The sequence below is a fragment of the Hydra viridissima genome, unplaced genomic scaffold (assembly GCF_058129835.1).
Source record: "Hydra viridissima isolate aposymbiotic clone 2 unplaced genomic scaffold, HvirCarnegie_v1 scaffold_10, whole genome shotgun sequence".
Taxonomy (NCBI): Eukaryota; Metazoa; Cnidaria; class Hydrozoa; order Anthoathecata; family Hydridae; genus Hydra; species Hydra viridissima.
This window is the reverse complement of record NW_028324309.1, coordinates 5,895,506-6,017,401: the sequence shown is the minus strand read 5'-3', so window position 1 is coordinate 6,017,401 and position 121,896 is coordinate 5,895,506. Positions and strand designations below refer to the sequence as shown.

The 121,896-nt window shown below is 30.0% G+C and overlaps 12 protein-coding genes and 2 pseudogenes across 22 annotated transcripts in view; 10 read left to right on the top strand and 4 right to left on the bottom strand.

Annotated features, from left to right (window-relative positions):
- Positions 1-3,829: 3,829 nt before the first annotated feature.
- On the top strand, positions 3,830-7,088 carry LOC149882838 (phosphoenolpyruvate carboxykinase [GTP], mitochondrial-like). The gene is made up of 7 exons (XM_090099661.1): positions 3,830-3,974; positions 4,294-4,527; positions 4,833-5,017; positions 5,185-5,573; positions 5,679-5,994; positions 6,098-6,568; positions 6,653-7,088. Exons 2-7 carry the CDS (start codon positions 4,319-4,321, stop codon positions 6,937-6,939), a joined length of 1,857 nt encoding a protein of 618 aa, XP_089955787.1. The 5' UTR covers positions 3,830-3,974; positions 4,294-4,318; the 3' UTR covers positions 6,940-7,088.
- A 1,957-nt stretch (positions 7,089-9,045) lies between these two features.
- On the bottom strand, positions 9,046-9,692 carry LOC149882837 (uncharacterized). The gene is made up of 2 exons (XM_090099662.1): positions 9,459-9,692; positions 9,046-9,316 (listed from the first exon to the last, which is right to left on the bottom strand). Exons 1-2 carry the CDS (start codon positions 9,640-9,642, stop codon positions 9,087-9,089), a joined length of 414 nt encoding a protein of 137 aa, XP_089955788.1. The 5' UTR covers positions 9,643-9,692; the 3' UTR covers positions 9,046-9,086.
- A 2,440-nt stretch (positions 9,693-12,132) lies between these two features.
- Positions 12,133-12,981, top strand: LOC149882836 (uncharacterized; annotated as a pseudogene).
- Positions 12,982-14,458: 1,477 nt separating this feature from the next.
- Positions 14,459-17,226, top strand: LOC149882835 (uncharacterized; annotated as a pseudogene).
- A 6,247-nt stretch (positions 17,227-23,473) lies between these two features.
- LOC149882834 (uncharacterized) lies at positions 23,474-25,014 on the bottom strand. Its single transcript, XM_090100043.1, has 2 exons — positions 24,891-25,014; positions 23,474-24,717 (listed from the first exon to the last, which is right to left on the bottom strand). The coding sequence occupies exon 2, from the start codon at positions 24,616-24,618 to the stop codon at positions 23,818-23,820; it is 801 nt and encodes a 266-aa protein (XP_089956169.1). The 5' UTR covers positions 24,619-24,717; positions 24,891-25,014; the 3' UTR covers positions 23,474-23,817.
- An 869-nt stretch (positions 25,015-25,883) lies between these two features.
- Positions 25,884-40,782, top strand: LOC145192742 (membrane-bound transcription factor site-1 protease-like). Of its 4 annotated transcripts, none has more exons than XM_090100041.1 (29): positions 25,884-26,097; positions 26,188-26,339; positions 29,667-29,806; positions 30,104-30,131; positions 30,307-30,363; positions 30,511-30,559; positions 30,794-30,904; positions 31,041-31,150; positions 31,483-31,599; positions 31,818-31,885; positions 33,513-33,615; positions 33,805-33,881; positions 34,060-34,134; positions 34,217-34,317; positions 34,400-34,463; positions 34,593-34,689; positions 34,830-34,877; positions 35,522-35,566; positions 35,734-35,871; positions 36,000-36,076; positions 36,657-36,752; positions 37,405-37,484; positions 37,702-37,737; positions 38,788-38,889; positions 39,018-39,200; positions 39,295-39,522; positions 39,681-39,806; positions 39,967-40,123; positions 40,326-40,782. In XM_090100041.1, exons 1-29 carry the CDS (start codon positions 25,980-25,982, stop codon positions 40,336-40,338), a joined length of 2,796 nt encoding a protein of 931 aa, XP_089956167.1. In that variant the 5' UTR covers positions 25,884-25,979; the 3' UTR covers positions 40,339-40,782. The 4 variants fall into 4 exon arrangements, 2 of the variants coding, with proteins under 2 accessions (XP_089956167.1, XP_089956168.1); XM_090100042.1 differs by having other exon boundaries at positions 25,890-26,097; positions 30,307-30,421; XR_016456313.1 differs by lacking the exons at positions 38,788-38,889; positions 39,018-39,200; positions 39,295-39,522; ... (1 more) ...; positions 39,967-40,123; positions 40,326-40,782 and adding an exon at positions 36,207-36,296 and having other exon boundaries at positions 37,702-38,076.
- A 3,882-nt stretch (positions 40,783-44,664) lies between these two features.
- LOC145193470 (putative malonyl-CoA-acyl carrier protein transacylase, mitochondrial) lies at positions 44,665-47,015 on the top strand. The gene is made up of 5 exons (XM_080070933.2): positions 44,665-45,029; positions 45,272-45,350; positions 45,630-45,705; positions 46,027-46,262; positions 46,464-47,015. Exons 1-5 carry the CDS (start codon positions 44,764-44,766, stop codon positions 46,833-46,835), a joined length of 1,029 nt encoding a protein of 342 aa, XP_079927059.2. The 5' UTR covers positions 44,665-44,763; the 3' UTR covers positions 46,836-47,015.
- A 13,757-nt stretch (positions 47,016-60,772) lies between these two features.
- LOC145193251 (transmembrane protein 64-like) lies at positions 60,773-65,089 on the top strand. Of its 2 annotated transcripts, none has more exons than XM_090101210.1 (3): positions 60,773-60,942; positions 63,623-64,353; positions 64,433-65,088. In XM_090101210.1, exons 2-3 carry the CDS (start codon positions 63,718-63,720, stop codon positions 64,883-64,885), a joined length of 1,089 nt encoding a protein of 362 aa, XP_089957336.1. In that variant the 5' UTR covers positions 60,773-60,942; positions 63,623-63,717; the 3' UTR covers positions 64,886-65,088. The 2 variants fall into 2 exon arrangements, with proteins under 2 accessions (XP_089957336.1, XP_089957337.1); XM_090101211.1 differs by lacking the exon at positions 60,773-60,942 and adding an exon at positions 61,117-61,236 and having other exon boundaries at positions 64,433-65,089.
- A 4,884-nt stretch (positions 65,090-69,973) lies between these two features.
- Positions 69,974-77,430, top strand: LOC149882833 (nuclear pore complex protein Nup93-like). Its single transcript, XM_090099393.1, has 14 exons — positions 69,974-70,184; positions 71,128-72,284; positions 72,376-72,452; positions 72,532-72,646; positions 72,884-73,010; positions 73,123-73,195; positions 73,394-73,438; positions 73,780-73,896; positions 74,026-74,070; positions 74,216-74,407; positions 75,519-75,602; positions 76,031-76,101; positions 76,914-76,965; positions 77,082-77,430. The coding sequence occupies exons 1-14, from the start codon at positions 70,012-70,014 to the stop codon at positions 77,199-77,201; spliced, it is 2,448 nt and encodes an 815-aa protein (XP_089955519.1). The 5' UTR covers positions 69,974-70,011; the 3' UTR covers positions 77,202-77,430.
- A 370-nt stretch (positions 77,431-77,800) lies between these two features.
- On the top strand, positions 77,801-87,642 carry LOC149882832 (UDP-GalNAc:beta-1,3-N-acetylgalactosaminyltransferase 2-like). Of its 6 annotated transcripts, none has more exons than XR_016456107.1 (14): positions 77,801-77,998; positions 78,336-78,438; positions 78,654-78,760; positions 79,494-79,576; positions 82,515-82,616; positions 82,834-82,856; positions 82,944-83,004; positions 83,244-83,351; positions 85,999-86,107; positions 86,238-86,440; positions 86,771-86,846; positions 86,933-86,982; positions 87,062-87,220; positions 87,415-87,642. XR_016456107.1 is itself a non-coding variant. In XM_090099397.1 (14 exons), the coding sequence occupies exons 1-14, from the start codon at positions 77,920-77,922 to the stop codon at positions 87,580-87,582; spliced, it is 1,413 nt and encodes a 470-aa protein (XP_089955523.1). In that variant the 5' UTR covers positions 77,801-77,919; the 3' UTR covers positions 87,583-87,642. The 6 variants fall into 6 exon arrangements, 3 of the variants coding, with proteins under 3 accessions (XP_089955523.1, XP_089955521.1, XP_089955520.1); XM_090099397.1 differs by having other exon boundaries at positions 86,238-86,421; positions 87,062-87,221; XR_016456105.1 differs by lacking the exon at positions 82,834-82,856 and having other exon boundaries at positions 82,909-83,004.
- A 176-nt stretch (positions 87,643-87,818) lies between these two features.
- Positions 87,819-89,833, top strand: LOC145193151 (putative RNA-binding protein 18). The gene is made up of 5 exons (XM_090099398.1): positions 87,819-87,981; positions 88,141-88,267; positions 88,660-88,761; positions 88,913-88,950; positions 89,079-89,833. Exons 1-5 carry the CDS (start codon positions 87,929-87,931, stop codon positions 89,224-89,226), a joined length of 468 nt encoding a protein of 155 aa, XP_089955524.1. The 5' UTR covers positions 87,819-87,928; the 3' UTR covers positions 89,227-89,833.
- Positions 89,330-96,413, bottom strand: LOC149882831 (uncharacterized). 2 transcript variants are annotated; one of them, XM_090099392.1, is made up of 9 exons: positions 96,312-96,413; positions 95,191-95,239; positions 92,150-94,880; positions 91,813-92,027; positions 91,475-91,697; positions 91,201-91,373; positions 90,866-91,088; positions 90,473-90,631; positions 89,330-90,015 (listed from the first exon to the last, which is right to left on the bottom strand). In XM_090099392.1, the coding sequence occupies exons 2-9, from the start codon at positions 95,236-95,238 to the stop codon at positions 89,888-89,890; spliced, it is 3,900 nt and encodes a 1,299-aa protein (XP_089955518.1). In that variant the 5' UTR covers position 95,239; positions 96,312-96,413; the 3' UTR covers positions 89,330-89,887. The 2 variants fall into 2 exon arrangements, with proteins under 2 accessions (XP_089955518.1, XP_089955517.1); XM_090099391.1 differs by having other exon boundaries at positions 96,202-96,368.
- A 4,231-nt stretch (positions 96,414-100,644) lies between these two features.
- On the top strand, positions 100,645-112,798 carry LOC149882830 (derlin-1-like). Its single transcript, XM_090100860.1, has 8 exons — positions 100,645-100,894; positions 102,559-102,670; positions 102,955-103,019; positions 103,628-103,654; positions 111,877-111,972; positions 112,117-112,169; positions 112,253-112,363; positions 112,540-112,798. The coding sequence occupies exons 1-8, from the start codon at positions 100,736-100,738 to the stop codon at positions 112,673-112,675; spliced, it is 759 nt and encodes a 252-aa protein (XP_089956986.1). The 5' UTR covers positions 100,645-100,735; the 3' UTR covers positions 112,676-112,798.
- A 7,950-nt stretch (positions 112,799-120,748) lies between these two features.
- LOC149882829 (uncharacterized) overlaps positions 120,749-121,896 on the bottom strand; it is a 1,657-nt gene continuing 509 nt past the window's right edge. The window contains exons 1-2 of the mRNA XM_090100960.1: positions 121,430-121,896; positions 120,749-121,335 (exon numbers count right to left, since the gene is read on the bottom strand). The exon at positions 121,430-121,896 is cut by the window's right edge and continues 509 nt beyond it. Coding sequence (XP_089957086.1) covers positions 120,749-121,335; positions 121,430-121,760 — 918 coding nt within the window. The 5' untranslated portion in view covers positions 121,761-121,896. The remainder of the gene's footprint in view (positions 121,336-121,429) is intronic.

Sequence of the window (121,896 nt, the reverse complement as noted above, 5' to 3'; positions counted from 1 at the left end):
ATGTCCAACTGAATGAGCACAGCCAGATACATGCGATATTCAATATCAACAAGAGAACATTGTAGATCACGTTATTCTTTTGGTGAAAACTGTCGAATCAAAAAGGAGCTGCGTTATCATCATGCAACTTATTCGGCCGATTTTTCAGTCATACCTGCGTTACTATAGCAGAAAAGTGTTGACGAAAGCAAGCTCGATGAAATGATAAACTGTATTTCAAAATGTTTTTTTACAAAACAGGGTTTTTAGGGTAAATTTTTTTTTAATCTTATTGTTTGTCTTTTGAATAACCAAAATAAGTTTTGATTAAACTCGTAAATCACAAATAATGGTTCCAAAAAATAAGTAACAAATACAAGAATAAACTAAAATGATATAAATGCAACATTAATTTAAAGAAATAATTTTGTAAATAAATCATCAGTTTTTTTCTTTCTCAAAAAAAGTTTACTTTGGGTTTTTTTTTTATTATTATTTTCTCACGGCATTGTAAATGTTGTCGTTTTTAGTATAATTCTTTACTTTTTTTTCTTTTGTGACTACAAAACTAAAGTCAAGTTTTTTGTTGATCAAGATTTTAATTTTATTATGTTTATATTGTTGACGTCGTTGTTTTTATTAATGTTATTTTAAGAGATGCGCACGTTTTTAATTTGTAAAGCCGAACACGTTGTAAGCATACAAAATCTCACATAAACATAGTTTAAGATATTAACTTATAAAACCGCATGCATTAACTTACAAAGGTTCTTATATGGTAAACTTAAAAAACAGCGCAAATCATTAACAAAGCTTAGCGCATTGTTAATATTACAAAAGCCTCAAACCGTAAGACAGAATAGTATTTTTACTAGTTTATTTCTTTTGCATTTGCATTAGTTTTATAGTTCTTGCTTCCCGTCTAGAAATTTAATCCGAGTAATTTTCCATATAAAAACCGAAATCACTCTTTAATCTTCTTTTTAAAACGAAAGTTATTTTACAATCAGTAAATTATTCTAAATACATCAACATTATTGTATTTTTAAGTTTTTGCACGTATATAAAATCATAATCTGCACGTAAAATGATTGAAAAGTTTGAGCAATAGGATGGGCAAACAATTAAGGTGGTATTATGGTTGATGGAGTATCTATTAACGATATAGGTTTATCAATCATCACACATCATACGTTTCAACATAGATCATCCTTGATAATCTATTTCCACAAAACGAATTAGTATTAAATCGTGAAACCAAAGATGATAATTATGGGGTGTTATGATGATGTGATTGGATGATCATGATGCAATGTGATAAAAATGTGACGCAGTTAACAAAAGATTCTGTCTCAACATACGAAAACTTCCGAAAGTTAATATTAAATTTACATTTTATGGGGTCTCAACTGTAAAGATAAATAAGAAGTTCAGAGTTGTACCCGTAACTGCTACAGCATCAAAAGGATATAAACAAAGAGAACAAACGTGTAAAGTTGTACAAACGTGTAAAGAGGAGCTTTAGCAGAAAAATCTCAGCAGTTGCAAGTTTAAGTTAAAAAAATCACGAAGTTATTTAGAAATAATTTTAATAAAATAATTTAATTTTAATTTAGCGCAAAATATCACATCATCTATTTTTAAAATGATCAAAGAATAGCTAAACTGATCTTTAAAAGGATTTCCGAGGCGTGGATATTGGCGTGGTATAACCTTTTATGATTATTTACATAGTAGAAGTGAAAAAATAATATAAGCAAATAAAAAGTTTACGCAGTCTCTTTCATTTTTCACAGTGAAATGAAACTATGTTTTTGGTCCTGACAATTACATTTGTGAATTTAAAATTCTATTTCCAACTTTAAAATTTGTTTACTTGGCTGTTTACTCGCCGAAGTTCGATAATCAATGCATTCACAAGATTATATTTGCCTTTTACAAACAATTAAAGTTTGCGTCGTTTTCTTATAATCAACAATAAATCGAGATTAAAAATTGTAAAGTCGTTTTTGGAACGGTTTGTGCAGCAATTGAAATACTTGCGTTGTTTCAGTAACAAATAATTACTGATCTTTTTTTTTTTTTTTTTTTTTGTATGGTTTTAGTTTTTTGCTTTGAAAAAAAATTACGTCGCTATTACACTTACCCCTCCAGACTTTTAGCGATATACATTTCTCTCAGACTATAAATTAATAATAGTATGCACATTGTAAATTTGTTCAAGTTGGACTCCTATTATCCTTCTGAGATAAAATATCTTAAAAAGAAAGCAAAATCAATCTTGTTACATGTGATGTTGCTGATCAATGTGATGTCCCTTCACTCTTTCTCATATCACTATTTATCTATTACTTAAAAATCTAAATGAACTGCTGCCAGTGATGGCTCACGAGGTAACTGCTTTTACATTTGTTAACCACTCCTTAACCCCGTCGCTAAGCCACTGGAACTTGCAAAATGAGAAACTAGAACTTGCAGAAAGAGATTTTTAAAGAAAATAACTTTAGAATATCGCATTTTCATAAAGTGACGTTATCAACGTAAATAATAAAAAATGTCTGTTTGTTTTTGAATAACGCTGCTTTAAAATGCAATCAGTTTTTCATTTGTATAGAGGCTTATATATTATCTTTAAGTTTATGGAAATTTTAAGCATAACGCTCAACAAAAATATGCATTTTAAATCAAAAGAGAAACGCCATGCAACAATCACTTTCATAGGCAGAACCATATTCTCGGACGTCCCAATTTGATGTAATATTATCGCAATAAAAACCTGTTTTAAATTTACTATTTGCTTTGCGCTCTCCTTTTTAAATTCGGACGTCCGAGAACCTAAAATTATTTTGTAATATTGTTAACGCACCGTAAACCGGCCTTTACTAAGGATTCCTTGATTAGTTTTACCGCAAAATAAAAGCGTGAAGAAAAAAAACAACGAAAGACTTTATTTTCTCAATTAAACTTTCAGACGTTTTTCACTATACTATAAAATTAAAAGTGCGGATTTTCTTTTCAACATTTTTTTTTTTGGTAATTTACATTAAAAAAAAAAAGAGGAAAATTTTTTCGGTATTTTACAGTTTTACTTTAAAAAGTCCGAATGCTGCTTTTCAGTGTATAAAATATAAATTTATGCATTTTGGTTTGAAAATTTTGAAATATAAACAATAAGTTCTTAACTTGTATTTAGTATTTTAGAATGTCTGACGAAAGTGCGATATAAAACCCATGCGTTTTTTTTCATTTAATATTTTCCATGAGTCTGTTAAAAAAATGTCTATTTAAAAATATAATTTGGGAGGAACGAACCGAAAGTAGTACTTTAAGGCGGACATGGCAGTGTGGTCAAGGACATTATTGGTTTGATTTCTAATAATTCGTTTACAAGCTAATTCCTGAGAAAATTGCAAATATTTTTTTTAGATTCTGATCTTATAAGTTTGTAAAATAGCATCGGGCTTAGAGAGAAAGTAATGTTCACGAAAAATCGTCGTTGCGTCCCGTTAGAAGTTAATATTAAATTCGTAAAAAGCTTTACAATCTAATGTCTTGTCAACCGTTACAAAGTACTCCAATTCCCTTATAAGCAGAACTTAAGTTAATATTTATAAACAAATATTACAAGATCCTGTGGGAGTATCTTTTACGTAAGCACGTTTTCTTACATTCGTGCTTTATTTCACGCTTCAGAGAATAGTTCTAAGATTATCTGGGCTTCGTAATAAAAGCCGATGACGTCAAAGACATCAAACTATTGTACGTCAAGTATAACATAACGTTTTTGTTTTAAAATTTAGATGGAATTACTTGATAAAAATTTTATTAATATTTTATTGGGTTGTGCCAACCGAAAGTAGAGTAAATAAAGGTTTATTTTCATTTAAAAGAAGCTATTAATTATTTAATAAGATACAGCTTTCTGTTTATTTCAAGAACCTTAGTTTTGGTTAGACATTCGAAAAAAATGTTGCTGAGAGAGCAGGCGACGCCCTGTAGGTTATGGAGACTTTTGATTAATAAAAAACAAGCTAAAAGTATTTTTAAATGCTTTTAGCATTTTAAAATGGTTTTAGCTTGTTTTTTTGAAGCTATCTTCTATAAGATAGCTGTTTATATACGTTGTTATGTTTAAAATTTCCTTTTTTTAGGAACTAACTTATCTAAAATATCTTCTCAGCTGTTAATTCAATAATGATATGCTAATGTAATACCTGTTAAACTGAATGACAATTTTTTTTTTACCCGAACATGATTCAGCTCAACTTGGTGGAAGTTATGAAACTATTAGCATATTTTTTATTTTTTTAATAGTCACCAAAGTTATAGTATCTGAAGCATGGCAGTACTTCCTGATAATGTTACAGTTACCTGGGGGAAGTTTGAGGATCTTCCAGAGAAAGTGAAAGTTTTTGTGGTTGAGAAAGTAAAGTTATGTCAGCCTGTATCTCTTCACATTTGTGATGGTTCAAGTGAAGATGGGGATTTTTTAATAAACTTATTGGTTGAAGAAGGCACTGCTGTAAAACTAGAAAAGTTTAAAAACTGGTAGATCTTAAATAGCTAATTTTTTTATGTTAATTTTTGCACTATTGTATAAATACTGCTTTATATATATATATATATATATATATATATATATATATATATATATATATATATATATATATATATATATATATATATATATATACATATATACATACATACATACATACATACATACATACATACATACATACATACATACATACATACATACATACATACATACATACATACATACATACATACATACATAAATACATACACTCACACATATAAATATATATTATGTATGTGATTATTTAAAGTTATGCTGTTCGAACAAACCCAGCAGATGTAGCTCGAGTTGAGTCACGAACAATAATTTGTACAAAAAATATGCATGATACACTTCCTTCTCACAAAGAGGGTGTTGAAGGCCATTTAGGATATTGGGCAGATACAGATGAGGAAGATGTAAAGCTGCAAAAACTCTTTAATGGCTGTATGAAAGGTACGAGTTTCACTAAAAGGTTGCATTAAAGTTGCATTAAAAGGTGTTTACTTCTTAAAATAAACAATTTACTGTTAAGTAAAATTAATTACTATATTAGTTTGCTGTTAAATTAGTTGTATTAAATACAATTGTTTTATTAAAAGTATGAAATTTTTTTTACCTAGGTCGAACTATGTATCTACTACCTTTCAGTATGGGACCATTAGGATCACCTTTGTCTAAGCCAGGAATTCAGTTAACTGATTCTCCTTATGTTGCTCTATGCATGCGTATTATGACCCGATTAGGTAGCAATGTTCTTGTTTCTCTTGGAGAAGGTGATTTCATTAAGTGCCTACATTCAGTTGGACAACCTTTACCAGTTTCAACAGATCCTTATCATTGGCCCTGTAATCCTGAGCAAACAGTTATTGCACATTTTCCAGAACGTCGTGAAATCATGTCATTTGGATCTGGTTATGGAGGAAATTCATTACTGGGAAAAAAGTGTTTTGCATTGAGAATTGGATCTGTTATTGCAAGAGATGAAGGGTGGTTGGCAGAGCATATGATGGTAAAAAAGTTTTTTTTTTTTTTGCCTTTACACTTGTTTGAAAGTAAAACTTTAAAGAAGTTTTTTTTAAAACATGCATAAGTTGAAAAACAATTTTAAATATAGATTTTGAGTCTTACAAGTCCTGAAGGTGAGAAAAAATATATTGCTGCAGCATTCCCCAGCCAATGTGGTAAAACCAATCTTGCTATGATTACTCCATCATTTCCTGGCTGGAAAGCAGAATGTGTTGGTGATGATATTGCATGGATGAAGTTTGATGAAGAAGGTGTTTTAAGAGCTATTAATCCTGAATATGGATTTTTTGGGGTTGCTCCAGGTACTTCCAAGAAGACAAACCGAGTAGCTGAAGAGTGTTGCGCACATGATACCGTATTTACAAATATTGCAACAACTAGTGATGGTGGCTATTACTGGGAAGGTATTGGGATGTTATAGTTACTTTTAGATTTGATTATTAACTTTGTTATTTTTTAATTTGTTCTTGATTGATATTTGCTTTTTAATAACCTTCACTTTTCAAGGTTTGGAGGAAGAGATAGATTTGACTGGTTTAACTGTCACAGATTGGCTGGGTCAACCTTGGACTCCTGGTAGTAATAAACCTGCTGCTCATCCAAATTCTCGTTTTTGTTCACCTTCTAGAAATTGCCCAATGATGGATCCAAATTGGGAAGATCCTAAAGGTGTTCCTATTTCTGCTATATTGTTCGGAGGACGCCGACCAGAAGGTGTGCCTTTAATTTATGAAGCTTTTAGTTGGCAACATGGTGTTTTCATTGCAAGTTCAATGTGCTCTGAGGCTACATCTGCTGCTGAACATTCTGGAAAAACTATTATGCGTGACCCTTTTGCAATGAGACCTTTCTTTGGCTATAATGCAGGTCATTATTTTAAACACTGGTTAAGCATGAATAAAGAAGGTCGCAAGCTTCCAAAGATTTTCCATGTCAACTGGTTTAGAAAAGATGCAGCTGGACATTTCTTATGGCCAGGTATTTAATCTAAATATATTTGTGTAAATATAAACTTTTTTGGGGTTATTCTGTTTTTACATTAATCATTTTTTCATATTTAAGGATTTGGTGACAATATACGTGTATTACAGTGGGTTTTTGACAGAGTAAACAACAAAGATGTTGCAGTTGAGTCTCCTGTTGGTTTAATACCAAAAGAAGGAAGTATTGACATTAGTGGACTTGGGGATATCAATATGAAAGAATTAATGTCAACTCCTAAAGCATATTGGATTGCACAGCTCAATGATCTTCAAAAATATTATGAAGATGAATTTCTTAATGATCTTCCAACTGAGTTATGGGACGAATTGAAGAGCTTTAGACAGCGAATAGAACAACTTGAATAAATTTTAAGTTTAATTTTTTGCTTGCTAATTTTGATTCTTTCCAATGGTTGTAACAAACTTACCATATGTATATGTACGTAAATGTATATTCATATGTATGAATATATAGTTTGTAAATCTATATACTTAAAGAAATAAGCTAAAATTAATAGTGTTTCATACTTTGTAGCCCATGATGCAAATACTTGCTTCTATTTGAGTGCGGAATATAATACCGATGTAAGTTCTTTCGTTTATACGACGTACGCAAAACGCGCTTCAAAGTTTAAGTGATCTTTTTGAAAACAACTTGGTTTTGACCATTAATATGATAATAGCTGATCAAAAACAATTTCACGAGCTCAAGAGAGTTCTTATATAATCCAAGCTATAGCACAAATAAGTAAGTATCAGTGTCTCGGAAGTCTTGTATGTACGATACCATCAACGATACTTCGAAGTTGGTATCGGAAAAATCAATCCTTCCGAGACCGATGCCAATTCTGTATCGGTATTTGTACCGGAAAAAATGACTGGTTTAGTGACTACACGATACTTTCCATACCGAAGCTGTGATGCTTACAAGTAAGCATGGAACAACAGTTTTTTTAGCGGATTTTTTTTTTTTGATACGGATGGACTTAGAATTTTTTGAAGTTTAAAAAGTCTATTTATCAAAGTTCGACAAGATTACCGTTTTTTCTAAGAGTTACATGGAAGTAATCGAAAAAAGTGTAGTTTTTTTACTTGAGTTTTACTTCAAATTACTGGACACTTAGTGAATTAAACAAGAATGAGAAAAGATTAGGTCACATTCATTTTCAAACATTTTAAACTAAGAATGAACTTGATATAGTTAATGATGAACTTAATGATCTAGAAATTCCTTTCTTGATAGGCGGTTCTTTTTCGTGACGTTACTTAGAGTTTTATTACATAAAAGATAACATTTTGGCATTTTTATGGTCGAAGAACCTTGGTGTGACCTAACAAAGTCCTATGCTTTAAGAAAGTCCTAATTTAAGAAATGAGAAATTTCGTATACATAAAATAGACATTTAGAGAAAAGAAAATTTGATATTTTATCTAACTATCTAGTTAAAACAACAAAGTTATTTTCCGCAAATATTTCTTTTATGTATACGAAATTTGTCATTTCTTAAATTAGGACTTTCTTAAAGCAGAGGACTTTGTTAGGTCAGACCACGGTATCTACTGTTAGTATTTTTATATTACTAGACTACTGTACAGTCCTGCTAAAGCAGCACAAATCACCGGAATTGTATATTTAATTCCCTTGCTGCATTTTCCAGGAATGGAATTTATTTGGACCTAAAACAATTGTTAGTTGTTGATTGGGTTTGATAAAATTCCCTCAAAGCAAAGGCATAATTCCCATCATCCTTTTTTAACACTGCTTTATTAAGTAACAAAAATAAAAAAAAAAAAGTTCGTTTTGTATCGTTTTCTTCAAAAGTCATTTTCTATTTCGTGTATTTGATACGAAGTATTCTTAATTTTCTTAACGCTAGTCAATTTAAAGGGAATAACTTAAGTTCAAATAAAGTCTAGGGTTTTTTTTGCGGTTTCCGAAGGTCTATTTAAGACTATTAAGTTCAATAAAAATTAATGCATACAATTTAAGAACTTTTATCTTCCCACAACATTAAGTTGATTCTCATTTCAACAACAACCTTTCTGCATCCAACTACGAAAGAACATTTTAAACAATTAGGTGATTAGAATATTGAGAAACTTTATTAATGTCCTTTTAGCAGCCTTTATTTTGTTGAATCAACTTCTTATAAAAACTATCTTGAAACTTTGAAAAACTATCAGATTAAATCTTTTAGCGACCTCAGATAACTTATATTGGGAATTTGATAGCTCATTAAGTCTTTAAAAATTTATTAAAAAATTTAAACGTATGCAATATACATAATTTAATTTTATAATTTATACTCGTTACTTTAAAATTGCAGATTTAATTTGTAAACTTGTTTGAATTCTTATAAATGGTGCAGGGGTTTTCTTTTTTTACTTAAAGGGAAAACTTTCATCACAAGCTTATGTTTTGCTTCAATTGTAAGATAATTAAAAACATTAACTTAGCATTATAACACGCTCTCATCGGATTGTGATGGTTTCTTTATTTCGACAAATAAGTTTTAAACTTTGTCATCAATGGTTTTTTCTACTTTATTCAATTTGTTATAGGAATGAGGGAACAGAGATCTCACGCTCATTGATGGCTGATGTGGATGATGAAGCCAGTTGATTAGTGTTAACCCGTCCCCTTTGTAACATACAGTCGGAACATTTTGAACGCAAACGGCATATATAGAACGATATTCAGCGGATGGAACTACATCTTTTGCACATGGGGAATCGATGGTATCTATATTTAATAAGCTATTTATAAATTCTGGATATCAGAACAACAAACTTTAAATATCTTTGAGTTTCTTAAACCTTACACATTTTTGGAATATCAAAAAACATCTCGTAGATTTAAAAAAGGGTATGATATTGAAACTTACAATCTGTTTTCATCAGCCATTCTTCAATGCCGTTATTACAAATCAGAACTTTACTAGTTTCTGATATTATTTGGACTATATCTATTTCATGAGCTACTCTGTTTACACATGCTTCTCTTGTTTTTCGCACGAGACAAAGGGTATTTTGTAAGCAAAACAAGAGCAACAAAGATAGAACTTTCATTTTTTCTCCAAAAAAAAGTCTTTTAAATTAGACCATTTTTACTTGTTGAACATTGAGCAAACTCCCGTCGAGCACAGCGTAAGTAGAGCTGAAGGTGAGACTAAAAATATCGAAAACTTGGAAATACATGCGCTCCGCAAAGTTGCTAAAGATTACACACAAATTTTTCGGTTAACTATACCTTGCTTTTACATAAGCAGTTTACATAAAGAAAAAAATTCAAAAATGCGAAATATGGTGCAAAAGATAAGAGATTTTTAGAAGCAAGTCTTAAAAATTTAAGGTACCTACATTTCATATTCTTCAAAAAAGATCGAAAAAGATGTAAAAAAACCTAAAATGTTAAAACATGAAATGACATTTTCGTAACTCCTCGAGACCTACTTTTTATTGTCCCACTGTGCATAAAAGTTTTATTTGGTTGATAAGCAACCTGTTTTTGGCTATATGTTTTTTTGAATAACAGGTAATAGGAGAACAAAAAACAAATATTATAAGGTAAAGCACTGTAAGTGAAACTTATTGTAATTTTTTATTCAATGTTACCACTGATACATGCATAATTGCTTTTGCAACTATTTACAAGTATTGGATTTCTCGGATCTTCATGGCAAAGTAGATATGGCCATGCCTGGTACGAATTCAATAGCACAAAATAAATGTCTAACTAATAGTTAATTAATATTAATTTGCTGAGAAAAATTCTAACTTTAAAAAGTAAATGTAAATATCTAAATAAATCTTTTTTTGACACAATATTTATAAGAACAGGCTTTGATACTTTTTAAGCAAAACGTCGCAGGTTACAGAAACAATAGACACTTGTTCCTGTAATATCAGAGTTCGATTTAGACATTTACTACCTATCGTGGTTATTAAACCCTTTAATACGGGAAACATGGGCATTACTTTACTTCTACCAGTTTTTGTCATCTTTCTAACAAAAGCATTATTAGTAAAGGTAAAAACAAAAGAAGCAATCATCATATCGGAAAAGAATCGTAAACCATTTTTAAAGTTTTGTAATAGTTCATACTTGTGATTAATTTTTGATAGCTTTTTTCTTCATTTGTTCCAGTTGGTGAGATGTTTCGCAAAAACGTAGTTTCTTTTAAATCTCTTTTGCTTATAGATGTTGCTATAAACATTAATGATGGTGTGAAATCTATTCCAGAATTAGTCAGAAACAACAAATGAAAATTCTTATTTACTGTGGGAATGGGATTTGTTGACGTTTCTGAAGCCGATAATTTTTCTAAAATCACTTTGGCATGGTTATTTAGAAAAATATCTCTGGTTTCAGCAAGTGAATAGCTCTTGCAAAAGCAACAATAGTAATTGACATGAGAACGCACCATTTCAATCAAATGCAACAGCGCGTCTGTTCATTAAACATCGTCAGACGTTTTCGCTCTTACTAGTTTTATTGTGAGGAGGGAAAATGAATGGCCCAAACATATAAAACTTATTTGAAGGATAAAAAGTGTGAGACAGCTGAAATAAAAGTGAACTGGCAAAAACCTTTTTCAGAGAACCATGACACAGAAGTCGAAATAAAAACACTGAACTAACGTTAAGATAAAGTTGATTGTCTATGTTAGATCAACACTTTATTTAAGAAATATTTGCTGATTGAAAAAGAAAAAGAAGAGTTGATAAAATTTAGCAGATTTCGGGAAATGGAAAAGAGATTTTAGGATTTTTGAAAGAGAGATTTTTAAGAGATTTTAGAGAGAAAAGAGATTTTTTATAGCAGAAAGAAGAGGTAAAGAAAAAAAAACAAAAAAAAACGAACATTTTCAAAGAAAAAGAGAAGATTCGTATGGTGAGAATAATTCTAGTAGTATAGACAACTTTGGTACGAATCTCAAAGGTGGTAAGAGAGAAGATTTTCTAAACGACGTTTGATTGCACATTACCATTTGTATTTTTAAAATTTTAGAATATATTTGAGTTAAATATAAAGGACTATTTACTTGCTATTATAAAATCCGAGAAAGAATAGGAATTATTATCTTATAGATTACGATTTGGATGTTAGTATATTGCTACTAGGGAAAGGAAAGCCGGTTTCCGGTTTCCTGAAATTTTTGGAAAGTGAAAACCGAAAATGTTACTTTCAAAACCGGTTTTGGATATACAGTACAATATCTCTAATTCGAACTTTATGGGAAAAAATAAAAGTTCAAAATAGAGAGATTTTCGAATTATAGAAAGTTGACTTTTCTTTTGCGCATTTCACGGTGACTTTACATTTAATCGAATTATGGAGATTTTCGAACTAAAGAGATTCGAACTAGAGAGATTATACTGTATATCTTTTGTACAAAATTTACTTGGTTATTTGGCAATTCTAAACCACTTTTCTTGATGTGAAGTTGCTCAAGAAAATAAATGAAAACATTAAATTTGCTTCCACTTGAACTTTAACAGTAATTTTACTGCAATTTGTGATGTAAAAAAGTGAAACAAATTTTCACAAAAACGAAAATGTCGTTTTCTGAAGTCCAAAAGGATAACATACCAGTTTGGAAGCACTTTTTGCACTCAAAAGAACTTGAATTGGCCAAGTGCAAGCTCTGCGACCAAGAAATTAAGTGCAAAGGAGGAACCACAAACTCCAAGAGAAACCATCTGAGGACAAAGCACAACATCACATTTGCTGCAGTTGTTACTCCTGAGAGGAAACTCGAAGTCATCAAACCCATTGATTCATTTTTTAAGGCAAAGGACCCTGTTGATGTTGTTTTGGCTGATCTTATTTCATGTGATGGGCTGCCCTTTCGTGTTTTCTCAACTAGTCAACGTTTGAGAACAGCTCTAGAGACACAAGGATATAAATTGCCCAAAGATGCTAAATCGATTAAGGTTCTGCTGATGAAACATTATGAAGATATCAAGAAAACATATCAGCAGTAATTTGCAGAAAAGAAGCTTGTTGGTCACAAATTTAGCTTAACCCTTGATGAGAATACTTCATCCAGAAACAGAAGATATATGAACATAAATGTTCATATGGAAAGTGACTATTGGAACCTTGGAATGATCAGGGTACATGGGTCTATGCCAGCAGAGAAATTTTGTGTAACTGTTGACGAGAAACTGAAAAAATTTGGGCTACGTTTTGCCTGTGATATTGTTGCAGTAACCACAGACGGAGCTGCTGTAATGAAAAAATTTGGTAGCTCAATTTTACCAGATCATCAGCTCTGCCTCGGACATGGAATCCACTTGGCTGTCTGTGATGTTCTATATAGACAATCTAGGAAAGAAGATAATGGCACGCCTGAGCAAGTCACTATTCTAGAAGAGGACCAAGAAGATGACGACAGCGATTAGGAAGGAGGATTAGAAGTTTCAGCAGAAGTAGGTGCATCAGCTCTTCCAATGATCAGGGAGGATGTCACAGAACTCATCAACAAGGTCAGAAAATTTGTCAAATTGTTTCGAAAGTCTCCAGTTAAAAATGACATGATTCTGCAAAAGCATGTCCAGTCTGAGTTTGGAAAGGAGCTGTAGCTAATCTTAGACTCTAAGACACGTTGGAACAGCTTACTAGATATGATTTCAAGATTTGTTACCCTTAACAAATGTATTCAAATGTCACTGATTGAGTTATCAAGCGATATTATGATTTCTGAGTCTGAATTTACCACCTTACAAAATCTAGTAAATGCTTTAGAACCAATCAAAGTTGGTGCTGAAGCACTTTTCAGAAGAGATTCGAACTTGCTCTCATCTGATGGCATTCTGAAGTTCATTTTCAAGCAGCTAAAAAGCCAGAAAAACACCTTTAGTCAAGAACTAGTTGACTCATTTACTAAAAGAGTCACTGAGAGGAGGAATGCTATATTAGTAAACTTAGTTAAATATCTGAATAATCCTGATGTCATTAATGGAGTAACTCATGAGATTTTTAAAAATTCCATGCCAAAGAGAAATGCAATTGCTACTACTGCATCAAGTTTGTTTAATCGTTTGTTTGAGCAAAAGAGAAGTGAGTTTATAGATGAGGAAAACTTGTCAGATAATGAAACTAGTCAGGAACAAGTACAGTAATTTACTCCCTTGTCAGAAGAGCTCGAGTTCTCCATTAGAGAGACAGTCAAATGGGTTTCACCAAAGAAACAAAAAATAGAATCAACTTCCAAACTAACGCTCAAAGAAATGGCAGTATTTGAGCTAACAAAAAAACGAACAAGCAACTTAGATTTGTTGTACACGGCTTTGAAGTCAATCCAAGTAAGGGGGCATCCATAAAGTACGTACGCAGGTATGGGGGGAGGGGGTTATCAAAAAACGTACTAATGCGTACAAGGGGAGGGGGAGTGTTCAAGACAGCGAGTACGTACGCGGTTTGACTATCTTTCTCAGGAATTATTTTTAAAACTTGATCTGTATAAAAAGCAATGAACTTTTCGAATGAACTTTTTAAATTACGCAAACTGGTTTTTATCTTTTCAATTAAAACATTACAACAAGTTAATTTTTTATTATTTTAAATTAATATTTTATTATTAACTTTTTATTAACAATGTACTACTTCAAATTATTATTAAAGTTTAAATGTATTTTTTCTGATTATAAAAAACAATTATTTAAAAAAAAAACAATTTTAATGCTAATAGAGACCAACACCTTTCATTGCGAAATGTAACTCCAATTAATTTGAGTCGGGTTATTTTTTTACGTTCTTCGCTTTAACGACACTGAATCTTATGATTAAATCGTTTATTTCCAAATAAAAAAAAACTTTTATCTTTCTAATCGAATACTTGAAAACGTTGCAACAAAAAAAAACTGCTTATTTCCAAGATGTCGAACGAATTTGTTGGGAACGAGAAAAAGTATCTTCAACTCCTTGAGTTATATAAGAAAGCATATTCAACACTTGAAAAACAAAAGCAGTATCAGCACGCACAGGAGTTGTGGAAAATAGTAAAATATGATCAGTCTTTGTATGAAAAAAAAAGTAAACGAATTAAAAGTGAAAGCAAAAAAGTCAAAAGGATCAATCATGTCATTCTGGGGAAATGCTTTATCACCGCCTAGCAAAAAGAAAAAAGATATCCATCCAGTGCCGTCTTCGTCAAATAAAATACAAAGTTTTCCGAACGCAACTACGACAGAACCTGAAAGGATTGAACTTAGTAACCCATTTTTTGTAATAATTTACAAACTTTTTCTCTCGTGATTTTCTATATATTGAATTCAACCGAATTGGTAATTAAACTACATTGTACGACTATATTGCAATTGCATAGTTTTATTCATCATAATTGGACAACTTGACCATTTTCTCTACATCCAATCTCTATAACTGTCAAGAATTTATAATATTTTATTTTTGGGTATTTCCTAATTTAGATTTAACATCAAACGAGAAGGAAAGAGCAAATCCGGCGCAAGTTAAAAGTCGGAAGAAAATCTCAGATCTTGAATCACAGCTTTCATCCTTGATAATCTTACGCGATTCTGGTTTGTCTACTGTAACGAGGAAACAATTAGACAATGTGAAAGAAAGCATAAGAAAAGAAAAAACAAACTTGGACAGGTAAATGTTAAGAGATATATCGAATAGAGCTAAGAAGTATAGACAGACGTCTTGGCCATAAAAAACAAACTTTTAAGCAGGCAGTAATTTTCAAAATTTTGTTTTTCAAATTGTCAATAAGAACTTCTAATTGAGGATTTACAAAGTTCGCAGAATCCAGGAAACCTTAAGTATAGAAGGTTTTATAACGGAATCAAAGATTTGTGTAATATTTTGTTTTCAGATTGATTCGTGAATCGGCACGACAAAGAAAACGGAGACAAAAACTTAAAGAGGGCATCGAAACAGTTTGTCAATACAACCCTGAAGTATCAAGTGCTTTGTAACAGTTTATGCGAAACCATCCTGGACGACCACGGCTCGAAATTGATCAACCAGAACTTTTATCAACAATCATAAAAATTGTGCAAAATTCATCAGCATCAGATGAGCGTCGAAGAACAGAATGTCTTCGCAGTGTCTCCACTTTGGATGATCTTCAGAAAGAGCTGACGAAAATAGGGTTCAACTTGAGTAGAAGTGGTTTGTACCTTCGTCTTTTACCACGACGTGAAAACACTCATGAAGGAAAAAAGCATGTAAAAACAGTTCCTGTGAAGCTTCTACGTCCAGAAAATTCACTGCGAAAAAGAAATGATGGTAGAATGTTTGCCAAATCTTTTATTGATGACATGTTTGAAGTTTGAAAATTGTTTGGGCCAAAAGCTGTGCTTTTCATGTCCAATGATGATAAAGCCAGGGTACCGTTGGGTCTTACTGCTGCAAGCCTTCAAGCGCCGTTGCTGATGCATATGGAATACAAGGTCAAACTTATGGATCATGACTTTGTCGTTGGCCCACAGCACAAGTTAATCCCATCGGTGTATGGCAAATGCGAAGTTAACAATAATGGAAATGTATCCTACAGTGGAGACACTTTCATACGCATAAGAAGTGGAAAACACGATACATCGAATGCTTTTACACATGCTTTTGATGTTAGGGAGCTTTTTGAAACCAAGATGGTTAGACGTAAACCAATTATGTTAATGGAGACTGATGGAGCTCAAGATGAGGCACCACGCTTCCCTAAGTGGTTAGCAACTGCTGTTGATCTCTTCCGCTTGCTGGATTTAGATGTCTTGCTTCACGGTGTGAATGCAGCTGGGCTTTCAGCCTTCAACCCCATTGAAAGAAGAATGGCACCTCTTTCTCGTGATTTGGCTGGAATAGTTCTTCCCCATGATTATTTTGGCGATCACCAAAATAATCATGGGGAAGAAATATTCCCCATGATTGGGGAACAACGATTGTCTCCCCAGAAGAATCACCTTGATTCTTCTGGGGAGACAATCAACCAAGAACTGGAGGTAGAAAATTTCCAAAAAGCGGCTGACATTTTATCCCAAGTTTGGGAGAAAACCGTCATCGACGGTTACCTTGTTAATTGCCGGGCAGTACCAGTTGGAAAAGCATATAAACCGCCGAATCCTCATCCTGTTTGGGTAGAGAAACATTGCCAGCAATCGCTATACTCTCTACAAATTGTGAAATGCCAGGACAAGTTATGTTGTTCATCGTTTGAAACAAATTGGCTGAATACCATCGCCCAACGTTTCATTCCATTTCCGGCCATCTACGAGTACTGCGAGAATGGTTACAAAGCGATGGAACCGTCTCGATATTTTAAAAACATATCAAACCATTCAAACTTTGCACCTCTGACGCATAGGCTTTTGCTACAAGATATACCTACAGAAGGCTTAAAGTACAAAATTATACCATTTGATCTGTATTGTCCTTCATTGGAAAAAAAGCTTTTAAACGGAATTTGCGACAAATGCAATAAATACTGGCCGAGCGAGGCAGCAATCAAACGGCACAAGAAAGCACATAAAAAACAAAAAATAAAGATTGATATGGAGAGTGATTTAAGTGAAAGTGAAGAAGTCAGTGAGGAGATTACTAATGAAATATTAGAAGCAGAGTCATGCCTGTTTTCCATAACATTTTCAATTTATTTAAGTCACCATTTGTGGAAATTTAAATAGCTAAATTGATCTTTTTTGTATTTAATGATTTGAAAACTTTTTTTTTTGGGTGGGGGGGAGGTCATACTTTTTTAATAAATAACGCGTACGTACGCAGAGGGGGAGGGGGTGTTAAAAGCGTACAAGTGCGTACAAGGGGGGAGGGGGGGTCCAAAAGCATTGGTTTTACTGCGTACGTACTTAATGGACGTCCCCTAACAAGTGTGGAGGCTGAAAAGTCATTTTCTGCAAGTAGTCTATTTGTCACTAAACTAAGGTCAAGGTTAAATGATGAAACACTTGAAATGCTTTATGTTTTTTACGTGCTTATTGTCTAAAGAAACGTAATATTAACCATTAAAAAGACTTATTTGTTTGCTGCTCAATTGTACTCAATGTACGTATATGAAATTGTTGCTATACAATGTACGTATATGAAATTGTTGCTATATATAAGGTTAAATGATGAAACACTCAATGCTTTATGTTTTTTACGTGCTTATTGTCTAAAGAAACATAAAGTTAACCATTAAAAAGACTTATTTGTTTGCTGCTCAATTGTACTCAATGTACGTATATGAAATTGTTGCTATACAATGTACGTATATGAAATTGTTGCTATATATAAGGTTAAATGATGAAACACTCAATGCTTTATGTTTTTTACGTGCTTATTGTCTAAAGAAACATAAAGTTAACCATTAAAAAGACTTATTTGTTTGCTGCTCAATTGTATTCAATGTACGTATATGAATTTGTTGCTATATATATTTATGTTTTTGCTGCTGTTGTTCCCCTGAAATATACATAATAAAAAGATATACTAGAAAACCGGAAAACCGGTTTTTAAAACATTGAAAACCGTAGTAAACAGCATCTTAAAGAAAACCACCGCTAAAAGATTTATCACCACCTTCTCAGTATTGAAAACTAACAAACATGTTCACTTCTGCAAACACGGTCTTAATGCATTCATTAATGATTATTGTGCTGTGCTGACTCCATCCATAAGAAGTAGAATGTGTATCTAAGTCTGGCAAGACCACCATTTCATCAAGTATTGTACAAGTGTAAACCATTATAAACAACTAATGAGGTAAATATTCACCTATTGCTCACTAGTTCATTTCGCATTTGTGGATTTTAAGTCTCTAGTTTGTGCGGATTTTTAAAAACAACCTAGTAACGCTAGTGGATTCTAGAAAAGTTGTCCTTAACTGCAGGATTACATTCTAGTAAATCTGTTACAACCAACTTGACGGCTTTGTATTCCATTTCACTAATCCAAATTTCTTCAGAGCATGTGCTGATGTCAGTTCTTCACCTGGTGTTCATGCGGATGATCGATAACTTTGCCGGTATGTTGTTAATTTGTTTCTATTATTCAAAAGTTTAAGAAATCTTTAAACGAAGTTGAAAAAAAAAGAAGTCATAATAAAAAGGGACTTTCTCCGGGCTTTTTTCAAGCCCACTTTCTCCTAATCTTTTTTATAAGAGACTATATCACTATCTTCTAAATAAAATTCTCAAATATATTTCTAGTCTCAAATATAATTCTAAAATGTAATTTAAAGTTGTTTATAATTTTAAGAGAGAATTTTACCTCCTGAAAAAGTTGTAAAAAAAACTTTTTTTTTTTTTTAGCTTTAAACATAGATCTGTAAGTAAAGAATGAACTCAGAAAGATTCAAAAAATTTGACAAAAAGGATCATCAGCAATTCCAGATTAAAGTTAAAAATAAACATTAATTGAGAAAAACTCATTTAAAGACATAAAACAAAAACAATACTTAACATTACCCTTTTTATTGCTTTGATTTTTTTTCTAGGCTTTTTATAAATAAAACTTATCTTTTTGTCAGACCATTTTACACGTTCCATATCATAATAACCGAAACCATTTACACAAAAACACTTTAGGTTGCAAACCAATTCATAAACACTCTAGGTTGCAAAACAATTTTTATGAACACTCAACAAACCACACCCACTTTGATTGAAACATATCAATGCAGACGTTACTGTAATATCAATGAATAATTTTCCAACAAAAACTTCTTTAAGGCACCGCTTCCAAACTAAACTATTCAACACTCCATAAAGGTTCTGCGTTTCGCCATCAAGATATGTGTTAAGCAGTGCATCTTTACCTAGGTCTTTATAACTGAAGATATCTTTTATTTCTATTTTTAAAGCAAGAGGAATTTTAACTTTACTTATAAATTAATTACTTTAATTTTCAATATCAGTTTTGTACTTACATGTTGAATTTGATGAACAATACTTCTAACGTTCTTCATGTGGACCGTTTTTGGAGCAGTGATGAATAATTGTAGCCAAATAAACCTTTCGAATTCGTGCCACTGTACAATTTTATTGCCATTTTCATACCATTCAAGTTTCCTTTGTTGGCTCTAATGGTTCTGAATTGAAATTTTAACTCGATCAGGAGGGCGTTTACGTCCGGGTATATTTTTTCCATCGGCAAGAGTTTTTCCTTCAACAGAAACTGTTTATCGCATGTAATTGTGTTCCCATTATTTTCCGCAGATAAACAACACATTTTTCTTTCTTTACTTTTGATTCAGGACAAGGATTATTTTCACGACTTTAAGAAACTTTACTATCACAAACACCTACATAATATATAATTATTTTCTGGTACTTATAGATCTTTGATAATTTTTTTTTACTCCATCGAACCAGAACTTCTTTCATGACTTAAAACGCAGATGTGATCTGCTTGCCAATTTTCGCAAATGCTTTTTTTATGTTTTCAATTATATAAGATTACCTTTTAAGTTGACTAAACTCGTTTAATATTATTGAATCCAATAATGAATTAATAAAAACTACTATCAAAGTTGCCGCTTTAACAGTAACCATAACTAGTAATTAAAGTATTTCCCAACTGCGTTTTTTCAAGCTATGCATCTCAACCAGTATAGATACTATATTCAGTATAGATATTACACAAACCTACTCGATGAAAATTAAGGCAGTCCAAAAGAGACCAAGATTAATCTTATAAGTCTTTCTCTGGTTATCATTATCGGTTTTGCATATACAGCAATTTTTTTTCTAAAATGTTTCTTATTTTAAAGGGTTTTCCAACAAAGATTGGTTGAAGTTAAATGGTAACAAGCTGAAGTTCCGTATATGGGACGACATCAACTCACCAGGTGAAAATTCATCAACAAAAAGTTAGTGTTTAGAGGAGATTTTGGGCTGGCGCAAAGTCAGAAAGGTAAAAAAACGGCAAAAATTATATAACCTTCAAATATAAACATGTGATACATCAATACTAGTACTTTTGGGTCAGAAAAGCCAAATTTGTTACTAGAAATAAATCTTACGCATACTTAAGACGCGTGTTACGCGCGTGTACGCGTTTTGGTCCCATTTATGCGCGCAAATAATGATTTAGTTAAAAAGTTTGGATCCCTCCATCTCAAATACCATATAATACCACGTATAAACTCTATACCACGTATTTTTAAAATAGATTTTACGTGTATCTAAGGCGCGTACAACACACGCGTGTTGCTTTGATATTAGAGATGCAGGGGTTTACAGTAATGTGTACTAGAGGGCTTCTTATTCAACTCTACTGTTTCCTTCATGATGGTTAATTTAAGTGAAACAATAGCTGTATGAAAATGACTTTGCTCATTAACTTGGGCCTCGCCAATATTTCTATCGGTATGTATTTGTTTATACACATCTTGGAAACACCATCAAAACCCCCTTTAAAGTGAAGTACACCTTAAAACTTTCCCCCACTCTCAGCAAATATTCTCATAGAGTTTTGACATTCAGTAAGTTAGTATACTTTTCAGAGTATTGTTAAACATACTCCGTAGAGAAGTTGAAGCAGGTATTTCTGTCAGAGCTACACCCTCAGGATAATATTTCTGTCTTTTATTCTTAATTTCATGAAGTAAAGGATAAATATCAGCATTTTGTATTATGGATGAATTTCTGATCATTTGATACTGTTCATCGGAAATATTACACTGAGCTTAAAGCTTAAGGCAACTTCAATCTTCATTTTTATTGGAAAATTAACCTTCATAGTTTTAACTTTGCCAAGATTTGTAACATTTTTTATGACAAAAACAAAAGTCTTTTCTTATTGAAGTTAATGCCAATGCTTCAGCAGGATGTTCAGCCAACTTGGTAACCATAAACAAGATGATATTAAATATTTAGGTGAGTAAATTACTTTTTGAATTGGTTTGAATTTAATTGATTTATTACTTAAATCTTTTGTTTTCCTCACTTAAACCTTCCCAGTCCTTGTTCTTTCTACCTGGACCTGCAGCAACGTCTCTGTTAACTGTTTTTTCTTTATCCAACCAGATTTGCTCATGTTCCAGAAGTCTTGAGTTTTTCAGTTACTTAGGTTTGAATTTTCAATTAAATATTGATAGATCTTTTTTGAGATTTATCATTTCAAATTAATCAATACCTCCACGGTCTATATCTTCCAATCTACGAAACTCAAGTAGAAGAGACTCAAGCAAATTTTCATGATTAATTCCTAACTCTTGAATGGTAGGAGCTAAATGTATTTTCATGATGAATGTAAGCAATGAATTATTATTCGTTATTTTGTATGAAAGTTTTATTTTTAAACGTTTAATTCAAGCAGTAGGCAGTCAGATCATGCAACTTTTGGTTTTTGAGGTTTGAAATTTAAAACGATTTGTTTGAGCATGAGTATTTGAATGTTAGCTTTTGAGTTTTGAAAAATTACCTCTGTAGTGCTGATGAATTGTGAAAAATGTGTGAAAAATGTGTGAAAAATGTGTGAAAAATGTGTGAAAAATAATTAACATGAAATTTTTCATTTTACTTTTGTTGTATATTGAATTTTGGCAAGTTCGGTCGACAGATTTTTTTATTTTCTGCTTTCATATATGCCTATCAATGGGAAAATGTTAAAACTGCCATGGATTCTCGTGGAATCTCTTACTTTTTCATCCAAATTCATGATTAAACAAGAACAACAAAAAATCAATATGGGCACTTTTTTAAGATCTTAGGAATGACAATCTAAAATCAAAATGCAATGCCAAGAATATTGTTTATAGTTACCAATTATCTTAAACATATGCCTTCAAATTAAATTTTGAACTGTGTTTACCCGTATCAACCTTAAGAGAGTGATACTAAAACGAACATTTTGTGCGCGAATGTCGCAATAAAAAATAAAATAATGTGACTTGGGAAAAGGTGAAAAATTAGTGAATCCTTAGAAATTAACCAAAAAGCAATTAATTCCAGTTTTCTGTTGGTCTTAGTTACATTATAACTCAATTTATTTGTTCCTAGCAATTGTTTTTTGGGGGTTTTTAGCCAGTTTTTTTGAATTTTGACTCACTGTGTGGTGGTGTCATTGGCCCACACTTCTTCAAAAAAGACGTTGGTGAGGCATTACCGTCAAGGGTGAGCTCTATGATAATCAGTTCCTTTTGACCCGAATTAAACGATATGCTTGTAAACGAAAAATAGCTCCAGCAGGATGGGTTACGAACCACACAGCAAACTCCGCGATTGACATTATACACATAATTTGAGAGTATGCTTATTTTAAAGTGGCAGCTTCATCCCAATTCAAGTCAATTTATCAATCTTTTTATCTATTAACTAGCATTTTGTTGCTTCCCTAATTGTTTTTTTGAACCATTTCTATCTGAGCTTTTAAGTTCTCAAAATCTCAAAAATAAATCTTAGACTACATTATTTGAAACCTTATGCAACCTTCAATAAAAATTAGGCTAACATTAGTAGAAGTATCAGATAGTAGCATCAAATAATTAGTAGTTTTAAAACAGTTGAATTGGGAAAAAGAGTGGAAACTAATTTAGAAGATGTTGGCCTTTTTTTCTTCTTAAATATCCATCAAATAATCTTTGTAGAAAAAAAAAACAATCATAAAGCGTGTCACAAAAATGTTTGTGTAAACCAGTTAAAACTTGAGCAAATGCAGCTTTTGACATTTTTCCAAGTTTCATTTGGTCTTTTGAATTAAATTATTCAGCATTGATTTTTTCTTATGTTTCATTTACTTAAGGTAACTACTAAAACATTTTTTTGTGATGACGTTTCGCGATTTTGCTCCCTCACAAAATAGCCAATTCTGACCACAAAATACGATTTTCAGAACTTCACGAAATATTAGTACACACGAAAATAGGTAGTTTTTAAATTATTTCAATGCTAGTATTAAAAAAAAAAAGAATTAACTACAGACACATTGTCTAACGTCTTCGTTATCGAAATAATACAACGTTTAGCAAACTATATTAAACTTTAAATAATATATTACACATAAATATCTTATTAAAATTAATGTAAACAGTTAATAACAAAGATTGCAATAAATTTATAAACATTTTTATAACGTTATTTTTTTTACATATAAGCTTCAGATACAAAAATTTAGATAAACTCTGTTTGGATTACCCAACTTTTATTAAGAATTTTAAAAGAAAGGGACCAAAGATTTTCAACAAACTCCCAAAATCAATGTTAAAAAATTAACTAAGAATAACTTATTTGTATATATATCTTATATGTTTATCTTAAAAACTGAGTTTGCATTTTTTAAACAATATGTCGGGTACAACAGCACTTACGAATAGCACGCAAAACAATGTCAAGTAAAAATAAAAAACAAAAAACTGCAATCAATCCGTAATAAAAAGTTATTACTCCGAAAGAAAAGTTGTACACAACTTTATTGCAGTACAAATATGGACCAGATACTGAAGAATTATTAAGATTTAAAGATTTCAGTCCAGTGTAACAGTACTGACATCCAGGATTTGTCTGATAAACCCACATACTTCCCACAATGAACCAAATAATAACAATATAAACTAAGGGATCTTTTTTGTGACATCTTTCTTGCAAAGAATTTGTATGAGAATGATACTTTGAGTGAAATATCTTATATCCAATTCGACCAAAACATTCCATTATTTGAAAAAATCCCAGCAGAATAAGATACAAAGGAATTTTTTTTTGAATTGGACATTCCTGCATATATAAAAAACCTATAATGATCATTGCTAATGGAAGGAACAGTATGAAAGTCAATAAGAGAAAAAACAAAGATCCATTTATCACAGCTGTTAGTATTTTATTCCGTGATACAAATCTATTAATAGCAGGTGTTTCTATATATTCACCACTTGATTGAGAATCAAAAACTGTCATAATTGCATCTGTAAATATTGAATGATAGCTTGGAGGAGGATCTGATAATACTACAACTTCTGAATATGATGGCAGTTGATATAATGGAGAGATACTTCCACTCATGACATTTTCTTTTTTAACTACTGCATCATATAAAGGTGGGGAGTCAGTTGAGTTACCTTCATTTGAATATTGCGAGTGCATGGCACACAAGTATACTGTGACAACTGATTATATTCTACATGTGGGTTTTGTAAAGTGAAGGAGAATTAAATCTGCTTCTAGCTAATCACTTTAATTTAACTAAACAAAAGTAAATACATTTAAGTATTATGACTTATATAACTTATCTCATTCTAATAAAATTCAACGAATTTTTAAAAAAAATTATTTAAAAAAATAAAGTGTACAGCAGCTGACATGTTTACACCAGGATCAATCTTTTAGGCTTAAAAGCAATAACTCTTCATTCTTACCTTTTAAGCGAAAGACTATTATCTAAGACAGTCAACTGTGCAAAAAATGTGGGATTATATTTTGAAGAAATCTTATACTTAGTCGACACTTCAAAAAAAAACACCTCATTAATGTATGTGCAGAGATTGCCAAAAACAACATTAAAATTTTTTCGAATCATGCAAATAACAACAGAGTTATACTCCTATCACAAGAATGTAGCAAGCTACGTCATGTGAGAAATTTGCAAGATAAAAAAGTTGAGAGGCAAATCTCATGACAACGATTCTTTCCAAGTTTTATCTAACCACCTACTGAAGATATCAAGTAAGCGCTGCTTTATTAGTCAGAGTTATCTCCTTGAGTGTTTAAAGCAGCAAAATAAAAACACACGCAAATTAAAGAGATAACTCATATTTTAGTTTGCCTTGAAAACAAAGCGAAAAACCGTTAGGGTTAAATGGACAGAGCCCATTAGTTACCATCGTCTTCAGTGGTAGAGATAAAAATTTGGAAAGAAAATTTTTTATTTGTAAAAAAAGACTTATCACCTGGTCTTACAAGCCGTGGTCTCGCATACTATATGTATGAGCATAAAACATTATATCAAGTTAAATTTATCATGAGACCACAGAAGCTAAAAAAGAAACTAAAATCCATAACAAGAATTTTAACCTTTGACTTTCGCAATATAGGAAGACTTCACACAATTTTCACGCTCAAAATGATTTTTAACATGATTACTAACTTTTAATCTAAAATTTATCAACTTTTTAATAAAAACTGAATTGAAAATTTAGAAATTTGAACTTAAATATGTAATTGTTATATCATCTAAATTAAACTTTATTTCACAACCTGACGCCTTTTAGATATAAAGATTACTTAACCAGCTATCTTCTTCAGTTGTGTCTGTTCTAAACATAGAAATTCATTCTTTGCTACTTATTTTGAATATTATATTGGTTTATTATCTAATGATACTAGAAGAGCTAGAGTACATATATTATTTTTGCTTTAGAAAAGTCTGAAAAAACAAAAGAACAAAACAAAAAAAAACAAACAAAAAATTAGATTATTTATTTAAAAATTCATATTGGAAAATAAATATGACTGGGATTATGACCTTAGTTTTTATCATAATTTTTTTAATGTTATTACAACCTTGCCACCTATCAGATGATTATAATGAGGAGTTTGACTATAGCTCCAGTATAGTACCAAATGGTAAACAATATAAAGTTATATTTAATATAATTTTTGATATTTGGAAACAAAATGAAGCTGTGTCTTTTCTTAAACTACCTCTGATTATAGAGTTCATTGTATCCTTCAGTGGCTATCATAATTTTTCAAAACGTAATGAAATACTGCTTGAAGCATTGCAAAATTTTGACCAAGCCTCTTGGAAAGAACTACAAAGGAAAAACTCAGCTTCACAGTATCATAGTGACTTTTCACTATTACAGGTAAAAATAAAAAAATAGTTTCCGATTCTTTTATTTTGAAACCAAAAATTTGTCTAAATTTTATAGATAAATCATACCTGTCTACTTTTTCAGTTTTTTACTTACATGTTTCATCAAGAAAAAGTACTTTTAAGTAATAGGCACATTCTACACATAGAGTTCTACACATAGAGTTCTACACATAGAGTTCTACACATAGAGTGTAAAATATGCCTATCACCTAAAAGTACTTTTTCTAAATGAAACAACTCAACTTAACTCAAAGTTTTTTACTCTATGAAGTAGGTTAAACTATTTAGCATACTTATTGGTGCATAATATCCAAAAATGAATGGTATATTATATATATATATATATATATATATATATATATATATATATATATATATATATATATATATATATATATATATATATATACAGCGGAGAAAATAGAATTAGCCTCACCTTTATTTTTTGTTCTAATTTAATAAAAATTGCAGGTAAACAATTATGAAATCTACTTTATTTCTTATTACTTCTACTACAACTAAAAAGTTTATAAATTGGTATGTTTAATTAATTCCAAATGGAAAAAAAATTAAAAGTATTCAATTTGTGGAGAAAATTGAATTAGCCTCATTAACGTTATATACAAAAAATAAAGAAAATATTTTGTTTTTACGCTCATTTAGTATTTAGTATTGCTTCCTGAATTTTTAATGACTTTAAATATGCGGTTTGACATACTAGTCACAAGATTTTGGATAGTTTCTATAGATATTTCATTCCAAGCTTCTATGATACGAGTTTTCAGCTCCAAGGTGCATTCAAATTGCTTACCATTTTCATAAACCTTTCTAGAAAGTATTCCCCAAAGATTTTCAATTGGGTTAAGATCTGGACTACGTGCGGGCCATTCCATTACGTGAATATTTTTTTCTCTAAACCAAGCTTTTGTAAGCTTTGAATTATGGATAGTAGCATTATCTTGTTGGAAAGTGAAAGTTTCACCCATCAATTCCTCAACATGTTCAAGTAAACTTATTTCTAATAAGTCAATGTAGTCCTGTGAATTCATTTTTGTTGAAATCCATGCCAGTGGAAGTTTTCCAGCAAAGGAAAAAGCCCCCCAAACCATAACATTTCCACCCCCAAAGTTACGACTCATCAGAGTTTCTTTCTTTTTTCGAAGATCGTGCCAGTAATATTGATAGCCATCAGGACCATCTAGATTGAACTTTTTTTCATCACTAAAGAGAACTTGATGCCACTCTTCTTGCCAAGACATGTGTTCTTTCGCAAATTGTAATCTAACTTTTTTATGACGAGCAGTAAGTTTTGGTTTTGGTTTACGCTTTTTCCAAACTGTGTTTGGATCTTCATATAAGATTTGTCTCACACGTTGAACAGATACAGGTAATTGTAAATCAGCACGAATTTGAGATGCAGTCATGTGCTGAGCAGCAGCACAACGTACAATAACTCGTTTAGTACGATTATCAATTTTACGTTGGCCACCACTTCCCTTATAAGCTCCATAATTAACGCCAATCTTGAAGTAATTGCTAACCACTTTTGGAGATCTTTTAATTTTCTTTCCAATTTCCCGATTAGATAAGCCTGTATCTTTGTATGCTTTGATTACTGCTAATTCTTCATTCGTTAAACGCTTACCACGTCCCATTTCAAATTAAGGTATCAAAAACCAAATGTTAAAAACTTTATGAGCACTGATTTCACAGTCTTTGTTTAACTTACAAATAATAATAAAAAACTAACTCACAAATGCGTATCACCAGATTAAAATATACAAGTAAACTGAAAATAATTATTGATGAGGCTAATTCTATTTGCTACCGCAAATATCAAGTATTATACATTTTATGGTTTTATCAAATGTTCCGCAATTTAATTATGCTATATTATAATCTAAAAAGTTGCTGTTTGTAACAGTAATTATATGTGTGTGGATACAAAAGTTGTACCGCACAAACTTGTTTACAGATTTACAAAATATTGGATCAGCACATGGTGAGGCTAATTCTATTTTCTCCGCTGTATATATATATATATATATATATATATATATATATATATATATATATATATATATATATATATATATATATATATATATATATATATATATATATATATATATATATATCACATCTTTTGCTACTCTCTTCTTCCTAAGAGAGACAGCATTGACACACCAATAGTTTCCTGTTAAAAATGATTTTAATGCAGAGTGGACTACCATGGCATAGTTTTAGTATGAATGACATGGAATTCTTATTTTCTACTCACAATGAATTTATTATTTTATGAAAAACAAAATTGAATGCAGAAGAAATTAATGCATAAGATATTTACAGATAAAGGTAGTTGCAAATCTTAGAAAATATTTTTTGCTGGAAAGGAAATAACCAGTATTACTAAATATACATAAAAAAGCTCATTGATGCAGATATGTGTAGTAAATAAGTTTTGTAGTTATATTATATTTTCTTGCAAAATTACTATTGCACAGTCTATTTTTGTCTTGAAATCTTTAAAAAGAAGTTTTGTGCACAGCACCACAAAAGTTAAAAAAATCTTGAAAAATTGTTGGGTTGTAAAAGATCAAATGTTGTTAATGAATTTAGAAAAATTCATCCAGATAGAATTTGAACAGATTTTGTACAAACCAGAACTATGATCTTGACAATCTGCAATTGCTGCCCTCCTTAACTATAACAAGAACTTCTACCTGCTACTTATATGCTGGACATAGTATTTTGCTAATACTAAAAAGTCTATTTTGGTATAAACAGTAAAAATATGGTGTAAAACTACGTTTCTGAGGAAAAGCTGATTGGTTTTAGGATTCCAAATGGAAAATCAGGTTAACTATAAATCTATATTTAAAGCTAGAGTCTTAGTTGGATTAATATCTAATGCCTTTTTAGATTTATGATATAATTATAAAGCTAAAAAAACTGTATTAGGCAGATATAAGGAACTTATTAGTTTAAAATTGAAGAGGACAATTTTAAACCTGTAGATATTTATGTTTATGTATTACTCATAATATAAGTATTATACACTAAAATAAAATAAAAATGACAAACATATGATCACACTTTTTATGAAATGTTTTATTTGAATCGAGATCTAATACTGGTCTTCTAAAAATGTTTTGTTTAATGGTGTTGTATTTTAATTGACTTGATGTTCTGTCAAGTTGTGTTTAACTTGATCAATTTATTGACTTTCATTTTTAAGAACATCAAGATTTTTTTTTTGTATTTATGATGATATTTTTTCTTTTTAGATTTACAAGATTTTTTTTTTTTTTTTTAGATTTATGATGATATTGAAGCAAAAGTTTTGACATTAAAAAAGCATTTTTTAATCAAAGGGGTGACTGAGCAGCGCAAGATTGCACGAGTGTTAAAAAATGTCAATCCTTATCATATGGATGCTGATCCTTGGGTTCCAAGGTTAATTAGAATTATTTAATGTAATTAATAATTGTATAATTTGGAAGTTATTTATTTATAATCAATTTAAACATTAGTGAATAAAACTAAAAAATTCAATTTCTGTCAATTTTTCTTTACAAAAGAAATTTTGTTACGGTTTTTATTATGTTTTTATTTTATTTTTTTATTTTTACTTGTAAGTTGTGTATTCTGCTTCACTTCTAACCATAATTTCTAAATCAAGTATCAATCAATTTTTTATTTTTTTTCTATTTTGATTTATTTATATTTAAGTAAGTTTAACTTTTGTTTCAGAAAACTGAAAAGATCAAGTTATGATTCAGTAAGAATTTTGTGCATTCTGTTTCATGTCTCTAGTATTTTTTTATTGAACCTTTGTTTTTATCTTAATATGAAATTATTTAACTCTTACTTATCACATTATTTCTATGATTTTTTTAAATTTTAAACTTATTTAAGTTCAAAAAATGTGTATAGCAGCTTTGTTTTTATTGCAGTCTGTTGATGAAGATTCTGTTAAATCACGAAAAATATTAAGAGCTATTCCAAGACAGGTACTTTATTAAGAGCTATTGCAAGACAGGTACTTTATTAAGAGCTATTCCAAGACAGGTACTTTAACAGCATGGATAATACTTTTTTTCTGTAGAAAAAAAAAAGGTTTTTAGTTAATTTTTATGGATAACTATTACTATATATAGATATCTCATGTGTTACAAGCTAATATATTATGGGGACTTGGGCATAGAGGTAAGAATTGTAAAACTAATTTTAAATGTAAATATTTTCTATGTAAAAGAATCTTGATTTTTTTTATCAATTTTCTACTTAACTCATGAATTTTTTTTGTTAATTATATATTCTCTCATAGAAATTAATAATACAAAATCAGACCTTATTTCCTTTTAAATTTTCTATAATTTGTAAAATTCCTTACAAAATCTGAGTCCTGGCATAATTTTAAAGTAAATCTTGTTTGACCAGGCAAAGATGTTAAAGTGGCAATTTTTGATACTGGTCTTCCTAAATCACACCCTCACTTCAAGAATATTAAAGATCGAACAGATTGGACAGAAGAAAAAAATGTAAATGATGGTAGGATTAACAAGAATCTTTACTTTTGATTTCAAAAGATGGGATTGTGCTCTGTTACTTGTCTTTTAAAATCTTACAAATAGATGTTCAAATGTTGAAATGAATATTTTTATAGATTTTTTTGCATAATTTTCAGAGGTTGGTCATGGAACATTTGTTGCTGGTGTTATTGCAAGTGATCGAGACTGTTACGGGTTTGCTCCTGATGCAGATTTATACATATTTAGGGTATTTACAAATAAGCAGGTAAAGTTGTCTTTTTCTGTTTATAAGAGTAAGGTTATTTTTTTTTATCAACAAATAAATTATATTTCTAAGTTGTATTTAAATTTTTATAACTTTATTTTATAATTTTCTTTTATAATTTTCTTTTATAATTTTCTTTTATAATTTTCTTTTATAATTTTACTTTATAATTTTATTTTACAATTTTATTTTACAATTTTATTTTATAATTTTATTTTATAATTTTATTTTATAATTTTATTTTATAATTTTATTTTATAATTTTATTTTATGGTTTTAGTTAAAACATGCACTTTATTAGAAAGTTTCCTATGCTTGACAAATATTTGTAGGTGTCATATACTTCATGGTTCCTTGATGCATTCAACTATGCCATCTTGAAAAATATTGATATTCTGAATCTTAGCATTGGCGGTCCAGATTTTATGGATAAACCTTTTGTTGATAAGGTTTATTCTTGTATTCCTTTTAGTTTTTTTTTTATAATGATTAGAAAATTTTTCTTTATTTAATTTACAATATAATTGCATGTTAAATAAATATAAATGAAATATATATTAATTTAATAGATATTTTTTACAATTTGCTGAATTGAATATAAGTATGCTTCAAATTTATATAATGGCTGATGGTGGTATTTTAAAATTGACTATTTTGTTTTCATCAGGTTTGGGAGCTCACAGCAAATAATGTCATTATGGTGTCTGCTATTGGCAATGATGGTCCTTTATATGGGTATAAGCTTCTTTATAAGGTTTCATTATTTGTGAAAATTTTAAGTCCATAGTTTGATAGTGTAAAAATAGCTTACATTTCTTGAGCAACCTTTCTGTAAATAACAATTCTAAAAGTATTAATCTTGATTTAATTAAAGAAAAAAATTTCATTTTCGTTATCTTTTATTTGCCTTTTTTTTTTTTTTTTTTTTTTTGCTTTATTGTTTTATTTTTTCACTTAGTTTTTTTTAGTGTTTAAAATTGTTTTATTCTAGTTATGAGTCAGGTTAATTTAACTTCACACAATACTATCTTAAATTTTAATGATTTTTGATACACAAACTTAAATTCATGAAAAAAAAATTCACTGCAACATTTAGTGTCTAAAATGAAAATTTGTGCCTTACTATTTTTAGGGTATAAAATTAAAAAATGATGATTGAATCACCATTAACAGAAAGTTTACATTAAACAATTCAGTTTTAAAATAATGTAACAATTTTCTCAGTTTTTTTTATGTCCTGTACTAAAAGAAGTATATTTTGAGATAGCTAAAAAATCTGATTCTGAAATATTTTCTCAGTTTTTATGTCCTGTACTAAAAGAAGTATAATTTGAGATAGCTAAAAAATCTGATTTTGAAATATTTTCTCAGTTTTTTTTATGTCCTGTACTAAAAGAAGTATATTTTGAGATAGCTAAAAAATCTGATTCTGAAATATTTTCCTATATGTAGCAAACTCTGTATTATGAAAAATATTTTCCTATGGTTCTAAATGTAGCAAACTCTGTAATACAAAAAATTTGCGAGTTTACTTTTTTTAATTAGATTTATTTGCATTGAAAATTTTATAAAAAAACAACAAAAAGCTTTGTTGACATGATAATACATATTAATCTTCACTCGTTTAGCCAAATTTCCTTGGCAAAAAGCATCAAAGATTTTACCTTTATTCTTTTTCCAGGTTAAAAGAATGTTAGGTGGAATATCAAAGATTTTCGAAACCTATATTTGTTTTTCCTTTCTCCAATTCCAGTAGAACATTGTGTTTCCGCTTTAAATTAGTTTCTTTATGCAGTCTCTTTGATGCCATGATGTTTTTTAAACAAAAGATAATAATTCACATTAATCGTTTTTCAAAAACTCAAAACATTTAAAATTTAAAAAAAAAACTCATTGGTTAACAAGCTTTTTACACGTCAGAAAATAAAAAAATCGATTTGCATAGAGGTTCTCACTAAAGGGTCCAAATAATCCAATCGAATTATGGAGGTTTTTGAATTATAATTTGAATTATTAAATTCAAATTATAGAAAGTTAAATAAAAGAGTTTCTTAAGCGCATTTCACTGTGACTTTACATTTAATTGAATTACGGAGGTTTTCGAATTAAGGCGATTTGAATTAAAGAGATTGTACTGTATTTCTTATATCTCCTTAATGGCTTCTCTTTATTGTAAATTTCTAAAACAAGTAAGATACTCATCAAACTACTAATAAGTTAGTAGTTTAATTGTAGATTTTTTTTATTTGATGATGCAAATCAGGTTTCTTTGATCTAATTTTAGCTATTTAAAACAACAGAAAATATTTTTAAAATTTTGTTTAAAGATCTTTAACAAAATTCTTTTTGTTTTTTTTATCAGGACTTTGAATAATCCTGCTGACCAGATGGATGTTATTGGTGTTGGTGGAATTAGTTTTGATGACAAGATTGCCAGTTTTTCCTCCAGAGGAATGACTACTCATGTAAATAACATCAGTTCTTTTAATTTTAATTGTAGAAATGATTTTATTTGTTATTGTAATTACTAGAAATCTTGTTAGTTATTATAATTACTCATAAGCCTCGAAGAATGTTTGTGAGTTTGTGAACTGGTAGTATGCATAGAAAACATTTCATTGGTAATTTTATATACTGTCTCAAACCTGCTATAGGAGTTACCTTATGGATATGGGCGCATAAAACCTGATATTGTTACTTATGGAGCTAGTGTTACAGGTTCAAATCTCAAGTAAAAAATCTAATATTATTTTTGTAATAATAGTTTGAATTTGTCTTTATATGTAAAATATATACTGAAACAAAATGTTTTGAAAAATAAGAAATTTTTTAATCTATTTTTCATTTTAGTTTTATAATTTTTAATTTTTATGAAAGAAGTTTAAGTTATATCTGCACTTTAATTCTAGTGGTGGATGCCGTTCATTGTCAGGAACAAGTGTTGCATCACCTGTTGTAGCTGGGGCTTTAGCTCTATTATTAAGGTATTTTATTCCCTTAAAATAATGTAATTAGTTAGAATTTTAAAATAATCAAATTTCTAACAGATTTATTTATATGATTTAGTTCTGTAGCATCAAAAAATGTTGTTAAAAACCCTGCCAGTGTGAAACAGACAATTATTGAGTCTGCTACAAGAATTCCAGATGCTAATATGTTTGAGCAAGGTATTTTATCTAAAAACAAATAATTTATACTTGAATGATTATGAAAAATCATACTTATCAATTAGAACTTTTTTGTGCTAAGGTCATGGGAAGTTAGATCTAATCAAAGCTTACAAGGTTTTGAGTAAATACACACCACATGCCAGGTATGATTATCATCTAGGGGAGAGAGGGTGTGTTAAAAGATCAACATGCCTTCAGTATATTTTGTTATGCTTTTTAATCAGAAGTTTGATGAGTTCTTATATATACATTGTAAAATAATTTTGTTGTAGTGTGAGTCCTAATACTCTTGACTTTACTGATTGTCCTTATATGTGGCCATACTGTTCCCAGCCCTTATACCATGGTGGAATGCCTGTTGTTGTAAATGTAAGCTATTTTGATTGTATTCTTGGCGTTTGACTTACTATTTATACATTTTAGTTAATATTACTTTGTAGTGAACATTTGCTAATGCATGGTACGTGCTCATTTATAGCTATTTACAAGTTATACTTTTTATCTATCAGATGACTGTTCTTAATGGAATGGGAGTTACAGGAAAGATACAGGAAAAGGTACTTGTGGTGTATTTAAAATTACTGTTCTGTGTGTGTGTGTGTGTGTGTGTGTGTGTGTGTGTGTGTGTGTGTGTGTGTGTGTGTGTGTGTGTGTGTGTGTGTGTGTGTGTGTGTGTGTGTGTGTGTGTGTGTGTGTGTGTGTGTGTGTGTGTGTGTGTGTGTGTACAAAAATAAATGAAAACTTTGTTGGTACTCTTCCTATCAAACTGGCTTCAATCAAGTATACATAACAATAACATACACAACTTCAATCAAATATACATAACAAAAAAAACTGTTCTAGTATAAAATGTTAAAGAATAATTGTTTTGAAGTAAATCTCAGCCATGGTTTCTTGATGATCTAATCATTACTGCAGAATGACAAAACATTTTATTTTTTTAAGTCTGCATTTGCTATAATTCATGTTTTGTTTGTGTTATGATGACCCTATAAGAATCAATTTGACTTTTTTAAGTTTAATTTTTGGGGCTCTGATTGTATAATGATTATTTTGATACATATTCTTTGGTTATATAATTTAATCTTCTTAAAATATTCTCTTTTTAGAAGATATTTCAGTAATTTGTTGAGTTGATAGATGTGATAAAACTTTAACCAGGTTATTAGATAAACAGTATTTTCATCTAACATTAATTTAGCCACAATGGGAGCCATTCATAGGCAATCATGGACATTTACTTGAGGTTGGTTAAGGTTTTTTTAATTTTTGAATATTTTCTGCAAAATAGCAGTCAAATTCAGATTATTTGAAAGGATTTAAAAATTAATGGTAAACTTTATCTTACATTAAGAATATTTTGCAAATATATTAAATATTAGATACAGTTTTTAATGGTAAAAAAATTTTCAGGTTGCTTTTGCATATTCAGAGAACTTGTGGCCTTGGTCTGGTTACCTTGCTGTTTATTTTACTGTATCTAAGGAGGGAGAGGCTTGGACTGGAATTGTTCAAGGTGTAATAACACTAAATGTGACATCATATCCTAAGGTTTGTTTCCTATCTTAATATTTGTAAAAAAATAATATTTTTAATAATTACTTAAAGTCATTGGTTTTTATAATAAAACAGTGTAATAGTTCAAACTTCTTTTTAAATAAACTGTCATTGATTTTTAGTCTGAAGGTGAACAAGAACAATCTTCTAAGATTGTAATTCCAGTCAAAGTAAATATTGTACCAACACCACCAAGGAAGTAAGGAGTTTTGTGCATTTTATCCAAATAGTTATAAAATGTAGTTTCAAATGAAGTTTGTTTTTATTGAGTGTTCATGTTGTTGTTGAGTATGCAAGTATTATCTGAGATTACCGGGCTACATTTCTAGTGCTGAATTCTTCTGGTCTTGAAAGAGCTTTGATTCAGTTGCAGGGTAACAGCAGAAACAGATATCTAGAGTTTCAAAAGACACTTGAATGTTAGATTAACTTCTATATTTTATGATCTTAAGATATTTTGTAACTATTTGTCAACTTAGATTTTAATAGGAATAGAATTGAGTATTTTGATTCAATAAAGTCTTGTTTAGCTAAGATAGAATCATCATTCAACACTAACTGCAATTCAGTAAGACAACTGATTATCAATAAAAATGTTGCTTTATTTTGACAGGTTGTTAAAAAACTCTATTTTTTGGAAAGCTTTTTATATAATAATGTATTATGTTTTTTATATACTAGTGTATTATGGTTTTTATATACTAGTGTATTGTGTTTTTTGTATTATGTTTAAAACTTCTAAACCTTATTGTTAATAGTATTAAATATTTTTCTTTAAGCAAACGTATTCTTTGGGATCAATATCACAATTTAAGGTATCCATCTGGTTATTTTCCACGTGATAATCTTAACATGAAAATGGATCCATTGGACTGGTATATTTTAATTGTTAACATGTTCTATTTAAACATTTTGATTCCATATATATAACATATTATTTAGTTATGTATTTACATAATAATAATGATAATAATGATAATAAATGATGATAAATGATGATAAATGATGATGATGATGATGATGATGATGATGATGATGATGATGATGATGATGATGATGATGATGATGATGATGATGATGATGATGATGATGATGATGATGATGATGATGATGATGATGATGATGATGATGATGATGATGATGATGATGATGATGATGATGATGATGATGATGATGATGATGATGATGATGATGATGATGATGATGATGATGATGATGATGATGATGATGATGATGATGATGATGATGATGATGATGATGATGATGATGATGATGATGATGATGATGATGATGATGATGATGATGATGATGATGTGATGATGATGATGATGATGATGATGATGATGTGATTTTTTTTTCCTGCTATATTTTATCAATACAAACATAAATAGCAAAAAACAAACAAAAAGAAACTTAAAATATATTTCTGTTTAAGTTTAATATAAAAAAAAATGTATATTTTTTTTTAAGAAAAACTTAATTTGAATTAAACTTTTGTGCATAGCTGTATTTAAATTGTTTTTATAGGAATGCAGACCATATCCATACTAACTATAAAGATCTTTATACACATTTGCGATCAGAAGACTATTTTGTTGAAGTGCTTGGTGAGTGATGTTGTTTACATCATAATATTATAAATGATCTTATAATTTATATTATATTATTAAATTATATGTTTTTTTGAGCTGATTTTCTTTTAAATGTTGTTTTTCTATGCTGATCATACAGTTTGTTTGTTTTTTAATCAGTGTATTCTATCACATAGTTTCACAATTTTACATTTCAATAGGAAAAATTTAAATTAACTGTCTAAACTTTTAGGCTCACCATTCACATGCTTTGATGCCGAAGATTACGGTGTGTCTTTTTTTTGTGTGTGATTTTCTCATTTATTCAATATTTGTTGTTGCACAAGTTATGAGAACTGTGTAGTATCAGGTTTCAGTGGGAAAAAAATTGTATCTGCAAAATTTCAACAGGAAAAAAAAGGCTGCCTTATAAATTTAAAATACTAAGTAAAAAAAAAAGTTTGAAGTTGGATTAGTATGCTAAAGCTGGACAGCTTTTTAATGAGAAATAATATTTTAAAATGAAAATATTTCTGGATTTATGCATTATATATTTATGCAAGTCTTACATTTTGATATTAGAACCAATGATCCAGGTGAAATAAAAAAATAACTCATAAAACAAAAACATTAAGGTTGCATTGAGACTTCATCAGACTTTTTAAACAATGAAAAAACTTATTTTGCTTTCTTTTTTAGATTTAAATGATTTTTGTTTTTAAACCGCAACTATTTTAAAATGTGTTTTTAGTTATAAATAGTAAAAAAAGTAAATTTTCATATTCAAGTAATGTAATTAGTTTCATGTTTTGATTTTTTTTTTTTTCATGTTTCGTGATGCTCACTAATTTTCTGAAACTAATAGCTAAATTTTGAAAACTTTGTGATTTTAAACATCATCAGATATTGGTAAATGTTGCTAATTCTTATTTCTTACTAAATTTTATCAACATGTAAAATTTCCTAAGTCACTTCAAGATCTAGAGCTCTAAACTCATGGATCAAGAGATATTTTCACTTGAAAGTCCCATTTCCCATCAAAAGGCTTCACAGCTACAACTATCCTGTTTAAAAGACTTTTAGAGAAGCAAATTATGACCTTAAAAAACTGTGGTTTGAAAACTGTTTCTGAAAGGTATCTTTTTTTTTACCAGTTTTTTTTACCAGGAAAATTCCATAGGTTCACACAACTCAATTGCGTTGTAACATTTTTCATTGTATTTTTTTTACCAGTATTGGATTTTACATGAAAAAAATCCATAAGTTCACATGTCTAAATTGCATTGTAACATTTTTGATTGTATTAACAGCCTGGTTCATCTTGCTAAAATGTTTTTAGGGGTACTATTGCTAATAGATCTTGAAGAAGAATTCTTCACTGAAGAAATTATTAAGTTAGCAAAAGATATTTTCCAAAATAAACTCTCAGTCATTGTAGTAGGTATATCATATAATTTGTTTAAAAAAAAACAACAACTGATTATTCAAGTTTTTTAAAAAACTGGTGTCTAATATATTCATATAAAAGCTGATAAGTCATAGCTACAATGGTAAAATGAATCATTTTAGGGGAATGGTACAATACTAAAGTGATGGAAAAAATACAATTCTATGACGAAAATACTAGACAATGGTGGATGCCAGTTACAGGTGGTGCAAACATTCCTGCTCTGAATGAGCTAATGAAACCCTGGGGAATATCACTGACTGATCATGTTTATTCTGGAGAGTTAAGTATTGGAAATAAACCAGGTATATTTAAGGTTTTGTGTTTTATTTTGGAAAATCTTATAAAATAAATGTTCTAGAATTTCTTTGAAAAGTATAACTTTACTTATATACATAGTCCCTTATTCATCTGGTACTAGTATTGGGGAGTTTCCTAAAGAAGGATATTTAATAAGAGCTAATAAACTTGATGATCAAGTTGCTGAGATTTTGTTTGGTGATATAAAAGCAGATTCTGATGTGCCTATCATGGGGTTTTATGATCCGAGTAATCTTCATCGAAGCTCGGGTCGAATAATAGTGTACGGTGACTCAAACTGTTTGGACTCCGCACATATGACAACAGGTAAACTTTCAAAAGAATTCCTTTAGTAACAGGATGATACTTTTGTGTGAACAGAACTTTTTTTTGTCTTTTTGCTATTTTTTTGAATATTTTTTAGCATATGGATGAGATTTGTATGAAAAAGTCATCCAGCTTCAAAACTTTTTTTTTTTTTTTAGATTGTTTCTGGCTGTTCGACGAAATGTTAAATTATACAACAAAAGGTGGGGAAATATCTAAGTCAATACTAAGCATGCAAGGTGCTCAAATTACTGAGCCGCACACGTTGCCTTCTCGTCTCCCAGGTACAAGAACATTAATTTCTTTTTAAAAATTTCCTGATTTTACTTGATACTTTATGTTTGAACAATGATAAAAGCAAATATCCAATAGTATATATAATGCATAGTTACAATAACGTAGTGTCAATAAAATAAGATTTTACTTAACAAATAATTTATTAAGGCAACAAGTTACACCTGTATTCGAAAGTTATCGATCAAGTTAGCGATGTGATACTCCAAAAAACACTTCCAAGTTGCCCTTCAATAAAATGGAGTGTTCCGTTACCTCGAAAGGGTTTAGCACCTGATAACTTTTTTCCAAAAGCCTTACCGATGACGTAAGTTACTTAAAGGTTATTCCTTTTGTTGCTAAAAAATGTGATTTTATTTTACCGCAAGAGTAATGAAAAAATTAACGGTAAGAAAAACTTTGTCTTTTAAAAAAAAAATCACAGGTGTCAATAGCTTCAAGCTTAATAATTTTTATATTAGCATAGATTTAAACTTGAAATTGCATAGAAAATCGGTATTTCTGTTTAGGGCTCCTATATAAGTACTTCTACAATTCCTTTCGTAAATCCACATCCGATGAAATACGTGATCGGAGAGGTGAAATTTTATGGTGCAATCACCTGTATCTCCTGCTTTTTGCTTTTCATTGTGAAGTGTACGTGCAGACGAAGAAATGGACGACTGCGTCTAATTTAACATGAAAAAGATTTAAGATTATTTTCTGGGAGCAACCAGCAATCTTAAAATCGTCAGCACTATAAATTTTTGTGTTGCAAGGGATAATTGCAGACGACACTCAAAAAATGTTTGGTGTGGTTCCCATTCGGCATAAAATTTTAAATACAAACGAAAAAACATTGTTAAGAATTGCGAGATATTAGTTAAGTTTTATAGCCATTTATATTACTGATTTTTTTTTTTACACATTTTCCACGTGACTTACATGTATGTTTTTTAAATGCTCTGAAAAATATTACTCAAGGAAGAAGGAGCTTTGTGAACTAAAAATTAAGATAACTTAGCATAAATGCTTTTGTGGCTGTTTTGGTAGATAAACATAAAAAAGGAGCTTTGTGTTCTTTTACAAAAAATAAAGAAAACTTGATGACGTGTGACCACAGAAAATTGAGATTTGTGTAAATCCTGAGCAGAAGACGTAAAAGGATTTTAAAAAAAAAAAAAAGAAAAGGAAAAACAATTCATTAAATTGGAATAAAAAGTATCGTAATTCACAATTTGTTTCTGACAAGCCATTTTTAGCAGATGTATTCCTAACTTCCGTACGACTATTTTTTCAAAAAATTCCCCTTCAAATAACTTTTCAATTGCGTGAGAATCTGTACAAAAATGCTGGATTGTTTTTCTTAGTTACAAAATTGACATTCTCAGCATTAAAGTAATTGATTGTTGTCTTACGCATATTGCAATGATACTAGGTCAGCCCAAAATAAGAAACTGTTATTGAGAAGAAATTGCTAAGAGAGAAGAGAAAAAGCTTTGCTTGTCATTAAAAAAATTCATACCTTATGAGGGCGTTACTGATAATTTAGTAGTGATTCATAGCGATTTAGTACTTATTCACTAGTGTATCTGTAAAATTTTGATTACCAGGGATTGAGTGGTGACTCGTGGATAAGCAGTGATAACCACCGTTGATTTAACAGCAGTGTTGTATCCTCCAGGAACTTATTTGCGTAGACTATTTTTACAGCTTCTTGTTGTTAAGTGTAAATATGTTGAAGAAGCTTTTTTTTATTTGAGTAATAACCTTTAACGTTGATAAGTATCGCATTGGTTTGATATTTATAACATCTTTAGCTAAATAAATCACTTTCAAGATTCTATAAGCAGTTGCGATTGATAGTTGTAATTGAGTACTTATTTACTGGTTATCTGTAAACCTTGCTTATTAACGATTTCTAATGACATTCTCATCATCTTCTTCATCTTCTTCAAAATATTAAAGGTTATCCATACGCTTAGTTCGCAATGGTATGTACGATGGTCGTACGCAAGACAAAAAAGAAACGGAGTCGGTATCATTTTCAAGATAAACCTCATTAGTATTAAATAATTTTTCAAAACTTCCACAACCTCTCATGTAATTTATCAAATAGTTCTTGCTCTAGTTTTCCGCCATATTTAATTCAAATTTCGTATTATTGATCAAACAAAACAATCACTATTAAATGTGCATTGAGTAATCTCTGACAAAATCTTATCTAAATGTTTGAGCTTTATGTATTCGCGGCGATCCAGAGGTGATTGAGTGGCGATCACTAATGATCGTAAATCACCAGTAATGCGCGCATAGGGTAGTAGAAGATGATTATTCAACAGATACAAAGTTGCAAAGAATTTTAGATATTGCTTCTCGTTTGTGTCAAGGATAAGGGGATGATCTAAAGTCAGAAGGCTTCGAAACAGTTGTTTTCTCCTTCAATATAAAGTTCTACCAGGAAATCCATCTAAAATCAGACAACAAGTGATAATGGTTTCAGGTGTCTGGAATGCAAAAAAACGTCTTCTGACTAACAGCTGTACGGATTTAGAGAGTCCGTTTAAAATAGCCTAATCGGTTTAAAAATATTTTTAAAATTTTACTCGGAAATTCAGTTGTAGAAAGGCCGACTATGCTTGTGGAGCAAAACATTTTTCTGCTCGTCTGAACTTATCGGTATCTTGAGGAGATCAACAACAACAAATAACCAATCAAAATGTAACCAGAAAGTGTTTCTGAATTTCTCCTAATTATAAATTTTTGTTTCTAATGTATTTAGCAAATAAGTTACTTAGTTCTGGTTTGATAATTTCAGTGGCATACAAAACACCATTACAAAACATTTTATAAATACACAACTGTTGCTATACTATTCAGATGTACTTAGTAACCGAAAGATGGCTGTAAGAGAAACTAGTCCAATAAGTTTGGTCAGGTATGAAACGTCAAATCATTTGTAGCTCTAGAAAATGAGGTATTCTATGCATTTCAGCTGTACCTAGCAACTGAGTTATTGCTTTTGTTTAAAAAGTCCGAATCAATATTGGTGATTTGGACTTTTAAAATAATAGCAATAAGTTGTATATTACTCTTCTGACTACTTAGTTTGACTACTTTATTAAGTACCACAAAACGTTGTTATTACCCGTTTCTCACTGTAATAACAAAATATTAACATAATTTGAATGAACTAAAAGAACAAAACTTATTTCCTGAAATATTGGCTTTTTTATATATGCATAGCAGTAATAATTATCACGATCAATCACACATTTTATTGTTTGCTCTCAAGATTATAATTTTTAAAGTTAGACTAAAACCATCTTTACTTGTTAGAGTGGCTTTGATGCAGCTTTTACATCAGCTTGATAAGAAAGAACTGACTTTGATCTGTAAAAACGACAAAGTGTAAATACTAAGTAAAAAAAAAATGAAAATAACTATGTTCTTGTTCTTGACTTAAACAGAGGCAAGAAAACACCCTAAACTTCTTGTACTTAATAACAAAAACATTTTAAACTGATAGGTTTCCAAAATTAGCAAGATTAAACACCATTAAATGATTAAAACGTATTTTTCTGAGTTTGGGGAGAACCTTAATCAATGGGACGATTATTGAATGGGACAAACTCAAATTCTTGTAGAAGCATCGATGTAAGGATATTCAAATTCCTGTAACAAAGAGTGATAGAAACAAGAACTCAACTGAACGACTCATCCATCCTATTGCTCTAAGACCGTAATGACAATGGATGTTGTTGTGTTTTCGAATGTAAAAAGTAATTTTTTTCTGATTTTCCAGCAACTTTTGAAGTTATGGAAAATAAAATACCATGCCTAAAAAGATAGCAGTCTCTAGTACAACAGTGAGTAAAACATTTAAGCTTAATTATTAAAATTGTTTTTGATGTGACTAATCATTTTTGGATAAAGTGATGCGCATATTGAATGGGACAAAATACTACCTATTGAATGAATTTAACAAAGTATTATTTACAGCTCAGCAGAGGGATGCTGCAGTCCCTTACTTTTATCCCCATGGGTAATGGGTATTATTTACACACTTTTATACTGCAATATTTTACTTAAATAAAAATAACTAAATATAATATTCTAAAATGAGAAAGTTCTGCTTTGATTGAAATTTAACTAGAACTAAAATGTTTAAAGTTAAAAATATTTTTCGTGTGGTCTTTATGTATGTATCTGTATATTTAACTACATTTACAATTAATAAACTAATTTGAAAAATGATTGAATTGAACACGTTTATTTTTAATTCTTTTATGTTTGTCCCATTCAATGAGACATACTTAATGAATGGGACAAATGTCATGCTCCAAAAAAACTCTCTTTTTTCCAATAGCCAAATGCAAATCCAATTTTTTTGTTTTACTATATCATTGCGCAAGAGCCGGTGGTTATCAAACATATTCAAATATACATATATATATTAAACAACATGTATATATTAAACAATTTTATCTACGTTTAAAAAGCATTTTGCAAAAACCTTCCCATTCATTGAGGTTTTCCCCTACCTTCAATTGCGACTGCTATCAATGTAAAATTTTGCACGACTTCAAAAAATTTGATTTTGGGTGCTTTTTATAAAGTCCTTTTTGCCAGAATATCTCAGCGACTCATAAAATGCTGAAATGTTTAAACAACTATCTAAGGAATTGTCTAGCATCAAACATAATACCGCGTGCAAGAACGATGTGAGCTTTTCGAGTGCAATGAAAAAACCTTGTTTTATTCAAATTCACCACCAGAGCCAAAGACACCCCAGTTTATCGGAGTTTTTAAGTTAAAAATAGAAAGATTTTAATAAAAAAAAATTTCTTTCGATATTGCTGTCGTTAACGTAGAACGTCGTAACAGTGATTTCGAGGACCCGTACGTAAAAATATCAACAAAGTTGATAGCGTATTTATTTGGCTTATTAAATGTGTTCATAAAGGGATGAAATCTGCATTATATTTAAGGAATTTTTATACAAATAGTAAACAGGCGCTGAGTAGAAACTTTAGTCTTCATACCTGCACTTCTTTGAAACAAAAGAATGCCTTGTTATTGTGTCCGTCGCAAGGAACCCAATTCGTGGGGATGCTGTCAAAAGCAAACAGAAATAATCCTGTTTATAGCCCTTTAATCAACTTAAGTGAAGATATTCTAGGATATAGTTTGCTAGAAAAATGTCAGCACGGACCAAAAGAATTGCTAACTAGGTAACTGTTAACCTTAAAGCTGATTTAACTTTTAAAGGATTTTTTTTAGCATCTCTTATATAAACATCTTTATAGAACTTAAAAATTAGAATGAATTTTTTAAATCACTCATTTTTAAACTAATAACGAATAAATTAATTTTTTAAGTAGACAGTTTAATAAACTTTAAAAATAAACTAAACTTGTATCCATAAAAATATTGTTATATTTCTCTTATTGATTGTTTTAATCTGATTTTCCAGAACATTGTACAGTCAACCAGCAATAATGCTATCCACTTTGCTTATAGCTGAAAATCTAAAGCTGGACAAAAACATCAAGGTACAAAACAGTTAAACATTGATTTTGTATTTTTTTTTTAAATCTTCTTTTGATATAATGATTAGATAAAACAGTTTGTATAATTTATTCTGTATTATTAAGACAAATTGTGGTGAAAAACAAAGGGGAAGGGGGATGGATTTTTATATTTAATGATCTTAATCTAAAATTAATTAAGTTTTAAATGTAAAATGAAGGAATATTGTAAGAAGAAGAAGTTTATATTCATTGATATAAAATTTATTTTAAAATATTTAGTATTAACTTATTTTCAAGTAGTGGAAATCTATTGTTGGTTATAGTCTTGGTGAGCTCTCTGCATTGGCTGCTGCTGGTTGCATACAATATGATGACAGTGAGATAATTAACACTTTTTGCATCTCTTGTTAAAAAAGTATAATTTTTACTCATGTTTTAAAAGAAATTATTCTTTTCAAAAGTTTTTCACTTTTGTTCCATTTATAACTTTGGGTGCATGATTTGTTTAAGCTATCACTCTTAAATTTTTTTGTGTGACAAAAGTTAAGAGTGATACATTTCTTTTAAATAGTGTTTTATCATAAATGAAGTTGCTAAGTGCAATTTTAAATAATATTAGTTAAAGATAATATTGCTATACTGCCTTTTGTTTTTTCAGTAGTGTATGTATTGTAATGTTCTTGTTGTATTGTTGTAGTTTTTAAGATTGTCAAAGTGCGTGCCTCTGCAATGGAAATGGCTGCTAATTTAACACCAACTGGAATGATTTCTTTAGAAGGGCTGACTGTAAATGAAGTAAATTGTCTATGTGCTGATCTATCAAAGAGGAGTTTGAATTGTTTGTTTTTGGCAACCCAGCTGTTTGAACAAGGTGTAACTGTTGGAGGGAGTCTTGATCTGCTAGATATGATAATGAATAAAGATCATGCTTTGGTTAGTTAAGCTTTTATGTGTGTGTGTTCTTGTGTTTGTGTGTATAAATAAATGGTCCCACATATTTTTTTAAGAACGAATGAATTTTCTAGGGACCAAACATTTCTACAAGTAAAAGGTCACTATAAGAATCATTTATATTAAGGGGTGTTAACTAAATGTTTACCTAATAGATAATGCATATATAATCTTTACTAACAGCTGAAAAATAGCAAAGTAAAGATTGCAAAAGTACATGTTAATGGAGCATTTCACACTCCATACATGCAACCTGCACAGGATCAACTAAATGAGGTTCTGCAGAAAGTAACATTCTATCCAACAACAGATATCAAACTGTATTCAAATGTAACCGGAAAACCCTATGAAAGTGTTGGAAGTATAAAGAACCTTCTAGTTCGACAGGTTTGTGAACCTTTGTTATGGTACTCTGTTTTGCAAAGTATCAATGAAGATTACTCAAAAGGGTTATATGAGAGTATGTATGAACTGAGTCGTGTAAAGCAGATCAAAATAACAATTGGCAAAGTAAATAAAGAGATGATGGAGAAGGTTATTAACTTATCAGTTTAATTTGAGATTGACATGCAAAATACCATTCTTTGTTACATTAAGCTTTCTTTTTAGCAATTAATGGTAAAATCTGAGATTGTAAAAGAAATAATATGCGTTACTAAATTATACCAGGTGCTAAAATCTATTTTGTATGTTGTTTACTGATTTTTGAATATTTTGATGTGATATATTTTTCCACATAATTGTGGCATAGTTCTTATTTTTTTATTTGTGCCCGGATTAATGTGGTTAGTATGCAATCTTGATGTTACTTTAAAACCTCTGTGTGAAATACGAACAGTCACTAAAGTGAATTGTTGTGTTTACATAGATTTTTATTAATGACAACTTTTCTTTATTTTTATTAGAACGTGGCCTGGTATCTATTTTTGTTGTTTTCATATATGTGTAGTCACATTTATTGATAGTTTAAAAAAACTTTTGGTCTTTTTTATTGAATAAGAATGTTCTTTACAAAAGAAATAGATTCCATTAAATACAGAGGCTAAATATTTAGTCATGAACATGCGGGTTTGACGTTGATTTTGATACAGAAGTAACAGGTTCGCTTTTTTTTATAGAAGTGTTTGTTACCGTAACTGTCTCGAGTGAAAATTGTCTAAATTAATTAAAATTTCAGCAGCTCAGGCATTTTAATATCCCTTGGTATCTCTCCTAAGTTACCTTAATGTTCTGGTGAAATTGCTGTCAGTGATCAATCACTTAAATGGCTTTTAACTTTTCAATAAGCTAATAGATTTTTCAATACTTACATTAGAAAAAAACTGTATTTTGAAACGAAGACCATCCTTGTCGACTGCTTAATCAAACTGTTTCATTAAGCCCAGTTTATTATTGAAGTATTCTCTCTTCCCTTGTTAATAATTTCTTTCTCATACCGTCAAATATTCCTTCAGTGGCCGATCATATTTATTCCAGTTGTGAATCTTTGCTACCCCAATCACAAATGAAAGACTCTTTTTATCCTAGCTTAAAATTTATCATTTTTAAGTTTAAAAAACTACAAAGAAATCAAAAAGTTCCGTTTGTTGGCTGAAGCAAAACTTTCTGATTCCTTTGTAGATTTTAGATAGTTGGTTCGTTCATACTTATTCCATCCTTTCCTAACCAAGAGAGGGAATTTTCGGAGTAATCCAAACTACGTCTTGATTTAATAAACTGAAAATAGTAAACAGGAGAAAAATCAGGTCAAAAATTGCTAACCAACAACGTAGAGGTCTAAATTAAGAAACGTTTAACAGTTTATTAAGGGAACTGTGTAGGGAGCTACCTCTAAGTAATCTATATATTTGAAGTCCATATTGAAAAAATACTTTTTCTAGTTTTGTGTAGACTTTTTAAAATAACTTTATTAAGTATCAGTAGCTTTAACAAAAAGTAATTATCAGTGATAATCATCCCTTTTATCACTGATTTGTAAATTACTCTGAAATGTCTATCACTTTTATTCTTGCCGAAGAACCTGGCCAAGATTATTTCGGTCTACCATGCCTCAATCAGCATTCAGGTTATGTAAGGATCAGTATTAAGATTCTGATACAAGTCACTCTCTGAGAATGTTTACCTCTAATCTTTTACAAACTCTACTCAGTCTTCGGAGTGTGTACGGTACTTTAAAAATGTAACGTGAAGTGTCTCTTGAATAAAAATGCAATTACTGTCAGCTAAGTTTCTAAAGGTTTTACAAAATTCATATTTCAAATTAGAAAAACAGTTTTAGCCATTTTTTACTCAGTGCATCGACCTATGAACTATTTTGAACATAATATATGAAATTAAAAGCTGTTAAACTCATAATGTTTTTAATAAGTAAAATATTATATAATATAGAAAAATTTGACTTAAGGTAATTTTCTTTTTATATAAAAAAAATTATGTAAAAAAAAAAAACAAAAAAAAAACATTGTTATGTAAGTTTTTCTACATTTAATTGATCTAAAAGTTAGAGTGAAAAAATAATTACATCGTAAACTAATGTTCAATTATAGAAAATAAGTAAAATTAAATACCATAAATTCATATTCAATTATAAAAAATATGTAAACGCTAAATACCAGGGTGCTTATTCACAACTCTTTCGTAAGTCAAAAATTTGCGTAAGTTTTGGCGTAAGTTCAAAGTTACGCAAAGTCATATTCACAAACTTTGCCTAAGCAAAAACTTAAGTTTTTGCGTAAGTTTTTACTTACGCAAAAAGTCTAAAAAACGGTATTCACAACATTTTCCTAAAAAGTGCTCAGCGAAGTTTACGCAAGAAAAGTTACGTCTGCTATTTTCTGACTTACGTTTGGCGTAACTTTAAATCATCTAATATTAAAAAATGGCGTTTTAATTATTGTAAAAGATTTCAGATTTTGTTTGTAACTGCCAATAAATTATATACTTATATTAATATTATACTGCTATACGTAAGTTATTTACTTAAAAAATACAGCTATAACCTTTTTTTTAACAACAACAACAACAATAGAAATATAATATATTGCTATTGTTGTTGTAAAAAAAAAGGTTATAGTTGTATTATTTAAGAAATAACTTAACGTATGTTAATATATGGAAAATATATTATTATATTTACCAAAAATACAGAAGTACTACATAAGCTTGTTTTAAGGTGAAAAAAATATATACATAACATTTTATATAATGGATGGTTCACTCTAAATTGAACCATCTATTAGATGGTTCAATTTAGAGTGAACCATCCATTATATAAAATGTTATGTATATATATATATATATATATATATATATATATATATATATATATATATATATATATATATATATATATATATATATATATATATATATATATATATATATGTATGTATATATATTAATATATAAATATATATATATATATATATATAATATTTTTAGTAGATACCTATCAAAACAAAAGAATTTAGTAATACTAACTACTTATTCTATACAAATAGTTTTTAAATATTTGCGTAAGTTTTTGCGTAAGTTTTGCGTAACTCATGCGCAACCTTAACTTTACGCAAACGCTACGAAAAAGTTGTGAATACCAAATAGTTACGCAAAAAATAGTTTGCGTAAGTTTTTCATAACTTTTGCTCAGCTACGCAAGAGTTACGGAAAAGTTGTGAATAAGCACCCAGGGTCTTAATGTACAAGTGCACAAAGATGGTCATCTATGTATCTCGTTAATAGAGATCATTTTAACTGTATCATCTGCGTTTTGATGTACTGTTTAATGTTTTGATGAAGGTTTTTTTAAGCTAGATCAATCAATCGAACTTTTCTTGCACATAAAATCTGAAAAGTTTTTGAAGATATCAAAACAATTTGTGAAAAAACAAAAGCAGGAAATAGTATTCAAAGGATGCATTTATCATTAAAAAAATGTAAATAAACTTTTGAGATAAAAAAAAGCCCCGACCAAGAGGAAACTTTACACAGCGTCAACTTTGCAAGTTTATTTTTAACGCTTATTTTACTCTTCACAAGAGAATTTATGAAATGCACGTTTTAACGTAAATATTTTTAGTTCTCAAACAAAGTTTACTAATTTTGTATTTCGGCGTTTCTTAGTTTATAAAAGTTTAAAAAGGAAAAAATCAACTTGTATAGAACATGTGATTTATGATTGCGTCAGTTGATAGGATGAAATAGTTTACTTTTTACGAAAGCTCTGTGCAAAAATACTTTGAGGCCTGTTACATATTTGCTTGATTAAATTTACATGTAAATCTCTTAGTATTGCTGAAAAATTTTTAATCAATTTGAAAATTTTGAAAATATTGTTGAAGAATTTTTAATCAATTTGTTGCTTTCATTTTATTTTATTTTTTTCGTTTTGAAGAAACTAAAAAAAAATTGATGTTGAAACTTTGAAGAAAAAAATCCGAAAAATGTAAGTGAATATTTCATTTTTAGTTGTGACGTTAGTGCGCGTTTTAAAAGCTATAGTTCCCCTGTATGTCTTTTTTAAATTGTGATGTTCTTGCGCGTTTACTGAGCTGTGATATTCTTACATGTTTTTTCTAAGTTGTGATGTTTTTGCGCGTTTACAGAGCTGTGATATTCTTACATGTTTTTTCTAAGTTGTGATGTTCTTGCGCGTTTACAGAGCTGTGATATTCTTACATGTTTTTTCTAAGTTGTGATGTTCTTGCGCGTTTACAGAGCTGTGATATTCTTACATGTTTTTTCTAAAATGTTCTTACGCGTTTACAGAGCAGCGACATTCTCCCACAATTTAGGAAAATATAGCATAAATGATAGCAATTTCAAATATTGAAAACTTGCTCAATATATTTTCGGCGATCTTTCTAAGACCTCTTTAGTTAGTGTTTATTTTATTTATATAAAAGACTGCAGTTAAATAGAAAACAAAGTCAAAACACTTAAAATTACAATTAGTCGTACCTCCTGGACAAACTATTTTTACTTTTTATTATTATTATTTTATTATTATTATTATTATTTATTGTTTTTTATCATTATTTTTTATTAGTATTTTATTTCTTCTTATTTTTTATTGTTATTTATCATCATTATTTTTTATTAACATTTTTTAATATTTTTTTTTTTTATAACTATTTTTTGTTATTTTTTGAAATTATCTGTTATTATTTTTTGTTATTATTTTTTATTATTTCGAATTGAAAGTTAGAACAAAATTAAACAATTAGTTTTTGTGCACTTAAATCTCAGTTTTTTATCTTTCCACTATTTAAACTCTAAAGGCAATTCATATAAAGGTAACCGTAAAATAATCGTAGAGTTTTTCTTCTCACACAATATATTCCCAGTTTGAGTCCTAATTTTTTTTTCTTTAAAGAAACTCAGTAACAATTAGCAGTTTAGTCATAATTATAAAACGATAAGTTTATCTTGATTTTCATTTAATTGTCAAAACTAAAAACAAAAAAAAATCGATATATCGATTTTTGCTTGTTTTTAGTTTTGACAATTAAATGAAAATTAGAATTTAATTAAAAAAGTGAAATCAATTAAATGAAAATTAGAATTTAATTAAAAAAGTTAAATCAATTAAATGAAAATTAGAATTTAATTAAAAAAGTGCCATTTTACAGGGAAATTCGTATACGAATTTCCCTGTAAAATGGCACTCTCTATTCTGAATTTCGTGGTAGGAAAGAGAATAGAGAATTTTATTTTACCGGCAAATTGAGACTTTAGAGTCTAAACTACAGCGTGACACGAGTTTAACAATTTACATTATCAGGGTTTCGTAACACAATAATAAGTAATAACAAATAAGATTAGCCCAACGCACAATTTTACATCAACAACTTAAAATGTTAAAAAGTTGTTATTTAAAAAGTCTAAAAATGATCATTTTAATTCGTATTATGACTAATTTAAAAATTTATAATCAAATACATTAAAATTAAAATATCTGTGGTCAAAATTTGTCTGTAAATTTACTTAAATTCACTGTAAATTCATTGTAATTCACAGCAATTATCAGTTAGTCTTAAAATAATATACACCTTAAAATCAAAACTACTTTATCTTGAAAAACTCACTGTTCCATTTTAGAAGCCTAGTTACCTAAAATGAAATGATTGGTTGGTTGGTCATGATCACTTGAGTTTTTATAATACAAAGTTTTATAAATCTTTGTATTTGATAACAGAAATGGTAACAAGATGTTAATATTATTGATAAACTTTTTTTTAAGATTTAATAAAATGACTGAGCAAGGTACCTTTTTTTGCGATTTCTCGTTTTGCCGTAAAAGTTGAACTGTAAAATAAACTTTTTAAAAGTCATCTTAACTAACTATTTTAACAATTACAATCTGTATTTTATTTTTTAACGTAACTCATCGTATACTTTGATTCAATCTGTTAGTACTCTGAATACTTTGATTCAATCTGTCAGTTTTAATTATCGAATTATCGAATTAGATGTTTTGGCTTGAAGTTGTTTTTTTTGCGCTTTTTTTTTTGTTTTATTTTTTTTTTCTGAATATATTAAGTGCAAGTCCGCTCAAAAATTACGTAGACGAGGGCAGTTGTTTTAGATAGTTAACATATATTTAAATCGGCTTTCGTTAAAAAAGAAATGGTAAACTTTTGGAAAATCAAAAATGTTATTTTAGTATTCTTCATAGTTAAACATGAAATTGTAAGTAACTGGTGAAAATAAAATAAAAAATTTGTAATTTCAAAAAAAAGTGTCTTTCCTATTAATAAAAACTTATTCATTTATAGTTAACCTTTTCTTATCTTCTAGCAACACAAAAAGTATTAACAAGCAGAGCTTCTATTAATACTTTTTTTAGTAAAAAATGTTTTTATCAAGATGCCACGTACAACTTAGAAGGTCCGAATAAACGGCTGAATGTTTATTCGAGTATTCAAACTTGTACGGGATATCTTGATAAAAAAAACTTACTTAATAGGGGCACAACTTAGTAGAAAGCAGTTGCTAGAAAAAGAAGAAGGAATGAATTGAACAGATATTGCCTAATTTTTTGTAAACAATGGTTTTTAATGTACAGTGCAGCACTTGTTTGGTTTTAATTTAAAGTGGAACTTGCTTTATAATAATCAAAATCCCCATTTATCACTGTGAAGCGTGAAGACTCCTCTACTATACGGCACAAGTGTATGGGTCCGGTAAAGATTACAACTTTCTTTGTAACCTTACTGTTTGAATCAGGTAAATGTTTAACAATTTTGCCATCTTGTATCATTAAGTCATTCTGCATCATTACATCACCCTGTATTTGGAGTATGAATGATTAAGGAATGGCATTTAAAAAATTAAGGGTATTTTGATTAATTAACATAGTTCTGCTTTTCCCAAAAATGCATATTTACCAAATTTTGTTTTTAATGCGATATTCTTGCTGGCAAACAAGGAGTTGCTTGACACAACTGGGAACGATCTGCTTTTTTAAGAAACTAAAATGTCTACGAAAAAAATTAAAAAACATAAAAGTGGGTTTAAACGGTGAAGTAGTAAATGAGATTCCTACAATACAATAGATCTAAACTAGGTGTTTAATAATCTTAAAGTTGTTGCTGATAAAATGCAGGATCATGTCTAGCAGTGAATGGTTTGTTGTCTACTATTAGCGAATTGCATTTAAATGATGCATATATTGTCATAGCAATATATGCATCATTTACATATTCCAATGCCGTGGAAATTTCCAAGAGATTTAGTTGTTTCCAACCAAACATGTTTGCTTACACCTGCAAAACAACTTTAGTCAGCTGTAAAAGGGGATAAATCGTTGGCTTTAACTTCTGTAGGAATTTCATATCTCAAAAAGAGCAACCGACTTTTGCTGCCTGTTGCTCTTAAACGTTACTTAGGTTGACTTGTTGAATAAGGAGTTGAAATTTCTTTTTCACATTTCGTACAACCTTGACTATTCAGATAGTGACATACTACCTTATCCAATTGCCAAATCTTGAAAAAAGTCTTTTAAAGAATTACTCAAGGATGTAAGAAGCATTTTTATAAAAAGCAAAAAAAAAAAAAAAAAAAACCTGGTTGCACACGAAAAATAAAAGAAATACGAAAAATTGAACAACTAGAAATAACCCAGTCGGCACATCTAGTTTCAATTTCGGAATTAAAACCCTTATAAACACGTATTCGTCACGATCCAGGCGTAAACCAAGAACACGTAGATTTCACGGAAATTTTACTGGTGTTTGACACGTCTTTTATGAAGTTTCAAACACGTGTTTATTGAGGTTTTAAATACGTTTCTTAAAAGGTTTCAAGCACGTATTAATTGAAGTTTCAGTTTGGAGCCTAAATCTTGATCAAACACGTGTACAACACGGGTTAAGCGCAACCAAAAATACGTAAATTTTACGTGAGTTTTACTAATTCTGTCACGTGTTTATACTAAAGTTTTAATCAAGGAAACTTTTAAAATCATTTTAATTTATTAGAAAAACTTGTTTGTTTAAGATAATCACTTTCAATGTACAACTTATATCATAATAAAGAAAATAAATTATCATAATAAAGGAACATTAATGTTACTTTCATTATTTACTACAATATATTTATAACAAAATTCTACTTTTCTTTATTTTCTCTAAGTCAAAAAATTAACATAGCTATATTTTTTCAAAAACTTTACTTCAATATATATATATATATATATATATATATATATATATATATATATATATATATATATATATATATATATATATATATATATATATAAAAATATAAAGATATATGCATATATCTAAATTTAAAAAACGGCAAATAAAAGAAAATGCATAAATTGATCAGTCTCTTGGCAGAAAGTGCTCTTTTCATTCCTTGCTTTAACCTTTCACTCAAATAAGTCTTTAACTGTTTTTCAGGAATCTTCCATGTCACTAATGACAATAAAACTGTCAACAAAATCAAAGGTAAGTCATGTGTTGATGACAAATGGTCAGTATATTGCTTGTTTGGCACTTGGTTACCATACATAAGGTTAATTTTTGATTGTATTTCTTTCGTCATCAGAGTCTAAAATTACATAACAATGCACTTTTGCATCCTTACACACAGTTCCATTTGCATCAAATTTTCACTTAAACTTTTATTGTCCTAAAGGCGTTTTCAAATTTTACTAACTCATTTATTGAGGTAACCTGTTCAAAAGTCACTTCAAGTGCAAATATTTAATGATGTAAATTCTGTTTAACTAAAAAAGAGGGCTATCAAATAGTTTGTGATTTGGATAACATCCTTTACAAAGCTATATCAGTTCTTAATTTTCTACCAGTTTTTAAATAAACTATTCTATGAATTTCTGGTGTTGCCTCTATTAAGCATCTTTGCAGTGTTTCCCACTACACATTTAATAAATGCTTATGCAGGTGCATCACAAAGAAATGAGAAAACACGAAATGGCAATTCAATGTCATTAATAGAAATTCCACGCTGCCAAATTCCATCAGCCAAAATTGAAAATTTATGATTTATGTACAGGTAAGGTGTCAATATTTATGCCCACTTCAACAGACCTAATTTCTTTAGTGCTTCTTTGAAAAATTGATAAAATACCCTTTCGTAATCCAAGGTAAACATACTGTCAATTACATTTATTAATGTCTACATTACGAGGCATACGCAGTAAAGTGTGAGAATCTTTTGTAAGTAAAGTGTGAGAATCTTTTGTAAGTAAAGTGTGAATCTTTTGTAAGTAAAGTGTGAGAATCTTTTGGAATGTCTTCTTGATGAAAATAACCACTAATTTGTTTCAAGTTTAACAACTTATCAAAATACTCTCTTTGGAGTTTGTATTTTACTACCCATTTGGTAAGAACTGATAAAAATTCATCCACAGTTTGCTTAATTAAACATGTATCTTCATTTTCTGAGCTTGAACTTTCAAAAGGATCAGTTTCTTCTGAGGAATCAAAATGAGAATGACTACTTGAACTTAAAGCTATCATTAGGGAATCATTGTGAGAACACTTTGAAATATTACTCTGACTACTTCTGATATTTCTTCTAAGAAATCAGTTTGAGAATGAGAGCTTGATAAAGATAAATTGAAAGCACAAGCCAAAGATATATTTCCAGCTAAAGCTGCTTGACATTCCTTCATATATTCTTTTATATGTGATGCTGAATTTGCTGTCTTCGTTTTTGTTAAACTGCTAATTTTACAGCATTAACTATTAAAAATGTTAAAATATAGGAAACAAACCTAATTAGAAAAAATATATAGGTATATATCCATAATATTGCCATATTACCAATATACACATCATTATTTTATTGAGAATATAATAACATCCAACTATTGTTATAACATCCAACATTTTTTTGCTTACATCCAACAAATTAATGTACATTATGGTAACAACAAAAAATATTTACCAGAAATATAGATATATCTAATATATTGCATAGGCTTGGTCTAAACTCTACATAAGGCAACAAACGTATGAAAAGCAGAAACATTAAAGTCTAATAAATACAAAAATTTTAATTACTTAACATATAAATATATATTTAATAACATATTTTTTTGACAAATATTTCCCCAAATGTATTCTAAGTAAACTGTTGAATCTTCAAGAAAATATAAAATGAAGCAGTTGTTACTTTCTTGCAGGGAACACAACTTTTCAATTTTAAATCTTCTTTACTCATTAAAAACAACTCTACAAAAGTCTCTCCTTCAATTTATACTTTTTAAAATGCTTCAAATAAGTTCATAAAAAAAACCGCTAAAGCTATATTTATAGGAATTTAAGGAAACTACGTCAGTACCACTTTCTGTAATTGCTTCTGCGCGTAAATCAACTTTTAAATATTTGCGTGTTTTTATCACTGGTTTCACAACCATTACAAAAACCTATTACAAAATCATACTGCGATTCTGCAACGGTGAAACCATCCATAAAAACAGAACATTCTATAAAATACATCACAATTATAATTGGTGTTTCGGTAAATAGAGCAAGTTTATTTCTCGGATTGAAAACCGATTCTCGAAACGTGTTATTCTCTATGTTTTAGCGGATTTTAAACACGTAACAGAAACCGCGCGTAACATATCGCCGAGTTGTGCTGACTGGGAAGGAAATAGATAAAAAAAACAAAAACAATTAGAAAATGAACTTACACAAGCAGGAAAAATAGAAAAATAAAAGGGGAAATAACGGTAAAAAAAAGTAAATAAACACAACAAAAACCAATGCTGCTTGACAATGCAGCCCACACCCTGAAAAATTCAGAATGATAGAAACAAAATTTTTCTTACCTCAAACTTAGTCTAGAATTTAACTGATAAATATTTTTGAATGCATGTGAATGATTAGGTTGTTCTGGCTGCGGGCTGATAAATTATTTTAAGATGAAAAAAAAATCCCTAAGTTTGCCATATCAAAAAAAAAAAAATAATAATTTTAAGATGGGAAAAAACGACCGAGGTCAAAAGACGGCAAACTTACACAAATAAATTTTTTTTTTTAAATGGCAAACTAAGGAAATTATTTTTTTTTTTACAAGATTTTAAAGATTAAAAAGTCAAATTTTATAACTTCTATCAATTTAGCCTCAATTTCGAATAAATCAGCAACAAATTGACCACAGTAATCAATTTTGGTTGAGAAATGTGAAAAAAACCAGAGACGGTATAGTAACACAATCTTACATATAAAAATAAAGCTAATATTTAGTTGCAGAAAGCATAAATAAAGTTATATTAAAATTTAATTACTCTTTGAGTTTTTTCAAACATCTGAATCTTCAATGTCCATCTCATCACTTTAACATACCAAAATAAAAAAAGTATTTATTTGCAAAAAGCATAAAAAGAGTTATAAAAAAAATTTGTTTATTTGTTTTTTAGTTTTTTTAAACATCTGAATCTTCAATGTCCGTCTCATCACTTTCTGTTTCAACCTCTGGTAGTGAAATTTTATTGGTTACTTCAAGATCAAAAAGATTGTTGTAGCCAATGGTTTACGTTTTCTTATTCTCAGCTGTTTCTTTTTGTATGAAACTTCGAGGGGGGTCACTGGGTCACTGATATCCTATGAAGTCTATGAAAGAAATCAGACATGCTATACAACATTAAAGATTTTTGTTAGCGAAACAATCGTACATGTCTCAAAATTTTGTTGTTTCCTTCTCCAGCCTCTTCATTGGTAAGACCAATATATAGCACAAAATTTGCAATTATTTCACGACCAGGCTTCAAGATTTTGTGTAGAGTAGAAGTGCTTGGATATCATTATTACCTTTTTTTCAACATAATTTTTGAAAGAAAAAAATCCGTTTTTTCATAAATCGTTTTTTGAGTGAAAGCACTAATTTAAGCTACTAAAAATAACTTTAATGTGATTGCACATACTGAATTTTGCAATTTTTTTTTTGAATCTTTGATTGACTTTGATTGATCTTCGAGAAAATTAAAAGTTTCTCATTAAAAAACTGAGCCTTTTTTTAACTACTTAAATTATTCGAAAAATTTAAAAAATGGACTTATTTACTTTGTTTGTAATAAATGTTTACAATTTTTAGCAGTTTTTTGTTGGGGATAACTTTTTTCTTAATCATTTACTAATTAAAAACTTTATTATTTTTAAGAGTGTCAAATTTACTAAAAAAAACTTTGGCATAAACTTTTAACTTGTTGTTGATCTGTTCGAAACTGAGGTCAAATCAAAATGTAAACTGTTGCTTGACCTTTTAATCTTTTAAATTTTGTAAACAAAAATTCCTAAATTTATCATCTAAAAAAATTTTTTTTTGTCCAGGTTTTTCGTACGAGCCATTTTTGACCACTGTGTAGTTGTTCAACAGCTTATGGATTTTTGTTTTGAAGCTTAACGTTAACTTCATTGTTTGACAAGATGCAAAAAAATTAATTCAAACTTTATCAAACATATAGTAAGAGTGTATGAGGTGCCATGTTTGATATATTTGAGTTGACGTGTTTTCAACAGAGCTTTGCACTTTGATTTCTGTGATTATAAAAATAATATCAGTTACAGTTTTAAACAAACATTGCCAGATAAGCTGGTTCATCATGAAAAATATTTTTTGTTCGTTTTTCAATTAATATAATTAATTCACAAGACTGCTTTTTTAAATGTTTATTAGTTAATCAAGATAATGAAATTTTTGTTAGATACAATAATTCTGTTCGTTTAACTATGACTATATTTTGTTAACGTTGTTTGATTTAAATTTAATTTTTATTCAGTTTCAATAAACCTCGTTTAGTTTAAATTTGTGCATCTCTTAAAGTCGATCAATCTTTGATTTTACAAAACAGAAACCTTATCCCAATCAATAAGACGTTTCTACAATGTCTATTGCGAGCCAGAATATTGTAAGCCCAAATTTCAATTTCTCTTTGGTAAACCTAAAACAGAAGTAAATTTATTAAATAAAATTTCTGTTGAAATTGCAATGAAAACAACTACAGTAATAAACGTCATGCACTAGTGTAAAAGAAAAAAAAAAAAAAAAAAAGAAGAAGAATTTTGTTTTCTCTAAACAAAAGTAAAACTGTGGTAGTAGTTTAAAGGTTTGTCTCACGAACGTCAAATTGCATAACTAAACGAAGGCAAAGAAAAGTGAAATTTTATCAGAAAAAATTGCCACGTTAAGGTAAGTTCGTAAGGCATTTATACGCAAAACAGGATTGTCGTAATTGGAAGGCAGAGTTACCAACTGAAATATGTCCTTTTTTTTGGTTAACAGTAATTTTACTCACGGAAGTTTCTTTTGTCTCAAAAGTAATGCAAATTGCATAATTTATAATTGCATATTTTATTCTGATTTAGAAACCAAATGATCTCAATATACTTGGTACTTTTTAAAAAAAAAAATTAGTTAAAAATGTAGCACATTAAAAACTCCATCGGAACTTTCAATATGCCCTATTATAATTTTTTCTACTCCAATCTTTAAAACCTGCAAATAATATTTATAAAGAGCTATCAAAAATAACATTTAAAGGCATTTATTTATTGACAAAGATCTGTGGGTTATAATATTTAAATCAAAATTGCGTTGTATATCATTGCGCACAATATTTTGCGTTTATCGTGACGTTGTTTGTTAAGTTGCTATGTATATAAATAAATTGATGATAAAATTTACTTTTATTTACTGAAAAATGAAAGATTCATTTGAAGAATAACAAAGATATTATTCTTGTTTTATCAGATTTTAAGGAATCCCCAGGAAATTAAAATTAATGTTTTGTTTTTTTTTTTTAAGTTTTTTTTAGTTTTCAGTTTTTACTAAACTTATTTGCTTTTTTTTTTTTTTGACTATTTGTGAAAAGAAATGGTGAGAAACTGCAACTGATATCTCATTCGACAAGTTATTAGTTTAGTAACAGCGAATGTGATTATATTAAAAGAATATTTTATTAACAATATAGTTTAGAAGTCATAATGATAGTATTGTTATATCTTATTTCAAAGAGAAGCAGTTGGCTTGTTCAGATATAACGCCGTAAAGATTTTGGAATTTTGCGCGCACATATGGTTAAAAACTCGTTTATTCAAACTTGTTTTAAAGACGGAGATTGAAGGTCAAATTTGGTCGTATGTTTATAACCATTACGTATAATTAACATTATCACTAATCAAAGGTACGACTATACATTATTTATTAGAAACTTTACATAAAAACAAATTTAGACTTTTTATCCGTATTTCATACTAAAATCTAGAATGGGATTATATACTGATATTTACGAGTGAGTTGTTTAAAGTTAGGAATAGATAGCTAGGTATGTGTTTAAAAAACAATTTCGGCTTTAAAAGTAAACAAACATTTGCACACTCAAGTTTGTTTTTAAATACTTATCAGTTCCTCAGTAAACAAATGCTTTTTCTAACTGCATATGTATAGTGCTAAAAAGTAATAGATGCATAATTTTAAGGTACGTTTGCATTTACCAGAGTTGTAAATATAATGCAGCTATCAGTACTCGGTATGCTTGAGCTACTTTTACATTTTCTCGCTTCTTTTCTAAGTAACCACTACAATAAGTGTTATTTAACTAAAAAATTAAAATATAAGATTTAAATTTTATAAAATTGATCATTTTTTTATTTTTTTTTCATAACCAAAATTGCAGTGTTTTTAGTTGACAGTTTCTTCTTTTACTGAAATGTTACTGTATGTATGTATGTATGTAGGTAGGTAGGTAGGTAGGTAGGTAGGTAGGTAGGTAGGTAGGTAGGTAGGTAGGTAGGTAGGTAGGTAGGTATGTGATGTAATGTAATGTAATGTAATCTAATGTAATGTAATGTAATGTATGGATGTATGTGTATGTATGTATATATGTATGTATGCATGTATGTATGTATGTATGTATGTATGTATGTATGTATGTATGTATGTATGTATGTATGTATGTATGTATGTATGTATGTATGTATGTATTTATGTATGTATGTATGTATGTATGTATGTATGTATGTATGTATGTATGTATGTATGTATGTATGTATGTATGTATGTATGTATGTATGTATTGAAGTCATATCAGGAAGGGAGGAGTAAAAGGCTCTCAATTATGTATTATGTCCTAGGCGTAACATTTTATTTGAAAAGCCCAGTGTTTATATTTTTATAAATGAAGAAAATTTTTTTATTAAAAAGATTTTTTGCAACTCGCAACTTTTTTCTGATAATACTTTTTTTTAAATATATCAGTATAAATCAAGCTTTTATAAATTAAGCAATAAAAAAAAACATCTTTTTTCTTCCATCAATAAAGTTTCTTTTAAAATGTTTGTTATTTCTTATTTGTTGTTGTAAATAAAGTGAAATCCTAATATAAATGCTGCTTTTTGTCTTGCCATAAATCTTGCATAAATTAAATTTCAAATAATTTGTAATTTACTTATTGTAGTTCAGGCATCATTTAGTAATAACTCATTTTTAATGGTAATCTTTTCACATTTCTTTTTTTTTTTTTTTGTTTTCTTGTATTAGCAAAGATTTATGCTGATTACTAAATTAAAGTAATCAGCATATGCCAATGAGAGCAATAGAAATAGAATATATAAGGTTGTCACAACTATCATGATATAAGCAACTAACGCTGTGTAATGCTCTTTTTTCCAATTCTCCAACTTTCATTATAAATTTTTTAAATGATAACTTTATGAAATAACTAATAAATAAGTATGTGAAGTAAGTGATGAGTGTGTGAAAAAGTTTTGTTACTAAAACAAACAATAACTTACTAAAAAATTGTTGATTTAATGTAAAAATTGCCCCCCAATAAAAAAGTAATATCAGGAGATAAATTTTGGACAGCTGAGAAAAATGGAAAAAAAAATTTTAAATCCTGAATAAAGAAAGCAGTTGAAGTTATTAAAAAGATACTCTAAAATGTTGTTTTTCCAGTAGATTATTTAATGCCATCTACCCAGCGTGAATATAAATGTCCTTTCTCTTTTTTAGCATACCTTACTGATATATATCTAAGTTCAATATTTTGTATTGTAACAGCTTATTTAAATTTGTTTTGATGTGTATTTTTTAAAATATGAACAAAGATGAAATGTTTATCATATATTATTAAATCCTTTTTTATTGCTATTTTCAGCATTGAATTTATTTTACAATAAAAGTACATAACACAACTCATAGCTTAGACTTTTTCCATTTGTATTCCTGATTTATTAAAGATAAATTTAAAGAAATTGTCTTTATCTGGTGAATGATAGAACCTTTTTACCATGCTTTTTTTGTCAATAGCATACCTGACTAGAGTCCTCAGAAAGAAATTTCTGAACAATTTTTTTTTTTTTTTTTTTTTTTAACCAGGAGTTGTTATTATTTATTTATAAGTATTAATGTAATTTAAAATATGCGTTGATAGAATAAAAAATTGTTTTTAAGATTTGTTTTGTAAAACTTAACAAGAATTCGTTTAAGTGTTTATATTTTCTGGTTGCTCAAAAATAAATAGTTTCGGCTAGATACAAATTCACCTTAAATTATAAATATTTAATTGAGAAAAAGATAAAAACATTTTCAAAGGATTTTTTTTCTATTGGTTGCTTCGGGAAATATCAACTGTAAGTATTACAAAATAATAATTTCCGTAGTTTAATACAAATCTTGATAATAGAGGTAATTTTTCACACTTAACTGTACTTTCTATTGTCTAATAGATTGCTGTTTTATAAAATTAGACAAGTACGTTAAACAATGTTATTTTTCAACTGACTTTTGTTACAAGCAATTAATATAAATTCTTGTATTCTTAGTGCGATTTTATCTTAATTTCATAAACTCTATTGTTGCAGGGGATTTAAAAATTCCTAAAGACTTACAACAATAAAAATATCGCCAACTCAAAAGCTTGTCGTCATGTTTATTTAAACAGTGAAGTTTAGCCATCATGAACAATGTCAGTATTGATAATAATTTATCCGATCGGTTGTTGCCGCAAGTTAGTATATACTCGGGTAAAAAGAATGGTCATATATCAATAGACCTCTCGGAAGTCAACAACTCGTCTCCTGGCCAGAAGTGCTTTGGGGAACGGTCTGAAGTTGAACGTGTGTTAGACAGTCGTTGCGTTTGTTTACGCTCAAAATGCCTTCATCTTTCCGGAACATTTTTATTTATATGTATAAGCGGCATCGTGATAGTATTTTTTTTCAGAAGGTATTTAAACGAACTGTTAGAGTGGCTTCAACGTGTAGACGGTTGGGTTAGCGGTCTCATATTTGTGCTGATGTTCACAATCGTTTCTTTTCCAATGACTTGGGGATATATTCTACTTAATGTAGCTGCCGGCTATCTATACGGTTTTTTCATTGGTCTTGCCACAGTCACTTTTTCCGTTCTCGTCGGTGTTACAACTTCTTTAATAATCTGCAGAATTTTTATTAGAGACTTCCTGCAATCTCAATTAGAATCTGAACATTTAAAAGCTATTATAAGAGTTGTTGAAAGTAGACGCGGTTTTAAAGTTGTATTTCTGACACGGTTGACGCCTATACCGTTTGGTTTACAGAATGGTCTTTTTGCAGTAAGTTTTTTTAGTTTAAGCCGTCAAAACCTTTTTTTGTTCGATCATAAAATTAATTATTTTTTATTCATACTTTTAGATTACAAATATGGACCTAACCAGGTGCCTTCTCGCTTCTTTTACCGGTCTGTTACCTACGCAAGCACTCAATACGTACATGGGGTCTTCGCTACGAACAATAGAAGATGTAGTACATCACAATTCACCAGGCGGGTATTTTATCTTTGCTATTCAAGTTGGTATTAGCGGTTTTCTGATGTGGTATGTTATACGGCGTGCAAGGTATGAGCTCAATAAAGCCTGCTTACCAACTGATTATGAAAAAACATTAGACGATCTCTCTACGCCAGTGTCCAAACGCGACTTGCTGAAAGTTTCAAGTGGTATTTTTGATAGTAAAAAGTATAAATTATTATCCAAAGAAAATTTAGTTAATAGCGACAAGATAAATAAAAAAGGCCACAAGAGAGCCCAATCAGCTTCCGCGGTTCTCTATGCTTTAGATAATGATACTAGCACTGAATCTTTTTAGGGAGAAAAAAAACTCATCTCCTGAGTTGTTTATCTAGAAAAGTGGGTATCATTTTTTCTTTGTCGTATCAGTTATTTAAAAAAAAAAAATGATTTAGCTTGATCTATGCGTACATTTAAATTATCAAACAGATGTTCAAAAGATGGTGTAGATTTTTTACATTTTGTAATCTTAATGAACAGTTTCTTATATATATATTTGATATATTATGAAAAATAGGATTAAGTAATGATTTATTAAATATATTTATTTCTATATTTACTTCTATACTTATTTCTATATTATTTATTCCTTTTTGCCGATCCTACAGACTAAGCTCATGGTCTTTTACTGAATCAGGTACAAAGAAGAGCCGATGTGTTAATCAAGTTGGTAGAATCAGCTTTAAATTGATGATTTATTACGTAGAAAAATGTATATTTAGTGTATCTATTGTTTAACAATGAACGTCTTAAATTCGGCTAAGCTTTTCAGCATAACTAATAATTGCGATGATATTTTATAAGATAAGACTAAATAGTCATTATTAAAAAAAATCCCCGCCTAAAAACTGGTTATATGAAGGTTGTTATAATTGTTTTAATTCTTTAAAAAATCCTTGTTTGTATTTTTACACACGTCTAAGAAATGACTGAGAAAATTCCCAACCTCAGTTACTTTCTTCGTGAAAATAACTCCACTTAATTAGTGAGCTAATACAGTTATTTTATCTATCTTTTCTTAAACTTAACAAAGAACTGCAAAAGCAAAATAACAAAATATGCCTGATTCCATTTCTTTCAGAAAGTAGGCCAGAATGTTACAAAATAAATATTTAAATTAAGAGACAAATGCGAAAATATGTTCAGGACATTTTCTTAATGGTAAGTAACCTTCTGAATAATACATCTATAGTATCTTTAAGTATTGGAGAGACTTTAAGTGAGAAGTTACAGTTGAAATGTAAAATATACACGTTTTTTCTGAACTGCCATTTTGACGTATATTTTCTAAACAAAACAAACATCGATTTAAAGTTTTTCTTCACTCCGTGCAAGAGATTTTTTGCTTTAAACAAACAAAAGAGAGCTTAATTGTACTTTAAACCGTCAACATCAATATATTATTTTAAGGTACATCGAGGTAGTGCTTTACCAACATCACTATAAAGTTGCTTTCTTACTTTTTTTCAAGTTTTTTTAAAAAATATTTATTTTTAGTTTTGAGAGTAATTTTTTAAAAACATCAGGAAATCGTTACTTATTTTACCTAGCTGGGGGGTATTTTCCCTTACTGGGGGTATCAATAGCTGGATTTATCTGAATCATCATAATACAAATTTAACCAAATCTTAGTGCTATCTTAGACAAAATTATTAATGGTTTTCAAATAGCTTGATTTTATAATAAAGGTGTACATAGTTAATGTAGGTACATTTTTTTCAATTGCATTATCTTTTCGACCTCGGTGATCCAAAGTGAACCAGAAAAAGGAAAAAAACAGCAAGTGTTATCAAATATAAACATGACATCATAATAAGGGTTATATTTGAGTTAAAACTGCCCTTGCATAAAAGTTTCCTACAACACACAGCTGTTTTTACAAACGCTTAATTCTAAAATTCGAGTTTGAATAAGCTGAATCAAAAGACACCTATTATGCTATATCATGTATTGAACCATTTTACTACTCGTTAAATTTAAACAGAAATTCTCGAGACCTAAGCCTGCGAAAATAAGTCTCCAGATTATCGGTAAAATGCTTGACCTAAAATATTTACCTGATGAACGATAATCTCAACTGATGAAAGTTTTTTCCAGATTTTCTCTTAAAACATCCAGCTTTTCCACAGAAGTAAGTGAAAAACGAAATGTGGAACTTATTATTCTAATTTTGTCAATGAGAAATGTTTGAGATTGATTTTGATTTCTGTTTTAGTTTTCAAAACAAGAAACTGTTAAAAAAAAAAAAGCTAGCTCAAATGATCGGATTTACGATTTCCGCTACACAAAGATCGCGTAAATTTTTATCGGGTTTTTACGCTTAAATTAGCGGAAGTTACGAAAAAATATGTTTATAGTTTCAATCCGCTCATTTCAGTTGGTTTCACATGAAATGGTCGTGAATTCCGATCGGAATGAGTTTTAAGGTAGTGACCCCTTGACGGAAAAAAGCTTTTTTCTACATTTACTCATAATTCATAGGTGATAGAAAAGCAATATTTTGCTAACTTAATCTCTGATACGCTTTTAGGCTTCTACAAAACAAAAACAAGTACAACGTTTCTTTGGTAAAGTTTGCACTTTATTGCGATTAACTAAACTTTTGGTTCATGAAAAAGTTTTAAAACAACTTTAATTCATAAGTATTCGTTATTTGCAATTCCATTCGCTTTTATTCACAAGATTTGCTACCATAATGAAAGTTCTGGTATCTTCAATCTCTTACCACATCCTTAGTCATTTAAACCAATAGTGCGGTTTTTGAGGTACGGTTGTTTTTGCGATACGTATACCTGTGTCAGCAGTTTTGGGATTTGCACTTACGTGTATATTACAAGCACTTACGTCTATATTATAAGAACTTACGTGTATATTACTCGTTGTCGGCAACAAGTGTGTAAAAACCCAAAAAATCAAGTCCCACAGATCAATTGTGAATACTTAGAAAAACAAAATTTTTAGTTATGGGAATCGAGGATTTGAGATAAAGGAAAACAAAACAAGTATCTTAAGTTTATGCGAATTGCAGATGCCCCCAAAGCAGATCCCCTCAATTGCAATGCCCTCAAGTTTTAATTCATAGAATATCGACAAGTTTTCCTCACGAGAATAAGAAAGGTTATTTTCTTGTAAATTACTGTTTTTAATACAGTGGGCTTTCGTAATCGGATGACGTAAATTGTCTAGGACAAGTGATGCTGCACTCCGGTTCCCTTCAGAATGCAGTTTCATGGAAGCTGCGGGACACAGTTCTTCTTTACTTCTTGACTTCTTATTTAATCTCCTTGGTTTATTCTCTGTGGATAAGTCACAAAAGCTCGTTTTTGGAAGACCTTTATTTTTGTTTCAAAATCTAATACCACCTACTTGTAGTTGGAAACGTACAATAACTCACAGTTTAAAAAGAGAGTTCAGATTAATGCATCAGCATCAAATCATAATCGCCTAAGTCATTTTAGGGGGGTTTTGAATTAGTAGTTGTAATCTATAGTTAATAGATTTTTCTATATTGTGACACAAATGCCTCAATCATGAACTAATCAGAAACTAGTTTTTTTTTTATTTTTTAGCAAAAATTAGCAAAGTGAAACACCGGAAATAATAATGATGTTATTCCGTTTTTTTAATTTTTCTCAAAACATGAAAAAAATGACTTTGATTGTGATTCGGTGACCGCGACGATATTTAATTTCTATATCAAGAGTATCGTTAAAATCATTGTTCTTCAAAAATAAACGTAACAGTGCATATCTTCTTAAATAAGCACCATTTTTTTTGATAAAATTTTTACACCAATACTAAATGATCTTAAACACGTACAAAAATTAGCTATAATATTTGCTATTGTTTTAGTCTCTTTGGTAGACAACTTTGAAGTAATATAATGATTGATTTTTATTTTTATTTAAATTGTTTATATTTCAATTTTATATTTCATAAAACTTTTATATTTTGGTATTAAGTTAATTTAAATTCAAATAAAAATTTAATGTTTTTAAAAATTATCGACACATTGAAAAAATTAATTTCGATTAGTGCCGATGATTAGTAAATATCATTATATACTTATCTACGATGTCGTATCCGAGTTATAGAATTGTTTGCTTTATTGTAAACATATTAAGTCCAGACTTTTTTTTTAGGACTGTATTAGCTGTATTATGCAGCAACTCTTAAAAATAAACCTTATTTTGTTTCTCTTTTTAATGTCTTTAGAAAACGATACAGGGTACATTAAGATTTATTTCTGTCTTCTCTCAGTCCGTCTGAAATACTTACCACCTTGGACCTATTGCAGAACAACTTACCGCGCTGAAATAATATTATTTTTAACCGTAAAATGAAAAATGAAAAGTAAAAACAAAAAAGCAAAAAAAAAAAAAAAAAATCGATAAAACATTTGTAGCTCACCTTTTAAGAATTAATAGAATTGCAAATAAACCTAATATAATTAGATATGTATAGTTGTTTTTTAAATCAATATGAAAGAGTTTCTTGCATCCGCTACTATAGTAAGTTTAATTAAAAAAACATAACGTCAACATATATACTATACACCATATGTGCCTACTTCCTTTCCCATCCTTTTCATTTAAGTAACCCAATCGGAGGAATTATCACCAAAATTTAAGGTTTCTTTGCTACATTTAATTGTGTTTGAAGTTCAGTAAACATATAGCAACTGGTGTTTTATTCAAACAGCTCTTGTAAAGAATTTGTTTTTGAAATACTTGTATTACAAATAAACACTCACACACTTGCACATTCACAAATTTTACAGTATTTAAAGGTTATTTAAATCAAAAAATTTCCTAAATTAACTTAATTTTATTGATGACAACTAACATTAACTTTTCTTCAGCTCCAAATATGAAGGTGATATAAACTCTGAAAGAGTTTTACGAAGGACTACTCCATTTTGGTAATGTCCTAAGTCCAAAATGTCTATAATAATGGTTCCCCTAATGTTTGAGACAGAACAGGTTTGAACAGATTAAGACAGATGATGGTCTCAATCTTATAGATTAGGTTTTTTTAAGATGTTGTAATCTACATTTGTTTGATAACACCTGTAGCAACCCAAGAACAGGCAACTATTGCCATTTTGGATGCTGCAGTGATAAAAATATTACTATAGAGCATCTAAAAAATCAGCAGATCATAAATTCCTTTAAGTGTTAAAACTCAATTGTGATTTAGTAGGGTATCTATAACATTTATAAACATTTATGGTGACTAATAAATAAACATAACAGAGGTAGATCCATTGCTTCTAACTTCAAAATAATGTTTTTTATTTACATTTACTTATTTTTTTTTTTGCACAAACATAATACAGTTAATGTTAAACTAAATTTTTATTTAAAAGTTTAAATGAAAAAAATTTAAATTTATTCCAGTAGGATACAAGCTACTAATAAAAAAATGGACGTCTCATTTTCTGATCTTCTACGTCGAGCTGAACAGCTAACTGCTGATATGGAAACTGGTAGTGAATTACCAAGAATAGAACGCAACTTTCCACAGTTAGCTGAAGCTTCTAACAGGCTTTTGTCTAAAACATGGGGCAATCTTGATGAAGCCTCAAATGTTAAAGCGTAAGAACTATCCTTTATTACATTGAGATTGCATAGTGTAACATAATAATTAATAACTCATTTCAATTTTATTATTTCTGTTTTATCATTTTTTATTTTATTACTAAATTCAGTGTTGAAATGTTTTTTATAGACTATTCTGATGATTGATTATATGAAACTAGGTATTTCTTAATTTCCTAGTGTAAGACTTAAAAATGTCAATCAAATCTAATAATAAGTCTTATTATCTACTTATCAGAGGCCTCAAAACTGCTTAAGGTATTTGTGAAGTAAAAAAAAGTTAAATCTCTGTGAATGTTAAAGTTTTGTATTTTATTATAGATTGAAGACTCCTTTAAGCTTATATTGTTTCTTGTTTTACAACTCAGTGTTCTAGTGTTTATATAACAATTCACACTATTATGGAATTATAAACCAGCCAAACTTGTTTGCACCCAAATATTTCACAAAATGAAAACTTGAGGAAAATTATTCCCTTTGTGTAAACACTGCTTAATAAGTCATATTGATCACTAGTATATTCTTTGATCTGCCTATTTATCTTTTCAGTGTCAAGATGTACTAAAACTTTACTTCAGGTACCTGTAGTCAATATTGAAAAAAATGATTTTTATACACAAAAATGATAAGGGGATGAGCTGGATATCAGTCTGTCTTTAGTTTTTCCTAGTCCTGTCTACTTATACAATATGTATAATACAAATGTTTTAGGACACCACAACAACTTAAAAATATAATGCTTTCTAAGAATTAACAGTTAAGATTTTAGTTAAAACAGTTTTGAGGCTATGACATAAGCAACCTATAAGACCTATGACAAAGAGATCTATGACATAAAGACATTGATGAACTACTAGTTTCAATAATAAAAATTCTTTACATAATTTAAAAAAATTTTTTTAGTTTGTTTTTTATTATGTTACTAAATTATTCATTTTAGTTCCTTACTTCTAAGTTCCAGAGGTGTTGAACTCCCTAAATTATCTCAGAGGTTGGAATCTCTTGATGCTACAAAAACATTTGAACCAATTGAGCCAATTGTGGAAACTGATGTTCACAGTTTCCTTAAAAATGAGCGTGAAAATGCTATCTTAGCCACAATTGAAGAAACAAAAAGAAAAACATTTGAGAATGCAGAGAAAAACTTTTGGAACAGTCTGGAAGATGAATGGGAGAGAGAGAAACAAAAAATTTTGAACTCTTTGTTGACTGCTGGTAAAGAAACCATGCTGTTTCCACTGGATAGCAATAGATTTGAAGAATTGATATTTACAAAAGGGAGAAGTTCATTAACAGCTCTTGAAATGTCATTTGCACGTCAACTTTTTGTATGTAATGAAACAACTATACAAAAGCAGAACAGCTCTTTCTTAGATGCTTTTAAGCAAGTTGGTCAGAAATGTGAAGATCAAAATGCTAAAAATCTATGGCTACTTTTAGACCAGTTGGTTAATGACATTCCTTCAAATGAACAAAATGTAAGAAAATTCCGTCAGTCCAATATTTTTCAAGCAATGCTTGTTAAATCTTCAAAAAAATTTTTGGAAGATCGGTATAGAGTTTTTATAGAAAAATGTGTGTTTGATAATTTACAGCAAGCATGTCTTGGTGGAGTGCCTGGACTTTATAATTTAGTTTTGAGTTATTTAAAGATTAAATTGTCTACAAACCTATCAGGGTTTGAGGATGGGACAATAAATGGAGTACCTGTTTGGCCTTTAGTTTATTTTTGTTTGCGCTGTGGAGATGTGAAAGCTACAGAACAAGCAGCAGAAGCTCTACCTCCCCAGTACTCTGACTTCAAGACTTTTCTCAAGGAATTTTTAGCAAGTCCTGATTGTCGATTACATCCCAACAATGAAGCAAAACTTCGACTTCAATACAAGCGAAGTATTAGAACCAGTTCAGATCCATTTAAAAGAATTTTGTTTTGTATTATTGGACAATGTGATAACACAGAAAGTCATCCTGAAGTTATAAAGAAGACAGAAGATTATCTTTGGCTTAAGCTCAATCAAGTACAATTTGAAGACTCATTGCAACATCAAGAGTCAGTTACACTGCAAAATCTTCAGAAACTTTTGCTTGAAGATTATGGTAAAACCTTCCCAAGTTTCATGCACCATGTGTTATGCATTTTAACTGAATTTTCTTATGTTAACTTTAAAATGTATACTTTTTTATTCAGGTGAAAACCATTTCAAGGCTTATGATCAGCCTTACCTTTACTGTCAAGTGTTGTTTCTCACTGGTCAGTTTGAAGCAGTAAGCACTTTGATATTTAAATTTCCATTTTAATAACTTAGTTAGAAACTTTCTTTACATTTTTAAACCATTTATTTAGGGTATTGAATTTCTCTCAAGAATTGACCATTGCCGATGCCATGCTGTTCATTTGTCTATTGTGTTGCAAAACTGTAACCTACTTTTGTTGCCTGACCTAATTCATATGCAACTTTGTAAGCAGGATTTGTCCATATAAAGTTTTATATGAAATATTGATTTTTTAAAAAAAAGTTTTATATGAAATATTGATTTTTTAAAAAAGCTTTACCCTTTTAGATAAAATAATGTTAACTCTTAATGTTGCTTATTTTGAAAATCAGAAATTACCTTAAAAATACTGCCCTTAGTAAAATCTACATTCTGCTCATTGTAAAAAGTTTTGAGTAAAACTGATTTTTTTTCCCTCATAGTATCTGTTGACCCATTAGATGCAGTTCCTTTAAAACGTTTGAATTATGCAAGATTAATAACAATTTACACTCGTAAATTTGAAATTACTGATCCTCGTGAGGCACTTGAGTACTTTTTTCTTCTGAGGTATTTATTTGATATATTTACTACATTTATCTGTAAATTTTGCAAATTTTTTTGTAAGAATTTAAAAATAATTTCAAAAATTTTGAAAGTATTTAAATGTTATTTAATTTAGGGGTTTCACTGGACCTAATGGTCAAAACCTGTTTGCATCTTGTGTTAGTGAGTTAGCCCTTGAAACAAGAGAGGTGGGCCTTCTGTTTAATAGGAATATGTGCTTTAAAAGTCCCATTTTATAAATATATTGAGTTTTTTTTTCTAGTTTAGAACTTTATGCCTCATTTTGTTGTGACTCCCTTCATGTGGGGTTGTTTACAAATTTAAACTAAAATTTCAATTATTAAATGAAGTTTAAAGGTTTCTTTTTTTATAATTTTCTTTTTCAGTTTGAGACAATTTTAGGTTGTATCAAAGCAGATGGTACAAAAAAGGTTCGTTTTACACTGGTTCTTTTTAAATAATAGTTTCCAATATTTGAATAAATAGTGTCAATAGTTCAGTAATTGGTAACAGAATAATAGTTATATAATTAGTATGTACTTTATAATAAGTAATAAAAATACAAGTTGAGTTATCTGAACTTGTTATTCTTATGTTGTGACAATATGTTTGTTTGATAAGTTAATTATATAGCATTTTTTCAGATAATCATGCAAAAATTTATGATCTGTAAAATTTTGCAAACACTTTTAATGATGTAAAAATTTTTTTAACAAATTTTTGTATTTAATTTAGTTTATTACATAGCTTTTAATTATGATTTTTTATTTAGTCTGGCTGTATCTCAAAGTTTAAACTTGATGTGAGCAATATTGTGAGCACTGTTGCAAAAGATGCTGAGAGTAAAGGACAATTCGAAGATGCAACAATGCTTTATGATTTAGCAGATGTATGTTTTTTTTACTCCTTTGATATTTTCTAATATACTACTAAATAATAGAAAGCCACTATTTTCTTATGTTTGAAAAATATTAGCTAGTTAAAATCTTTTTTTGTGCATGTGAATTTTTGTTTTTAGAATCATGAAAAGGTTCTTGAACTGTTAACAACTCTTCTCTCCCAGGTAATCAAGTGCTTCTGTTCTCTGTGAGGTTTTAACCATTTTTTCCACCTCAGCTAATTTCCACCTCATATTTACATTAAAGCTTTACTTCGCATGAATACTTTTAAAAAATGGATGTTTAAAAGCTTTTTTATTTCTTCTTAAGCTTGTTCCACTTGCTAACAGTCCTCAATCATCTCGTGAGCGAATTCAAATATTAGCACGCTCTGTGGCTGAACGCTATAAGACTCGAGGACATAATGGAAGCCGCTCTAGAAGTTCAACTTTTTATCTACTCATTGACTTAATGTATTTTTTTGATTTATACCACGAACAACAGTTTGATACAGCATTAGATGTAAGTACATTTATATTCTAACTGAAATGAGAAAATTGTTTTTTACACAGAAAGTTTAAACTAGAAAGCCTCTTACAAGTTTAAATGCAATTAGCTTATTTAATTTTTTTTCTTAGTCAATAATTAATGAATAAAAAAAACACAAAACATTTTCTGATATTATATATTAAACATAAGTAATTAAAAAATTACTAAGAAAAAAGTTAAATAAAGTTTAAATGCACCTATGCAATATTTTCAATGAAAATATTCCAATATGAAATATGACCCCAATCGTTTTTGACATAGATTCAAAACATCTTGGCATAGACTCGAAAAGGTTTGCATGCCCATGACTTGGCATTTGATATAGACAATTAGAGCATCCCACCATCGGAAATTGCGTAAATGCATAAATTCTGATGTGAGAAATAGTTTATAAAGGTGACTCCGATGTGACTTAACCTTTTTATTTTCCGATGGTTTGTGGTGGCTTGCAAAATTTTGCTGTAATTTTGCGAAAACTTCGTAATTATAGATAAATACATCAGAAATACCACAATATTACGAGTTTACACTTTAAATATGATTTATTGTGAAATTACGTGAAAATATCGTACGATAATGCGTAAATCTCGAAATATATCGGAGAGTGCGTGAAATTCTCCCCATCGGCCTCAGCTACATCGCACCTCCAATGTGATACCATTCCTCACCATCGCATCACATCGGAGTCACCTTTATAAACTATTTCTCACATCGGAATTTACGCATTTATGCAATTTTTGATGGCGGGATGCTCTAAGGACAATACAAGCTTGTCATTTGATATTGAATTATACATTCTGCAAATATAAATATTTTATATGGATATTAAGTTTTTTAAATAAAGTCTATGTTTGCATAAATCTTTTCAAATTAAGTTAATCTTTTTTAACACAATTATATAGAATAGTATTACAATCAACAATAAAATTTTTATTATTTGAAAATGAAATTGAACTTAAAATCTTTATTAAGAAGAATAATTATAGAATATTTGCATAAAAGTATTTTTTTGAATATATATATATATATATATATATATATATATATATATAATTTATATTGTATCTTTTTAAATTCTTTACAGACAATCCAGAAGATAAAGTTAATACCATTAAAACCAGAAGAGGTTGAACAGAAAGTTACTTCTTTTAAGCAATACAGTGATGAAGTGAGTTTTTTTTTTAGTTTTTACAACTTTTTTAAAAAGATTTTATTCAAATATTACTAAATGAGCTACTATATTATGAATATTTATAAAAATCTTTATATTCATGAATGTTTCTGATATTTAATAAATTATATACCATCCAATTACAATTTTTGTGTACAAAAAGTTATAAGCAATCCTCAAGTTGTTAGACATGTGGAAAATTGTAAAAATGTTAGTAAATTTACCATTTTCATAAAACCTATAAAATGTCAGCAAATGCTCATGTTTTTTAGAACATTTAAAACTTTGAAACCTTTTGTTTTATTGTTTGATCAAGCCTTTTATTTTTACTCACTTTTCATTTATCTTTCTTTTGTCTTGCTAAGTTACATAGTTTTATTTAGTTACATAAAGTGTATAATTTTTGTTTTATTTTACTTCAAAAGGTGCGTCAATGCTTGCCTGATGTTTTATTAGCCACTATGAGTATTTTATATGGTAAATATAAAAAAAGCAAGTAAGTAGTTTTTGGTTGACTTCACAGAAAGTGTTCTTAAAATTTATTCTACCTTTTCCACATGTAACCAATCAAGTTGAACACTCAATGTGCTATTAATCTAATACTCTAGTACATGTGTACTTCAGTATTACATTAATAGTACATTAATATTGTCATATGTAAACCATATTATGTCAGTTGTCAGGATTACTATCTCTAATAAAGCAAGTTCCACAAAGTTGTTCTTATATGGAAAATGTTTAAATACTAAGAAACACTTTTCTTGAAACAAATTTTTTGTAATAAAAAATGTGAGTACAAAAAAGAAATTATATTGCATTTAGGTTAAAATGTGAAGTTAAAGTAGATCATGCTGTTTTCAATTAGGTAGAGCACATTGAAAGTCAGAAAATATGATTTGTAGTACCAGCCATGAGAAAATTTCAGAATTTCTAAGTAGAGCTGAAATGAACAAGTTCATTTCAGCTAGAAGTTCTACCTAAAAATTCTACCTAGAAGTTCTACCTAGAAATGAACTTGTTCATACAGCTCTTCTTAGAAATTTCTCTCTAGAACATGTTCATGAATTGATACATTTTCTATCTTTATCCCCACTTTCTCTAAACCTTAGTTTTTTAAGTGCAAAGGAAAAGTTTGTAACAATAACTACTGATTCTCTTAGAGAAATTGACTTTTCCATTTACATATAAATATATATATATATTTTTCCAAATACCATGTGGAAATACTTTCTAAAAAGATTATAATTACATCAAACAATGATATCAGGAAATCCTAGTTGCTTTTATTGCTTAATTATTTAATTTAAGAATGGCATCTCAAGCTAATATTATGGGAGTCTCTAAAGACAAAGAAGATGCTGTAAGGGTTCATGGTGTTTACAATCAAGTCATTTTTGCTTTTGTTTTCCAATTTTTCTTTACCTTTTACTTACAAATTAATTAAATTAAATAATAATTTTTAAAAATTTTACTTAGTACTTGAGAAGTATACGTAATGAAGCACGTTCTTTGGTAACCTTTGCTGGTTTATTACCATATCGTATGCCTGGTGATTCTAATGCTCGTCTTGTTCAAATGGAAATCATGATGAATTGAAACTGGAATCACTAAGGATCACTAAAAGTAATATAAAAAAGAAATAAGAAAAAAAAAATGTTTTTTTTCTTGAAAACTATAATGATCCCCTCTTTTTAATTAGAATCTTAGTTTGATTGGTTACTTGAAATAATGAAACCTTTTGAATATTTTATTGCAAGAATATTTATTTATTTACCAATGATTATTCATGTAAAATTCAAATTAAAAAGGAAGGTTTTTGAGAGAATTTTTTGTTATTTTGCTATGACCCTAGTAAGAATTTCATCTGATGATCTTATGGCCCTAGTGAGTATTTCATCTGATGATTTTTTTAGTTGCTTCAAATGTCAAGTGTTTATTGTGAATACTTATTTACTCAAAGTAGGCATAATTTTTAGCAAAAGAAGTTTATTTGTATTTCTATATATACACTATTTGATAAAACCCAAGAATCAAATGGACTTATTTATTTTGACAAAATAAATTTCTTATAATGTTTGTATATCTTGATATTAATTAATTGTGAGTTTAATGATTTTTTTTAAGACTGATTCTTTTAAATTTTATGATCAAATTTTTTATATAATCTGATTGTAAAGTTTTAAATGGTAAGTTGTTTTGCCCATTTTGTAAAAATGGTTCAAGTTTTAAATTCTGTTTCATTTGAAAGGTATTGTTCTATTATATTAATAGCTTTATTGGTTCTAAAAAGTTCTTAGACATTATATGGCTCTCAATGAAGAGGTGGTGTGTAGCAGCTCTGTTTGCAATTGTTGCAATTTTGATTGCTTGGCAAAAATATGCCTTGTTGTTTGGTATACCATTTTCCTTTTATTTTTTTCTCTATAATAATTTTTGATTTAGTGCTTAGACTTGAGTTAAAGTTTTGTAGAATAAAAATTGAGTTTGTTTAGTAGGATTTCTGACTTCTCACCATATTATGTTTTCATGTTTTCTAATGTGAAAAAAAACCATGCAGTTTAGAATAAGACATTGGCCGAAAAGTAAAAATAGGACACCTTTGACAAGACAAGTGTTTCAACTTTTGTTTAGCTCTAAAGTAAATATTTTTTTACCAAATTTCCCTGTATTCATACATTTGCATAGTAATTTGTGATGCTGTACCACAAATGCATAGATATTATCTCATAGGGGGTAGCCATGAATTAGTAGTTGGAGTATTGTCTTCTCGTGATCATTTTCAGTTTAGAAAAATTATCCGTAATGAATTTAAAGATGCAGCCCTCATCTCAAAGTAAGAATTTTTTTATTTTGATTAAGTGTAAATGTAATTTATGATTAGTTATAATTAATTATAATTAGTTTGGATTATGTTTATCATGGTTCATTGTTATTGCTAATAATAATGTATAAATAATATGAATGTTAATGGTTATTATGGTTAACTATCATTATTTTGGTTGGTTAAGAGTATGGGGAGGATTTAATTTTTTTTGGTACTTTTTTTAGTGTTTTACTAAAGTTTATTGTAAGCAAGATTCCATGTAACATTCCTGTGGAAGATCGGTTAGATGAGTTCAGATGTGAAGCTAATTCTTATTCAAAAGCTAATGCTGGTAAAAAAAATTTAATGAAAAATTTTAGAACAAAAAATAATCATTTAGTTTTAGATTAAAATTAGAGAAGAGTTTTTTTTGTAAGAGTTTTTTTGTAAAAGGTCTCCTTTAACTTTTTTGAACGATAAAATTTTTTGTGTGAATTCTTTGTTATAAATTTCCTTCTTTAATAAAATTTCTCAAGTAAAACAAAAGTTGTTCGTCTTTTTTCAGTAGAAACAATATTTTCATGGTGATGCATCTTAAAATATTTGTTTTTAAGTGCAGTTACCTTGTACTTACAGTAACTTTGTGAGATCTGTATGGTTTAAAAGGTGCTTTTGCGTTAGTTGATAAAAGAGATGATGTATTACAAATAAAACATGAGCAACTAAGGCTTGGTATTCACTTTATTGAAAAAAAAAAAGAAGTATTTTTCATAATGCTTCTTTCATTTGCATGAATGAAAATTTGAAAAGACTGGAAACATTTGAGCTCTTTGCTTAATCACACATCTTCACTATATTTTATTTTGGCAATCTGTCAGATTAATATAGTTACTAGAATCTTAGAAATCATTTCATAGAGCACATTTTTGTTTTCTCTGTTATATTTATTTTGTTTTTTAATGAATTGTTTAAAGGTATATAATACATTAAAAGTGTATAATTTAGATATAACACAAAAATTAATTTGTATGGATTAGAGTTGTATGTAAAATTTCTGATTGTTTACTTATACTGCATCATCATAGAAATATTTACATCACATTGTTTACAAAGCACTCCAAAAAATTTTGATCTGATTATTTCTGGCCAGTATGGACTTGATTTTCAGGTATAATTTCTTGTTGTTCTGTATAAGTAAATTTTTTTTAAATGTAAAAAAAAAAAAAAAATGCTGTTCATCTATTGTCTTGTTAAACTCCATCCTCAAAATGTCAATGAGTTTTACTAATAATTTTACAAAATTTTAGTAACCTAAATCATCTTTTTAATTCAATTTTCAATCAAATTGAGCTCTTAAATGATCTTAAAGAAATTACTGTTTTTAAGAAATAATATTGCAATAGCAGTTATTTGGAGCAGCATTGAGTGAAAGCTTTCTTATTTTCTGTTTTTATAGATGTTATAAAATTTTGTTTTTTAATTTTTTCTTTCTTTTTGTATTCCCTTTAATAGCCTAAACCTGGTAATTATAAATCAGGTTTCAAAATTTACATTTAGCAACATCAAAATGATAACATCTATTTAGCTTCTGTTAGAATTGCCTTTCCCCCCTGAAAACTTAGTGAACTCCTTCAAAACCATTTATCTTCCTCAAATCTCCTCAAGTTTGCTTCAGTTTTGATGAGTTTTTTAAATCAATAAGAATATTTCAACATGTTATAAGGAAAAAGATCAACATGTTATGAGGAAAAAGATCAACCTGTTATGAGGAAAGGCGTTTTTAATAAATAATAATTAATGTTTATGTTTGTTAGTTGTTTGTAGTGTGATGAGGTAAGGGATTAGGGAGATTTGGGCTCTAGGTCTATGTGGAAAGGTATATGGTAGGTTGGGATCAAGGTTGAGGGTCTGGGGAGTACTTGGTTAGGAAAGGGCAAGGTTTTTGGGATAAGTTGGTTAGGAATGGACAAGGTTTAATCATTAAAGGGTTAAGGTTGTGTTTACTGTCCTCAGTATATTCTATTATACAATATATCTCAATAAACATTCTATTAAAGTGTAATGGTTAGTACTCTTTTGTTCATTATGTTTATGTAATATAAATTTTCTCTTACTCTATTTGTAGTGTTTGATACTGTTTTTATCAATTACTCCTCTTTTTGTTCTTCTTTTTCTATACAAATATCTCTTCTTTATTTGAAGCTTCTGGTTATTCTTCTTTAATTGGTATTTCTTTTGATTTCTATTTAATTCTTCATTCTTCTGATTATCAAAAATTTCTTGTTCTTTTTCTCTTTTATTCACTTATAAAACTTCTTGTGTATCCCAATATTTTTCAATCACAAAAATTCTTTCTCTTTAAAATTCTTCTTAAATATTTTCTTAAAAACTCTGATTTACTTCTCTTTAGAACTCTTGTAAAACAGTTTTTGAGCTTTTATAATTTTTGTTGTTTTCCTTTGTAATCCCTATTTATCATTTATTTATATGGCATCATCTATTTGATGATTCTTCATGTTTACATCTTTTCCCAGTTGTTTTTAACTTTCCTTCTTTCCATTTTGTCATTTACTTATGTGATATGTTGATGAATCATCATGTGTAAGTCCTCTCTAGGTTGTTGTTTTTAACTTTTCTTCTTTTCACTTTATCGTTTACCAGTCTTTGTGTTTTTGTCTTTCCCAGTTATTTTTTTAACGTTTCTTCTTATCATTTATTTATATGGCAGGTTGAATAATTATCAGTGTGTAAGTCTTTTCTCAGTTGTTGTTTTTAACTCCATTCTTTTTGCTTTATCATTTATTTATAGGAAGAGTTGACGAGTCATCTTGTGTACGTCTTTAACGATTTTTGATCGTTGACCTTTTCTGATCGTTGTTTTTAATTTAGTTCTCCCTTCTTATAATAATAAATTTTTAGGTGACTGATTTGTAATAAGTTTAAACTATAAAGTTTTATAAACTGTTTTGTACTGTTTCTTGTTGTTGTTGTGTTTTTCTATTCTTATTTTGTATTTGAAAAAGATTTCAAGAAATTATTGTTAATGAAAATTTGAAATATGGAAACAAAAACACCTCTTCAGATTTAATATGAAAATTAATACAGTTGAATCCCATTAACCCGGACCCTGGATAAGTCGGACTTTTATTAAGTCGGATGGAATTTCAATTCCCCTTGCACATTCTCTGTCAACTTACTGTAAAATCATCTGCTTAAGTTGTACCCTGGTTAAGTCGGACCATTCGCTAACTAGTACTGTTTTTTGGGGTCCCTTCGGCAAAAAACTTCGCTTAACTAGGACTTTTATTTTGAATTTGCATATAAGTGCGTATAATAACAAAACTTCCAATATTTCAATCAAAATTCCAAACTCTAAATGCTCGAAAATAAAATACTTTTGCGTCAAATATAATTAAACGTAACTGAACATTTTCACGGAGAGCTTTCGATTTAGTTAAGCTTCAATTAAATTCTATTTGTTATTAACTATTACATTAAAAATTTAAAAATATTGATTAAAATTCAAAACTTAGAACATTCGAAAATTAATTACTTTTGCGTCGTTTCAAATAGCTTTGAATGCATCAAAGCTGTTTGAAGAAGAATTGTGCGAGTTAGTGGAACGAACATCATTTGGATTTTTTTCGTTTATAGTAGATATTATATATATAAAAATATATATTTCACATAAGATTATATTGTTCAATATATATGCACATAATATTTATATATCGAGGAACATTTGATAAGTCTCGAAATCTCAATAAGTCTGACATTTTCAAAGAGTCCGACTTAACGAGAGCTTTGCTTAATTTGGACTTTCGCTAAGTCGGACAAAAAATATATACCCCTTCAGAGTCCAAGTTAACAGGATTCTACTGTATTATATAAACTAATAATTTTTTAGTAATATTGCCAAATTCTCTTTTACAAAACTCCCTAATTCTTCTCATTTTGTATGTTTAAAAGAAATTGGCAATTCTCTGCTTGAGCTCTGTCAATGTTCAAACAATAAAACTTGTACTTCTTACTTCTTGAGGGTTTTCTGATTATGCTATTGATCACAATGTGCTTTTGTCTTAGTATTTCTTACTCTTGTATTTTAGGTCAATCATCCAATTATTATACATGAGCTAGGTGTATATGACCATGATCAAAATGGCATTAAAGGATTGCTTAAAGTTATTTTATATAACTATGCTACCAAGGTAATTAATCATATTACAAAAATATTTTTAAGTCTTAAAACTTTTTCAACAAGTTTTTTTAACCATTTACAATTTTAACATTTATGATTTTTGACTTCATATTTTATGCTGTGGACTTTTAATTAAAATGTAAAATGTTGCAAATGAAAGAAATTAATTTTGTAATTCTCAATTCAAAGTTCTCATTTGCAGTTTGTTTTTTTTTTTTTCACTTTAGAAATACCAGTTAAAAGTATACCAGTAAGAAAGATCTATTTGCTTGAAAGTTAAAAATTTTAATTAATTGCTATAGGATGTTGTCACTGAGGCTGCCTTCATGTCATTTAGTTCTGGTGAAAAAGATGGGTTCTATCGCTATAAACCAACTAAGAAGTATATTTTACCAAAAGTCAGTTCCTAGATTTTTCATATTTCTAAAATAACTTTGGAATTTAAAAAAGCTTTTAGCTTTTGTTTAATCAGCAATTAATGACCTAGTGTAAAAAATTATGTCTTCTAAAACCTCGTTGATTTTCTGCCTTTGATTATTTATTCATTTTTAAACTTTGATTGACTGAGGTAAAAAAAGAATCTCAAAAATGTTCTCTCTTACTTTTATTTCTTGATGCTTTAAATTGAAAATTTCAGGGTTTTTATGGTTCACTTGTTGTGCAAGGTGTTTCAAGAGATGATCCAATTTTAGGAAATGCTGATTGTATAGTTGATAGTGGTGGTGGTTTGATTATGTATAAAAAGGTTTTTAATTAATTTAAAATGTTATATAAAACTTATATATGTATATATATATATATATATATATATATATATATATATATATATATATATATATATATATATATATTGGGGTAATAACTATTATCATTATTTTTCATTACGAAACTGAAACCCTTTACATTAGAGGAACAATTGTAGGTAGATGACAGTAGCAACATCAGTTTTTAAAAAAATTGAAAAAAGTTCCCCCACCTTTTTATTTTTTTTTGTGCGCACATTGCACAGTTTGACTATTGGTTTCAATTTCACACTGACTTTTTATATGACGTTCTATACTGCTTTTAAGCACATTCCAGTCAGCTGTTTCCATTTGTTTATAAACTAGACATTTAGAGATGGTTGTTAGTTTAGTAGTTTGTTGATAGATGTTGTTTATTATCTTTGTTTTGAATATATTCACTTCACACAGTATTTTGCTATACCGTGTGAAGTGTGAACTCGTTTGAATATTTTTGTTTTCAGTGCAAGATTGTCAATAAAATGTCTTATAGAAATTCCAGCAACAGTGTAAAGTCAAACAGGTATATTTGGATGAAGAATCTACCCTCTTTTTCTAAACATAAAAGAGATCCAAGTATTCCATCTGTTGAAAAGCTAACCAATCTCACACGGATGCCGACAAACCGTCAAATTCTTGGAAACTTCACTTTTCTGTTCAACAGCAAAAAACGGCGACTGAATTGAATCAAAATTATGATTACGGATATAGAATTGCTCTGGAGGGAAATTCTAGACTTTCCACTATTATCCAGCACACTCATCAGAAAGAAGCTCAATAATCTGATTGATCTATATGACAAAAACAAAAAGAAACCGTCTGATAAATTCACAGCAACACTTTCTCAGTTATTTGATGTCACTAACGTTATTGGAGAATGGAAAAGCACGGAGGATAAAGAGCTCTACCAGAGGCAAGTTGAGAGTGGAGGAAAGATTGGTTATTCAATGATCAAACAAGCCCCTTTGGAATCAATCCACCCAAGAAAACAAATCCGACTATCAACAACTCAACCTCAAGCCAGCTCTTCTCAATCCCAACCCACACAAACACATGAAAGTGACTCAGAATCTTCGGATTCTGAAACCTGATTCGCCAAACCTGAGTCGCCAACCTCTTCTTCCACGTCATCTTCTCCTGAATGCAAACCAAAATACCAAAGATCAAGCACTACAACAGTGGGTTTACTAGTACTGAAAAACAACATTTCTACACATAAAGCACATGACGTTCTTGCAACCATTGCTGAACATGGTCATGATGTGCCGGTTCCAAGTCAGGCGGGTGTCTGGAAACGAGTAATCTCTAGTAAGGACAGAAAATGAAAACCAAAATTGTTCAAAAACTTCAAAGCAATGATCCCTATTGTCTCCAGTTTGATGGTAAAAGAATGCAAGGGGAAGAGTATCAAGTTGTTCTGCTGAAAAATTTTACAACCGAAATCAAACTCGGTATTCTTAAATGTGAGAGTGGTTCTGCCGCGGCCATTCACTAGGAACTTCATCAGCTAATTAATGAATACGATGCTTGGGAAAATATTCGCATGATAATCTGCGACACGACCGCAGTAAATACTGGTCATTTGCACGGGATTGTAAAGCTCATACAGGATGATGTCTTGAGCAAGGGGTTTCAGAAGCCACAATATATTGGCTGTCAGCACCATGTGCTTGACCTCCTTCTGAAGCATGTCATGGATTTTCTTATTCAAGAGCCAACAACCAAACCAGAACTCAACTATTCCTTCATTAACAAATTAACAGAAAACTATGTCTCTCTTCAGGCTGATTACCACCTCGTTGCTACAGATGATGTTAACACAGGCGAGAACCCTGGATGGCGAGATGATTTTAAGTTCTTATTTGAACTATGTCAGGCATATCGTCATTACAAAACAACTTCACGTTGGCCTATAATCAGCTGGAAGAAACTCCCAAATTTACACCAGGCTAGTTGGAACTCACGTGCGATATATGCTGTTATAGCATTATTACTGATACCAGAGTGGCGCAATATCCTCACTCCAGCATGCGACTTCATCTGCTACGAATGGGCAAATGCTTGGTTCCATTCGCAACACTACAATGAAGCGTCATTCAATGAACTGTTTACGTCACTCATGAAGATAAAATGCAAGAAAGCAGTTAAGTGTTTGAAGACACATTGGTCAGTCGAAGAGTCATTAATTGACATTCCCAGATCTAACCAAATTGCTGAACGTGCTGTAAAACTGATGGAGGAACTTCATGCGAAATCAAGAAAAATTGAATTTTTGAACCTGAAGTTCATAGCAAAAACTATTTTTTAAACATTTTTTGTACATTTTGGACAAATTGCTAGCTGTTCTGTATCTTATTTGTTAATAAAAGTTGCTTAGTTATTACTAATACTCTTTTGAATAAAGCAAAAAACACATGTCGTTTTTTTAAAAAAAAATTCAATTTATATTCTTTAATTACTCATAAACTTTCCTTGATTGCAAGTGGTTTCATAAAAAAAGTTTTTTTTGTTATCACACTAATATATATATATATATAAAAGTTTTGTTAAGTCTATTTTTTATTACTGAAATTTTTTACTAGAGTTAAATGTTGTTTTTTCATTGTTTAGCTTTACCGCAGTGAATGTGCAACTGATAAAATTTTCCCTGGATTTCAAAACCATTATTATAACACTTCTTGCTTTATTGCTGGACCTTCCTTTAAATATTCTTCATATGGTTTGTTCTATATTCAATATCGCTAACAATCTAAAACTATTTTATATTATTTTATTGTATTTGTGTACTTATTGAAAGATCTTGATTAAAAGATATAATAATATTTTTGTATGTGTGGGTGATGTTATAGATATAAATGAAACAGATGAAAGTGGTCTTGAGCAGATCAAGCGATATAGAACATATGGAGAGAAAATGCAGGAAGAAGAAAGAGAATTGCAAACAGAGTATTTGGAACATAGGGATATCTTGTTTGTTGATGTGGTTGAAAGTTATCGTATGCTACCAATGAAAATGTTGGAGTTTTATTCTTGGTTGGTTCAAATTCACTATGTAACTATGCACCAACTATGCATTTGTTAAGTTTGCCTGAAAAACTTTTATTTGTGCCTTTTTTTTGATTTTCCAATTATGTTTGCAATAGAATATTTAATCTCTGTTTTGAACATCATAATAATGAAACTTTGAATAAGTTTTTACTTAACATAAATTTGAAAAAATTTCATGGCATTACTGTTTATTCATTTAGGTCATAACAGCTTTTTCTTTTGTGGTGATAGGTTTTGAAAATAAATTTGTGCATGCAGTGTTACTGTGTTACAGTGTTAAGCAATGGTAAAAACAATCATTTCAATTAAAAATTCCTTGAATTACATTTTTTAGGTTGTCAACAAAAGAATTTCATTTTGTTTTAAAAACTGATGACGACTGCTTCATTAATGTAACAGCAATTTTACAGGTGGACCCTTTTGAATGTTAACTCTTGAATTAGTTTGCTGTTTTATTTATTTTTTATCATAAAAAATCACACTTTCAATTTTAAAGATGCTCCAAGATACCTTAAGAAATGGCAAGAACAATGTTGTAATTGGAAGGTAAAATTATGTAATACTTAAAATCTATCAAAATCAAAAATTAAAAAAATCTTGTTAAAAAAATTATTACATTTTTAAGTTTCAGACAGAACTTTGCTTTGGATCAGCATGGCAAGTGGGCTGAGCGAGATTTTGTGTCATTGACCTATCCACCATTTCCCTGTGGATCTGGATATCTGTTGTCAAAAGATATTGTTGATTGGATATCTAATAACAAGTTTTATCTCAAGATTTATCAGTTAAGTTATTCAAAATTTTTCTTCTTTTAATACAATTTTTTAGTTTGACATAGTTTAAGGTTTTGCTTTTTTAAACAATTATTTCCAAAAAAAATGACCTTATTATTCTTCTCAAATTATTTACAAGACATAAGCTCTGAATGTGGATCCTTTGGTTCACTTATCTAATTTTACTTTGCTTTGATATTTGTAGGGAGAGGATGTGTCTCTTGGTATTTGGTTATCTGCTATCAATGTTTATCTAATAAATGATAATCGTTTTAAGTGTGCTAAAGATGGATTTGCTAACACTTCTTTTACTTCTCCAGATCACACGGTAGAAGAGTTGAAAAATCTTTTTGGAGCAAAGAGAAATAAATGATATATGTTATTTATACAGTGTAATACCTTTATAAATAAATAATTCTCAAAACTTTCAAAATCGAAGTTTTTTCTCTGATCAGAGTTTTAAAAAAATCGTTTTTTTATTTATTGTTTTCTTTGGCATTACGAGTTATTTTGCATAACTTTATTTTCCAGATAATATAAGCATTTAAATTTGCACACAGCTAATTAGTATATATATACCTGTTTGAATGCTGAGGTCACAATATAATGAGCATTCCATTCTATATTCCGCAAATTTTTTTATTATTTTATACTATTGCTGTTTTGCTTGTTCGTATATAAAGTTTGTTAATATTATATTGAAGTAATAAATTATATGTATGGGAGCAAGTCGAAAGTTGTGGATCGGAAATATTGATAAAGAAGTCACTCAGTAAGTTAATGGTTTCCTTCACTTTTAAACCCCTTAAGTACTAGTTTTTTCAATGGATAGACTTGCGTTTGTGAAACTTGAGTTTACAATGAATTTTTTTAAAGTTAGATTTTAATCCTTAGTAATTGTTTTTTTCAAACTCTGATTTTGTTTTACGAGGTACCAACTTCTACAGCTGGTAAAGTCTTGCGGCGTTGTCAAGCTTTTTGATTTTGTTTATCACACAACAGGACCTTTAAAAGGGGAACCAAGGGGCTTTTGCTTTGTTCAATTCGAAAAAGATGCTGTACGTTTTGTTTTTTTTTTTCAAAAAATAATAAAAGTATAATTAATATTTTATGGAGTAACAATTCTTAGCTCCAAACTCTGATTGAGAAATGTTTTTTTTTTTTCAAAAAATAATAAAAGTATAATTAATATTTTATGATTGAGAAAATGTTTTTAAATCTTTATTCACAACAAAAAAAAGTTTATTCTTCTTTTTCCTCTAACACTTCGGATATTTTCAAATTTTCTTCTTTCTCTATAGGTGATACATTTTTTCTCTTTCTCCCCAGCCAGTACGTTTTTCCTTTGTTTCTCCAGCATTTTTACATTTTCCATTTATTTCTCCAGTACATTTTGTAACTTTAATTTTCCTAACGAATTACAGACCTTTTTTCTTTCTTTCTGTAATAGGAAGCCAATCGTGCCCTTGCAAAATTAAACGGTCTTCAGTTGCTAAAGTCTTCTTTAAAAGTTGACTGGGCTAAAGATAACGAACAGGAAGAGCAACGTGAAGTATGTTTGCTTTTTCTTTTTGTTTATTGCCTAAATGTTATTTTTTTTTTTTTTTTTTTTTTTTTATCAACCAATGATAAATAATATTTAACAATAAAATTGTTAGATATTTATTTTAACACTAATACTTCAATTCTTTTTATCTTAAAAGTGCTCCTCGTCGAGTGTGGTTTTAAGCACCGTTGATAGGTAAATCACTCCTCTTATTTTGGTTTTTGTTCTAAATCTTATTTATTGCTGAAAAAATTTATTGGTTGCTTGAAAAACTCTTAAAATCAGTTTTGTCTTTCAAATGAAAGAATTTTGCTTTAATGCAGGGGGTCACAAATCAAAGCTTTGGAAAAAAAATTGAACAGCCTAGCTAAAAGCGATTATGAAGTGGTTAAGCGTCACCCTGTTCTTAATCGAAAAGAAGTTTTGCGCCAACAAGAAAAATATTTTAAAAAGAAACCGTACGAGCGATAGTTCAAAACACTGATGCGTTCAATTTTCAGTCATTTGTTCTTCAAACCCTATGCGAACTTACTGCAACGTTGGACATTCTGCAAAGTGAATGAAGAAAATCATCTGTATGATGAAGTTTTATTAAAAGCGTATTATTTACAATATAAAAGCTGCATACAAAAATACATTCTATGACATTTCTCCACATAAAGAGTAAAAGTAAATTTAGAATTACTTTTTTTTTTTTTTTTGAAAGATCGCAAAAAAAGTTGTTTCCACAATCTTTTTGCCATTAGTAACAACAAAATAATACACTGAACACTTAGCAAAATATATCGGTTTCCGTTAACAAACTACACAAATGAAAACTTATCGTTTTTAGTGTCGTTTTGGCATATAAGATAAATGTTTATTTGATTCTCGCACTTCACAACTTTTCCAACATCGTTCTTTCATCTGATTTGGGTAAAAAGGTGATGCAATTTAATCGTTAATTTAAATTGTTTCTTGTTTTTTTTGTTTTTTTGTTTTGTTGATATTTTCGATTTCTCAGATATTTTGTGGCGATTCGAAATGAATTCGTGAATTAAGAAACACGCGCTTCAAATTCTGTCCTTATATGTAAAACCGAGCCTTTAGCTAGCTACCTTCTCGAATTATTAGTTGATCAAGATGGCTTCTCTTAGCTGTTGTGAGCTTGCTGCAATTGATGTGATGGGTTTTTCCATATTGCTCTTGGTACATTCGTTATTTCATCGTCGTCCCATAAAGATCTTTTTCTTCGCTCATCCATTAAAAGATCGCCACTGCCTAAAAAAAAAAAAGTACCTGCCGAGTTAAATAGTTAAAAAAGTTAAAAATAAGGTCTTCTTTTTTATGGAAAGTTTTTTTATGGAAAAATTCTTTTATAGTTAACTAATATCGGTATAATGACTATTTATCTATACTTGCGCATGCAGGCCAAATTTCATTTTAAATCCACTTCAACTCTTTTTACGTGGTTTGAAGTTTTAAAATCAAAAATAGTTTTCATTTTCTAAAAAGGTATGTAACTGCTCTCGACAACTTAAAATGTAATGTATTTAGAACCATTTAAAACTAGTGAGTTTGACTAATGGTTAGGAATCATTTTTAAAACATATAAAAAAACCCCAACTGACAAAAAAATCCAGAGAGTTTTCCATTCACACCACTTCTCTACAAATTGCAATTCATACGCTTCTATTTTTGTTGATGTGTATGGTTTAAAAAAGTTGAGGCTATATACCTCGTTTGACTTTTCTTTTCCTTCGTTTTCTTTTCTCTAACAGCACGTCAACTGCGTTAGATTCATCTGGCATACATTCGTAGCAGATCTTTAGATACTTGTAGGTGTTCCCACACGTATTATCGTCAAAAAAAATGTTGGACGCAACAACCTCACAACCTAATTAAATCACAAACTAAGATAAAAGCTTAATTTCAATACACCCTTAAAAAATAACTTGAGACTATTATTATCTAGTTGTATCTTTTTGGCATCCAAAAATTATGAAGCCTCTGATAAATCAAAATTTTCGTTTGTTAAAGGTCAGAAGTTCTATTACTGCAATTAAAAGACCATAGCTTAATTAGAAGTCGTTAAAGGAACTTTTGACGTGTAATACATACTTTTCTTTACCTGATTGTAAATTGCATTGCCCGTTGACTTTTTTGAGAGCATTTTGTGCATTACTCTCGCATGGTGCTTTCAAACTGAGACCAGCTGGAGGTTTTGGGCATATTACTGCTTTTTTGCCAACTTGATCCTCTTCACGCCCCCAAAATACTCTTAGTATTTTAATCTGTTCGTATTGTTTACATTGAAGCCATGCCTTCTCTCCTTCGCATACGTAACTACAGTTCTAAACAAAAAATTGCAAATTCTTGTTTTCGATTTGAAATCATTTCAATTTTTTAAAATTCATTTTGAGCAATTGAAGATTTTTTTAAAAGACGATTGTAGTAGCATCTTACAGGAAACGTTTCTGGTTCACCAGCATAGCCTCTCATTCCAGGTGGCCCTGGTGGTCCGGGAGTTCCCGGTGGGCCACTTAAACCAGGTTCTCCTAATTGCCCTATCTCACCGCGCATACCAGGTAAACCTGGTAAACCTATTGGTCCTTTTGGACCAGGTTTTCCTGGGGAACCTAAAATAAAAATTGAGAAAAATCTGTAGTTAATTTTATGTAAATTTTTTGTGGACAAATTTAGTGATGCAAGTTATAATACAATTCAAAGATAAATTTACCAATTGATCCCGGATCTCCTGGCGGTCCTGGATATCCGTTTAAACCAGGCTGTCCTGGTGGTCCAGGTGGACCTTTAGTTCCTGGATCACCTTGCTCTCCTGGTCGACCAGCCATGTTTGTGTAGAAAAGGTTGAGATTCTGCTCCAGCAGCTGGCTAACCATTAAATGTTCAAGGAAAGCCTCAGTGACGATGTCGCCTTCATATGGCATCACTCTGGGGTCCTATAGAATAATATGATAAATAACGTAACAAACAACTTATAAGCCTGTTATTTATAACAATAATCTAAATTATAACTAAATAAAGCAAATATAAAAAATTAAAACATTAACTTACAGTGTACTTGTTATGACGAGTTGGAGATGACATGGGCGCTGTTGGACAAAACTGTTTATTAGTGCACACTGATTCTTCTATTGTACCTTCAACCATTCCATGTTTGGAAGCATGATGGTGGTGGTGGTGGTGATGGTGTTGTTTGTGGGTTTTTTTTTCTTCTTCATTTGACTCAATTCCCGCATGAACATCCTCAACAACAGCTTCTTCAGCTTCTGAAAATGTTTTAAAGTGTATTTATTTGAGTTTTTATTAAACTTTTTAATTGTTTTTAGATAAAATGGTAGAAATGACTTTAATTGTATGATAAGTTTCTACAGTTAAGAGATAAAAATACCTTTTACGCTATCTTCGTCAAATTTGCTAGTAATGGATGCGTCAGCTTCAGAGGTTTGTGTCCTTTGAGAAGCTTTCGCGTTTTTTTCACTTTGAGAAACTGGATTAATTTTATTATCAGCTTCTTTAATAGGTGAATAACCATGTTTGGCATCATATTCTGCTTCCAATGTGGCATCTGGTTTTATGTCATGTACGCTCAAAGATGGTACTTTTTTTGAAATAATCTTTTTAGGGGCAATGGGAGCGTTTGCAACTCCACTTCCACTCCCACTTCCACTTTCATTATCTATGGAAGGTACTTCTCCACTTTCTGCATCCGATATTTCCTCTTCAGGAGTTAAATAAGTTGCATCTCCTTCAACTGGGTGAATTGATGACTGAAACGGTACAGTTAGATTCGCATGAAACATTTTCGGAGAAACTACATTTTTTATATTTGTAGCATCAGCCGATTTCTCAATATCTGTTTTTAACGGTGTTGAGGAATCTATTTTTTCCTGTTTGGCTGGGGCAATTTTCGATGAAGCAGCTACATCATTTTCGCCTGATCCACTTGATCCTGATGAAAGTTCATTTTCTTCTGATAAACCTGAACCTGATACTGAATCTCCAGACTGTTCAGAGATGCTAACTTTTGTAGTTTCTGGTTGCTGATTCACATCTAAAACTTGCGTATGGTTTACTGGAGTTTTTAAAGCTTCAAGAGGTTGAATTTTTTCAAGAGGTTTTATTTTTTCAAGAGCCTTAGTTGTTTCTGTGATGGTTTGATTGGATGAAAGAGCAGGGGTCTGTTTATCTAAAGAAATTTTTGATGGCTGTCTATTAAGGGAATTTTGAGCCACTTTAGTAAGCATTTGATGAACCATTTTTTCACTTAGATCCCCTGATCCACTACCTGATCCCACTGATTCACTACCAGATGATTCAGTCCCGAACATACCAGATATATCAGAATCTTCTAATGGGGTCTCATCGCCATAATCACCTGGCAAAACATCGTTGTTTGTGTCATTTTTTGCAGATTTTTTCATACTTGCGTCAAAGGAAGAAACAATTGAGCTGGCTATTTTCATTTCAACATCTTTGTTGTTTGAAATACTAGAATCTTTTGCATCTTCGTTAACAGGAGTAATCTCAGACATTTTTAGTTCACCAACACTTCCAGGTAGGTCTTGGTCATTGTATATAGTTTTCCAAGGTTTCTCTTCAACTTCGTTTGTCTCAGTACTTTGGGTAGAATTAGCTAACTCCGTAGAGTTGCTAGGAGCCGTTATTGACGGCGATTGAAGTAAAGAATCTTTCTTTTTTGGATTGCTATTTGACATAAGATCTAAATCTTCGCTCTCTATACTTCCTTGAAGCTTTTGTATATCATCCTCACTAAAATCTGCACCTCGGCTCCCGGGAAGATCGTCATCATTTTCATTTGTTACATTTTTTTGGCTTTTGGGTAATAGAGTCTTTTTTTCTGAAGATGGCGTTTCATCATCGGATATTTCAAAGTTTACAAGCTGAGGTTCTTTCAAACGGTTATTATCAGGTTTACTTATAAAGTCTTTCTTTACAGGATCCAAAATGTTAATAGAAGAATTTGATTGGTTCAGACGTTTCATACCACTTAAATGTGCGACGTCATAAATTTTAGTTATTATCACAAGTTTTGAGGTATTATTGTCTTTCGAATCAACAACATTTACAGTCTTTTCTTTGAAATTTGAATTTGTTGACACATTTTTTAAGTTTTGAGTTACGTTTATTTGCTTCTCGTTGTCGTCAATGGTTGGAGTAGATTGGTTGCTAAACGTTTTCAATGCTCTATTGCTCGCATTTTGACTATCAATGTAACTTGCTGTTGGATTGGTAGTTGAAGATCTTTTGATAGAATCGTCGTTCTCTTGAACAATTTCTTTTAAGCTTGTACTACCTGCCTCACCTCCGCTCATATCATCTATATCGCCAGATCCAGAACCGCTGCCAGATAAACTTCCAGTTTCAGCTAGATTTGAAAGAAAAGCTGCTTCATTTAAAGTTAGCTCGTTGCCATTCGTTTCATTTTTAAAAACAAAATTGCTGACAACTACAGATTTCTTATTTATTTCCTCTCCACTTCCAGATATGCTTATTTCATCAGAGATCTCATCTTCGCCACTTCCAGATCCCGATCCAGATTGTTCGTTTGGTACTTTAAATCGGCGGTTTAGTTTAGACTTTTTAGTTGCTTTCTTGATCTCTTTTGCTGTTCTTGAAGTAGAGTTTAACGAGCTGTTGGGCTCGATTAGAATTCTAGCATGCTGTTTTGGATATTCTTTTACATTGTACATTGTACTTTTCCTGCTTTTAAGTTCAGTCGCTATAGAGTTTTCAGATGGTTTTATGTTAAGTTTCGCAGCAGCATCTCTTATCTCAATCGATTTATTTTGTCGTGAACCAGATACTTGAATAGCACTTTTTTTCTGTAATTTTGCTTCTGGGTGATTTTGTCTATCATTTGATGCTGAATCCGGCAACTTTATGGCAGAAAATGTTTTTAAGTCACCTTCGTCTGCATCGCGTTTATCATTTCTTTTGTCGTCATGAATAAGAAATTTTTCTTCGTCAGCTGACAAAATTCGACTTCTACGGAAACGAGCGAACTCACCCGTGGGTACTTGTTGAGAATTATCTGCCGGGTCGGGTGTAATAAGTTTGAGGATTGTTTCGAGATTTAATTCTTCTGTTTTGCATAAGTTCTGTAAAAAATCATCATAGAGAGCCATCATTAACAGATTAACGTTCCAAATGATAATATTTTTAACTTTTTAACTATGAATAACTCTTTTTAAAATTGTTTTATGATAATCATTACTAAAGGTTATGCTTATGTTACATGGAAGAGAAGTTTTATGAATATCCTGATGAGTGAAGACTGATGATGATGATGATGATGATGATGATGATGATGATGATGATGATGATGATGATGATGATGATGATGATGATGATGATGATGATGATGAAAACCTGAGAAAACCTTCTGATTACAAAATCATCAAAACTTACCGTTGCTGCCAAAAAGATGTAAAATACAAGGATCTTGAAAGAACCCATTCTAAAAATGAGCAGTAAAAATAAAGAATACTACTAATAAATGAGGGTATTTTGTTTTTAAATTTCATATAATGTTTTTTATTAATGATAATTTTTTAAGTACCAGTCGCTGAGAATGATTGGCTGGGATTTAATGTTCGCTAGAATGATTGGTTGAGATTGGCTTTAAAAATGGAAAGAAAAAAAAAGCTGTCAAAAGAGCACAAAGTATGAAACAATTAAAACAATAAAATTCTCACGCATTTGTTGCAGTGATTTACCCCAGGTCCCACTAGGTCCCACCAGGTCCCACCAGGTTCACCCCCACAGTTAAAAACTTGATTAATATTCGATTTAGGACTAAGGTTAATGCAACAAAAATTGATTGGGAGACAAAATCACCGAAATGAATTTTTTTTTAAACAAAATGAAACATTTTACAACCATTTTACTCCGTTTTCTTATCCCTCATATTTTTTTAAATTGTAATCCTCGTCAAGAGCCATCGTTCTTCAGAAAACGTTGTGCTTCATAAAAGCAATGTATTGAGAGAAATTTATTTTACCTGCTCATAAAAATACTTAACTATTTTTCAATACCTTTTATTAGGACTTCGAGACAATTACCTCAAAAGAAAAAATTTTCTAATATCCTTTTTGAATCGGTCTAAACTTTCAAAAGTATTTCAAGTAGTTCAAAAAATTAAAGGTTCTTAAATTTAACCCGAATGCTTGGCTTCTTTGCCTGTGATAGTAATAATAATATTAATAAGGTCGGTTTTTAATAATGCAAGAAAAACTTTTCATTCTCTTTTGAAGTTCAGTTTGATATTTTGATTTCCAAAAGTTAAGATAAGAGAGATGTGTAAAAAAAACAAATATTGATTTGAAAACATAACAAAACCTCATCTATCATTTTGCACAATTTACTTTTTAACAACTCGTATCTTAAATTTTCTTTTACGAATATCTACGATCGACTTACGTTGATTAATAGATCATCTAAATAAATTTACAGCTTTATAAAACGCAATTTTCTCCGGTCCTTGTTAAAATTTGTAATATTGACACATCATATAAGATACAGCTTCATACCTTAGTACAAGTATTTAAACCTTCATCTTTAAAAAGACAACTTTGCAAGCTACCTCAGATGTTTCTGCACGAATCTTGCAGATGGACTCTAAAATCTACTCATGCGTGCAAAAATGTAATTAAACTAAACACAATTTCATAAACGTTGAATTGGCGAATTACTACCATTGTTTTACAGCATTCAAGTTAAACCAAGCGTTTGAAGGAAGAACTTCAGGATACTTTTTGTTAGTAACTACATGGTTTTTACTTTGACCGTTTACTTATTTTTATAAAGCTGTGTTTCGTTCAATTAATTCTTATTTTCTGGTATCATTTGCCGTTTTTAATTGGTCAGTAGTCAACATTTAACTTAAGTACATTTTCGCTCGAACCAATTGCAGAATATTTAAGCACGCAATCAAATGTCGAGCATTTCAGCAATTTAATATTCGTGATGCAGACATTGTGGCGGGTTGTTAAGTTTGAACTCCCGTATTTGATTTTACCAAAACGTAAAAAACTCAGACATCTTAAAAAAATTTTTGATTTTAAAAAGTAATCATTCAATTTCATAAGTAATCCTTAATTGAGATTTGTGATGTCAAGCTAATGTTCTCTCAAACACCACGTGACTAATTTTATTTTCAAACGCAGTTGAAAAATCGTTTTAAAAATGTTGGTAACCTTAGGAAAATTTTATCCCTTATGACATTTGTTTCTGCTTTCCAATCAACCCTAGTTGGCTAAAAGTTCTGTCTTGAAAGTTGATCGTGAAGCTGAAATGCTTTAAAAAATTGTTTGTTATTTGCATTAATTTTAATATATATATATATATATATATATATATATATATATATATATATATATATATATATATATATATATATAAATTCTGCAATATCCAAATTTTTGACTAAAAGTATGAAGTTTGTTTGGTCCACCTGGCCCTTTCATTTCTAGATTTGGTTCAAAGTTTTAAAAGGTTAGAGAGCATTGTGCTTTTACAACTTCCTTATGTAATGTCGGATCGTAATTTTGCTGCAAGCAACTCTTTAAAAGTTCCTACAAAAAGTCTTTTTGAAATTTTTCTAAACTAGCCTATATTGATTTTAAACTGCTAATTTTTTCAAAACAGCATGCTAGAGTTCTAATCGAAAAATAAGAAATTAATTTTGAAATGGAGATAAAAGTTTGGAACTAAAAATTAACAAAAATAAAGTTTAAAGCTAGAAATGTCATTGCAAACTTGCTGTATTTGGGAGGCGACTCCTAAACCTAATAAATTATATAGAACACGTTTCCAAATTCGTTCCCAAACCTCATTTTGGTTTATCGAATTTACACGCATGAATAAGATGCTTCGAAGCTCTAATGCACATATCTCATCGTCTTACGATTAAGAAGTGGCAAAATGTCAATGAACGAAAAAAACTCAAATAGGATTTTAGTAAATATCATAAAACTGCCATAAATGCTTGATTTTTTTAAGAAATGAAAAATTTTGCGTCGTCTTTTATAAAAAGATTTTGCAATATCTCTTCAGCCTTCATTAAATATTATGTAATGGCACTGGCAGTTAGAAAGACCGTTCTTCCAATTAGGGTGTAGTTAAAGGAAGCTCTTAAAACTCGAATAAAAATTTTCAACATTAAGTTTTCTTGCTAACAAACAATGAGAGATTTTTTAGTTGTTTATTCTATCTTCAAACTCGTTTTATTCATTGCTATCTAAATCACCAACTGATCCTTGCAAGAGTAAACTTCTTAACCAGGAAGTCATTCAACTATCATCTATAGAGGAGGAATTTTCATTATTAAGTTACCGCTCTGATAATGAAAATAACCGTAAATGTGCCTTACTTTGCACAATCGTTGGTAACTTTGCACAACCGTTGGTAACTTTGTACAATTGTTGGTAACTTTGTACAATCGTTGGTAACTTTGTACAATCGTTGGTAAATTTGTACAAAGATTTCCAAAGATGTTTTACTCTCTTGAAGCTAAAAATTTGAACAACAAATGCAAATCACTTTAGAATCCGACCGGTTTGTTCTAGTGTCAATACAAAACTCGTGTAAAATAGTTTTAAAAACGTGGTTTCTGGCAACACAAGTCATTTTGTTTAAACATAGAAATAGAAAAAGAATTATTTCTTGCAACTTTTCTCTGTGCAGCAGATCAAAATTTAACTCAAAGGTGAATAAATTGCTTAAAGTGTTTATTATGGCATTGGTTTGAAATATAAAAAAAAAAACTCATTTTTTGAAATATAAAAAAAAAAAGATTAACAATCTTGTAAATAAAGTATTTTTTTGGTAGAAATCGACGTGAACTTTGTACATTGTGCACATTATGCAAAATTGACGTAACTTTGCACATTGTACACATTGGGCAAAGTTACCACCAATATCGTTGGTTATCCAACAGCAATACTTTCTAAAACTCCATGCTAAAATTATACATAAGCAGAGTTAATTCATACCTTTTTGTAGTTTTAATTCATTTCTTGAGAATCTCAAGGTCAAATTAAAAGTAACTTTTTTTCTTTCCAGGTGTCAAGTCATTGCAAAAAAGAGCTAAGACCAGAAAATACAAAGGCTATACAGAGGATGACCTATCCAAATGGCTTCAAAAAAAAATTTTTTCTGTAATTATATCAGGTAATGCAGCAAATGAGATTTTACCACCTTTTTGTTGTTTATAAGGGTACTAAACTGTCGTCAACTTGGTGTGTAGAAGGTCCGAAAGGAGCAAGATACTTCTGCACTAAAAGTGGATGGTTTGATGGAGTGGCTTTTGAAGATTTTTTTTCTGTAGTTTTATCTTCTTTAAAAAGGAAGTTACGAGTTAAAGTTCTCTGAAGCGATAACCTCTCGCATCTCTCCAAACGTTATTGAAGCCTGTGAAGAAAATGAAACATTGTACAAATTAATCTTTCAATGAGAATTTTGAACTGTGTTTTTTTAGTTTTAAAGGTGCACTGTATACTACTTTTTTATTTAATGTTTTTTAAAGCTTCAAGGTACTTCTAAATGTAACGGTGTAAAAAGCAACACCAAATCTTTTTCTTTTTTATACTTTTTGTTTTATAATATTATAACATTAAATTTTGTTGGAACGCAGGAGTTCAGCAACCTAAATTCTATTCAGACAATTGTTTTTTTGTTTTTTTTTGAAGTATTTTATAAGAAAGTCTAGGAAAGGCAAGGATTTAAAGATTTACTGATAATTACCAAATAAAATTGATAAAATTATTTTTGTTGATAGTGGTACCGCGCATAAACGGTAAAAAAAAAATGCAGGTCCGCTGGCTATTGATTGCTAAGACTTTTGTAATGTTAAATTATGTAACTACACTTTTGTAGATTGTACAATTAGATTAAAAAAAAAGATTGCTACAAAATCCAGGAAGTTATTTAATTTTGGGCATTAAGTTGTTAATTGTAATTTATAATTTAGCAATAAGATTTATATAATTTAAGCATCAACGTTTAGTTTTTTTCGTTAATAATGAATGAACAACAATTTCTTTATCAGTTTTTAAGATAAATCGAGTTTTCTAAAGTTTATCAAAAAAACTCATAATACGTTTAAAATAGAAAAAGTTTTTGGTGGCATAAACTTATATTCATACATAATTTGTTATTTTTGAATAATAAGTTTAATTGATTTGATTGAATAACAATTCTGCAATGCTTTGAAGGGCTGAAACAAAGTAATATAATGCACGTGAGGTATCGCAAATTTTATTTTGAATCTTACAATCTCACATATTTAGATATAAATAACTTATTTTAAACTCGATTTTTATTTCAAACAACTGATTGACGTTTGTACTTTATTTGTTGTTAACGGAAAAATTAAATGCTTAATATGATCGATATCATGCTAGGTATCAATTAAGAAAAATTAAAAAAAAAACCTTGAAAAAAGCCAATGGCCACTAATATTTTTGAATTTCTGTTTATTTTAATTAAAAAACTGTTCAGTAATTCAAAAATTGCAATCCCTTGGACCTAAAACGTTGTTTTTGTAAAAATAATGAATAGAAATTTGATATAAAATTTTATCAATTGTATAAAATGGTTGCCTGAAAAAAGTAATGTTAGAATAAACAATTACATTGTGTTTTTTTTCGTCTTTACTTCCAAGAAATAGGTTGATTGTTCCGTAAAGATTTTCCGGTTAAAATAAAAAAGTGTCGGTGACGGCATTTTGAAACATTTTCTCGGTAACGTTGTTTATAAGCATATGACTTGTACATCATTACAATACAAAATGCTTTGTAGCCTTAAACATATAGGTGTTAATGATTTACTTTAAAAATTTGTATCTGTTAAACAGTTTTCATGGTGATATTAATAATAATAATGCTTCTTACTTCAAAGGTCAAATCTTTTATGTACATAAATATACCATAGCTATTAGCTATATATTGTTAAAATGGCTGAAAATGATATTGGTGATTGGTTCAGATCAATTCCAATTATATCAAGATGGTGGTTTGTCCTATCAATAATTTTCCCTCTTCTTGGAAGAGTTGGCATTTTGTCTGCATACTACATGATTCTTAGTTTTGATTTAGTTGTTTATAAGTTTCAAGTGAGTACTTTACTTGATATAGTTTGTTGTTCCAGTATCCATTTAAACTCATATTTCCTGAGGTTTTAACTGCTTATATTTCAGCGCTCAAAATATAGGAAAATTATAAAGCAGTATAATTAGCTGATTGCCTTAATTAGTAGACTTTTTCAGCAAATGAGTAGACTTTTTCAACACCCAAATTAAAACTTGTGGGTCAATATATCAATGAACCACAAGTTTTAATTTGGGTGTTGCCCTCTCACTCTTTCATACATGCAAAAAAAAAGAAAAAAAAAGTTTGTTGAATTGTTTTTATAAGATAAAATGCCTTTGGATAACTTCTATTGCATATTGTAGCACTGTTACAGCATTTTACTTTATTATGCATCAGTTGCCTGATTATTGCCTGACAGAATAGATTCAGAAAGAAATAAATGATGGTAAAAAATTGAGAAGTGAATAATAGCCAATAATTCCTGTCAACATTTACTAGGATAAATGCTTAGAGGTATCAACAGAAGAGAAATAGTTATTAATTTACAAACCTGGATTTCGGTATTCAAAATTGATCAGCTCCTTTGAATAAAAGTTGCCACCTAGGGAAACAGAAGTTTTCCCAGGAGGATTATTACATGCACTGAAGATTATGCATGAATTTCAACCTCATGATGACCACTTAGAATTGTTAGAGTTGATAATTGTTCTCAAGTGACATACCTCCAATTGGTATTTTATTTACACCACCAGCATAGTTAATTAAGCAAAACAAATAGCAACGTCTATTATTCACTAATGATTTATATGCTTAGAGATTAACTCAAGTTTATATTTCTGTTGTACAGCAAAGCCATGTTCAGTTAAATGGTAAGTATAAAAATCTGAAAAACACAGAGAAGGAAAAATTTTTACAGATACACCAGCCTTCATAAGAACCAATATACTTACTTTGTCAAATGAAGCACTTGCAGATTCTTTAGTAACATTAGTTTGAGTTCCTTTAAAAAAATTTGACAATCCTCAAACAATATGGGTAGCACTTTTAGCACAAGCAGAGCACGAAAGACTTTAGTTTTTAGCAATCATTATTTTTCATATTTAATTTCTCACTAAATTTTTTTGTAGTTTAAAATATATTTGTTGACAGTGGAGTTTTATTTCCTTTTTTTTTTTTTTTTTTGTTTGTTTTAAAAAAAATTGATTTGTGTTGGTTTCATACTTTTAATAACTTTTCTTTGTTAAAACAAACTTAGCAATAAAAATGGTCTTGTTTTTTTTTAATACCTCTTATTGTGGCAATTTTTAGGAATATTATTCCACAAAGTATATATAGAAAGTTGTAGAGCATAAAGTCATTTCAAAAGGCTGTTTAAATTAAAATGGCAGTAAATTTTGTAATTTATGATCATAAATTTTGCTAATAGGATTATAATATTAAATGGTACTTAAAATGACCAATATTTAATGTTTATTATGAAATTCTATTTGACTGCAGTTTAAGTCTAAATTAACAAATAATTCAAACAACTGTTGTTTTATGAATATTAGTGAGCAAATCTTTCTTTTCTGTCAATCCTTTTATAACTGCAGAAATTAAAGAATTATTTTAACTAAAGAACTTATTTAAGTAAATAGTAAGAATTCTGAACAAATCTTCATAAAAGTTACTTTTCTTCATTTTTTAGATTTGGAGGTTGTTTACATCCTTTGTTTTTTTCCCTCTGAGTCCACAGAGTGGTTTTCATTACCTAATAAATCTGTTTTTCTTATACAGTTATTCAACAAGACTTGAAACAGGTATCATAATAATTGTTTGTTATTGTTGTTAGTATGCATTGTTTTATTTACACAATTTTATTTTATGAAAAAGTTGAAGTTTCAAGAAGTTGAGTAAAGTTACTTTGTAATAAACGATGATCTCTTTAGTTCAAAGTATGTAATAAATTTCTGGCTTTAGTCAAATTTGTGTAAAAGTTTGAAAAGTATTACAGGATATTCACAAATTTAATTATGTAAATTTTATCAGTCTTACAATTTCAATGGCATAATTGGTTTTAAAATTGTATTTAAAATCTCTTTAGGATTGTTTGATGGGAAGCCAGCAGACTATCTTTTTCTCTTAGTATTTAACAGCATAGCTTTAATTGTATCTTTTCACTGATGATAAATAAATGGTTAGGTTAGACTATTATATGGATTGATTACTTAGTTATACATTACTTATACATTTTTTATATATACAGTTTTTGTATATACATTACTTATACATACATTACTTATATATACATTACTTATATATACATTACTTATATATACATTACTTAGTTATACATTACTTATACATTGCTGATGTAAATTTAGACTCGTCTGATTTTTTAAATTAGTATCTGCTTCATACCCTTTGAATGTCAAATGCTTATGTTAAAGTTCTTTTTACTGTCTTGAGTAGAGATCTACTTTATGTGTATATTTGAATCTGAATGAAATTTTGTTTGAACTTCTATTTTACATATTAACAGTATTGTTGGCTCTTTACATATTATCAAATCTTTTGTACTAAAAATATCAAAGATTTTCTCCCACTTTGTTTTTACTTTAATGTATAACTTCTTACTTTAAAAATTTTTCGCTTAATTTTAAACAGAATGTGATCATACTTGCATGCAGTTGATTTTTTGAGGATGCAGTCACACTAGTATTTAGTTAAATTAGTAAAATAAAACAGTTATTTTTTTTTCTTTAAAAAAGCTTCAGCTTCTTGGATTTGCCATGAAATTAATGGTAAGTGTTTTTTTGTTTTTTCTTTTTAATGGTATTATACTTAAATGTCATGGTGCTATACCATGTGACCACAATTTTCATAATAAGTTTGGTGATTTCAAAATAAATATTCTGTTATTATTTTTACACACGTAGCTTGTTTTTGTTGACACAAAAATCTTTGAAAATAAAAATAAATGAAAAAAACAGCCGAAAAGTGAAGATGAGTAGAAAGAATAATCCCATTAATAACCTTGCCATCAATGGCACCATCTCAAAGTATTGTTTAAATGTTTTCAAATGACTGGTGTATTGAGTAGAAGCCTGGTAGTAGTTTGAAGATATCAGTTCAAGCTCCTAAGCAGATCAAGGCAGTCAAGGGTCAAATTTCTTGGAATCCAGTACAGTCAATATGGCTAAAGAGCTATCTATCAGTAAGCACACCATCAGAAATGTGGTCAGGATCTCAAGGCAAAGTCAAGAGCCAGGATTAAGAAACACTTGGTTTTCCCAAGTGACAAAGAAAAAAGTTTGAAAGATCAAAACAAACTTCTGAACATCTTGAAGAGACTAATTATCATCCTCATCTCAGATGAGAAGTTGTTTACTGTTGATTCTGTCTCATACAGCAGAACCAATCATTTTATTAGTCATCAAACAGTCTAGGCAGTCCCAGAGCATCTAAAGCATACATTTAAGACCAAACATCTGGCTTCAGTTATGATGTTTGGCTCATTTCTTCTAATGGCATCAAAATACTTCTGGTCTTCATTAAATCTGGTCAGAAAGTTGACACTAATGAGTACATTTAAATCCTGGAGAACCATGTCAAACCCTGGATTGATGCTCACTACTCTCCAGATGACAATGTTGTGTTCCAGCACATAGTTGATATTTTTGGGGATAGCGCCCTTCTAGCTAACCCGAAAAAGCCACCTATATAGGGTGATCGTGGACACATGTAGGTGTCCAGAAATGGGAGTTTTGAAATCCATCTATTATGTCCGAGAAAAAAAAATCAATTTTAAGTTGAAACTTTCCCAATTTTTTTACTGTTTTGATTATTTACTAAACAAGCCATAAAATTGAAATGGGTCATTGGAACTTCATGAAATTTTATGGTGTTGTACCTATATAGTATGGCTATCAATGTGTAAAATTTCATGCAGATATCTTGCTTGGTTATAAAGTTATAGGCCAAAACGTTTTGCAAAACCATATATTTTCACAGTGTTGGTACCAAAAGTTTTTAGTTTTGGTAAAAAAATTTTGTCTGATTGCCCTGAATTTTTGTGTGCATACTCTACAAGTTATAAGTAACAAGTTTTATTACATTGTTTTGGAATTAGGACCATTGCTGAAAAACTGTGGCCACAAAATCATTTAAAACCACAAAATCTCCTCATAATATGGATTATTTGATTTTTGAGTGAAATTTTTGAAGTATTTGCTACCCTGAGCAGTTCTCTATGTAAAATATAATGAAATGCATGTACACATAACACAGTTTGGGGGGTTTAGCAAAATAAGTAGATTTTAAAATAGTGGATTTTTTAAGTAATTTGCTCCTTTCATTATGTCTGTATGAATTTCATTCAGAAAAAGCATTACAGAGGCCGTAAAAATTGAGCTATGGAGTAAAAAATTGAACCCAATGTGAGTAATAGACTAAGAAGCATTCCTATAAATTTTGGTTGAAATCTGACGAGTAATTTTTGACAGAGACAACTTTTACCGAAAAACAGGTAATCCATAAAAATATCACTTGTTGTTTTGAAAACTTGTATTTTATTGCATTTGGAATTAATTTCTTTCTTCAACAAAACTACAATTATCAAGGTAAGATTCTTTTTTTACATTTTCAACTTCTGAGGAAAGTTTTTGGTCTATGATGTTTAAAATGGAAATGTTTTTCAGCGGAAAAAGTAGGAAGTGGTAAAAAGTATTGTATTTTATTGAGTATAGTGCGAACATTTATTACAAAAAAATATCAAAGAAAAAGGTGCACACTTTAAAAATGATATTTATTTAACAGATGTATTCCATATTTATTGTTAAAAACGTTGAGTGTGCACTATACTCATGCAAACTATACTATATAAATACTGTAAGATGACAAGTGGGTAAATGAACTAAAGGGAGAGTAGATATGAAAATAGTTTGCTTTTATATCAAAACTATTTTAATCCTAATAAATATATTTTAATTTTAGACCAATCTACAAATAAAAGGTTCACCCTCACTTTTGTGACCGTCCATATTTCTGCATACAGATAAAGTTTTGATTCGTTTCAATTGCATATATTGTCAATAACATCAATTATATTTTGGCTTATAAGTCTACAAACTTTTGCCTGTTTTTTTTTTTTTTTTATTCTTTCCATTTGCACAACTAAGAGATAGTTTAAATTTCAAGACTGATAAAACTATTTGAATACTGTTGCATTTACAGGAGACTAAGCAATTTCTCACAATGCCAAATCATGCAAGAGGTCACGAGGAGAACAGAAAAATTGTCCAACTTGCCTTAAAAAGTATACCAGGCAAATAACTTCATTCCAAGCGGAGCGTTTGTCAAAAATCTATGGCATCAACTTGGGTGATGCAAGAGTGCCTCAAGGAGTATGTGATACATGCCGGACAATCATGAAGAAGCGAGATGAAGGCAAAGAAGTTGTTGAAATGATTGCAAGCAAAACAGCTTCACCAAAAGGCACTGTAAGGCTATCAAAACCATCTGGAGGACCACCTCTTCCTGTGACTCCTGGTACTTTATTTAATAATGAATACCTCAAGTAATGTTAAATTGACACGACAAATTTTTTTATTCAAGAAGCATTTTTCTCCTCAATAATTTAGTAATTGGAAAAATGTTTCATAAGCCAATTTGTAATTACAGGGCCAAGTGGAGATATACCAAAAACCGTCTCTCCTGCTTTGAAGACACAAGACATGGTCAATGTTCAGCTCAACACAGGTTTATCTAATGTAGGAATAATTGGCAAGAGTAGTAAACCAGACTTCAGGCACAAAGCTTGTTGAGCCGAATTTTAACAAACATTTTCTATCTGCTGGTAGAAAACTGAGTGATTTTTTTACCCACTCAAATATAAAGGCTTCTGATGCAAAAGGTGAAACTGGTTCAGATCCCACTGTTGCCCACTGTAAAAACATCACTGACCTTATCAGCACAATCAGCACATCTCGAAATGTTTCAACTGAGCGAATTAAAAAAATCGGAATCGATGGTAGCAAGGAGTTTCTGGAGTTTTGTTTGAAAGTCATCGACAGAGCCACAAAAGAGTCCCCACCTCAAAAGCGTCTCTTGACTGACAGGCTTGCAAAAGATACGGGTGTAAAGCGCCAGATGCTCATGGCAGTTGCAGAAGAGCTTCCCGAGACTTATGAGAATGTCCACCAAATTTGGTTGCTCATTCAAGTCGATAGAGTGAAGGCCATTGTTGCTTGTGACTTAAAACTGGTCAACATTCTCTGTGGGCTTCAAGCTCACTCAAGCTCTCACCCTTGCTCTTGGTGTAGCGTTGATTTCACAAATCTAGAGAGGGCTGGAGCCTTGAGAACACTTGGGTCACTCAGAGAGACCTATAAAAGCTTCTTGAGTGCTGGGAGCATTCTTGCCAAGGCAAAACACACCGGCAATGTTGTCCATCCACCTATCCTCATTGGAGCCGATGATACTCTCATTATGGACATTTTGCCTCCACCGGAATTGCATCTTTACCTTGGAGTTGTTAACCACATTTTTCAGAAGATGAAAAGTGTACGGCCCAATGCCGAAAAATGGCCAACTTCTCTTAACATGAAACTGAGCCCATGAAACATGAAATGGAGGCATGTTTGAAGGAAAAGATTGTCGCAAACTTCTTCGGAATGTGGATAGGCTTCAACAGTGGCAGAAGCTGAGTCGGCTTTCCAAGTTTTTAGATTCATCGAAGCGCTCAGGAAGTTTGATGCTGTAGTGAAAAGCTGCTTTGAATCAGACCTTGAGGATGACTTTTTGGACAAAATCCAACAATTTCAAGACTCATATCTTGCCATCCCGAATGCTATTGTCACACCCCAGACCCATATGGTATTTCACCACATCAAAGACTTTGTGAACCGCCACATGTCATCACTTGGAATTTACAACGAATAGGTATTTGAAGCAGCTCATCAAGACTTTTCTCATCATTGGTAACGATACAAACGACTCCCATCTCATCCAGAATACGCCCTTAGACTTAAAAACTGCCTTGTGGACTACAGCAAAAAGCACCTTTAATAGTCTTACTCTGCCAAAAACGCCACATTTTATAGTTCTAAAATTATAAAATGTGGCATTAACTATTTCAGGTGACTTACCTGATTAAAATTCAAGTTTTATTGCATCTAAAAGTTTTTTTCAGCTTTGAACCTTTACTAAAGACCCAAGGTGCATGAAGAGGAAGCCTTAAAATTAACTTATTGGGCAAAACCCCTTCAATTTGTGTTATGTGTGCATGAATTCCATTATATTTTACAATCTAACTTTATTTTTTAGTTTTTCATGCAAAAAAAGCCATGGTTACTTATAGCTTTTCCATTTTGAACCTATACTAATGCATAGAAAATGTACACAAAAAGGCCTATTTTTTAAAAATCTAAAAACTGACCTAAAAGTTGCAATTTTTTGTTATTTTTCAATAGGCTCTATAATTTTTTATATTGATTGGTGCTCAGGGTAGCAAAAAATGCAAAATGGACACCTCAGTTTGTCATTTTCATTAAAAATTGATTTGCCTATTTTATAAGGAAATTTTGGGGCTCGAAATGATTTTGTAGCCACAGTTTTTTAGCTAATGGTCTAATTCCGAAACTCTAATAACAAAAGTTGTTGCCTATTGCCTATAGAGTATACATACAAAAATTCAGGGCAATCAGACAAAATTTTTTTACCAAAACTAAAACCTTTTGGTACCAACACTGTGAAAATGTATGATTTTGCAAAACGTTTTGGCCTATAACTTTATAACCAAGCAAGATATCTGCATGAAATTTTATACATTGATAGCCATACTATATAGATACAATGCCATAAAATTTCATGAAGTTCCAATGACCCATTTCAATTTTATGGCTTGTTTAGTAAATAATCAAAACAGTAAAAAAATTGGGAAAGTTTCAACTTAAAATTGATTTTTTTTTCTCGGACATAATAGATGGATTTCAAAACTCCCATTTCTGGACACCTACATGTGTCCACGATCACCCCATATAGGTGGCTTTTTCGGGTTAGCTAGAAGGGCGCTATCCCCAAAAATATCAACTGTGAGCAGGATGGAGCACATCCACATGCATCCCAGAAGACCCAGAGGTGGCTCCAGGAGAACCTATCAAAACACTGGTCAAAAAATTTCTAGCCTTCTGGATCTCCAGATTTGTTACCTTGATTATTCAATCTGGGCATATGTGGAGTCAAGGGTTGTTAACATCCCCACAACAGTGTCAACTCTCTGAAGGCTGCTATCAAGAAGGAGTAGGACAAGATGCCCAAGGACTTTATCCAGACCACCTGTTCCAAGTTCAGGAGTCGAATTTAAGCTGTAATTGATGCTGAGGGAGGACATGTTAAATGAAAATGTGTTAATTGTAATTCTAAACACTTTTTATTAAACGTTTTTTTGGCTTCAAGTTTTCATTCTGCATTATTTCTTGACAACAAACTAGTTTTTTTTTGCAGCTGCATATGGTAAGTAGCTGTGGTATAGAAGATTTTGTAATTGAGCGGCAATTATGTATCATGTGATATAATGTTTTTCTCGGGAGGGCAAAAATGTAAACAAAGCAATTATAAACATAAACACAATAACAAACAAGTTAATAATCAAACACATTTTCAAAAATAAATATAAATAAAACATAAGTGAAGAGAAATTTAGTAAAGAATATTTTATTTATACACCTTAAAGTCAATAAAATAGAAAAAGATATGAGCAGATAATAAAGTGAAATTGTGCTTATTAAAGCTTATTAAATTGTGCTTATTAAAGTTTTTGCAATAAATTTATTTATTTCATATTAATTTCAAAGCCTCAAGGTTTTAAAAGAATGAATTAAACATAATGACTGATAAGAAGGAATTAAATGATTGACTGATTTAATATAAATCATGTAACACATGTAAAGAGATATTATTCAAGATTAAAACTTAACACAAAGTGGACATTGAGCACATGTAACAAATCCAGTCTAGATCTGCTATTAATTCCTAGTCTTTTTTTTTTAAATTTTGAAAAGAACAGTGGAACCAAGTGCAACATATTTCACATTAAATACTGCTACATTCATTAAATTAATTAGCACTGATTTCTGGCTCTTCAAGTATTAGTTTATCACAATTTCCACAGAATGTTATAGGTTTTAATAGTAACAATGCTGGAGAAACATGTTTTGTAAAAAATATCTAAACTTGTTTTCAACTTATACCAGAACTCTTGATCAAATTTCACTACTTCAACATATAAGTCCTTAAGTGTCCAAACAATAAAATATTCTAACTTGCAACTTGTGATAGCCATTTGGGAGTTAATGTGTGTGTAATATTTATAACTCATTTAATGATATTTGATCATTTTTATTTGTAAAAAAAATCACATTCAATAGCTCCTTCTTTAATTGTTTTACTAAAATTTAACTCCCAAACACACCCTTCATTTGCATACTAAAAATCTGTCTGAGGAACAAGCCAAACAAGGTCTTTCATAAAAAATAAAGAGACCACCTTTTTCAATTTTCAAATCAGTGTGTTTTGATACATGGTCTGCATAAAATTTTTTATAGGATCTTGCTTATGATCAATTCCTCATTTGGTAAAAGCGGTAATAAATATTTTTATATGAGGGTACAAAATATCAGCAACAAAATTTGTTTTAGGCTTCTTAGAACAGGTATTTTTAGAAAGGGTGTAAACTTTGGTATATATACTGTGATGTCTGGATGCAGTTATCCTCCCCTTTCTCATTTGAAACCAGGTATTGCTTTTGGCTTGATCTCTTTATTATATCCTACATTTTAAATTGTTTCCTGGGTCAAAATCATTTTTTCTAAAAATATCTTGCTCAAAGTTGTTTCATCAATGTTAAGTTACTCAGAAAGTATTTTTAAAGATAACTCCTCAAGATCAGGATTACTTTCAACATTTTCACCAGATTTTTTTATTTTTGATTTAAATATTACAACAGAAGGCTTGGATATATGAATGTTATTTTAAAAAGTTTCAAATGAGCGTTCATTAAAGTCATGATGGCTTTATTATTAATTCTAGGATCAAGTTTTTGCAATGCTTTCATTTGTTTGTTTTCCTCTTTATTATTATTTGTTACATTATTTGCTATTCTTTTTCTAACAACTAGGTCAGTTATTAAACAGGGATTAATATCTTTTCGAGAAGATTTATTCCAAACACCTGCTTGTTCAGTGCATGTTGGATTACACCAACCTTTATAAGCATATTCCATTTTGTAAAGGGCGGCAATTAAATGATCACAATATTCAAAAGCTCCATCTATACATGAACACCAAGCATCGTTATTACTAAAAGTAATCCAGAGTTTTCTTATTTCATTATGAAAACAAAACATCTTTTTTAAACCTGAAGTGCATTATAGGGCCTACAAAAACACTCTCAAAAAATGAAAATGCTTTTTGGTCTTTATACTTGCCAATATATTCCAAATCAAATTATTTTTTTTAAAGATATACGAAAAAATATTTCTTTTCTGTTTTCCATAGGAACAGAGTTTGGGTCAATTAGATCTAAAGCTTTTAGTTTGTACGTATATTATTGCTTAAGGTTTTTCTCCTGTTCTTCTGCTGTTTCTATAACTTCTATATTAAGTTCCATTGCAGCAAATGTACTTAGCCCACGAACAGTTAAAAAAACTAATCAGCTGTTTGACAAATAAATTCAAGAAATCTTCGTAATTCTTAATTGGCATGTTAAGAACAACTTTAAATGATGTATTTCCAAATAAACTATTTTTTTAAAAACAAATAAACAATAAGTTAAACGTTCTCACTATTTTGTTTACAATTTTGCCCTCCCGAGAAAAGCATTACACCACGTGATTCATAATTGCCACTTAATTACGAAAAGGTCTATAGAAGCACTTGTTAATTAATCGATATTGAATAAGTGTTTCATTTGATGTTCTTACAGAAAGAACTTTTCAGAAAGAACTGAAATATTTTTTTTTTTCCAGCTGTTGATGGATGCACTAATTTTAAGTGTGCTTTATATATGGTGCCAAATTAACAAAGACACAATTGTTTCTTTTTGGTTTGGAACTCAATTCAAGGTTAATTCATTTAATTTGTTTCTCAAATAAGTTAAGTGGCAGTGTGAGTTATAGATTGTTTTAAAAGTTATTGATGAGACTGCCATCTTTGCTACTTTGCTGTGATTGACAACATTAAATATTGAATACTTTTTATTTGTTTAGGCCATGTACTTACCTTGGGTTTTAGCAGCATTTAATATGATTCTCGGTCAAGGGTAATGCTACTAAATTTTTTTTTAGATTTGTTTTGATATTTTGTTTTTTATTCTTATTTTTCTCAAATATTTTCTCCAAATAGGGGTCTTATGGAAATCATTGGAATCTTTGTCGGCCATTTGTATTTTTTTCTCATGTTTAAATACCCGCAAGATTTCGGAGGAAGAAGGTTTATTACTACACCCTCTTTATTGTAAGTGACAAAAATTTTATGGTAAAAATCGGTAATGAGAATATGAATGTTGATACTAATTAATTTCTTGACAGATATAATTACTTTGTACACTACTATTATTTTATTTTCAACGAAATTTATTACCTTAAAAATCTTGTTGATACTGAATATGTTCTTTTTTTTTTTCATCTTAGTTATAAGTACTTGCCCAATCGCCGAGGTGGGGTTGCTGGTTTCGGACAGGCACCTATGGGTCGCAGAAATGAAAATGGTGGTAATGGTGGTGGTCCCATGTTTCCAGGAGGAGGAAACCGATTGGGTGGAAATTGAAAAACTTTCTTAAGATTTTAAGGAATTGGTGAATGATGTTTGCTTTTCTTTTCTTTTTTTTTTTTTTTGCAAGGACCATCACTGTACTTATATCGTAAAATTGAAAAACACCGTGGAGATTTATATTTCTGTGTTATAAATTATGATTGGTGTTTTTCTTATCACACATTAATGGAATGAAAAATAACTTATGGTAAAAATAACTGTTCATTGTGTAAGCTTACAGTGTCCGACAAAAAAAAAGCTTAGATAGACATGCAAGAGAACTCAACTAAATTTCTACAACTGATATGGAAAAAATTAATAAAAAAATTTTTATTTGGTGCATTGATTCTTAGATGACGAAAATTTGAGAATTTTTATTGAAATAACGAAATAATACTTTGTGATCAAAAGCCGTGGCTTCACCACAAACTAATACTTTGTGGTGAAGCCACGGCTTTTGATCACTGCCTTGCACCGAAGAGGCATACTCTCAACAAGTGATTGTAAGAGTTCCCCAGAATGTTCTTCCATTGATTTTGAAGAATTTGAAACAACTCTTCTTCATTTTTTGGAACTCTTGTCTTGATTCCATGATCCAATATACTCGAGAGTTTCTCGATAGGGTTCAGATCAGGACTTTGAGCTGGCCAAGAAAGAACCACTAATTTTTTGTTCTTCAAATAATTTTTCACATTGTTTGCCGTATGTTTCGGGTCATTATCTTGCTGAAAGGCCCAACTTTTATCTTTAAAGAGCTCATTTGCACTAGGTATCAGTTGATGAATTAAGATTTGTTTGTACATTTTACTGTCCATAATACCAGGAATTTTATACAAACGACCAACACCCGATGAAGTAAAACATCCCCATACATTCACTTTTTTATCGTGCTTTACTGTTGGCTGTGTTACTAATGGATCGTAACGTTCATTATGTAACCGCCAAACACGCGACCGTCCACTGAAGCGCAAACAAAATGGTGACTCATCACTCCATAAAACATTTTTCCATTGTTCGATTGTCCAATTCTGATATTGCTTTGCCCATCGAAGTCTTTTTTTCCGGTTACTTTCAGAAATAAATGGTTTTTTAACGCTCCAGTAAGATTTAAATTTCCCTATAGAATGGATCCTTCGAAGAACCGTCCCACAGTGGGACGAAATCCTGATTTTGTGGCCAAAATTCCCAAATTACCTACATAAGGGTTTTCGAGGTCGCTGATTACGAATCTGAGGTCAGATTTAAAAAATTCAAAATAGCGGCTCCAATATGGCGGCCAAAACTGTTCATACGTTGAAAATATGAAATCTCATGTAGTTTGGTTTTCGAAGTCATTGCTAATGATTCAGGAGTTAAATTAGAGCAAAAATATTGTAAAATTATTTCCAAATTTATACTATTAATAAAAAAACAAAAATTTGTAATTTTAGTTTTATTTTTTTTTTTAAATTGGTAAAAGATTAAGTCACATATATGTAAAAAAATTGTTTCTTTAATCCTAGTAACAAAAATCACGTATGTCATATTCATCAATGTTCGAATCATTCGAGTCGGAATCTGATGTTGAACCACTTGTATCTAAATCGAAATCGTTCCTTGTCTCTTGTCTGGTGACTTCAGGTTGTTTTAACAATTGTATAGCTTCTTGATGTAGAGATTTTACCGGTCTCTGGGGCTATTTCCTGATACTCGAGATAAATTGAACTGATGTTAATAAGAGCCTATTAAAAATGTCTCTCATATTCGATTCTCTTGAGCATTTTCTTGAATGATGTAATCTGAAGTTTTTAATGTCCTTATTGCGTGACTCTTGGGCATCTTCAAAAATTTGTCCAATCGGTAAAAGGGCATATTTTACAATTTCTGCTCCATGGATCAGCAATTTATGTACAGATGAAGGCATGTAATACCACGGATATAAAGCAACAAATAAATGGGCAGTATTTACACAATAGTCTTTGAATTTTTCATTATCTCTATCAAACCCGCTCAAAATTACCTGTAAAATAACATGAAATCGGTGAATTAATTTTCCATCGACTCCGTTTATTTCAGCAGATATAGCAGCATTTTGAAAAAAGCGGCGCGCTGTATTTCCATCGTTAGAGCTTCCATACCCAGACTTTGGATATGGAAGCTCTAACGATCAACGATAAACCCCAGTTTTATCGTAAATTGAGTCTGCATTTCTTCCTTACGTATTTTCACATTCTTTTTATCTTCCTCTCGAAGAGCTTGCCACTTTTTAGTTGTTAGCTTATACGACAGATACAAACAGCACTCGAAAAAACGAGTCCATGCATGCAATGTAGATATACCAAATCTTAAATTATCTGTAGTAATGTCCATCTTTATAATGTTGTTGATGCCATTAAATTCTTTAGAGAAAGCTTTGCACAGGAAGCAACGTTGTGCAGAAGTGGTACCAGTTATAGCAATACAGACTTTACCGTCTATCATCGTAAACGACATACAATAAGTTACTGAAATTGATTTTCCATTTTGTTCATTAGCATATGGTGCAAGACCCTCAATCTGCAGTTCAATGTCGGTAACTTCTTTCAATGTTGACTATACATCTTCATGTACAAACTGCAACCATATTGGTCTGCAGAATCGCGGAGATGATGGTCTAGGATTTTTCCACACAATAGTTGCTTCACCCGTCTCGTGGTTGTTGTGTATTAATTGTAAAGGTACAAGAGAAGTATAAAAAATGCTTTCATCAAATTTTCCAGTCTCAGTAAGTTTTTGTTTATAAACACTTTGACCGCCACTTCCATCACATCCCCATTTACAGTAAAGTACTAATTTTTGCAGAATTTCCGGATTTAGAGTATCAATGACATCAGCCTGAAGTTGTATAATTCTATATGTAGTATGATCAAGTAAAGCCTTTCAATTTGTGCGCACGACTCACTAACAGTTGTGTACACAACTGATGGATAACAAAGTTTTTTTGCTTTTTCTACTTCAAGGTATGATGGGTATAATTTGTATTTATGTGCTCTAGCTACATTTCTTTATAGTTGATAAGAGTGCTTTGATTCTCCTTTTTCGATCACTAAAGAAAGTGCTTCATCTGGGGTTAAAGGTACTTCATTTTGTGAACTAACAGCGGATATATATTTTGAGGCTCTTGTTGGGGTTGTTAACGTGACATCTTTAACAACTTGAGCAGCATGTACTTAACCGAAAGTCCTTAAACTCATTTGAGCAGCATATGCCAATTCTTCTGTAGAAAAAGTAGAACGTACTTCTTGAGTCTTTCACCTCTTTGATCTTTCACTAGATGAAGCAAAGGATTGCGAAGGTCGCCCACATTTTCCTTTTTTATTATCATTCTTCACAATCTTCTCAGGTGTTGTGCATTCAGTATTGGATAATTTTGAAAATTGTACGGTGCCCTTCAACCATTCTTCATTTTTTTTCAGAAAAAAAATCTTCCCATCTTCCTGCTGCTCTCCATCTCGATCGAAAATTTGAAAATAACCGTAATAATGACATTTCATCCTCGCCTACTTGTATCACATGTTCCGTTTTTTGAAAATTGTATCTGTCAAAACATCAATGATGAATTTATATTCATTTTTTAAACTGTCTTTCACCATAAAGAATATATCTTTTCTTGAAAATTCCATATTTGAAGATTTGGAAGACACTGTAAAAAAAACAGTTATAACTGCTGAGAGTTCTTTGAGGACAATTTTATAAAACGTTGAGATTATCATAAAACGGAATGAGAAGTAACTTGTAAAGCATATATTTAAAATAAAAAATTATTGCATTAAAATCTAATTAGTGCCATTAAATAATGTTAATTCACTAATTTCCATGACCATTTTCAGACATTAATCTATGTTAATAGATTAATGTCGTACCACGCATTCCTCCATAAAAACTTGTCTCACTATTAAAATGGCACTCAATGGCAGCCAGTTTTTTAATATGTTATATTTAACACTATACACTATCAGTTCCTTGTCAAAAGAAGGTGGATAACCGCGGTTAAATTTTTAAAACGACATTAGAAAATCGATTTCAGATAAAAAATTTACAATTTTTTATGTTTAATTGTCGCGCGATTGAAATATGAAAAAAATTAAAATTAGCAATAACAGTGCATAACAATATATTCTACTTGCCTCCAGAAAGTGATTCCATTTTGCCGAATTCCAATTGAAATAGTTTCTTCAGTTTAACAACACTTTAAAACAGGCAAGAATTTTTCGACGTGTCCACTTGTTTAGTGCGTACCGAACGGAGGCTAAATGTTAACTGACGTCCAGGCCACCCTAGAGCAGGTATATACCTGTCCTCTCTGGCAGTTGTTTTACGCCTTCTTCCGCTCCCTTCTTTGCGTTTAAAACTTCCCGTCAAATAATACTTGAACAAAAAAAATCTTCGAATTGTAGTGCACCATCGATTCAATTTTTTTCCAATTTCATGGTCAGTGTATCCACTTTCATGCCATGCCACAATTTGGCCCTTTTCAAACTCAGTGAGTTGTTTTCTTATCTTTTTTTAAGTTGTCTGGCGCATTGTTTGACTTGGGTGCTTTGATAGAAAAAGCGACAATTGAAGCAAGAAAAATAATTTAGGATTACGTTTTCGCTCACAATAAATATTTTTTTTCACAACTCGCCAAAAATTTGTCAGGAATTCGATATGCCAAGCTCTAATTGACAAATAGTAAAATGACGTAAACATGTGGTTGTAGTTTGCCCAAAGATATTCCTAGAATACTAAAGATACACTATTGAAATGAATTATTTCTTCCTGAAATAGTATTAAAAAATATATATATTGTAAAGAATATTTGATTGTCATTCTTTTTTGTTGTAATTTTTTGAGAGTTTAGCTAAGCTTTTTTTTTGTCGGACACTGTATGATTGAGTGCTTCTTTATTATTGAAATCTACTATATCAATAAAAAAGTCTTTATCAAAAAATTAAATGCAAAAAGCATAATAAAACTTGACCCTGGAATATTGCAATAAACTATTTTTTTTTTTCTGCACTTAACTGTGTTACAGTCCTAAAGTATAAAACAATAAATAGGTATTATATTTTTTCCATTGTCATCACTTAATTTGCTAAATAGAGAGATAGGAAGTTTTTTGACCAACTGACCCGACCTCAAAAAACTCTCCTTGGTCTTTAAGGTTGCTTTTTCTGCACCTTTAATTTAGTGCATGCTAAAATGTTAGTGATGGCTTCAGCAATAACTGTCAGTGCTTTGGAATTTATTGAATTTGAAAAATATTCATAAGTTGAACAAAAATCAACAAGTATACATTTCAACTAGAAGTTTCACTTATAACTTCATTTTAATGAAAAAAGGGAAAAGAAGAAATTTTCACTGCTGTTTTTTGGTTGGGAGAATTAAATTCACTTAAAAAAAAATGCAAAAGTAAAGTAAAAAAATTTTGTCATTTTTGTTTTTGTTTCAAACCACATCTTCCGTGGAAATCAGAATCCGAACATTCATCCCTGTTATCCGCTATTACTTTAAGAGCTGTCTTGACCAAGGCTGCGGAGTCGGATTCGGAGCTCATTTTGCCTGGAGTTGGAGTCAAAAAATTGTACCGATTCCGACTCCAGCTTAAAAAAAATCTTTCAAAGTTTCTTAATTTTCATTTGGATTTTACAGATGTTACTCATTAAAATATTTTATGTTCTGTCAGTCTAAAGCACAAGTGTCAAACTCTAGCCCTCCCAGTTGCAACAAAACTACAAGTCCCATGATGCTCTGATAGTTGTAGGATATCCAGATATAATGGGAATTGTACTTTGAAACAACTGGATGGCAAGGAGTTTGACATGTTAGTTTAAGGCCTTTAAAACAGTGATAGTAGGGTATTTTGCTGCTTATCACTGAGAATAATAAATCACCTCCGCTGTGCTCTCCTCTACCATTTCTTAGACTAGATAACTTCATGATGCCCCAATCCCCTGCTTAAACTTTCTGACACTGTAATGTATATTCTTAGTAGAAAGCTAGGCGTGCCACCACCAAGCACAAAAGAGCTGCTTCACAAAACCGAAAGACTGTAAGTATTCAATTAACTTTGTTTCTCCGGAGAGAGAGAGAGCATTAAAAAATTAGTGAATGAAAAAGCTGTTAAACAAAAAGAATATTTTAAAGAATCTCTCAAGGGATGCTCTGTATGTCTTAACAGAGTGAACTATTCTGCAATCAATGTCCGATTTGTTTTTGAAAAAAATGAATTAGTTACCTTGACATTGGCAGTAAAAGACACCAAAACTAATTACACCAGCGAATTTATCCAGGTCTTGGTGGAAAAGATTCTTTAAGAATATGAACTTAAAGAAGAAGAAATTCTTTCTGTCCGACTGACAATGTTTCAAACATGTTTATTGCATAACAAGAGTTCAAAAAAGTTGTTTGTTCAGAAATTGTTTTCTAATAAATATTGTTTAAAGCACTAAGTGGTTGGATTATTTGTATCATAGAGATGAAATAGCCAATGTTAACATTTTACAACAGTAGATTTGTTGTTTCAAATTAGTTACTTATGAAGGAGTCGGGAGTCGGAGTTGGAGTCGATCCATGATAAAATCAAGAAGTCGAAGTCGGAGTCGGAACAGCGGCTCCACAGCCCTGGCCTTGACACTTTAATAACCCTTTTAAAATCTCTTAACTGCAACCAGCTTTTGAATTCTGCCGTTATTTAGCCTATTTTTAAATTTGGTGCGAGTTGATCATTATATAAACCAACTCCAGTTAGATGAGGCAGGGGACGGTAGAGTAAAGATGTTTATTAGTACAAAAAAAAAAGCCATACATTGCAGATCACCTTTTAATTTTCAAAATTTATTTAAAGCATCAGGTATGGCGGAATCAAGTGAAGTCTGTGTTCTGAAATTTGTTAATTCAAATGGGAAAACTAATCAGCATTTCTAGCGGGGAAAAATTTTTTATGATACAGCCTTCCCGTTGGCAAAAGCAACATTTGAAAATGAACAATACTTTTTCAAGCAGGATGGTGCCACCAGCCACACTGCAAGGGGCACCAAGACCTTCTGCAAAAAGAATTTTCATGATTTCGTAGCTAAGAAAGAATGGCCAGCTGCATCTCCAGACATTAGTTCCTGCAATTTTCTTCTATAAGTATGGTTAAAGAAACTTACATACTTCAAAGAATTTCAATTGTTGAAGACTGCTATATTGCGTTCGTGGCAAAACCTTAATCAAGACGTCATCGTATCGGTGTGTGTTGGCTCATTTTCAAAGAGATTGAATTTATTGGTTTAAGAAAAAGATGGTATGATGGAACGCATGCTTTGACTTATTCATGCACTATATTGCTCTTGTATTTTTAACAAAGGTTTGTTACTCATTGTCATTCTCTTGTGGTTAGCAAACAAGTCGGTGTAACTATAACTGCATCACCCTGTGCTAATCAATTAAACCCATCCATAAGAACAGATGCCTTTTCTCTGGTATCGATCATCATCTACGGCTAAAGTGGTCTGCCAGACAGTCCATTTGCAACAAGTATTTAACAATTTGCAATGCAATAAACACAGAGCGAAGAAACAAACGTGCCTCTAGATCGCCTAAACAGTTCTCCAAAGCAGTTTCTTTGTTATAAACTGAATAACTGGTTCGGCTTTTCATTGAAACATGCATCAAACCATCCTTAAGCGACTTATTGATAAAAAGAAAGCTATTGGCTGAACCATTCACCTTACATGGGGCTGATTATCTAGCTATTCATGTTATTATATTCCTTTAGGAGAGTTATTCTGATAAAACGAGTAAATCTATTCTGACCATACCGCAGTCTAACCGTAACATTTGTTTAAATTCAAAAACTTTAGATAACAATTTAAAAAATATTTTTGTGGGACTCTTTTAAAAGACAAAATGAATTCACTTAACAAGTTATTGCCGTGAACTTGCTCTAGTGATTTTAATCAGCATTGTTTTCTTTTAGTTTTAATTAGTTTTACTATTACTTATTGTGTTTTATTATTATTTATTGTGTTTTATTATTACTTATTGTGTTTTATTATTAATTATTGTGTTTTATTATTATTTATTGTGTTTTTTAACTTTTAGCTAATTTAAATTGTTTTTATTGTATTTAAATGAATAAAAATTATCAAAGCTCACATAGCGCTCTGGAAAAAGATTTTCTAACGGTTGCAGTTTCCATTCCGAATGTGGTATGCTTACTACAGGACTTGTTCCGCTTCTTCTTATAACTTCGAAGGGCCATACATCAATAGTATTTTGATTGATTGCGCTATAACTTATCCATAGCTTTTTACCATTGTCCATGAAAACTGATTTGTGCCCATGTCTTACTTCCAGTTCTTTTAAAATAGTATGGAATGATGAAGTATTCCAAAACGCTGCATCAACAATCACATCAATGTCTCGATCGTAAGGTATCATTTTACCGTTTCGCGCCCATCCTAACACGGCTCCGAATGCCAACATATGGGACACATGCAGTCTTTGCAACTCTTGTGAGAAGTGATTTAACAACTCTAGCAGCTTTTCTCTGCAACAGGGTGGAGTGTTCACTCTTTTATTGACGATGAAGTTGAAGTGTGCGCTTTCGTTGCATTGAACTGTATGTTTAGTGCACCCACGGTTTTCGATTGTGTCGTTTATATGTATGATACGCTTAACAGTGCTACCTAAGCAATAGATGCAAAAAGTTTTTTTTAATAACAAAAGCTTAATAGCAATTAATAAGAAAAACACGTCTCAAAAAAATCTTAATTGTCCCACCTTTTAAAAAGTCTTCAAAAATCTTTTTGCACTTTTCGTCTTCAATGGTCTCGTTTAACTTTCGATATTGCAACGTCCACTCAGACACATCATAGACGAAGCTTTTGCAAACTCTGCTCTCATCAACTGGTGTAAATTCTTCGAGCTCTGGTTTTTGAATTCTAGGCAAGGGCCGTTCTTGTATTTTTGCATGAGAAAATGTTAAGACTGGATTATAAGTTGTTAGAAGTTGCAAAAAATAAAGTATACAACCCAATAAAAGTGTACAAAATAAAATACGGTATAAACTTTTGGTTTGGTATTTCATTTCTAATATAGAACTATAAACCATTTATCCTTGTAAAAATAACACCAAAATAATTTTTTTTTTTCGAGCAACGTTTCCTCGTTTGAATTTTCAAATAAACTGTAACATGAAATGCATAATAAGATCTAGTATTATATTCGCAGCATCAAATATCAAAGCA

Excerpts from the sequence above, each read along its gene's own strand:
- LOC145192742 (XM_090100041.1), top strand. The coding sequence starts at position 25,980 with ATGACTGGGATTATGACCTTAGTTTTTATCATAATTTTTTTAATGTTA. Across the intron at positions 31,151-31,482 it reads GGGTATTTACAAATAAGCAG|GTGTCATATACTTCATGGTT; the intron begins GTAAAGTTGTCT and ends AAATATTTGTAG. Across the intron at positions 35,567-35,733 it reads ATCATGGACATTTACTTGAG|GTTGCTTTTGCATATTCAGA; the intron begins GTTGGTTAAGGT and ends AAAAATTTTCAG.
- LOC145193470 (XM_080070933.2), top strand. The coding sequence starts at position 44,764 with ATGAAATCTGCATTATATTTAAGGAATTTTTATACAAATAGTAAACAG. Across the intron at positions 45,030-45,271 it reads CCAAAAGAATTGCTAACTAG|AACATTGTACAGTCAACCAG; the intron begins GTAACTGTTAAC and ends CTGATTTTCCAG. Across the intron at positions 46,263-46,463 it reads TGAATAAAGATCATGCTTTG|CTGAAAAATAGCAAAGTAAA; the intron begins GTTAGTTAAGCT and ends CTTTACTAACAG.
- LOC149882838 (XM_090099661.1), top strand. The coding sequence starts at position 4,319 with ATGGCAGTACTTCCTGATAATGTTACAGTTACCTGGGGGAAGTTTGAG. Across the intron at positions 4,528-4,832 it reads CTAGAAAAGTTTAAAAACTG|TTATGCTGTTCGAACAAACC; the intron begins GTAGATCTTAAA and ends GATTATTTAAAG. Across the intron at positions 5,018-5,184 it reads CTTTAATGGCTGTATGAAAG|GTCGAACTATGTATCTACTA; the intron begins GTACGAGTTTCA and ends TTTTTTACCTAG.
- LOC149882831 (XM_090099392.1), bottom strand. The coding sequence starts at position 95,238 with ATGGGTTCTTTCAAGATCCTTGTATTTTACATCTTTTTGGCAGCAACG. Across the intron at positions 94,881-95,190 it reads ACATCTTTTTGGCAGCAACG|AACTTATGCAAAACAGAAGA; the intron begins GTAAGTTTTGAT and ends GATTTTTTACAG. Across the intron at positions 90,632-90,865 it reads GCAATGCAATTTACAATCAG|GTTGTGAGGTTGTTGCGTCC; the intron begins GTAAAGAAAAGT and ends TGATTTAATTAG.
- LOC149882834 (XM_090100043.1), bottom strand. The coding sequence starts at position 24,618 with ATGCACTCGCAATATTCAAATGAAGGTAACTCAACTGACTCCCCACCT.
- LOC149882833 (XM_090099393.1), top strand. The coding sequence starts at position 70,012 with ATGGACGTCTCATTTTCTGATCTTCTACGTCGAGCTGAACAGCTAACT. Across the intron at positions 74,071-74,215 it reads TAACAACTCTTCTCTCCCAG|CTTGTTCCACTTGCTAACAG; the intron begins GTAATCAAGTGC and ends TTTCTTCTTAAG. Across the intron at positions 74,408-75,518 it reads AGTTTGATACAGCATTAGAT|ACAATCCAGAAGATAAAGTT; the intron begins GTAAGTACATTT and ends AATTCTTTACAG.
- LOC145193151 (XM_090099398.1), top strand. The coding sequence starts at position 87,929 with ATGGGAGCAAGTCGAAAGTTGTGGATCGGAAATATTGATAAAGAAGTC. Across the intron at positions 87,982-88,140 it reads ATTGATAAAGAAGTCACTCA|GTACCAACTTCTACAGCTGG; the intron begins GTAAGTTAATGG and ends TTGTTTTACGAG. Across the intron at positions 88,268-88,659 it reads TTCAATTCGAAAAAGATGCT|GAAGCCAATCGTGCCCTTGC; the intron begins GTACGTTTTGTT and ends TTTCTGTAATAG.
- LOC149882837 (XM_090099662.1), bottom strand. The coding sequence starts at position 9,642 with ATGAAAGTTCTATCTTTGTTGCTCTTGTTTTGCTTACAAAATACCCTT. Across the intron at positions 9,317-9,458 it reads ATGGCTGATGAAAACAGATT|ATACCATCGATTCCCCATGT; the intron begins GTAAGTTTCAAT and ends TATTAAATATAG.
- LOC149882832 (XM_090099394.1), top strand. The coding sequence starts at position 77,920 with ATGAAGAGGTGGTGTGTAGCAGCTCTGTTTGCAATTGTTGCAATTTTG. Across the intron at positions 78,761-79,493 it reads TTATTCAAAAGCTAATGCTG|AAATATTTACATCACATTGT; the intron begins GTAAAAAAAATT and ends GCATCATCATAG. Across the intron at positions 87,222-87,414 it reads TTTATCTCAAGATTTATCAG|GGAGAGGATGTGTCTCTTGG; the intron begins TTAAGTTATTCA and ends TGATATTTGTAG.
- LOC145193251 (XM_090101211.1), top strand. The coding sequence starts at position 63,718 with ATGAACAATGTCAGTATTGATAATAATTTATCCGATCGGTTGTTGCCG. Across the intron at positions 64,354-64,432 it reads TACAGAATGGTCTTTTTGCA|ATTACAAATATGGACCTAAC; the intron begins GTAAGTTTTTTT and ends TCATACTTTTAG.
- LOC149882830 (XM_090100860.1), top strand. The coding sequence starts at position 100,736 with ATGGCTGAAAATGATATTGGTGATTGGTTCAGATCAATTCCAATTATA. Across the intron at positions 103,020-103,627 it reads TTAACAGCATAGCTTTAATT|CTTCTTGGATTTGCCATGAA; the intron begins GTATCTTTTCAC and ends AAAAAGCTTCAG. Across the intron at positions 112,170-112,252 it reads AATATGATTCTCGGTCAAGG|GGGTCTTATGGAAATCATTG; the intron begins GTAATGCTACTA and ends TTCTCCAAATAG.